Genomic DNA, 121,896 nt, shown 5'->3' with positions numbered 1-121,896 from the left:
CTCTCTCATTTCTTTTCCCAGTTTTTCTTCTAACTCCCTCATTTGATTTTCAAAGTCTTTTTTGAGCTCTGTCATAGTCTGAGCCCAATTTCTGTTTTTCTTGGAGTCTTTAGATGCAGGAGCTTGTGCTTCCTCATCTTCAGACTAAGTGTATTGATCCTTCTTGGGATCATAGCTAATGTATTTCTCAATGGTGTTCCTCTTTTTTCCTCTGCTTGCTCATTTTCCCAGCCTAAGCCTGTTTTTGGGGTGCTTCCTGAGCTTTTGGGACACTCCCACAAGGGTCTCAGTGTGTGAGCCTCTGTCCTCCCTCCTGGTGTATGAATGACCATATGTGCCCCCCTCTGCCACAGGGCTGAGGTGGGGGGGCCCTGCTATTCTATGGGGGGGGCCTAGACTGCGATCAGGATCTGAATGTGTTCAGAGCCCCAGAGTCCTGTTCAGGGGCAGAGGACAGAGCTCAACAGTCTCTCTTCACTCCCCTCCCTCAGCTCAATGGACTCATGCCCTGGGGGCTCATGCTTACCCGCTGTGCCTGCTTATGTTTCCTGGATCTGGCCACACTGCTGTGTGCCCTGAGTTTCACGTGCTCGTTCTGGCAGAGGTCCCCTGCTGTTCCCCCAGGTTGTGCACAGTGCTCCCCGGGGGTGTAGCTCAGGGAGCCGTGGCTCCCAGCACTCTGTGGCTGCCTCCAGGAAGCTGAAGTTCTTTCGCTCTGGCGGGCCACCCCTCTGTTGGGCCACCCCTCCGACCCCGGGGAGCAGAGCCTTTCTGCTCTTTTCCAGGTTACCTCGAGTAGGAGAACTGCCTTACTGGGTCCCTCTGTGGGTTCTGTCTCTGGAAAAGTTAGTTAGAGTCTTTAGTTTTGAAGATTTATGAGAGAGCGCCTAAGACGTGATCTACTCTTGTCGCCATCTTCTGTACTGACATTTTAAGAGGGTAAAAAATTGATGATGCATGGGTTTTCTTTAGAAATGTTAGTGGGTACAGTGGATAGAGACTATAAAGACCCAAGGAATAAAACTGTTCATAAGTGTTAGCCTGGCTTCAAGTGGAGCAGATCTAGAGAGGATTTAAGGTTAGCAAGAGGGTAGATGGCAAAAACTAACATTAGATTCCAGCAGAAACATGGGGGACCTAGAAATGGGCGACCAAGTCAGCTATGGTGGTACCTCTATTTTTTCTCTTAAGGATTTTATTTGAGTTTTACAATTATTCCCCTAATCTTACTTCCCTCCCCCCACCCCCACACAGAAGGCGATTTGCCACTCTTTACATTGTTTCCATAGTATACATTGATCTAAATTGAATGTGATGAGAGAGAAATCATATCCTTAAGGAAGAAAAGTAAAGTATAAGAGATAGCAAGATCAGACAATAAGATAACAGTTTTTTTTCCTTAAAATTAAAGTTAATAGTCCTTGGTCTTTGTTCAACTCCACAGTTTTTTCTCTACATTCAGATGGTATTCTCCATTGCAGACAGCTCCAAATTGTCCCTGATTGTTGCACAGATGGAATGAGTGAGTCCATCAAGGTTAATCATTGCCCCCATGTTGCTATTAGGGTGTACAGTGTTTTTCTGGTTCTGCTCATCTCACTCAGCATCAGTTCATGCAAATCCCTCCAGGCTTTCTTGAATTCCTATCCCTCCTGGTTTCTAACAGAACAATAGTGTTCCATGACACACACACACACACACACACACACACACACACACACACACACACACATTTATATATATAACATAGTTTGCTAAGCCATTCCCCAATTGAAGGACATTTACTTGTTTTCCAATTCTTTGCCACCACAGACAGGGCTGCTATGAATATTTTTGTACAAGTGATCTTTTTACCCTTTTTCATCATTTCTTCAGGGTATAGACCCAGTAGTGGTATTGCTGGATCAAAGGGTATGCACATTTTTGTTGCCCTTTGGGTGTAGTTCCAAATTGAATGAGTTCACAGCTCTACCAACAATGTCTTAGTGTCCCAAATTTCCCACAACCCTTCTAACAATGATCATTATCCTTTCTGTTCATATTGGCCAGTCTGAGAGGTGTGAGGTGGTGGTACCCCTATTTTGAAGACCTTTAAGTGAAATGGTTTAAGGGATCTAGAATAAGAAGACTCAAGTTCCCTTCACTACCACTCACCCCTGCCTGATCTTGGACAAATTACTCAGCTTCTCAGAACTGTCTCCCCCATCTGTTAAAATCAGAAGGTTGTTTCTAGGGTCCCTTCCAATTCTAAGGTATGATCATTTATGTCTTACACAGAAGACCCCCAGATTTAGAGAGAGAAGGGGCTTCATAGGTCATCCTGTCCTACCTCATTACTTTACAAAAGAAGAAACTGAGTATTTGGGAGTTCAAGTGAATTTTGCCAAGGAAGAACTCGATGCAATAGAATCTGGGAAAAAAGGTCCTCGGACTTCTAATTTGACGCACCCCTCAATGATCCAGACTATGACATACTGGTGACAAAGTCGAGGTTTCCATCTTGGACTCCACAGAGCCCTGGGCTAGGAAACTTGGGATGGTCATGAACTCGGAATCTGCCTTCTGCAAGAACTACAACTCCCAGCACGCAACACGGGTTCGTCCTCGACCAGGACGCTACCCCGCTGTCCCACCTAGCTGCGCCAGAACCTCAAATCCCAGAGTTCCTTGCCCGGAACCCTAGCGTGCTCGCCGAGTCTCGCTCCCGCGGTCAGCCTACGCTCCGCGGCCGCGCTGGCTCCTGGGAGATGTAGTTCTTCGGAGACCCGCTGCGCAAGGCGGGTAGTCGGCAGGGTTTGTTGTCGTGGGCTGGGTCCGGTGGAAGTTGGGTCTCTGCCGTAATGGAGCCGCCGAGTCGGGCGCTCGCAGCCCCGGAGCGCCGAAGCTGAGCACCAGGTACCGAGGGTTTGCAGGCCAGGCCCGGCCCGGGAGTTAAGGGGGCGCCGGGGCCCCCGATGACCGGCTAGAATCTCGTTTAAGACCCACGGTGGTGGTGGGGGGAGTGGTCTGGACCATTTGCGGGCGAGGGGGGAGCGGGCGGAGCTTGAAGACTCCCCAACTGCGGAAGGAGAGCGTGGAATGGGGGGTCGGGGCTCCGAGCGCCCCCTCCGTGGCCCGCTGCCGAGCTGGCCCAGGTCCGGAGTTCAGACCCCGGCTGTGCCCCTTAGTTGTGTGATCCTGGGCAGCGCAGCCCCCCTGGACCGCCTTGGCCTCATTCGGCGCCTAAGAGAGCGGGACTCGGGCCGCTGCGGGACCCTGATACTTTGTTACCCTTTCAGACTCTCCCGGCCTCCGCCAGACCACGTGCTCACAAGCAGCTGCAGAGATGGCAAGGATGGCTGAGAGGGTCCCAGGGCCGAGACCCTGAGTTGTTGGGCCGTGCATCCACAGCTGGAAAATGCCTTTGCGGCCCTTGGGTCCCTCCTGCCCAGGCACCACCCTTGCCATACAATACACAACTTACTTCTTTTGCTTACTTAAACTTTTCTTTTTCTTTCTTTTTATTTATTTTCTCCTAAGCTTGCTTTTCTTTTTTTCTTTTTATCGAATTTTACAGTTTTCTTCCAATCTTGCCTCCCTCCCACCATCCCCCCTACAAGGAACTCTGATAGTCTTTACATTGTTTCCATGGTATGCAATGATCAAACTTGAACGTTTTGAGAGAAAAATCATGAGTGAGAAGAGATTGTAGAGTTGTTAGTTCATAGATCTAAAGCTGGAAAATGCCTTTGCAGCCCTTGGGTCCATCCTGCACCAACAACACCCTTGTAATACAATACACAACTTACTTTTTTTTTTGCTTACTTAAACTTTTTCTTTTTTTTCTTTTTCTTTTTCTTTATTTTCTCCTAATCTTACTTTTCGAAGGAACTCTGATAGTCTTTACATTATTTCCATGGTATGCAGTGATCAAAATTGAATGTTCTGAGAGAAAAGTCATGAGTGAGAAGAGACTTTAGGGTTGTTAGGTTCATAGATCTAAAGCTGGAAAATGCCTTTGCAGCCCTTGGGTCCATCCTGCCCAACAACACCCTTGTAATACAATACACAACTTACTTTTTTTTTTGCTTACTTAAACTTTTTCTTTTTTCTTTCTTTTTCTTTTTCTTTATTTTCTCCTAATCTTACTTTTCTTTTTTTTTTATTGAATTTTACAATTTTCTCCTAATCTTGCGTCCCTCCCCCACCCCCATAGAAGGAACTCTGATAGTCTTTACATTATTTCCATGGTATGCAGTGATCAAAATTGAATGTTCTGAGAGAAAAGTCATGAGTGAGAAGAGACTTTAGGGTTGTTAGGTTCATAGATCTAAAGCTGGAAAATGCCTTTGCAGCCATGGGGTTCATCCTGCACCAGCAACACACTTATACAAATACACAACTTATTTTTTTGATTGCTTAAGCTTTTCTTTTTTTTTCTTTTTATTGAATTTTACAATTTTCTCCTAATTGTGCTTCCCTCCCCCCACCTCCCATAGAAGGCTGTCTGTTAGTCTTTCCATTGTTTTTATGTAATACATTGATCAAAATTGAATGTTTTGAGAGGAAAAATTGTCCTAAGTGAGAAAAATATGAGATAGTAAAAATACATAATAAGATATATTTAAAAAAAAATTAAAGCTAATAGTCTTTGGTCTTTGTTTAAACTCCACAGTTCTTTCTTTGGATACCCTAAAATTGTCCCTGATTGTTGTACTGATGGAATGAGGAAGTCCATTAAAAATGATCATGGGGAGGCTAGGTGGCACAGTGGCCACCAGCCCTGGAGTCAGGAGTACCTACCTGAGTTCGGCCTCAGACACTTAATAATGACCTAGCTGTGTGGCCCTGGGAAAACCACTTAACCCCATTGCCTTGCAAAAACCTAAAAAAAAAAAAAAAAAAAGAAAAGAAAAGGAATGATTATCAACCCCATACTGCTGTTAAGGAATACACATACTTATAACATGGGTGTGGAAAGTGAATTTGAGCCAAGGCTTCTGACTCCAGTCTCAATTCTTATCACTCTACTACACTGCCTAATCCACCTACCTGACACCCCCCACCACTCCCTTTTTCATTTTACAGATGGAAAAACTGAGGTCCTCAGAGAAGAATTGATAGACTGATAGAACTAATAATAAACAATTCCTATGACCTCATAGAATTAGTAGATTTAAGAGTTGGAAAGTCCTTAGAGAGACACATATTCCAGTCTAATTTTACAAATAAAGAAACTAAAGCCCAGAGGTTAAATGACATACTTAGATAGAAAGTGGTTATGGAATTGTGTGAGACATAGTATCTGCCCTTGAAGAATTTACAACACTGAGAAAATGACTTGTCCAAATTGACACTGAGTGTTAAGTCCTCCCCTCTAAATCTGTAAACATAGATGGTAGGACTTGTATCTAGGTCCTTAGACTGAGGCAGGATGGGAGATTATAGCTAAAGAATGGAGTGAAGGGTAGGGGTTGGAGGAAGGGTAGAGTCCTATTGCTGGAATGGACTGCTCTTAGAGACTGTTAGGAAACAAAAGCAACTTGCTCTGCATATAAAACTCCTACTTCCTCTTCTCATCTTTGGCTTCCTTGAGGTAGAAGGTAGCTAGTCAGGGTTTGGATTTCCCTCTTTGCTTGTGGCTTGTGCCACTGGCCGTAAGAAGCCATTTTGGACAGAAGGATTGTGGCCCCTGTCTCCGAGATAGTTTTCTTTCTTTGACCAAAGATTCTGACTTGATAGAAACCGGGTCCTTGGAGTTGAGAAGAGGGCTAATACCGTGGTTTGAGCATTGAGATACCTTTAGAGCTTTGCTGCTGTGAGGGTGAACTAACCATTGGCACTGGTACCCAAGGCTCTCCAGAACCCTTTAGGTGGTGTTTCCCTTATGTAATCATATCTTGCAGTTCTGGGACAATGCCTAAATAGTTTTGTATTATTGACCAGTTTGGTGCCACATGCAGAGAATTGATTTATGTAGCGATGCTGATGTTGAAAGGATTGAATGAGGATGTGTTAATTTTGTCTGTAATTGTTCTAGATGCTCATTTATTTTTGGCTCCTCTAGGTTGGAAACAGGTTTTTCCAGCAGATGTTACACTGTAGTGTGTTGTCTTTTCAGCTCTTTCCATCTAATCTCTTATCCTTTTCAGCTTAAAATGTCTTCTTTCTCTTTCTCTGGTGATTCTCTTTTATGTAGCCCAACTTCCCCCTTGCTTCAAATGGATTAAGAGAATGCAATTCATCCAGTCTTTATTAAGCATCTGCTGTGTGCTAGTCGCTGGCTTTAAAAAAACAAGATGAAATTTTATCTGTTTTAACGGATCCTACTTGCTACTAAAGAGACATAACACGAATGAGTTGAAGTAGTGAATGAATGAGAAAGATTTTGTGCTAAATTTTGGGAGTTCAAAAACAAAAAGATAGTGTTATATGGCAATGGTGGGGAGTGGTGTCCTGGAATGAGTGTTTTTGTCAAGGAAATCCCTGGGAAGGAGGGAGGGGATTTCATTGAGGTTCTTTGGATAATGTTTAAGTTGATTTGATTACTGTTGGGAATCCCAAGAGGCTTCTTGTAGGAACTGGTACTTGAGGATTTTGTTTTGTCTTTTTGCTTTTTACAAGGTGAAGGGGTTAAGTGGCTTGCCCAGGGCCACACAGCTAGGTAATTATTAAGTGTCTGAGGTCATATTTGAACTCAGGTACTCCTGACTCCAGGGCTGGTGCCCTCTCCATTGCAACACCTAGCCACCTGTACCTGAGGATTTTGAAGGCTTTCTCTAGCAAGAGTGAAGGAGTCCACTCCAAAAATCACAGAGCATTAGTACAAAGATACAGAGGTGAGAAATAGGAAATGGAATGTCCTGCTATGCTCATGGAGAACAGTGGGTCAATTCATATGGAATAGAATTGCAAAGATGAATGAGAGCCAAATTACTAACTTTGGAGGAATTTCACTAACTAACATTTACATAGAGCTTTTAAAGTTTGCAAAAGGTTTTACATAAATTATCTCCTTGAAGCCTCAAAACAACTGATTTGGTCTTTGATTCAGCAAACATTAGAATAGATGAAGGGCTTAATGCTAAGAACCAGGGAGGTGTGATGTTTAGTTTAGGTTCCTTCCTTGTCTTCATGGAATTTATAACCTCCTGAGGGAAGGCTAGAAGACAAACATAGATGTTCGGAATACATGATGTGTGGGGAATAAAATTATCTGACCAGAGGCAGCTAGGTGGCACAGTGGATAGAACACTGGCCCTGGAGTCAGGAGTACCTGAGTTCAAATTGGGCCTTGGACACTTAATAATTACCTAGCTGTGTGACCCTGGGCTAGTCACTTAACCCCATTTATTTGAAAAAACAACAAAAAAAATTGTCCAATGAAAGTGACTGAGACAGAGTTCTGAGCTAATGGCACTTTATTAAAGCATCCATGATTCCCTTTAATAAAGTGGACCTCAGATCTTCCTAATGATCTGAGATACTCCCTTCTTCATGGGTCTTATTTTTACAAGAATTGATACCAAATTTGATAACTGCACATTCTAAAGAGGCGATACAAATTTCAGAATTTTATTGATTGGTAGATCTTGCTTCACAGATCAAAAAATTATGCATCAGCCAGAAATATGTCAAGAGTAGGGTTTTGGACTGGATGAAGTATGAGACATCTCTGCTAAGTCATTTAGTGAATGAAATTGTTCTGCCTATAATAAAAGAGGCTGAAGTGGAACTCTGAGCCAATGACACTTCATTAAAAATTTCATGGTCCCCTCCAATGAAGTGGACTTCAGATCTTCCTCATAAATCTGAGATGCTCTCTCTTTCCAGGGTCCTACTTTCATAAGAGTTGGTATCTTAAAGCACAGAATAATTTCATTGGTTGATATGTTTAGCATAGGTTAAAATAGGCAAAACAATGTCAGCAGGATCATAGGTTGGACAAAGCAAGAAAGAAAAATAGGATGATTACCCCTGATGCATAACTGAATTCATTTAAAAGTTGCCAAAATAATTGTAATTGTCAGAAAAAAGTCCTGGGGTGGTATGTATAAATACATTGAGTAGTGAATTTTAAGACAGTGTAGATCAAATAAATTATTTAATAATAGAACATGTTTGACTTTCATCTAGGTAAGTCATGAGAAACTCAAAATTAGCCTTTTCCATTTTAGTAACATTAGATATGCTATAATTCTTTTCTCTTATTTTTTTAAACATACTTCCCCTCATCAATACTTTTTGTTATGTGAGGAGAAAGACAGGGAAATAGCTACATTAGTTGTAGGCAACCAATTAGTATGACAGGATATCATAGCCAGTCTCAGAAAAACCAAGTGGTCATATTTACCAAGATATAGGGAGGTCAACAGAACCCTACCTTAACCTTTGTAAGGTCATTTGCTTGACTTTCTCAGGGACACATGGCATTTTCTTTGAATGGTGAACCAACAGTTTAATGCAGTGTCAAGACACTTATACCTGGATTCAGGATGTAGAATAGTAGCAAATTGAAGTCCCAAGAGACTTTTCTCTCAAACAGCAAAATTTCACTAATTATAGCTCAGAGCTAGATAATTGTTTTTGTGTTTGTTTTTATTTTTCAAATATTAGCCTCAAAATCTCATTTAGAATTTTTTCAACTGTTTACAAATTTCATCTGTTCATAACTATCATTTCCCACCTTGGTCTGTAGCCAAAGGGAGAATATCAGACCACTTCTAGAAAAAAGTGAGATGAGAATGAGATGGAATTTCCCCAGCAGAGTCCATGAGTGGGTCATGCCTGAGGACAATTTCCTTGGCGAGTGCTATGATATTGGAGGGAGCTATGGCTTTAGAACTAGGGAGTAGTTCAGACTTGGTCAAGGACTAATTTATGCACTGTAATAATCCTATTGGTATTTTTTTCTAAGTACTCAAAGAGGGGTGTAAACTAGCGGATGGCTTGAAAGACAAGCAGATTAAAAGCTACACAAGTCATATAAATTGCTACTGGGGGGGTATGTGAAATAAGCCTCTTGCTTATTAATTAAATCTATTTTCCCTTATGTGCCACTGAACCTCCTTATGAACTAAAAAAAATGTACCTTATAATAGAAGTTCTAGAAAGGAATGATTTACCTTCCTCGGTCACCCAAATCCAAGAGACCAGTTTAGCCTTGTATTACAGTTTCCATATCTTCACCACAAATTCCTACACAGGGAATAGTTGGTTCAAAATAATGGTATTCAAAGATAAAATTGTATGAGTTTCCAAATGATTCCAAATGATATACATTTTACTAAAAGTTAAATTTCTTCTCTTTGGTTGGGAGAGGGCTTAGTTCCTCAAATGACAGGACTGTACTTTTACAGCATTCTGTTACCTCATAAAGATCTCCTAAGAAGATATTTTCTCCCAATCATGTCATTTACTGTTATATTCTAATAATTATATGATAGATACATTTATAATGTAACAATATTCAGATTGAAAAGAAGAAGAAATTAAACAACTTCACTTTCTGTTGTTTAAAACATCACCAATCAGGAGATAAGTTAGATAAATACCTTTCAAGCTTATCAGTTCAAAGAACATCATTTATCTTATTTCTCCTGGTATTTTCATGCTTATCATAGTAATTTATTTGATGCCTACCAAATTCCAGGCTTTTTTCTGTCTTGAAATTTGCTTAGGTTTGTTTTTAATAATGCTTTATAATGTTTAGTCTGTGATTTCCTAATTTATTAATATTCCATGCCATTTAGAAAAAATACCTGTAAATAGAATAGCATTTTGTGATATTCCTCCAAGATTAGAACTCTTTGCTTATCCTTTGTATGAGTCAGACATTGAGTTAAGTACTTGGCAGTTATTTGTTTCTCCCCAAAACTCTGAGAGATAGGTGTAAACATTTATTATTCCCTTTCTACAGGTAAGGATTCTCCAGTTTCCTACATTGCATTATTAACTCAATCAATTTTTATTTATAATGGCTAGTGGCAGTAACTAAACTTCATTGTGTACAAGGTTTCATTATTTTTAGGTGGCTTATTTTCAAAAAAATTCAAGGTGACATTCCCAACTTCCCATTACTGCATCTTTGTTTCTTTGAGTTATCCAAAAAAGCCAAACCAATTCGTTTGAATATTCTAAATTACTAGTCTTTTAACATAACTTAAACCATAATTTAACATAATTTACATCAGAGTAAAGAGATAATCCTTTCTCTATCAATTAACATGCATTTTATGAAGTTTTTTATCTTAATTTTGAATTAATTTCTGTATCTGTCTTTTATCTCCAATATCACCAACATTCTCTGTTGGAAACAGAAGAAAGAAAAATTTTTCCTTTTTTTAAGGCATAGCACAGACAAAAGTCACAGTTTTCATTCTCTTAAAGATTTTCCTAATTGTATAAGGTCCTTTTCTCTCTGAAGTGAAGAACCCACTATTCCTAAATTTAGTTTCATCATTTACAAAACAGATACACATAAAACATTTACATCTGCAGGGTACAACTTTAAATCTTGCTACATTTAAAGATAAATCTTTTAAACTTGAACTCCTCTAAGTTTTTTCTCTAGGAGATTTCAAAGTCAAGATCTTACCTATATCCTCTATTAAGTATAGAATTTATGAGCCTCTTGTAGCTGGACTCCTGCAGTCAAACCTAAGATAATTCTTCTGTTTCCTCATTATGTTAATATTTCTGGAATAGTATCAATAAAATATATAATTTAGTAACAATACAAATTACTTTAGTCTAATTTATCAATTGAGCTCACCCATTTAAACTTCACTTTGTATCTAGAACAAACCCTACTGGACAGAAGAGATGGTTAAAGTTCCATCTTTCTAGAGACGTTTTGCCAAAGGGAAAAAAAACCCAACTGAGAATAATGAAGAATTTAGCAATGTCAGTAGTTCATTTGTTCCAAGTTGATTTTGGATTATTATCCAATAAATTTTAATTCTATAATTTTCTAAGTAATTAAAAGTTCCATACTTTGACCAAAACAATCCCCTAAACCCTTTATATTCTCAGCCAAACTCTACATGGACTAATGACTCAGTGTCTAGTCTCTAGACCCACTCTAGATAGGGAGTCCACTCTATTCCCAGGCCATTATTGGGGTCCTGACCCCACTCTCCCACATGTTCTCCAACCAGGAAGGGTATTCCTCTAAGACAATTGGACCTCATTGGACTGCCATATTGACTGTTCCTTCTGAGAAGTTCCTCAGCTAAAGGTTCTGAATATTTATCATCTCCCTTGAGTATAAAGCAAAGTGGGGATAATCTCCTACCTACCTGAGACTCACCTTTATGGGTGTCTTTCCTGCAGCTAATACTATAATAGTGATGGGTTTATTTTGGCAAATTCTCCAATACTTCAAATTCTTAATTTCTGAGCTTAACCTCTAGGGTCCTAAAATTGGTCAACTAGGGCCTAAAGGTCCCTTAAATGTGAATTTTCAGCAAAATTCGTATCTTCTTTCCTTTAAAAATTCCTGAAAATTTAACTCTGATCATCAGTAACTGACTAAATAATAAGCAAATATAAGGAAAAGGTAACCTTTTTTCTTTCCTCATCTCTGTAAAGCTAAAATGAGCCTTCTTCTTAGGTCAGAAGAGAGTGGGATTGTTTCCAGGGTGGTCACATGCATTGACAACTTACTGTTTAAAAAGGGAATCTTTCCCCTATGACTATCTGTACTAGCCTGAATTATTGCTTTCTCAAAGTGATGTCAGAGCACTTGAGTAGGGAATCATTCTCCCAAACCCTATCCATCCAGGGACTGGTCTTAATGTCCTCTAGTTGGAATCCTCACCCATTGTGAACCACAAAATGTTCCCTCTCAGACAATTTAAGGTATTTCTGTAAGGATGACAAAAGTGATCTAATTACTCTTTGTTCAAAGATTTAACCCCGCTTACAGGATGTTTTAAAATCCATTTTAACCCTGCTAACAGGAAGTTTTAAAATTAGTTGAAAAATGAGGAAGTAGCAGTTCTTTTGCTGAATCTCCCTGGTCTTACAAAATGAAAGTAAGAAAAAGGGAAGGAAAAAATAGCCTATGTTTAAAAAGTTAAAATTATGGCCATATAAATTTGATAAAAATTGAATTTGAATGCGTAGAGTTTATAAATTTAAATAAGATTAGTCAAAAATTCAAACTCCCTCTTATCCTAAGTGGCAGTTCTTCTTAAAGAAAATGAATTTAGGATAAATCAAGGCATTCTCATCAATCTTGAAGGCACTGGGGCATAGAGAATTTTGGGTACAGATGGGGGAGGACTCCAGTGTCTGTGGGGGAGCCAGGAGCCACATGAGGTTCACATAGCGCTGCTCCTTCTTGAAGTGCCAATAATATGGAGAATAAAATACAGAATAATTTCATTGGTTAACATGACATTTGGGTTAAAATAGGCAAAACAATAGTTGGGCAAGGCAAGAAAGGTCTTTGTTGACTTGGTGGTCATAAGATGGTCTTAAGATGGTCATCTGCTTATTTGGAAGAGAATGATCCAGAGGTACAAAAATAAATGGAGGTGGGTGGCTAGGTGGTGTAGTGGATAAAGCACCAGCCTTGGCATCAGGAGTACCTGAGTTCAAATCTGGTTTCAGACACTTAATAATTACCTAGCTGTGTGGCCTTGGGCAAGCCACTTAACCCCATTTGCCTTGCAAAAACCTAAAACAAACAAACAAACAAATAAATAAATGAAGGACTTTCCATGTAATTGAGTCACTTCTGCTGCAAGGGATTTGGTCACTAAGACAAGACTAAGCAAGAGTGGAAAATCTCTAGTTATCTTCCTGTGATTAACCAGTAAGTTTAAAATCTGCAGGTCACAGCTCTGGGACCTAATATACACAACTTAAAATCACTGCTCCTATGGAAGCAGATCAAACTGGGATTAATATTTATTGGAACAGAGTGGGGTCCAAATGAATTATTTCTCACAATTGAAAAGTTGGAAAATAAATTATGAGAGGTCAGAAGGAAAGGTTGTTAGCTGAGGAGCATCAAGGAAGATTTCCTGCAGAAGGTTTCTAAGTCTTACAATATGGTACTTCCTTGGGAGAATGGTGGGGAGAGAACTTTCCAATTGAGTTGGAACACATATGCAGGGAGGGGAATGTTATAGTGGAAATCTGCAAAGAGGAAGAGCATTCAGCTCCAGAACAGTTGTACTTTTTGCTGTTTCCTCAGTTGTATGAGGTAACTAGGTATATACTGGATAGAGCAGTGGGCCTGGAGTCAGGATGATCTGACTTCAAATTCAGCCTCAGGCACTGAACAACTCTGTTCCTGGGCAAATTATTTAATCTCTGTCAGCCTCAGTTTCCTTAACTGTAAAATGGAGACAATAATTGCATTTATTTTCTCAGGTTTGTTGTGAGGATCAAATGAGATAATTTTTTTGTTTTAGGTTTTTGCAAGGCAAATGGGGTTAAGTGGCTTGCCCAAGGCCACAAAGCTAGGTAATTATTAAGTGTCTGAAACTGGATTTGAACCCAGGTACTCCTGACTCCAGGGCCGGTGCTTTGTCCACTGGGCCACGTAGCTGCCCTAAGATAATATTTCTAAAATACATTTTTGGGTCTTTCACATAGTAGATCCTTAATACACAGTTGTTTCCTTCTCCTGTTCTATACTTTAGCAAATATATACACTAGAATATATGATCCTATATCATACACACCTCATTACGGTCCCAAAAGAAACATAGGTCGGTCCTTTCTGCTCCTTTCAAGACTGCTCAAACAGAGACTGTGGGACTGGCCTTTGGATAAGATGAATGCTTATTTTTGAACCCTTTTTCCTCCAATAGGTCTTTTTTCTCCATTTTCAACTCATCCTTAATTTCCTGTTAAAATGTCTTTACCCCTCACTCAAGAACAGAAGAAAAAGATAGAAGAGAATCGACTGAAGGCTTTGGCTCGAAGAGCTGAGAAATTAGCTCAGCAAACTAAAAACATAGCATCAGACCCCCCTTCTATCCCTAGGACAGTCTACCAGCCCACTCACGGACATTCAAGGGACTCAAAGAACTTAACAGGAGCGTCTTCTCATCTAGACCACCATGCTGTCAGCACCCCTCAGCAGAATCCCCAGGTCTCATGTAATGAAGTCGAGACACATCAGGTCTCCAGAAGATCTCATCCTGATGCTTTGGAGTCAACGACAGCAGTGCCAGAGAGGCAAGGGAAGATGAGTTCAACCAGTTTGAGTCCAGTGACTTTCAATAAGATCTCTCATCCTCTAGCGCAGAACTCTCTAAGGAACACCAGCCAACAGGATTCTGGTCAGCTTACCCAGGATCCTACAGACATCTCTCATCAGTCTAAGCCTACGACCTCAACCAGCTTTGACCATGGACCTTTGGGTGAGCCAGAGCACTCACGGGACTTGAAGGTTTCTGCTCTTGGACCAGTGAATGGCCCAGGTAGAGGGTCGCATGGTGCCACTGTGTACCTCTCTACCCTTCCTCCTGAAACAATTGGACACTCCAGTTCTATCCATAAGAAATTTTCTGACTCAGGGAATCAACCCGTGGTAAAAAATGGAAGGCTTCAGCAGGATCTTCAAACCTCTCCTCAGAAAGGAAAATGTACAAAGAAGGAAGGAGGCCGTTTCCAGGTGGAGATTGGATATAATTCAGAGCTCCTTGCCGTTTTTAAGAGCTTACCCAGCAGAAAGTATGGTAAATGACTTGTCTTTCCTGTTTTATAGTGAGTTTCCTGTCATTCTTCCACCATTTTGGTTCCTCCTTGCATCTCTCAAGGAATAGTGTTTATAATTTCTTGTCATGCCCCTATTACTCTCCAAATTTTGCATCCTTGGCATGAGCCTTCTGGGCTATTCCTTCAATTAACCTTCAAATTTGTTACCTCCCAAAGTGGCCTTATGGAGATGACTCTGCCCTAGGAGTTGGAAGGTCCATGTTCTAGGCTCAGCTCTATCATCCAAGAAAAGATTTATCCTCTTCCTGGTTCTATTTCTTCATCCTAGATGTAGAATCAATCAAGAATTGTCCCTCTACATATTTGCCATTTATTTCTTAGGAATAGTGTGTGAGTCACCGAGAGAGCTCATTGGTAAAATATTTTGAACTCTGGCTGAAAGGCTATTTGTAAGTACAAATGATTGTAATGACGGTAATTATCCTCATCATGGTCCCATTAAGTGGTTTATGCTTCATTTCAGATCCTGCTACTAAAATGTGGGACTTCAGCATAAAAGACTACCAGCCTCTAAGTAAGTAAGGCAGTCATCATCCTTGGTTGTTGGAGAGACATTGGTTTTGGAAGTTGTCAATTGTTTCAGGAAGAAGTTTCCTGTTGGCATTTCTAGTGTGGTAATTTGCTTGGCATCATTCTTTTTCCTTCCTTCCCTCTGTGGTGGGGTCCTCAGGTGTTACCCAAAAGCTGCTTGTTGTCCTTCCTTTGTGTGGCAACCCTACATAAGATCACTGTGATCAGGAATATAATGGGGTACTCCCCTTGTGTTAAACCTTGGGGAGTGGGGCAAAGGGGAAGGAAAAAAAACACATGGGTTCTAGGTTCTGTAGATTTTCCTGAGCCTTATTTTCCTTGTCATAAAGTGATGGGATTAATTCCTTCTAGAGGCAGTCTGGGGACAGCTGTGTTTAAATGGAGACAGTCTAACAGCAGGCCCTGCATTTGGAATCTTAGCTCTGATATTTGCTTCCTATGTGACTGCATAAATCACTTATCCATTTTGAGACATTTCCACATCTGTAAAAGGAAGGCATTGGATTCCATTGACTTAGAAAACCACAAATTAACATTATCTATATGCTTTTTATCTATTTTGTTAAAGATTTTCCAGTTACATTTTAATGTGGTTCAGGCCCACTGGAGAGTCCTTAAGTTTGATACCTCTGGATTAGATGTCCTCTGGAGTCCGTGTTTTGGTCATTCTTGTTTGTAAAATGCTGTGACTCTGGGAAGCCAATATAGCAGCAATTTTTTTTGGCAGGGCAATGGGGTTAAGTGGCTTGCCCATGGCCACACAGCTAGGTAATTAATTATTAAGTGTCTGAGACTGGATTTGAACTCAGGTATTCCTGACTCCAGGGCTGGTGCTCTATTCATTGTGCTACCTAGCTACCCCTATAGCAGCAATTTAAATACATCCTGGATACTGAAGGAAAATGAAATGTTGGATTATCCGGATCCCATAGAGATAAGAATTTAGGTGGTGCCTGAAAAGTCATATTTGGGGGGGGGAGTTCATAAAAGGATAACTGAATTTGGAACTAAAAGACCCAGGTTTGATTTCTGGTCCTACCATGTTTTGGGTGGAGTTGGGGAAGGCATTTATTTTTCTATGCCTCAGTCTATGTTTGTAAAATAAAGGGTCTCCCTAGCTCTAAAATTTATGATTCCTATGATAGAGTCAAATGCAGTGGTAACTTAATATGGCTAATATGGAAATATGTTTAACAATTGTATAAGTATAATTTATATCAGATTACTCACTGTCATAGGGAAGGGAAGGAAGTAGACATAATGTTGAACTCAGAATCTTGCATAAATTCCACTTTAATTTGGAAAAAAAACAATTGAAATGGTGACCAAAAGGTATTTCTCAAGATTGGTCCCTTTCTGGAACCTTCCTTCTCTTCCCCAGCCCCAGGCTATGGACAAACAGCAACCACTACCTCTTTCCTTTCCCCTCTTGACTCCCCTCTTCCCAGCCCAGAACCCATCTGTTACTGTCTAGTGGCAAGAAGAGCTTCCCCCACCAGGTACCCCTCCTCCCTAACCTTCCCCCTTGCTGGGACTACTTCATTGTTGATGGAGTTTGAATGAGCTTGAAATCAACTTCTGTTGGGTTCATCAAGGTTGACCATTGACTTGGTCACTGCTTGCTAAGCTCCTTTGGGTCTTACCAGATACTCTACCTTTTTCAACATGCACTCTTACCTTAATCACTTAAATAATGGACACAGAGAGGGGGAGAGTGATCACAGAGCCTCCCCACCTCCCCCTACCCCCCATGCAAAGGGACTGCCTACTGTGGCAGCTGAGTTCAGGGTTCAAATTCAACCCACCTCTAAGATCCTTAGGGTTCCTGGCTTTTCATCTGCCTGGAAGCTGCTCATTCAAATTTCAGCTTCTTGAGAGCTAAGACAGTCTAGTTTTTTCAATTTGTATTGCTGGTGTTCCACACATAGAAAATCCTTTTTTTGATTAATTCCTTTTTTTCCCTATCTGGTTAAACACAGCTCCTCCCTGTTTCATCACCTCGCCTCCAACTTCCCTAAAACACTTACTCCTTGCTGAGACTAGTTATATTACAAGCCTCCTTTTGCTAATCGAGAACTGCCTACAGTAATGTTTCTTCCCTTGCAGTGAAAGCCGCCCAGCACCTTCGTACAATCACATTGCAGCCCCTGGAAGGACCTGGGACCACTATCTCTGCCTTGAATGCTTCGGGGTCAGGGCCCACCAGTGATGTGCATCCACACCAGCTCCAACCCCCCAGCAGGGGCCCTGCCAGCCTCAAAGGCCGATGTGTGCTCATCTCCCGAACCCGCTTTGAGGCAGAGATTGGCTTTGCTGAAGATCTGCTTGCGATATTTAAACAGATGGGTTCCAAGAAATATGGCAAGTTTACACTTTCATTAGGTGACATAGAGGTACCAGAGTGTGCCCCCTCTCTGGAATTTGACCTTCTCTCTCACTGAATGTCCTAAGGGGGACCGGTTGGGAACCTTCTTTGTCTCCTTTTACTTCTAGAAGGCTTTCTTAAATCATTCCAGATGGAGAATATATAGGGCAGGCTGGAGTTTTCTTGGAACTCTCTAGAACCTCCCTTGGGCCCCCAGGCTATGTCTCTCTTTGTGGAGATCTCACCTAAATCCCACCAGCTTTCCATTTAATCCAGTCTCCCCTATCCAGGCCCAGTGGGACTGGGGAACAGCTGGTTACAGTCCTCTCTGTCTTATCCTACAGAGACTTGAAGATAATTAATTCTTCCTGAAGCTCATTCCATAGGTTAAATAATATCCATGGTGCTTGATTTTCACAGCCAGCTTTTAGACTTGTAAAAACAAAAACAGAACACCAGAATCCTGGGTTTCTAGGCTGACATCTGTCTCTGACCCATTGTCTTTTAAAAATTGCTTAACTTTCCTAGCCCTTTGTCTCCTTCCCTGTTTGAGAAAGGAGGGGTGAGAGTCCCTTATTCAGGGAACAAATGAACCACTAGGGTGTTTGAGACCTAGCTGAGCTGACCCAGGGCTTTATCTTTGGCTTGAGTGAATGAGTGAAGAATAGCGTAGAAATAGGGAGATAGACTGCATTCATGAACAGCTTTCATAAAGTACTTCAAATGAGAGCTTGAGGGCATCTCCAATAAGAGCTTTCATTCTTTTCTGATAGTTCTGATGCATTATTTTTTAATTCAACAGCCCCAGCTCAGTCGTGGGTTTTGTTTTGGTTTTTGTTTATCTTTGAAAGACAAATATGAATCATCTTCCCTTATCATTATCTTTGTGTTTGAAATGATGCTACTTACACTGATTGCTATTTTTTGGAATTGCTGAAAATAGATTGTGTGTCACCTAGTCTAGTGTCTTGAACGTAATAGATACTCAGTAAATCTTTGTTGAAATTAATAGTCCTTCCTGTATGTCATATTTAGACTTTTGCACTTAACAGTAGGCATTCATTACATTGAATATTGTTGCCATCACTTTCCTTTTTTTTGTCACTGCAGCAGTTTATATAGCTCACCATTTTTTGCTTATTTTTTTAAGAAGGTGTTCTTTTCTTTTGGCCACAGATCTTCCAATCACCTTCCTTTGTTTCATTGTTAAGGACCAGTTGAGCACAGAGCCAAGATCAATCACTTTTAGCCCAGATGGCTCTCTTGTGGAGTCCAAGATTCCTTGGGTGCTGTCTAATCCTTTGGGATATCAGCCAGTAGGAGCTTTATTCTTCTTATCCTAACAATTTGGGACCCTTGTTGTCCTTTGGAAGAACATCCTGATGGGCTTGGGAGAGTTTAAAGGGTGTGACAGGAAGGCCTTGACATTTGTCTTTGTTTTTTTCTTCTGCAGATATGAACACCAGGAGCTGGAATTTTCATTTGCAAGATTACAAAAGACTAAGTGAGATGCCCAAGTGGCTGACTTAATATTGTTGTACCATAGTTAATCTGTTTGAAAATTGTGGGGATTTTTTGTCTTGTCTTTTAACATTCTTGGCTGAGGACATTGGGTGATGGACAACGAACTTGGAGTAGGTTTCTTCTTTCTCCTATGTATGTGTTTTAGGATTATAAATTTGGGAGGGACCCCAGTGGAAACAGACTCAGATACAGGGTCAGGGTGGGAATAAGAGGCCCTTTTTCTTCTGTAAGGATCAGGAAGCAGTGGCAAGATACCCAAGGCAAGCCGTCTTCTTGGCTGCCAAGGAAGTTTAAACACCTTCACCATATCCATCAGTGAGCGGACTTGGGCAGGTCTAGCAAGTTGTTATTGATTGTTGCTTGTCCTTTGTTTTCAAAGAGGATCAAGGACATACTGAGGATGATGCAGGGTTTGAAAGCAATTGTGGTGAGGAAGGCCTTGGATTTGGAGTTTGAAGAATCTGGTTCAGAATACTAGCTCTGGTCCTTACTGGTGTATGACCACAGACAGGTTGCTTTTACTCTCCTTGAGCCTCAGTTTCTTCATCTGTAAAATGGGGATAAAAACATTTGCATTGGGGGGGCGGCTAGGTGGCGCAGTGAATAGAGCACCGGTCTTGGAGTCAGGAGTACCTGGGTTCAAATCCGACCTCAGACACTTAATAATTACCTAGCTGTGTCGCCTTGGGCAAGCCACTTAACCCTATTGCCTTGAAAAATATAAAAAAAAATTTGCATTACCTCATTCTTTTGTATTTTTTTAAAGAAAAATATAGACTTTAAGAGCTCAAATACATATCAGTCAGTATTCCTATATGAATGACCTTGAGTAGGTCTCTTAATTTCTCTGGGCCTCGGTTTCTTCATTTGCAAAATGAGGGCTTTGGATTCTCTCCCAGGTTCCTTCTAGCTACAAATCCAGTGATTTTCTTAAACTCTATTATCAGCTGACCAAGAAAGGCCGTAATTTCTCTTTCTGTGAGCTATGGGACCCTTTCAGGTTTGCCATCTTGGTAGACAGATATGGAATTAACCTGGCAAGGGAGAGTAGTGGTGCTCCAAATACAGAGGTCACTAACTACAAGGAGAACAATTCATTTTCAGTTTGTCATTATTTTTTTACTTTGCAACAAGTATCTATAGGAACGAGTACAAATTTTGCCTCTAAGAAGAGAACCTGGTCAAACCTAATCCTTCACTTGGGAATTCCATCCCAGGGCTTGTTATTTCTTCTCATCAAGAAGAGAGGGGGCAGCTAGGTGGCGCAGTGGATAAAGCACCAGCCCTGGAGTCAGGAGTACCTGGGTTCAAATCTGGCCTCAGACACTTAATAATTACCTAGCTGTGTGGCCTTGGGCAAGCCACTTAACCCTGTTGGCCTTGCAAAAACCTTAAAAAAAAAAAAGAAGAAGAAGAAGAAGAGAGGAGGTGGGACCAATCCTGGATTCAGAATCAGTAAACTTGGGTTCTAATGTCATCTCTGCCCCTTGCTTAACTGTGTGACCATGAGCATGTTCTTGAACCCTTTTGATCCTGTTTTTTAAATCTGGAAAATGGGGATATTAATCCTTGTACCAGCTATATGTACACATAGTTGTTATAAGATTCAACTGATACAAAAGTGTTTTGTAATCCAACAAGACTCTGAATATGTCACCTTATAATTGTTCCTGATAATAATTTTAATCCTCCCTCACTCTATCTCTGTTTCCCCAGTAATTAAAATTCTGCTGTAGTTGTTCCATTGACAGTATTGATCATGTCTGGAGTATCTTGTCACCTTCCTGCCATTGGCAGGAGTCATCTGTTAGCATCATGTTAGTCCATGGACATAACTCAGACATAAGATCTGGAGCTCGAGAAAGAAAGACTTTTAGATTTACTTAAGCCATGGTGAAAGCCTCTTCTCTGTGTTCTCTGGCTGCCACTGTTCTTGTATTTTCTAAGTCACTGAGTAGTCAGAGGGAAATCCTCTGGACCTTCCTTTTCCTCTATCTAAATGGAAAGATCCCTTGTCTCTGCCTCTGTCCGTTGTCCCTTATAGCCATATATATAATGTGGCAGTGACATACATTTCACTTCTGTGTAGGAAGGACCACTGTAAATAGTCCATAAGCAGACTAAAACCAAAAGGTGACCTGCTATCTGTTGAACTGTTACTGTCCTCTGACCACAGCCATTTGGGACTTCTGTAGCCAAGGACAAATTTGAATGTAAATAAAATGACTTCTCTTTGATGGGATAGAACGATTGGGTTCTTCCACCTTACTCTTCTGCTGCCTTTAAAGAGGTAGATGTGTTTTCTTTTATATGAGCTCAGCTACCACCAAGCAGACAAAGTCATCTGATTCATCCTGAGGTCCCAAGAACAGAAGCAGCTTATTCAAGGTCTTCCAGCAAGTTAGAGGCAGAGTTGTGACTAGAACCCATCCCTCTCCTAGGACATAGTGCCCTAGCCCGCACTTGTTGAAAGAAGGCGGCATCCAAATGGGGTGGTAAATTAACTTTGATGTTGAGGAAAGGAAATGGTGTGTGAAAATGGCATGAATCCCATGATGGCTCCTGACATACGCAGGATCCTTGAGTCATTACATTTCTCATTTCTTTCTTCAGATCTCACTCACCTTTTCTATAAAATAAGGTAAATACTCTAGGGAATCACTGAGTGCAAGGACTCCCAGAGAGTGCTAACTTCTATTAGACCTTGCATACAAAGATTCATTAAAACGTGGAGGTTTGTTGGAAAGACATCAGAAAACCTGGGTTCAAATCCCAGCTCTTCCATTGACTCTTTCCATGAATTTGGGGAAGTTATTTCAGCTCTCTTAGGCCTCAGTTTTCTAGAAGGTTCAATTAGAGCAGTAGTTTCAAACCTATAGATTGCACATTGACTTAGAAAACTGCAAGTTAATATTATCTTTGTTGAATTTGTATTTATTCTGATAAACATTTCCAGTTTATATCCAGCTCAGCAGTGGAATTTGGAGGTCACAACTTCTAAAAAAGAAGACTTCATCCTCTAGATCAGGGTCTGGCAAATGAAGACTGCCCATGGCTTTTTTTGTGTGACATGTGAGCTAAAAATGACTCATAGTTTAAAATAGTTTTATTATATAAAAAAAACTATTCTCAGCTTGTTGGTCATACAAAAATAAGCAGCATACTATATTTGACCCCCTCCCCCCATATTTTGCCATCTTTTGCTCTAGAACTGTGGTCATATGAACGCTAGAGACAAGACAGTATATATTGTGCTGATATAGGAAAAGTATTTGCCATCGTATAAGAGTATTTTCATTAAAGCTATGACAATATATGATTTCTTACTGATGAGGATATCAAGGTACTCTGTAGCAGATTACCTTTAGATCATATGATCCTCTTCTTTGACTTTTAAGGGACTAATACCTTTTTCCTGATCTGAACATCCCTTTCAGGGATTGATTTCCCTTTGTCAGATGCTGCTTGGAAACATGTGGCTCAGTTGATCTTAACCAAAAAGCTCTTTTGCAAAAATGACCCTCTAGTGATTCCTGTTTGCCAGAGAGCTCACCATCATCATTTCCCTAGCACCAAAGAAAGGACAGTGGAAATCAATAAGCTAGAAAAAGACACTATTTCTCAATGGTACTTTAGAGTAGTTGTTGAATAAGGAGCCTATGTTGTGGAGAGGATGGTTGTAGAGAACTGGGTGGCAATGTTTTTAGAGAACTAGATATCAAAAAATTAGGCTTAGAAGCACCACCATCCTTCAAGCCAGATTGATCATCAATCCTGCCTTGATTTTCATCTGCTATTTGAGTACTGGAGATCACCAGAATTAAATGAAAATTGTTTCTGAAGGCATATACAGTGCCTAGTCTCTTGAAGTATATAGAAGCCAGCATGCTCAGATTTAATTCGGAGGTGTAAAGTGCATTTCTGCATCAAGATGGATGGACTCTTACATTAATGTCTTCAGCCTTGCCCAGTTTCACATCACTGTGAATTTGGTATATGAATACTGCTTCCAGGAATAACTGGTGCTTGTGTTTTGTTGAGAACAGAAATGTGTTTTGATTTCTCCATAAAAAGGCTTAAGTAAATTGGAAACACAAACCAATTTAAGATGGCAATAGATGGGTGAGCCCTCCACGTTCACATTAATATTTATAATGAGTATCTATTTGGTATTTGGTTGTGAAGGAATTTTTTTTTTTTTGTCTGACTTGTTCCAAGGCCTTGTGGAGCAGTAAAAGAAAAGAGGATTGTAAAAACAGAACTAGCCTAGGTCATTCAAAGTAGCAAACTCAAAATGGATTCCATTGTCTAGGAGCATAAGAAGGGATATGTAGTTTTCTTCTTTGACTTAATCATAATCATCATAATAATAGCTAATATTTATATAAGACTTCAAAGTGATTTATATACTTAATCTCATTTGATCCTCATAGCAACCTTAGGGAGTAGTTACTATAAATATTATTCCCATTTTACTGACAAGGAAACTGAGGCTAAGAGAGATATAGTCATTTGCCAAAGTTTGTAAGTCACACTGGTGAGATTTGAAAAAAAAGCTATCTTTTGCATCTAAATCTCTTCAAAATTCTTCACTAGTTGGATACTATTACTCCTATCAGTTGAAATTCAGAGAATGATCTTGTTCCTTTTTTCTTCCCCTCCCCACCCTTTCTTCCTTCAAGCATTTTCCCTAGGAAATCCTGAAGGTTTTTTAAGGATAAAGAATGATTCAAGAATTGTGAACAGCTGATTAGTTTTTCCAAAATGGAAATGATCAGTGGTGATTCTAGGAATCCCATAGTTCAAGTGAGCTGGAGTGGAGGTGGAGATTCAGTGGGAAAAGGAAGAAGGAAGGAGATCTGAAGAGGCAGAGAGGACTCTTGACTTCTGTCAAGAGACTAAAGAGTAGAAGACACACAGAGGTGGCATTTGAACTAAAAACCATCTGGAGTTTGTTCTTGGTGCTCTGAGGAGAATGGAGGTACTTGTGCTCCAAGGAATGATAAAGAAGATTCATGAAAACTTCTAGGGACAAATCATCTGGCTAAGGTCAGAGGAGGAAGAAAAAAGAGCCAGGGTGGTAGCTAACACCCCACCAAAGAACACCCAAATAGCCACTGGTTGCTATGATGAGAACATGACTAAAGTCTGTTTTTTTTTCCCTGGGGCATGTATCCCAGATATGACAGAGACTCTCCCAAGGCTTGTCAAAGTCAAGGACCCTTCTAATGATTCATGTGGTCACATATAATCTGACCAAAGAAACCCATGCAGCATAGGAAGGATTTAGTAGTCTTTGGTCAGAAGTTGAGCCCCTCAAGGCTCCTGGGTTTCTTTGCTACTACTGCCTTTCAGGGGGTAAAGGATTCACAAGAAATGAGGTGTTGAAGAAGGTGACCACAGAAAATAAGATCTGGATTTCTAAATGAGTTTAAAATAGAAAGAGAAATGATAGGGTCCTGGTTAGTGATAGAATGCCCCTAAATGGCTAAAATATATTTTTCATAGCCTTGCAAATCTCAGCAAAAGGGCTTTAAACTGAAATGTAGGGAGGAAGAAAGCTAGTATTTATGTAGAAACCACAGTGTAGAAAGAAGAGTAACTATTTTCCTTATAAAAATTTTATTTGAGTTTTATAATTTTTCCTCCTAGTCTTACTTCCCTCCCTCCACACCCTACAGAAGGTAATTTGCCAGTCTTTACATTGTTTCCATGGTATACATTGATCCAAATTGAATGTGATGAGAGAGAAATCATATCCTTAAAGAAGAAACATAAAGTATAAAGATAGCAAGATCAGACAATAAGATAGCAGGTTTTTTTTTTTTCCTAAATTAAAGGTAATAGTCCTTAGTCTTTGTTCAAACTCCACAGTTCTTTCTCTGGATACAGAGATATTTTCCATTGCAGACAGCCCTAAATTGTCCCTGATTGTTGCACTAATGGAATGAGCAAGTCCATCTAGGTTGATCATCACCCCCATGTTGCTGTTAGGGTGTACAGTGTTCTGGTTCTGCTCATCTCACTCAGCATCGGTTCATACAGATCCCTCCAGGCTTCCCTGAATTCCCATCCCTCCTGGTTTCTAATAGAACAGTAGTGTTCCATGACATACATATACCACAGTTTGCTAAGCCATTCCCCAATTGAAGGACATTTACTTGATTTCCAATTCTTTGCCACCACAAACAGGGCTGCTATGAATATTTTTGTACAAGTGATGTTCTTACCCTTTTTCATCATCTAGAAGAGTAATTCTTATGACCTCTGGAAGTTCATAGGAGACAAAAATCCAAGAATAGACCTATAAGAACACCCCAATTGTCATTCCTCCCTCCAAAAATAAGTTCATGAGCTCTGGGTAAGGAGCCCTTGGACTTGAAGGTCAGTCATAAGGAAGCCTTCTTACTTATCCCTGTGACTTGGTTGCATGAGCATCTTGACTGAAGTAGGTTTCTGAAGTGGTTGGATATGTGTATCTTATTCCAAAGAAACAGAGTATGCATGTGGCAGGGGTGGAGGGAAGGTGTAGCAAGTATTTAGAAAATATACTTATATAGAAAAACCAGAGAACCAGAGGAAGGAAGCCTTGAGATGATGATTGATGGAGGAAGAAGCAGACATGATCTTAACAGAGGTGATTTTTGTCTTAGGAGTATACCACAGAACACCTGAACAGAAATAGGAACTAGATGAGGAATTCAGGAAAGAAATCAGAAGCCTAGCTCTGAGGTATGATTTATAGTCATGCAAGCCTTCAATTATTTGAACATTTAATGAAGATTTTTCTCTCACAGAAGCAGAATGGCTGATTATTTCTTGTCTTAATCAAAATTTCATCTTCCAGAAGTTGAAGGAGGCAATAAAGGGAAATGCTATTCTATTTTAATATATATGTATATATATTACTATCATTTTTAATATCAACCTTATTTTTTAATATATATCTCTTCCTTCCCTTTAATTCAATATTATGAGCCATCTCATAGCAAAAAAATAAAAAGAAAGGGAATGTAAAAAATTGCAAGCCCAAACCCTTCTCATTGGAGTTAGTAAAAGAAACCTGCATAGCCCTTGGGTTCTGAAAGTATCAGTGTATATAACTGTTAGTGATCAGATGGTAGATAAGGGAAGAGGTATCACAGGACTAGAGAAGGGCAGGTTTTCTGATTTTCAAAGTTAGAGGTGAATAGATTCTGCAAGCTTTTTTTTTCAGTGAGATTAACTTCAATTCTAGCTAACTTCAATCTAGACTATATTGTTATGGAAATGGTTAGTGATTGTCCAGGTCAGGAAAAAAAATGATGCAAACATAGAATTGGCATTTATCAAGAATGTGTCAGGGCACAGTAAACTTATTTCATTTGAAAGTTTACTTAATTGTCATATCAGGGAAATACTCTGTTGTTTTGTTGTTGTTGTTTTTAATTTATATTTTAGTAAAACATTTGCTAAATTCTTTTATTCCATTCATGAGAAAAAGATACAGCAATGAGACCTAAGTAAGTGTTGGTTCAAGTACTTAGATTGAGAACTGATTTAATGAACAGACTTAAAGAGTCATCAATAATGTTTTAATATTATCTTGAGTGGAGAATTCCAGTGGAATAGTCAAGGAAATTATGCGTGGCTTTGACTATCATTTTTTAAAAAATAAATTTTTATTGATATCTTATTTTTTACATCATTAGAGATTTCCCCAGGATTCCTCTCTTTTCCCTTCCCTGAGAAGACATTCCATGTAACAGACAGTATTTTTAAGATTACAAAAAGAAAAAGGAAGAAAATGAGCATAACTGTTCAATTCCCTGCAAAAATCTGAAAATATATGTAATATGTAATACCTGTGAATCTTCCATCTTTAATGAAAGGGTGAATTAGGGGTGTTCTCTCATATCTCTTCATTTGAGTCATGCTTTATCTTTATAATTTTGCTACATTCACTTTTAATTTTTTTGTGTGTGGTGGTTGTCATTGTGTATGTATATATATATATATATATTTTTTTGACTCTGCTTACTTCACTCTGCATCAGTTCATACAGATCTTTCTATGCTTCTCTGTATTTATCACATACATCATTTCTTACAGTACCATAATATTTCATTTTTGTTTAGTCATTCCCCAACTGATGGGCATCTGTTTTCTTTATAATTTTTTGCTATTGCAAAGAATACTGCTATAAGTATTTTGATGTTCTAGGTAACTTTCTTCTTATTGATGACTTCCTTGTATTATAAACCCAGTAAAGAAATTTCTGGTTAGGGGCGGCTAGGTGGCATAGTGGATAAAGCACCGGCCTTGGAGTCAGGAGTACCTGGGTTCAAATCCAGTCTCAGACACTTAATAATTACCTAGCTGTGTGGCCTTGGGCAAGCCACTTAACCCCATTTGCCTTGCAAAAAAAAAAAAACCCTAAAAAAAAAATTTCTGGTTAAAAGGGTATGGCCATGTTAGTCATTTTATTTGATTTCCAAAATGGTTGTGCCATTTCATATCTCCAGCAAAAATGTATTAATGTGCCCATCATCCTACAACCCCTCCAACATTGACTATTGCCATTCTTTTGTGATCTTTACCTATTTTAGGGGAGCATTCTATGTTGTGCTTATGAATATTTGGGTCTTCTCTTGAGAAGAACTTATTTCTTCCTATCATTTGACCATTTTATCTTTTGGGGGGAATGCTTGTTAACTCTGCACCGTCTAAACATTGTTAGCAATGATCTGGTGGCATACTTTTCAAATCTGCAAATGGCACACAGCTGGAAAGGACAGCAGGTACCCTTGATGAGAGAGCCAGGATCTAAAAATCTTGATAGGCTAGAAGATGGAACCAAATCTAATATGTGAAACTCAGTGGGGCACAATGTAATGGTTTATGTGTGGGTTGAGAAAGTGGATTTCATAAGTATCAAATGGGGGAGGCATTATTAGGCAGTAGTTAGTCTGAAAAAAATCTGGGGGTTTTAAGGGATGGCAAACTCATCATGAGTCAGTGATGGGATATGGTAGCCAGAAAAAGCTCATGCATCATGGGATTACATTAAGAGAGGCTTAGACTCAGGCATGAGAATGTGGGAGACAAGTTGTCTTCTGTCCAGGTGAGACTGCCACTGCAGTGTTGTGTTTAAGAAGGATGTTGGGGATGTTATGGAGAATGTACAGAGGGCAGTCAGGTCAAGGAAAAGTCTCAGGTTCACCCCATATGAGCATCAGTTAAAGGGAGCTGAGGACAGGGGATGTGATGGCTGTTTTCATTGTTCTAAAGGCTGACGTGCAATATGGTTCTAGAAGAAGATCTGGAAACAGTGGTTGGAAGTGGCAGATGGGTACAAGACAAATTCGTATTTGATAGAGAGAAAAATTTCCTTCTTAGAGCTACCATGTAGAATGGGCTCCTCTGGAGATAATTGGAGGTCTTCAAGGAAAGACTTGGAGAAGGGCTTGTCAAATATGTCGCAGATAGAAGCTGGAACTGAATGTGTGGTTTCAATGGACTGAATACCTCCCTGGTGAGAAAACTCTCTTCCAGTGCAGGTTGGCACTTTCTCTCCGAAGTAGACCCTTGGAGAGCTACTTTAAGCTCTGAGAGGCCAGTTTTTAATTCAGTATGCCATACAGCCTCGGTTATAAAACTCTGGGGTTCCCAAGGCCTCTTCTACCTCTGGGGTTCAGTGATTCTAGAGCTTGGGTCATCTGAAGTCTCTTTCCCCTTCTTTATGCCCCCTCTCATGTCTTTATCACTGGCTATTTCTCAGGACCTTGTTTTCCTTGGCTTCTCTTTCCCCCTTCTATATTCTGTCTCTTTTCCTTCCTCTTTTTTCTTCTTTCTCTTCATAATATGATATTGAAGTTTTTAAATGTTCATTATGTTTATTGAATAAAATGTTATATTCCCTCTTAATGAGAAAATCAGGTGAGAGTACCTCTCAAAAAAATTAGAATAAAACCTCAAAAAAAACCCTTTAGCTCCATGTAGTGTCAGTAGAGATTTTTTTTCCCCCTGACACAGGTCAGTAACTCTCATCCTCTTCCCACCTTCAGCCTAGGGATTTAGGACCATATCATCAAGAGAAAAAAAAACATACTCAAAAGCCAAAACTCTGAGTGATTCACTGGTAAAAGCAGGAAGGAAAATGATGACTCTTCTAATAATAGCTTTAGGTTATGAACTAGTCACGCATTTTCTTCTAGCCTCCAAATCTCCAAATGTGTTTATTTTCAAGCCTCTTAACCATAGTGATGATGATGACTGGAAGGAAACAACAGTCACATCTTTTTTTTTAAGAGAAGATAGGAAGGCAGGCTTCTAGAGTCAACCAGGCTTCTTGAGCATGGATAATATGGATAATCTCTCTCTCTCTCTCTCTCTCTCTTTCTCTCCCTCTCTCTCTCCCTCTCTCTCCCTCCATTTATACACATACATAGACACATACATGTGCATGTGCACAATACCAGTTTACACATATACCTACATGCAGGTATGTACACATGCACCAGTTTATATATTTATTCATATACATAAGTGTATAGTACATATCCACAATATACATATAGATAGACACATCTATGTGCTTATTAAAACTTAAAATTTTTAAAAATATTTTTCATTTTCAAATAATTTTTTTATTTTTCCCAGTTACATGTAGAGATAATTTTTAACATTCATTTAAAATTTCTTTGAGTTTCAAATTTTCCTTTTCTTTCCCTTCCTATGATATACACATATATGGATGTGTGTGTGTGTGTGTGTGTGTGTGTGTGTGTGTGTGTGTGACCTTTTTATAATCCCAGAACCCTTCCCCCTCCTCCCACACATGCATTTTTAAACTACTTTTTCCATGCCCCAGTAGATTCCCTCCTTTTTAGTTCTGATGTCATCAAACCAAGTAACTGTCTTTTACCCATTTTCTCACCTTACTTATCTTTCCCTGAGCTTGTCTACTTGCCTTCAATCTCAAGAAAAACAAGCAGCTCATTCAGATTTTTAAAGAAAATCTCTTTAGTTCTTCACTCATTCATTCTGGTGTCCTTTTTGGTGGTGGCATGGCATATTGTAGTTATCTCTGGCTCTGTAAGTTCCTTGAGGACTGGACTCTTGTCGAATCTAAACTATGGTTTTCCCTTGCCGTGACACAAAAGGTGAAGTTTTGCTAGACTCTATAATAGTCTCTTTGTCCATATTCTCTAGCTGAGAAAACTAAAGGATAGAGAAGGAATGAAAAAAATATTTTCTTAAGTGTTTATTACTATGTAGTGCCCTGCTGAGTATTGGGGATAAAAAGATGAGAGCAAAGACATTCCCTGCTTAAAGAATTCATCTGCTAAGGTGAGCTTAAAGTCCAGTGGAGGAGACTACACATTCTATTGAGGAGTTGATTGACATACTCCTTCAAGGAACAAGAGTTGATTTGATGGTGATTTCGGACCTAGAGCAAGTGGGAAAGGTATACTCTCTGTCCAGGTTGTCTGGAACAGGACCAGGGAGCAAGTTAAGTAAACCTAGTTGGGCCCAGATTGAACTAGGGGCTTAGGTGAGGAATCCATTCCAAGGCAGAGTTCCACCAGGGCCAAAGTTCTGAGATGAATGGGTTAAAACCTTCAGGAAATTGGTTCTGGTCCCAAGGTCAAAGCACTTGTGAGGAGCAACATGGAGGCTGGAAATACAGACAGTTCTCCCTTTACAGAAGTGGACATTCTACAGATCTCTACATAAAGCAAATTTTGCATGATGCAAATTTCATTGTGAATGTGGGGAATGGAGAAAGGGAGTTAGGAAGGTAAGGGGCTGATGGACGGTTCAGGGATACATGGGGATTGGTGACAGGAGGAACACATGGGGGGGTCTGACTGGAACCTAGAGGACTAACAAACAGCGGGGGCAGGTAGATGGGGGCCAGAGATGATGAAGACAGGAGAGGACTGGCCAAAGTTAAATTTGCATAATGATAATTCACATAAAGTGAGAACTGTCCTCCAAGGGCTATCTAACTCTTTAGAGAAACTAAACCATAGCAGGTAACTTTTTATAAAACAAAAATTATACCTTGGTGTCCTTGTGATAGCTTGGGACCATGCTCCTTTTCCTTATGATCTTTGAGGCAATTTGTTCTTCCCTTTATCCTGCATCTTTTCTAACTGACATATATGTGCCTTATTTTTCTCTCCTCAGTGAATAAGGTTCACCAACTTCCAGGTGTCCAGTTGGAACCTTTGCCCAAGGTGGTGGTCCAGACTTTTGCTGCCCACTTTGAGAAGATGTCCCCTTCCCCAGAGGAAGTCCCTGAAGCCGACCTCTCTGCAGTGGATTCGAAACTTGTGTCTAGTTTGATGCCCTTCCAGAGAACTGGAGTCAAGTAAGTGCCTCTACCTTGGGTCACACAGATGACTGTCAGACTTTTAGTCTGTAAGATGGTGCTGTCCCAGTCAGCTGTAATCAAGGTTTATATCTCCTATTAGCTTTGAAACATTTAATTATTGATTATCTGTGGTCTTAGAGTGATTCCACAATCTATAATCTATAGATAATGATTAAGTCTTATTTTAGCCATTAATTTTAGCTTCCTTTGCATAGCCTTTTTCTTGTATTTGAATAATTTTTTTTAAAAATTAGGTATCTAGGGATATAAATAAAAAAATCAAGATAGCCCCTGCTATTAAGCTCATTTTTTTTTTTGCAAGGCAAGTGGGGTTAAGTGGCTAGCCTAAGGCCACACAGCTAGATAAGCTCATTTTCTAATAGAAGACAATAACACACATGAGAAGGTTCAGATGTAGGGGAACTGAAAAGGCCCAGCAGTCCTTAGAGTATACAGTAAGACTGATGGTTTGCATCTTTTCAATATCTTATCCATGCTGAGGACTTTGGTGGGCAGTGCTTTCTTTTCTGGAACTTCCTTAGCTGAGGCTACTGAGGAGTTTGGGCCTGGGGATCTACAAAGGGATTGCTATGGCAGGTCAAGATTGCTCCTTTGGATGAAAGTTTTAGGGGCTAGTCAGTCAGCAGTATTTTTTACTAAGTGCTTACTTAGTAATATAGTCGTCACTGCTTACATAGAAATATAGTCACTGCTTATGTAGCAGTATAGCTGTCACTGCTTATGTGGTAATATCGTCACTGCTTATGTAAAAATATAGTCACTGCTTACAGAAGTTGTTATGTATGTAATATGTAATATAGTCATGTTATATGTAATATAGTCATCCCTGCTTACATACAAATATAGTCACTGCTTACATAGCAATATAGCCGTCACTGCTTACATAGAAATATAGTCACTGCTTACATAGTAAAATAGTCGTCACTGCTTACATAGTAATATAGTTGTTACTGATTACATAGCATAGCTGTCACTGCTTATGTGGTAATATCGTCACTGCTTATGTAGAAATATAGTCACTGCTTACAGAAGTCATCACTGCTCATATGTAATATAGTCATTACTGCTTACATAGAAATATGCTTATATAGTAATATAGTTGTCACTGCTTATATAGCAATATAGCTGTCACTGCTTATGTAGAAATATAGTCACTGCTTACATAGAAATGTTGTCACTGCTTATGTAGTAATATAGCCGTCACTGCTTACATAGAAATATAGCCATCACTGCTTACATAGTAATATAGTCACTGCTTACGTAGTAAAATAGTTGTCACTGCTTACATAGCAATATAGCCATCATTGCTTATGTAGTAATATCGTCACTGCTTATGTAGAAATATAGTCACTGCTTACATAAGTTGTCACTGCTTACATAGTAATATAGTCGTCACTGCTTACGTAGCAATATAGTCGTCAGTCACTGCTTACGTAGTAATAGTTGCTGCTGTAATCTTGGGTATAAAAAAGGGGCAAAAGTGGCCCCCCCATCTCAAGGAGCTCACACTTCTATAGGGAGATAACATATAAATAACTGTAGATATAAATGGATATGTGATATATATGTATATGTATATGAGATATTATGAGATATATATGGTGTAGAAGGAAGGGATCATTGAATTTAGAAGTCAGCAGATGCCCTGCAAAGAAATGTTACTCAAGGTCTCTTGGGTTCAGAACTCAAGCAGCCTCCATCGGATCTGATGGGAGGCACTAGGAGATGGTGGCAGTGCTTTGGTCCTTCTGGAATACTTTCTGTCAAATAACAAAATTAGTTGGTTTGAGTTAAATCATCCTTCTGTGACCCATCTTCTGGTTAAGGTGCTAATAATCCACAAAAATGGCCAAAAGGAAGATGAGCGACTAGAAATGGGAGAGCTTGCATAATCAGCCTCATAAAAATAAAGTTGCCTTTATTAGGTAATATGTTAGAAATGTATTTTTGGAGAGAGAACTGATGAACCCTGCGTATAAATTTAAGCATAAGAATATTCTTTTTTCTTTCTTTTTCTTTTGTTTACTTTTAGAAAGATTTCATTTATTTTGAATTTTACAATTTTTCCCCTAATTTTGCTTTCCTCCCCCTATCCCCCACAGGAGGCAATCTGTTAGTCTTTACGTTGTTTCCATGGTATACATTGATCTAAGTTGAATGTGATGAAAGAGAAATCATATCCTTAAGTAAGAAAAATAAAGTATAAGAGATAGCAAAATTATATATTAAGATAACTTTTAAAAAAAATTAAAGATAATAGTCTTTGGTCTTTGTTCAAACTCCACAATTCTTTCTCTGAATACAGATGATATTCTTCATTGCAGATACCCCCAAAATTGTGCCTGATTGTTGAACTGCTGGAATGAGCAAGTCCATTAAGGTTGATCAACACTCCCATGTTGCTGTTAGGGTGCACAATGTTCTTCTGGTTTTGCCCATCTCACTCAGCATCAGTTCATGCAAATCCTTCCAGGCTTCCCTGAATTCCCATCCCTCCTGGTTTCTAATAGAACAGTAATGTTCCATCACATACATATACCACAGTTTATTAAGCCATTCCCCAATTGATGGACATTCACTCAATTTCCAATTCTTTTCCACCACTAACAGGGCTGCTATGAATATTTTTTTACATCTCTTTTGTACATCTCTTCAGGGTATAGACCCAGTAGTGGTATTGCTAGATCAAAGGGTATGCATATTTTTTTTGCCCTTTGGCCATAATTCCAAATTGCTCTCCAGAAAGGCTGGATAAGTTCACAAGCATAAGAATATTCTTTTTTTTTTTTTGCAATAGGACTAATAGGGAGATGTTTTGTGTAACTTCAAATGCATGATGGATATCATATTATTTGCCTTCTCAATGAGTGGGGAAGGGGCTGGTTGAGAGGAAAAGAATTTGGAATATATTTTTAAAAAACAACAACAGTATTTCCATGCAATTGAGAGATGGGAAGAAGTAGCACCCGAATTCTTGACTATTTAGAAATAGGCTATCAGCTCCTAACAAGAACCCATATCCATTAAAGAAATTTATCTTAATTTTGTTAGATAGCTGTCAGATATTCTTCTGAATCTTCACCTTAGTTGAAGCCCATCCCTATTATATCCCTTTGCTTCCAGCTGTGTCTGTCATCTCTTTCCCTTTTATATCCTCTCATCGCCACCACATTCTATGCCCCCCCCCAAAAAAAACAACTACTTTGAAACAATTCTTATCTCTTCTTGGCATTTCTATCCATTATCTATTTAAGACCCCTTTTGGGCCTTGTTTTAACCAATTTCTTTCTGTGCAGTTCATTCTTTTAATCTTTCTTCCTATGGTTTTTTCATTAAGGCTGATCAAGATTATATATCCCCTGCTGTGCCAAGCTCCCTTCTCACAATACCAGCTCTTCATCAGTTCCTTTGGAGTTCCTCAAGCCAGGGCTGTCTATTAACCTCCTCTCCATTTGCATTAAACCAATTTCCAAGGGGCCTGGGGACAAGGTACACTTTGCTCCTTGGTGGAATCTTGGTTACTCTTCTGGTCTTTTGTTGTCTCTTTGAAAAGGCAGAGACCGAAGCTGCTAATGGTGTTCATAACCTTTTCTGATTCAAATCTGGACTTAAGGGCAGCAATGAGGAGAGGAGTCCATCCCCCCCCCCCCCGCCCCCCATCCCAAATCGTTTCCCTTTACAATCTTCTGCAGTTAACTTGGGGTAGTCATTCAGTTTGTTGGTGACCCAGGCTTCTTTATCCTCTTCTTCTTTTTTTTTTATTTAATTAACTTATTTTGAGTTTTACAGTTTTTTCCCTAATCTCGCCCCCCCCCCCCCCCCCCCCGGAAGGCAGTCTGTTAGTCCTTTACATTGTTTCCCTCTTCCTCTTTCCATAACAACTACAACCTACATGTGCCTGTACCCTGGGTTAGTCAGGGAAAAGGAAAGGAATTAGAAAGACCTCTGAGATCAAGCTTAGCATAGATTTGTGGGACAGTGGAGAGAGTTTTAGCTCTGGAGTCAGAAAACCACATCTGGATTCCACTCCTGCTTTGATCACTTACTACACAGAAGTAACCTAATCTAGGTCTTCCCCTCTGTATGTGTAAGGGAAGGAGGCCGGCCTAGATGGTCTATGAACTCCCTTCCAGTGTGAGATTTGTTCTTCAATGATCCTTTACATATATGAAGAAACTGAGGCACATAGGGTCACACAAGCTAAAACTAGCTAGAGCTAGATCTAGAACCTGGACCACTTACTATAGGAATGACTCAAGAGCAGTGTTACTCATCAGTCATTAGACAGAGGAAGTAGGAAGAAAATATTGTTTAAATGAAGTAATTTATCTGGACTCTCCCCCTCTTCCTGGTGACCCTCATTCTTATTCTCTTGTGCATAATAGATTTTTGTTTAATGTTTATTATATTAATTAAACTTGTCCTTCACTAAGTTGTTTATTTTGAGATAATTTAAGAAATAAGGTGGAAGAGTTAGGCAGAAGGTAGAGGTCTTGAGGGAAGGATCTCAGAACCTGGAGGAACCTCAGCAGCCATTTAGTCCAACTACTTCCCTACCTCACACCCCCAAAGACATCTTCAACATCTTTGCTTGAAGACCTCTAGGATAAAGGGAACCCAACAGCCCTTGGGCTAGTCCATTCTGTCAGAGCATAGCTCTGTTTGTTAAGAAGTGTTTCCTGACATTTTGCAGCTTTCATCTGGTGCTCTTGATTCTACCCCTCCTCTTCCAGGAGGAACAAGCTCAATGGCCCTGCCACATGGAAGTCCTTCAATGACTTGAAAAGCCACCACTATGTTCCCCCTCCCCCAGGTCCCTTCCTCACTCTGAGTCTTCTCTTTTCCACCTCGAAGATCGCTGTTTTCCCTTCTTCACCAGTCTTCTTGGGCTGGGCTTTTCATCATTCTAATAGTCCCCTTCTTTATGTTCTGTAGCCCACCAATGTCCTGCCTAAACTATAGTTCCCATAACTTAGGCACAATACTCCAGATGAGGTCCAGCCAGGGCAGACTCTCACTTCCTTTATCCCTAGAAGCTATACTTCCATATACATAAACTCTTTGTTCTTCCCTATAGAATGTAAGCTCTCTGAGGACAAGAACTGTTGTAAAAGAATTCAGTGTGGATGATTTCATCAAGTACAGATCATGCCAGATTAACCTTATTTCCTTTTCTGAAAATATCATTGAACAGGTAGAGCAGAGCATTGTTGTAGATCTGGTTTATCTACATATTAGTAAAGTGTTTGTTAAATCTCTCTTTTAGACTCTTAAGGAAGCCTATGCCAAATGAGTCTTGTTTGTTAATGCTGTTAAATAATGCCTTCTGTTTTTTTGTATTTGTGAAGTCAATTTTCTTAATCTAGGTGTAAGTCTTTATATTTATTCATATTAAATTTCACCTTATTATATTCAACTTACTCTCCTAATGTGCTTTGTATGTTTTGGCTCCTGACTCTACTATTGTGTATCAGCCATCCCACCGTCTTTTGTGACATATGATAAAAGTATGCCAACATCTGTGCCTTCATCCAGATAATAGTTAATAATGTTAAATGGTACAGGACCAAGAAAGATCCTTCAGAGCCCCCCTGGAGACCTTCAAGATGATACCAATATAATAATTTTTTTTTTGGTTACAGCCATCCAACTGACTCTTATTCCTTCTAATTCTACTGTCTAGTCCAATTTTCTCCATATTTTCTGCAAGGGAGACTTTACCAAAGACTTGACTAAAATATAGATAAACCAGATTTCGGCATTCACTGTTCAACTAGCTCAATAATTATTTTAGACAAGGAAATGAGGTTAATCTGACATTACCTGTATGTGATGAAACCTTCCACATTGGCTTTCTGGGATCAGCTTCTTTTTATGACAGTTCTGGTTCTCAGGTTGCTTACATCCTATAGGAAGAAACAATGTGTGTGTGTGTGTGTGTATAATATTCAAAATATATAAAAAGTTAGCCATAGGATAATTTGAAGAGGGGGCAGGACAACACCCACAGCTAGAAAGTGCAAATTTTAAAAGGTCTTTTCTAAGTGGTAGTGATTGAGCTGGGCTTCTTTGGAAGAAGTTAGAGAGATTCTGAGGGGAAGAGCTGAGAAGAGAAGACATTCCTAGAGAGTTATCTGATAACATTCGATGCAATGCAGAACCTAGAGACAAGAAGACCTGAGTCAAAAACTGACCTCATGTGAGCCTAGGCATGTCCTATCCATCTGCTTCATCTGTTAAACAGGTGGAATAACAGCATCTACTTCCCACAGTTATTGAGAGGATAAAACAATCTTTATAAAGGACTTTGCAGACCTTAATGGCTTCTCTGCCAACTGTGATTGTTCTGGTTATGAGGCAAAGTCTTTGACATCCAAGAAATGGCAGATAAGTGAATTCTGATTTTATCACATGGATCAAAGATTGAAAAAAAAAAAGATTTTTCTCTGTGTTGTGCCTTCTCATACAAAATCTCCCATGGCCTTCACATCTCTAGTATTGTATAACAGTTTCTTCACATTCACAGTGATGACCCCTTTTAACTCTCCATGGAGCTGAAGTACCGTTTTGAATGAAACATATGGTATCGCCATCTTCATAGCACTGCCTTTGACTGTTGCCCATGCCTTCCATGGTCATGGAACCCATATCAAAGACTAGTGACCCTCATAGGACCAATGTCATTGATGTCATGTCCTGATGATACCAGCCCACTTTTTATAGACATCTGGTTGTTAACTCACTTTGCCTTTAATAGTCCATGTTCTCACATGTGGCCAGAAATAGAATCTAGGCCAACTTCACCAGTCAACTGCTTGCCCTTCTCTCATCCTGTGGTACCCCTTCTGTTCCACAGCTTTTCATTAAGAGCAATTAAACATCCCATTCACCAGTCCTTCTGTTTCAGATAAACTGAACTTTTTAAAGAAATTAATTTATTTTCCCAATTATATGTAAAGATAGTTTTCAACAATCCTCATTTTTTGGTAAGGTTTTAATTCCACATTTTTCCTCCCTTTTCTTCCTTCCCCCCTTATCCTAGACAGAGAATAATCTAATATAGGTTATACATGTATAACTATGCTAAACATATTTTCATACTAATCAAATTGTGAAATAAGAATCAAAACAAAAAGAAAAACCTTTTTTAAGAGGAAAAAACATAAAACAAATTTTGAAAACTGAAAGTAGTAATGTTTGGCTTGCATTCAGACTCCATAGTTCCTTCTCTGAATAGGGATGATATTTTCCATCACAAGTCCTTTAGAATTGTCTTTGATTAATGTACTGCTGAGAAGAGCAAGTCCATCATAGCTGATCATCACATAATCTTGCTATTAATGTAAACAATGTTCTTCTGGTTCTGCTCACTTCACTCAGCATCAGTAAACTGAACTTTTTAATGGTAGCCTTGATCTTCTCTTCATTATTTCCTTATTTAATCTTTGGTATCACCCCTCTAGCCATTCTTGTTCCCATTCATCCAAAGGTTATTCTTGGCAGAAAAAAAATGGAAGCAAAATAACATTTGAACAGTTTTGACTTACTTGTATTGTCAATTAACCATCAGTATGGAAAGGAGAGAGCAGAATCTGGGAGAGAGTGCTAGAAGGAAGGTTGTCCCTTTCACCTAAGATGAGAATACAAATGAGACTAGAACAACATGGAAGACCTCTACTTGCCACTGAGATATAGTAGGAGTGGCACGTATTTATCTTTATGTAAAGTGTTTACCAATATTTTCTCATTTGTGCCTCACAACAAATATAGTATATAGGCACTATTATTACTATTATTTTATAGATGTGGAGCAGTACATAGAGTGCCAGACCTGGAGTCAGAAGGATTTGAGTTCAAATCCAACCTCAGACACTTACTAACTGCAAGCCCTTGAGCAAATCCCTTAGCCCTCTTTGCCTTAGTTTCCTCATCTCTAAATTGAACTGAACAAGGGAATGCAATTGTCTTTGCCAAGAAAACCCCAAATGGGGTCTGGAAGAGTCAGACATGACTAATTGACTTAACAATAACTTTACAGGTGTGGAAATTGAGCCAGATGTAAATTAAGTGACTTACCCAGCATCACATAACTTAGAAGTGATTGAGCCTAGACTTGAACTCAAGTCTTCCAGATTCCAGATCTGACATTCTAATCCACTGGGTCACCTTAGCTTCCTCTTAGGCATCTGTAAGTAATTTTTCTTTTTTTTTTAGTTTTTGCAAGGCAATAGAGTTAAGTGACTTGCTGAAAGTCACACAGCTAGGTAATTATTAAGTGTCGGAGGTTAGATTTGAACTCAGGTCCTCCTGACTCCAGGGCCTAGAATCTATCCACTGTGCCACCTAGCTGCCCCTGTAAGTAATTTTTTAAATGGAATCATTAGGTGATAAGCATACTTCCCAGAATTCTCACTTTTTGGCCTTGGGCACTATGACATCTGCTCTCAAAAGTTCTTTGGGAAGGCAACCTATGACATGACGATGCTCAGGAACAAGCTAAGACCTTGCTCTGTAGTGTGACATACATCATTTTTTCTGAATCTGTTGATAGCCAGCTAACTAATTGTGCAGCACCTGCTGAGACTTCAGAATCAAAGGATGTGTTTTTTCATTAATCCAAACAATGGAAAACTTGAGAGCAAGCTCAGGAGATGGCAATCTGGGATCCTGGCTCTCTTGGACTCCTACATACTTCCCCTGAAGTCTTTGACAAATCAATTCCAACTGTATCAGTCCTCCAGACTTCCCACTTTATCTGGAACTTGGTCGGGAGGATTGGGAAGAGCTTTAGGAACTGAAAAGGTTCTATGTAATTTGCAAATTAGAGAGACCTGAGTTCAAATCCAGCCTCAGACACTTACTAACTTTGTGATCCTAGGCAAATCACTTCATCTCTGTCTGCCTCTGTTCCCTCATCTGTAAATGAAGATGATAATAACAGCGCCTACTTTCCAGGGTTTTGGGGAGGCTAAAATGAAATACTATCTTACAGTGTTCTGTAAATACTAATTCTTCCTAGTATTATTATTATTATGCACAGTGGTTCTTATTAAATTATATTTAATGATTAATTACATAATAAAAGTCCTAATCATGACTTTGTCTCTTTGCAGTTTTGCTATATCCAAGGGAGGGCGTTTGCTACTGGCAGATGACATGGGTTTGGGGAAGACAATTCAGGCCATCTGTATTGCTGCCTATTACCGGGAAGAGTGGCCTCTGTTAGTTGTTACACCTTCGTCTGTGCGGTTCACCTGGGAACAGGTTAATTCTTCCTGTGTGTATGTATGTTGGTAAGGAAGACATTCCTGCTGAAGGGATTGTGTGACAGTGACATGCCAGTTTAGGAAACTGGGTTCTAAGAACCTAATTTGCTTGTATTATTCATATTATATTCATATTATTTATATTTATAGATTAATTTTTTTATTAATTTTTTTCAAGAAACTGGAACACTTTACTTTTTTTTGTCCTTCATAATTTTCAATTTTGATTTCTTGAAGTAAAACTCTGGATAGACAGATTTTTCAAAAACCTGTGTTGTAAATGGAGCTTCCTGATTCCCAAATCACTTTGACTTCCCTTGAATGACCAATAATAGCCCCAGCCCAGGCCATCCTGAGGTTTTGATGGCTTACAATGAGTGTAAATAGAATTGAGTTCAGTTTGGGCCTGACACTGAGCGTCTTCCCCTCTGAAATCAATGTCTTTGTGATGGTGAATTGAGTCATAGTTTGTCTCAACTCTTACTCAGCCCTTAGTCATTGAATGGTTCTGGCCTCAGACAAACTGATACCTGGGGAAGATCTTAGTTTAGAAAATAACATTTCTTGATGAGCTCAGATAAATATCAATAGCAAAGCAAGGGTCTCCTTTTGAGAAAAGAAAAAGTGTGTCATTAAAAAAGGTGTTTTTAAGGGGGCTTTCAGGTTTGTTTAACAGTTTATAGATAAGTGATGGATGTCTAGGAAGATGTGATAAATGGTAAAGGGGTTGAGGGTGGATGTTAAAGGTTAATGAGATGACATATTATACTTGCTGGGCAGTATTTCTGCCCATATAAAGTATCTCAATTGGGTTTGCTTCTCCTTTCCTATTCAGGCTTTCCACCGGTGGCTGCCTTCCCTCAGCCCAGATAGCACCAATGTAGTAGAGACTGGCAAGGACAACTTGACAGCTGGCTTGATAAACATTGTTAGTTTTGACCTCCTCAGCAAGTTGAAGAAACAACTAAAAGCTTCCTTCCAAGTAATCATTATTGTAAGTGGCCTTGTGTTTTTAACAGGGTCTCTTTCTCCTCTAGAACTCAAAGCACATTCACAGCTTCTTGAGCCTCCTAAGTGTCTCTGGGAGAATCAGGAATTTTGTCTACTTTGACAACAGACAGCTCATCTCTCTGCAGTCTGAATGGGAACTCCACTCCCTTCAGGAGAGGTCACCAATGGGAGCCACCATAGAAAAGACCCTAGCAACCTGCCCTAGAACTGTTCACAGTGTGTTTCCTCAGCCCAGGGCTCAAGGATGGTGTCTGCTCAAGCCATCCCTATTTTGTTATAGTTAATTTGCTCAATCCCTTTTTCTAAAAATATCTTATTTTCCCCCCAATCATATGTAAAAACATTTAGAATTCATTTTTTTTAATTTTTGAGTTCCAAATTATATTCCACCCCTACCCCTAGACAGTAAATAATGTGATATAGGTTATATATATCCAATCACATAAAATATTTCCATACTAATGAGAATTAACAAGAAGATAAAAGAAAGAAAAAGAGAAAGGAAGGAAGGAAGCTTCAGACTATGTTCAGACATCATTTCATTCTCTGGGAAGGGATAGCATTTTCTATCATGAGTCCTATGGGATTGGCTTGGATCACCATGTTGCTGAGAATAGCCAAGTCATTCACATATAGAGTTTTCCTGGTTCTGCTCATTTCACTTTGTATAAGTTCGTGTAAGTCTTTCTAGGCTTTCCTGAAAGCATCCTGTTTCTCATTTCTTAAAGGACAATAGTATTCCAACACAGCTTGTTTAGCCATTCCCTGATTGATGAACATCCCCTTGATTTCCAAGGCTTAACTACATAAAGAGATGCTATAAATATTTTTGTACCAATAGAGCCTTTTCTTTTTTTAAAAAAAGTATTTTTAATTACATGTAAAGACAATTTTTAACATTCATTTTTGTAAGAGCTTGAGTTCCAAATTGCTTTCCAGGGTAATTGGCTCAGTTCACAACTCCCCAAACAATGAAATACTAGCCAATCTGATAGATTTGAAGTGGTGCCTCAGAGTTGTTTTTATTTGCATTTCTCTCATCAATAGTCATTCAGAATTTGCTTAATTTCTAAAGATTAATAGAAATGCTTTATTCTAGGGGGCGGCTAGGTGGCGTAGTGGATAAAGCACTGGCCCTGGAGTCAGGAGTACCTGGGTTCAAATCCAGTCTCATACACTTAATAATTACCTAGCTGTGTGGCCTTGGGCAAGCCACTTAACCCCGTTTGCTTACAAAAAACCTAAAAAAAGAAAAAGAAAAAAGAAATGCTTTATTTTCAAGGAGCGCTCTTCATCTAAGCCACCCCAGCTGCATTGTATCTCTCAGTGTATGACTCATTTTTTGTGTCCCTAGATTCTCCAAGACCAATCTGCACTTCCCATGTCCAATATGGTCTTAATAGGAATGCTAAATCTTTAGAACAATGGCCTGAGGTTATCAGTTTTCTTTTTTTTTCTTTTTTTTTTTTTGGTTGTCAGTTTTCAATAAAAATTTCCCCTGCTTTCCATTTGCCTGAACAGAACCTAACCCCTCCTCATAGGATCCTAGGTTTATTGGGACTTCCCGGTCATTAAATTTAACTCCTTCATTTAAAAAACATGATTACTCTTATGAGCATCTCTTATCTCTTTCCCATTCTTCTATCCTTATAGAACAATAAAAAATAAATTAAAATCAAAACATTATAATACATATACATGACTCGGCAAAGCAAATTCTCCCATTGGCGATATCTAAAATTACCCTTCACAAGAGTTGTAAAATGTGCATTCATTCATTGATTTCTCTTGTCCATTGAGAATTGTGCCAGGCATGTTGGGGAGGCTACAAAAGAGTCTCCTTTAATCTAGCATTTTGTTTTATTCACAAATATCATGTCATATCTGGCATCTCCCTATTTTTGCAAAAACAGGAGGTTGTTATAATTTTCCAAGATCAGAAGAGTAATTCCTTGATGTTTCGCATTCTGAACAGTTCTAGATTTGGTGTACTTTGAGTTGTGATTAGAATTAAAGAAAAAGTTTTCCATTTATTTTAAACAGAGATGACTTGATTTAAGAGTCTACAGCATGGCAGAGACAGTTTTGGTTTGAGACTGAAAGACTCCTCTCCATGTTAGTCATTAGTGCTTCAGCCACTGATCTGCATTTTTTCAGGCAGACCTCTGGTTTTGTCTGTGTTTCAGTTTCCATGTTGTTAAATGAGATAACAACTTCTGTCTCATCCGACTTTACAGAAATCTAATATCCAAGAGTAAGATGATGCTCCTTTGGCACGTTGAGGGCTTTTTTTTTTAAGAAAAGACTTTTCCTTTTGTGATAAATGTTCTTGATGATTGGATATAATGAAGATCAGCACCAAAAGATCGTTTAGTGTAGTTCCATCATTTAGGAAGAAGGAGAAAGAGAAGACTAAAGTTAATTGATAGTACTCATCTTTAAAATGAGGGAACAGATCCATGGCCTATGAAAAAATGCTCAGCATCACTATTGATTAGAAAAATGCACATTAAAACAACTCTGAGGCATATCAAAGTCATTATATTGGCTAACATAATGGGAAAGGAAAATGACAAATGTTGGAGAAGATATGGGGAAATTGAGACACTTAATGCACTGTTAGTGGAGTTGTGAACTGGTTCAACCAATCTGAAGAGCTAAAAAAATTATGCATATCCTTTGACCCAGGAATATCATTACTAGGTCTGTATCCCAAAGAGATAAAAAACAAAAAGGGAATTATATATACAACAATATTAAGATATTTTAATAGTGACAAAGAAGTTGAAATCAAGGGGATGTCCATCTATTAGGGAATGGCTGAACAAATTTTGATATGAGAGAAATGATAAGCAGGATGCTCTCAGTAAAACTGAAAAGACTTACATAGCTGATGCAAAGAGAGATGAGAAGAACCAGGTAACACTAATAAGGTAAAATCATCATCTGTGATCTGTGCTATTCCCAGTAATACAATGATCCAAGACAGTTCTGAAGAAATTATGCTGAAAAATGCTATCCATCTGCAGAGAAAGATCTGATGGAGTCTGAATGCAGATTGAAGTATACATTTTTTAACTTTATTTTTCTTAGGATTTTTTTTGTCTTTGTTTTCTTTCACAGGATGAATAATTTGGAAATATGTTTTGTAGGACTACACATGTATAACTTATTTCAAATTGCTTACCTTCTCAATGATGAGGGAAGAGATATAGGGAGAGAACTTGGAACTCAAAATTTTCAAAAACAAATGTTAAAAAAATTTTTTTACATGTAATTGGGGAAATAAATAATAAATAATTTTAAAAGACAATGAAATTAGAAAATAAAGTGAAATTAGGGAGCAGAAAGTCAGAGAGATGAAGTTACTTGTCTGCTCGAGATCATAGCAAAAGTGGGACTTGAACTCCAGTCTTCCTGACTCTAGTTACCACATTCTTCCTACTCCTTCACTCCACCAATACTCTTCACTCTACTTTCCTGGCTACAATAGGCATCTCTGTCCAAGGGGACTTCTCTGATCTACAGTCAAGTTCCACCTGCCAGGATCCATCATCAGGACAGCTGTCTCCTCCTTAGATTGTCAGGATTTTTTTCCCCTTCTTTAATGAGCTCGTTCACTGAAGGGGGGGGGTGACAGCTGTGTCTGGTTTTTGTTTGCTTGTTTGTTTTGATCCTGGGATTCACTTGTTTTCCTTCCTTTAAAGGAAAGCCACATTTTCTTGTGCTCAAAATATATAGCCCCAAGATAACTGTTTTCCAAGGATGGAACCTGCACCTGGCTGTCTTGTTTTTTTAAAGACATTTCTGCTGATATCAGCTCCCTCTCCAGGACTGTCTAGAAGCAAGGAGAGAAGAAAGACAGCTAATATTGGTTAGAATCAGATCTTGCATTAGGTAACAGTGAAACCTAATAGAAAAAAGAAGAATTAGACTTCAGAGGATCCATACATCTTCCCCTAAGCCTAGCTAGCCTTGGCTGTTCCATTGTCTGACAAAAACAACTTTTACTGCAAGTCCCCAAGTTCACCACTTCCATTCTCCCTTCCCTCAGGTAACATTGGACACTAAATCAAATAACTGAAAAGATTCTTTACTGCTTGCCCTAGTTTCTGATTACTAGCTTTTTACTTTCTCTGTTTTTTAAAAATTAATTAATTTGGGTGGGGGTTATATTTTAGGTTCTAAACTGGCCCCCTTACTCCCTCACATTGGAGAAGGCTACCATTTAGCACAGGGGTGTGTGTGTGTGTGTGTGTGTGTGTGTGTGAGAGAGAGAGAGAGAGAGAGAGAGAGAGAGAGAGAGAGAGAGAGAGAGAGAGAAAGAGAGAGTCACTTGGATAAGTTACTCTGCCTCAGTTTCCTCCTCTGTAAACTGAGAATAATAATTCCTCCCCTGTAAAATGGTGATGATAATAATAGTTCCTAATCCCCAGCATTGCTGAGAGGCTCTAATGAGGGAAAATATGTAGAGTGCTTTGCAAACTTGTTATGAACTCTCTTTTAGGGGAGATGGCAGGATACATGGGAAAGAGCCCTAGATATGGAACGAATGTTGATCTGGGCTGAACCTCGAAGGGAGACCTGAAGGAATCCACTTAAACTTGTTCATTTTCCTCAGCATTTTGGAGGGGATTCCAGGTTGGGTGATAAAGCATCCCTCTTCATGTCTCCCAGGATTGTTATGAGATTAAGATAAGGGGGACGTTTATGGGATTGACCCTGTGTGTGAATTGGGAATTCTGCTTGTTTCCTTTCAGGATGAATCACATTTCCTGAAGAACATGAAGACCGTCCGCTGTCGATCCGCAATGCCTCTCCTCAAGGTATGTTTGAGCTCCCCACACCCAGCAGCCTGGGTTATCATTGATGTAATGGGAAGTGGGAGACACATGAGCTGTGGGTATATATTTAAAATCTGGTAAGCCCAGATTTAGCCCCATCTGCCCAAACTTGTGGTTCTTTAGCCACATCCATACCTCCTTTGTCATTACAGGTAAGTGAAGTGGGTGGACCTGATGCTTTCATCTCTGTGTTAAAACTGGTCCTACAAAGACCAAAGGAACATGATGGCAAGGTCTAGCCAGTAAAGAGAAACCACTCCTTCTTCCTTCCCTGCCTGACTAACGTCCCATCTCTGACCAGGAATAACTGGCATTGCCATTTACAAAGGTTTATTTACTGTCCCTCTTCTGGGATCTCATAGTGACCCTACAGGCATCATTCCTATTTTATAGGTGAGTTCTTTGAGGTTCAGAGAAACTAAAGTATTTCTTGCTTGTAGTCTTCTAGTCAGAGATTATCAAAAAAAACAGACCTTTCTGGCTCTGAATTCAGCCTTTTATCCCCTGGGACATAATTTCTCTAAAAGCTCTATAGTAATCATTATTTTTATTATCATTGTTGTTTCTACTAACCAAAATTACAACCGTAATTACAGTTATTATTATCGCTGTCATTGTTATTATGACACAACAACAATGATAATAATAGCTGGTATTAATATAACACTTAAGCTCTGGAAGATATTCTACATGCATCTCTCATTTCTCATGTAAGCATATTTTACCAAATTAGAATCAGGCTCTGTCTTCTTCACTCTCAGGGAAAAGGTTAGTGACAGTGGGCTGTGCCCATCAGAAGAGAAACCCCTAAACTGGTCTTTAGCTGGACAAAGTATGAGTTGCCCCAAGCCTGGGTGTTCTAGAAACAACTCTGTCATCTATATTTCCATCTATTCTAGTCTAAATTTGTTTCCTGAATGACTTGTCTGTAGATCCATTCATATATTCAGAAAGCAAGGATAGTATGTGATATTTTTGCAATATGTTGATGTGCCCTAAAAAATTTTATAGATTTATTTCCCTGATAATGGGCAAAAGGTCCACAAGTCTTTTGGGGTTGGATTTTTTTTATGTCACTTCTCCTGTAATGAAAGAAAATTTTTTTTCTCCCTTGTCAGTTGTATGATGAGGTCTACACTTTTGATCCATAGTATTTCCCAAGGAGTCTACTTGAGTTGTAAATTGAACTCAGAAAAGTATCTTTTTCTGATTTTGATTTCCATATTGTTAAGGCAGATTTCATTTTACAACCACATTTTATTTTTGTAAAATTCAGTTTTTGCTGCTTAAGGAAAGGCTTACATTTTGTGTAAAATGAAAATTGGTAAACCAGATGACACCCTAAATATTGGTGAAACTGATTTAAATTTTTCCCCTTAAAGTGCTTTTTAAAAGATGTCTTTTGGAATAGCAAGTAACATCATCCATCTTGCAAGGCTAGATTATTTTGTGTGCTGTAAATTAAAATATAAAAATAAAAAATTCTTTGAAAACCTTGATTCTCACTTGTTTCTTATAAATATTTATATGTCCATAACCATTATGGGCATGTTTAAATGGAACATTTTTCCCAGGGTGATGATCCTTCTTTGGAGAGCACTTTAATATGCCTTTTTAGAAAAATCTTGCTGGAGCAGGGTACTGTGGTTCTAATATTACAGCTATAACTAAAATTAAATTTGCTTGGCTTGATTGTTTAGACAAAAGAAACAGTACAATGGATAAATAACATCATTATAGTTATAATATGAAACCTTCTTAGCATTTGCCTTATTAACATGGACATCTCCTTGTTAGCCTAAGCGGAACTGCATATTGAATTCTCCAGAATATATGATTGCGATCCCTACCCTTTAAAGTAGCGTTGAATTTTTAATATCTTGTAGTAGTTGAATGTTTTTCAGGGTGACAATGTTACAGCCCATCTCTTAACTGCTAATTCATATATATGGTTTTGGTTTTGGTGTGTAACACTGATAGATGAACACTTTTAAATGGGACCTACAAATACGTCCTGTGAATTATGTTGCTGCCATTTATGAGGGTTTCTTGAAATCAATCTCCCCTGTATCTTCACCTTTGATTTCAAACGCACCGCTCTCTGGGTTATAACTGGGATTGTCTTTCTCCCATTGGCCACACTCATTTTTTGTCCTTATTTCATTCTCAATGCTCTCGACTCATCTGGATATTCTTGGATTGAGAAGGCAGGTAGAAGGACACTCCAAATTTCTTCTAAAGACTCATCCTAATGCTATATGTGATTATCTATGTGATCCTGGGTACTGAAATCTAGGATCAGCTGCTGCATGATGAGGGAAGTAAATTTAGTCATATCCAAGAAAGATTAGAACAGGACCATGCAGGATGACAGTCTCTATAAAAAATGGCAGTCCTCAAGGATAGATTTCATTTTATGACATCTGAATAATTTCATTTCCCAGAAACTTTTTCTCTTGAACTAGTTAAGTTTGGTAATCTTATATACATTATTGACCAGTTTATAACTGTTTTTTTATCACCTCCATGATTTATTCTGTTCACATTTTATTTTTTTAACCAAACAAAAATACCCTCCCCCTTTCTTTATGCCCCATCTGCTACATTGAAAAAGAAAGAGAAACACAATCTTTGTTGCAAAAGATATATAGTCAAAGCAAAATGAATTCTCACATTGGCCATATCAAAAAAAAAAGAAATTTCTGCAATTTTGAGTCTATCGCTTCTATTAAGAAGTGGGTAGCTTCCACTTCCCCTACTTATCTACTTCTTAAGATCTCTGGAATCAAGGTCATTCATGGCATTGATCATTATTCCTAAATCTTTTTTTTTCATTAAGTATAGTGTTTAATTAGACAGATTTTTAATTAGAACTTCTTTGCTAGTACATATGACACATAATATTTTATTTCTTTTCATTTCAACTGATATTTGGAATTTTTTTCCTAAAAAATCTGATTGAGATAGGGACTAGATCCATATAGGGAAGTCCCTGTCTCTGCATCTTCTCTGTGACAGAGTTTTAGAGAGTTAAAAAGAACATTGAGAAGTGGTTTGCCCAACATCTTACAATTTAGGGTCTCAGAAGGGAGACTTGAATCAATGTTTTGCTGGCTCCAAGGTCAGGTCTCCATATAATAAATTTGAATCTTTTCCCTTCTCAATGAACACAAGGTATTTGGGGGAGATAGAAAAATCATTAGTTAAATATAATCCTATTTTAAAAATTCTTAAATGAATGTTTGTGATTACGATGTTCTCTCTAGGATTCAGCTTTTAGTATATAGTCCTCTGGTAGCAATAAAGAACATTTGGTTTACTTCACTAATAGGTATGTCCTTTAAGGTTGGGACAGCTTTTTCTTGAGATTTCTTCTGTGGCTGATTTTTGGCATAGTTATCTGTGACTGTATGAATAGAATCCAGTGAAGAAGTATTCACCATATTAATTCCAAATATCAATATGTAAATAATTACTAAGGTAATCAAGAGGTAGACTGGCAAAGCCACTGCCCAGTACTTTTGAGGCCAGTATGTTAGTCCTATGGAGTTTAACCAGGTCTCGGGAATAAATGCCCACACAAGATAGAGTATGAAGCTGCACTGGGAGCTCAGGAAGAGCACGAAGCCGTAGATGGCTCTTTCCGGCAGCAGCGATGGCGAGTTCTCCACCATGGTGGCTTGGGGCACCCGCGTGCGGGAGGGCACCAGGCAGCGCCCGGTGGGCCTCATTATTCCTAAATCTTTCAGAATTATTTGTCTTTATAATACTGTTGTTATTGTATAAATTTTTCTCTTTGTTCTACTCACTTCACTGATAGTCAGTTCTTATAAATCTTCCCAGGTTCTTTTGAAACTTTTCCCCATTATTTCCTAAAACATACAGCAAAATAATATTTTATCACATTCCTATATCTGCTTGTTTAGCCATTTGCAACTATATACTTTCTTTATTAATTCTTTATTGAATTCATCATAGTCCCCAAATAATTTGAGCCTTAGAACAACCTTGGGAATTAGGTTCTAGAATTAGCTTCAGTTTCTCATCTGTCAATTGGAACCCATCTTTTTTTTTCTTTTTTCTTTTTTTAGGTTTTTGCAAGGCAAATGGGTTTGCCCAAGTGGTTTGCCCAAGGCCACACAGCTAGGTAATTATTATGAGACTGGATTTGAACACAGGTACTCCTGACTCCAGGGCCGGTGCTTTATTCACTGCGCCACCTAGCTGCCCCTAATTGGAACCTATCTTTCAAGGTAGTTGACAAGATTAAATTAGATAATATATGTGAAGTATTTTGCAAACCTTAAAAATAGAAATGTTACCTATTGACTATTGTGGAAACTTTATATTTCCATCTACTTGGAACTTCTGGCCCAGTATATTTTTCCCATGTTGTTTGAGATAATATACATTCAGGATTGGCATGTTTTTGTTGGTTTTGCCTTTCTGAAGTGTTCATATTTATATCTCTTTAATTTTTTTTCTATGAAATCTAATTTATCTGATGCTGTGATATCAATGCATTTCTTAAATTTGCATGGGCATGGTAAATCACAAACCATCCCTTGACTTTAGTCTGTTTCTATTTTATGGGCAGTTGCTGAGTTTTAGTTTTTTAAATCTTCAGTGGCCCTTGTTTTTATTAAGGGAAGCCAGATCTTTTAAAATACATGCACTTGGTACATCTGTGTAATCTCCCATTGCTCTATATCTCTATCCTTAATTGTTAACTATTCTTTGCTTTCTCTCTTCATTTGTGTGATTTTTAGTGTGAATTTAACATTTTGTAGTTCCTCTTGGAGTACATTGCAAGGACTCAGGGCACAGAGATTTAGACATATTTTTTGGACACAGCCAATGTGAGAATTTGTTTTGCTTGATTGTGCATATTTTTATAAGGGTTCTATTTTTTCCCTCTTTGAGACTAGATGTGGGAGAGAGAGGACTTTTTGTTGCTTGAAAAAAATTAACTTAAAAATAATGAGATTTAAAGGTCACATAATGTCATGTAATTTTTTTCTAACTTTTTAACATCAACATAACTATTACCATTTTCCTGCTACTTTCATTATATAAATAATCTTGAATTCCTTTTCAAAGTGACATCAAGTTTCACTTTTTTTAGGTTCTTCTTATCTCTACCCACCCTTTGATCAGTACTAACCTTTGATTAGATAATCCTCCCCCTCTTTGAGCTTTGTGACCCTATGCAAGTCATTAATCTGTCTGAGCTTCAGTTTCACCATTTGTATTTTATTTGTAAAATAAAGTCTTCTCTCATGAGATTCAGATGACCATAGATTTAGAATCCAAAGGACCTTAGAGACCAATCTTGTTTTACTGATAAAGAGAACTGAATCCTAGGGAAGTTAAGTAACCTTCAAGGTCCCATTGCTTAATAAGCAACAAATTTAAACCCAGACCTTCTGGTTCCTGGTCCATCACACTTTACAGGGTACTGCCCTGTTTCTATGAAATGAGATAATTGTGTTTAGAGTAGTTTGTAACCTTAGGGTCTGATAGAGATATCAGCTACTTTGGGGATCTGGATATTATTTATTTTTCTTTCTTTTTTTTTTTTTTGCAAGTTAAATGGGGTTAAGTGGCTTGCCCAGGATATTATTTTTTACTTTAGCAGATGTTTGATGAATTTATAAAATTTCACATTCAATTTATAATTTATTGTTGTCTAATTTACAAATTGATTTTTCTCTATATCATATGATTTTCTTCAATAGCCTCCCAATTAGACTCCCTGTTTGCAGTTTCTTTTTCACATAGTTACAAAGTTAATATTTCTAATGTTGATAATGATGATATTTGTCCTTCATTCTCAAAGAAGACCATGATATCAGGGGGGTAATGCCGTGCCAAACAAGTAACTTGGCATTGGGGGGGGGTTATGCTCAGTCATTAGTCTCACTTTCTCCTCCAAAGCATCTGCCCCCAGTGGCCAGATACGAATCAGGACAAATAGAGGTGGTTCTAGATTTGAGACAATCCGGTTTAGGTGACTTGCCCAAGGACACATAGCTAGGAGGCATAGTGGATTGAGACTAGAGTTAGGAGGACCTGAGTGCAAATGTGGCCTCAGGTATTGATTCCTAAGGCACAAATTCTGACAAGGTCACTTCCTTTCTCAACTATTTTTGGTAGCTCCCTGTTGTTCCTAAACTAAAATAGAGGAGGTCTTTAAAGGCCTCCACAATCTGCCTCCCATTTACCTACCAGATCAGAATGGGTATCCCCATTCATGAGCCTTGCATACATTAAACTGGTCAACTAAATGTATCCCAGTCAACATTCCATCCTTGTTTCTGCCTTTGCATAGACTCTCATACCTTTGGTGTTCCCCCACCATACCTTTTCCTCTTCCAGTCCTTGCTTTTTTTGGAGGCTCAGCTCAGGTGTCCCTGTCTCCAAGCTTTCTCCAACCCTTCCCATGTACCTACTTAACTTTATAAACTTGACAGGTAGCTAGCTGTATGAGGGTGGGAAGTAGGGACTTTCCGTACTGCAATAGAATTTTTTTTTTAACATCTCTTTTATAGCCATGGTGAGATTTTTCTTCCATTCATACACAAATTTTTTTTCTCCCCAGTTATTTCCCTTTTTTCCTTATTCTAGAATATTGCCTTATTTAGTTCATCTAGTATCCCCATTGGGTGGATCATCTTTGTCTCCTTCCTAAGTCTGTGAATTTCTCTTGCATCATTGGTATGTATGTGCTCAGGGTTTACTGTGCTTGTGTAGCTTCACCATTGCTGGTTCTTTGATCTCCTGCATCATCTCTTTTCCACCAACTTCCATTATTGTAGTTAGTTCCTCTGTAACATTTACAAATTTAGGGTCATCTTTCAAGTCTTACATCCTTTCTTTACAGCCAATATTTATCTTTTTATTTCCCATAAAGTAGTTAGTATTAATTTATACTTGTCTGAGAGTGTCCAGCTGGTAGATTTTCTATCATTTGAGTCACCCTCTCTGAGTTCTTTTCATCTTTCTTTCTCCCATTGGAAAAGCACTTTTGAATTGAACTTAACTTTTGAACATTTTAAAGGTTCTCAGAGAACGGATAGACTCTGAATACAGAATGAAGCATACATTTTTAATCTCTTTGTTTTTATTATTTTGTGTTTTCTTTTGCACCTGGCTAATATGGAAATCATTTTGGCAGCGATCTAATGTGTGTAACAGAAGTCAGAGTGTTAGCCTTCTCAAGGAGTGGGGAAGAGTAGGAGGAAAGGAAATAATTTGGAATGCAAAGAATTTAGGAAATATTTAACAAAATAAATTAAAATAATTTTAAAAACAGAAGCTAAAACTAAGGTTCTCAAGGAAGTCACTGAGAGAATGGGCTAATAAAATTTATTTTTGAATAATGACCAGGACATGAGTGAAGATAGTATCTTGAGATAGCTGAGCAGAAGGAGGTAGAGGAGTTGATTTCTGGGGGAGATGGGATCCCTTCTATTGTACTTTTTATCACAGAATGGTCACTTGGAATATGTTTTTATATCATATAACCCCACCTGGCTTTTTGATTATCTGAATGTAGCTTATTCACTCTGGATATCTCTGTGTGAATTTATCCATACCAAATTTTTAAACCTCAAGCTGTCTTCTTTGTTATCACTTGGCTTACTTCCATATCACTTTCCCATCTCTCTCTCCCATTTAATTGAAATATGTGTCATGGACTACTGGTGTTTACAGTCCCACTACTGATTGATTTGAGAGTTTAAAATCTCTTCTATTTCTCACCTAGACAGGTTTGCACCTTCTTGGGCAGCCTAATGCTTGCACCCCACTTCCCTCCCTCTAGGGGCCAACTATATTGATGTTGGACTTAATATAGACCAATTGATCAGCTTAGTCCATTGTGACTCAGAACTCCTAAGCTTAAGAGATCCCCACTAGTCACAGCCCCTCTGGTAGCAGGTTATAGGCTTGTGCCATAATAGCTGGTACATATGCATTTTAATATTAGCCTAATCTAAATAAAGCAGGGAAATCCATGGAGTTTTGTTTTGTCTATTAGCCTCATGTCCTCCAAAGCAAAATAATTATAATTATAAATTATGAATATAGTGAATGTTGATGAATTACTTGTACCACTACTTCCCTACATTAAAATAAGTTGACCCTATTATAATTAATTGTCAGTTTAATGCCTTTTTTTGTAGTATCCACAGACTCTTCGTCTGGTGCCACATAATAGTGTTGAAGTGACCTGGGTTCTTGAAAGTTGTGCCACTGGAGAACAAGCTCTGACTGGTTTTGCAATGCCGGAAGAACTTTGACTATGTGGTCTCAGAAACCCATTAGCAGCTTTTTGAGGTCCAGTCCAAACTGGTGCTCATCAACAACCAACCACTTGGTGCCAAATGCTTTGGCAATGGTCATCCCTGAAACAAAAAAACAAAACAATTCAAAATGGTGACTCTCATAATTTTGCAGCCCTTTTCTAGTGATGGTGACAGAGTAGCAGAAAAAGGAAACAAAGAAAAATAACAGTCATAGTCTTTAGACCATCTCTAGACATTCACTTAGCTCATACTGTAAATGTGAGGTCCTTGCTCAGTGACCAGCAAGTGGACCTGCTGGTAGAGGAACTCAGTTGTCCCCATCTGGATTTTCTCCTTACAAAGGAAACCATTTTGGCAGTGATCTAATGTGTGTAACAGAAGTCAGAGTGTTAGCCTTCTCAAGGAAACCAGAAGCCAGAATGAAATTGCATCTAAATGGAAGGATGGCCCACATTCTCTTTTTAGAGGGACAAATAAAGGACTTGGCAGGATTCCATAGGTCTGCAATTTCCTCTACAATTCTCTTTTTTTTCCTCTCTCTTATTGTATTTATGGAAATATCCATTTATTTGGCGTTCATTAAGTTCAAAATAAAATAAATTAAGAGAAAAAAGTCATTGGCAGGGTTGGTTTTATGGGTGTCCAAAGGCAACAAGAAACATAATTTTCTGGCACATTTGGTTATATCATCCTAGTGCTCATATGAAGTATGAGAGAGGTGGGGATCCCACACTGAGAATTCCCATTACTAATGAAATCACCAATCTCCTGCATGTATTTATATAATATAAAACTGTGTGTTTTTCTTTGTCCTATAAACATTGATATTGCCCTAAATTGGAAGCTTTTGGAAGTCATCAAGTTACTCTATATAGTATCACAGATAGATGGCTATTTAGCAACATCTCTTAGATGATGGTTTTTGCAGATGCTGTGGTCTTCTCTGGTCTCAGAACACTGGGGGCTCAAGATTTTCTTTGAGGGTATCTATTGAGGGTCTTTTTTTTTAATAGTTATTCACCCCATAAGATATTTTCTGACCTTCCTGTCAGTAATGACCCTATCCCTCTCCAGCCTGAGTAGCCAAAGGGAAGGACTCAATCTTAGTACCAGCCTATAAATATCTGACAGCAAGGCCTTGGCCTTGATTCCCATCTCCCAACCCAAGAACTCTTTCTGACATAAGCCAGCCAAATATGAATAGGTGCCGGATGATGGGCAGGTTTTCTCCGGCTGATAATAGATTTTTCCATCTTACTCCCTTTTCATTGAAATTGTTGGAAGCCAGGCAGTTCAGCCACTACAGATGTCATTCAAGAAACTCATTGTTATGTTAATAAGGCCGCCTTAAACCATGCAGGAAATTACCAGGCCTGGGTAATTTAACTATAGGAAATTATAGCTGGAGAAATTCATAGCTTTCCTGTCATAATGAAATTAGGTTTTAGCTGCTCCCAAGAGGGCAAAAGTGAATTTTTTAAGGATTGGGCATTCATCCAAGGAAGGACCCCCTTTTGTCTTCCAATTCCCTGTGTTTCAGGTTTGTTTAATTTATGAAGCATCTTTTCTATTTGAAACCTCCCTTCTCCACCCCCCCCCCCCCAGCTTTTTGTTTTGTGTGATTTTCTTACAGTACTGATATTTACTCAAAGGTTTAAGTAGTTAACAAGCTTTCACCAGATCTGCCAAGATCTACAGTCAGGTCTTTTCCCTGATGCTTTTCTTCTTTAGTCCCATTTAGTGGAGAGCTATTCCTTTTTTTTTTTTTTTGAGTCTGGCCCTACTTCTTGGTAGCAGGTGGAGTATCTGGGTCTAACTTCCTTGGGTGAATTTGATTTCCCAAGTTGTGAGGGTTATTTAGTAACAGCATTTATTCCTTAATTAATTTTTTTCAATTAACAAACATTTTTTTCCCTTCCTACTTCCCCATACACTTTAAATAAAGGAAAAAGAAAACCCTTGCAACAAATATATGTAGTCAAAATAAATCCTACATTGGCCAGGTCATGTACACAGAACAGCTTTTAGAGGATGATGTTGGTATCAATGCTGAGATGTGCATTGAGCTAGTCCTTGTTACTCATGTGCCCTATGCATCCACCATGCCAAATGTTGGCCTGGCTTCCAGAGACCCAAGCCAAGCAGTCACTAGACTAGATTAGTCCCTACAATCTTTAGAGCCTCTGGGTCCTATTTTGAGGACCTGAATATTCCTCCCTGTTGCTCACAGTTGTTGGCATTGTTGTAGCAAGTTACTGAAGTTTTATCCCAAGAAGGACAGGAGAGATTGGTTCACACTTGTATTTGTTAACATCCCGCTTTGGAAAGAGAAAATAACTTTTTGGGTTCTACCTATTCCAATGGGAAGTTAGTTCCTCTGGTGAAGTTTTTTTCCTTCTAACCCTGGATTATTGGAGTTGAGTTTACTACAGTACATTGCCAAACATTACTCCTTTGTGTTTGAATTTTTTGTAACTAATTTTTTTTATTTGATGTAGAGGAGTCAATCTGGAAATTATTATCACTTTTTTTTTGAAAGAATCAGTAAGAAAATGGAAACTTTAAAAAAATAGGTTCATGATGTGTTTCCAAATAATTTTCTTTGCCATCATTCTAAATTTCTATAATATTTGATAGTAATGGAGAATTTTATAATTAGTCTCTCAGTTATCTAAAGCTTATAAAATAGAAGTAACTTGGATCAGTTATCTATCTAGGCAGTGGGGGACACCAGTGGTACCCAGAGTCAGGAAGACCAGAGTTCAAATGTACCCTCAGATATTTACTAGCTCTGTGACCCTGAACAAGTCATTTAACCCTGTTTGCCCCAATTGCCTCATCTGTAAAACAAGTTGGAAAAAGCTACTTTAGTGTCTTTGCTGAGAAAACCCCAAAGGGGATCATGAAGCATTGGACATGACTGAAAACAAGTAAACAAGGGGAGGGGTGTACCACAATGGATGGATAGATACTGGCCTGGGAGTCAGAAAAACCTGAATTCAAATCTAACCTCTGATACTTTACCTTTGGGGCGGCTAGGTGGTGCAGTGGATAGAACACTGGCCCTGGAGTCAGGAGTACCTGAGTTCAAATCCAGCCTCAGACACTTACCTAGCTGTGTGGCCTTGGGCAAGTCACTTAACCCCATTGCCTTGCAAAAACCTAAAACAACCAAAAGAGCAAAAACAAAAACCATATGACCGAAATGAACTTGCCTTATGTTCAGCTACTTTACCTTTGTGACTCTGGGTGAGACACTTAACCTCAGTTTGCCAATAATAGCACCAACCTTCCCAGCTTATGAAGCTCAGATGAGATAATATTTGTGAAGTGCTTTGCAAATTTTAAGTGCTATAAATGCTAGCTGTCACCAAAATCCTCCTCACATCCTCCTCCTTTATCCTCATTGTTATTATTGGGCCATCTCAATTAGCTTAGCCAAAGACTCAGCCGACTCTAGTGTATTTTAAAACTTTTGAGAGGAGATTGTTCATCCTCCCTTGTATATCTACTATTGTTTCCAGGTTTTGCATAATGCCTTCATTCCATTTTATAGAAATCATGCTATAGGTTAATATAAGGACACATTTGACCCCCCCCCCCCCCCCGAAACTGCTTTTCCACTGTTGGGCACATTTTCACAAGCTAAAGAAAAGAAATTGTGACTGAGACTTACATCTTAGAGGGACTGTTACTCAGAATTGATTTCACACAGAGTTGGGAGTGAGGTAGGATCATCTTTACTTGTGCGTTTTTTTCTCTTTACTTCTTCTGAGACAAATTCGCACCTTTGAGTGCATCATAGTTCTTGAACCGGGCAGGTTTTATCCAAGTTCCTTTCCTCACTCTGGTGGAGCAGTGGATAGAGAACAGTGGAGGATAGGAGCCTCAGACACTTGACTCTTACTAGTTGTGTGACCTTGGGCAAGTCACTTAACCCTGACTGCCTGCTTTCCATCTCTAGTCATCCTGAGCCATATCTGACTACTGGACCCAGATGGCTCTGGAGGAGAAAGTGAGGTTGGGAACTTAGCACAGCACCCCCTCACTCAAATCTAATTCTTGTGCTTATCATGGCATCAACCCCCTGATGTTATGGTCTTCTTTGAAAATGAAAGACAAACATTATTATTATAAGATGAAAGCCTGAGGTCTGTCCAAAGGTAGTATGGGCTGTTTTTTTTTCCTACTTCGTCCAGTTAAAGTCCATCTGTGTACTATCGTGTACTATCTGTACTATGTTTTCCAGGCTGCCAAGCGAGTGATCTTACTGTCGGGGACCCCAGCCATGTCACGGCCCGCCGAATTGTACACCCAGATTGTTGCTGTCAAGCCATACTTCTTTCCTCAGTTCCATGACTTCGCCTTGCGCTACTGTGATGCCAGAAAGGTACTTCTTCCTTCTCCCATTATCATATGTCCCACAGTACTTTTCTTGCCATTCTTGGACCTTTCTTTGGCATTATCCAGTCCAAGGGCCAATGAGGCCATTCTGTGTCAGAAGAGTGTGCCCGGGAGGCCTGTGAGTGGGGAGAGAGCTGGCCAAGAAGTAAAACTAATATAACAATTCAGTGAACTTGGAATCTGTCACATAAATGGGAATGAGGATACAGCCTGTGCGAAAGCCCTAGAATCGAATTAAAAATTCAAACTTAAAAGAAGGAGGCAAAAATCAATACAAAACAAGTGAATGGAGGAAAATGCAAGCCCAGTAATTATTGCATTAAGTGTGAGTGAATTAGACAACCAAATAAAATGAAAAGGAATGGAAAAATAGACAAGAAACAAAACTTAATCTGCCATGTACCAAAAAATACATCTAAAAATAAAAACACAAACAGAACATAAAATGAAAGGTTGGAACAAAATTTGCTATATATCTGGCAACTCCAAAGAAGAAGGAATAGTAATCATCTTCTCAGAGAAGGCAAAAGTGAAAATTCAGAAAGTCAAGAGATATTAATAGGGAAATTATGCTTGAAAGCATCATAGACAGTGAAACAATTAGCATAATTAGTCATATTAAAAACAAAGTAAAAAATATGTGATTATATCAATAGAATCTTTGACAAAATATAACATACTGAAACCCCTAAAATACATAGTTAGGTAATGGCTGTTTTAATATGATAAAAAAATACATATCAAAAAACAAGAGCTAGCATCATATAAATAAATTAAAGGTAGGAACATTTTAGCAAAGAGGAGAAGAGGTTATCCCTCTTTGTAGATAACGTGATTTCTTATAAAATCAACAAAATATTACTGACACAATTATAACTTCAGCAAACTAACAGAATTTATATATACTTATATATATATGAATATATAATATTTACACAGAAAATTAAGCATATTATAAATGATAGCATTTATATTAACAATAACAAAAACCCAGGGAAATTTCATTCATAGTAACTACACATTTCATTAAATATCCAGGAGTCAGCCTACTACCAAGACATGCTCAAGATTTTTATAACTTCAGTTATATAAAATGCAGCTGACGTAATCGATTGACTTAGGTAACTGGAAGAATTGGCATTGATCATTCTTTTCACTGCTGCTAGTTGGATGTTTCAGTATAATAAAAATATAAATACTAAATTAATGTATAGATTTATTGCTATATTGATCTAGCTATCACTGTTTCTTTAGAATTAGACAAAACAAAATTCACTTGGAATAAGAACCTAGAATCTCAAGGGAAGTGTTGGTTGAGTAGATGCATGGGAAAATAGCGCTTTCAGACCTCAAACTGTAGTGTCAAGTAGTAGTCACCAGAGTTGTTTAGTGTTATTTAAAAAAAAAAAAAGGAAAAATAGACCCATGAAACAGATTAGATATGTGGTTTCTAGAAACAGTTAGACTTAGTAACCCAGTGTTTGACAAACTGAATCAACAACAATTCCTCCTTTTCCTCCTCTTATTCTTCAAGGAAACTGTCATTTGGAAAAAAATACTTTCTGCTTCAAATATTTTTAATAAAAGGTCTGATATCCAAGATATTTAAGGAAGGAATATAAACATGCAATGCCTCAAAGCCATTCTCCAGTAGTTTAATGATCAAAGTATATATGAATAAAATTTTTCCTTAAAGAAATACAAAAACGCCACGTGAAAGTTTCTTCCAAATCACTTTAAAGTAAATGAAAATTATCTAATACTCTGAAGTTTTAGTTCATACTCAGCAAATGTCAAAGAGAATAAAGGATAGTAGTCATTCATATTGGAAAGACTGGGAAGTTAAGACATCTTCACATACTAGTGGTGTGTAGCTATGAATTGGTCCAGCAATTCTGGAAAACATTTTGGAATTAATGTGACCTGTGTGTGATGCTTTGTTTGATCCATTGATCCCTGGAAGGGATCCCGAAAAAGGTCAAAGACAGAAATGGAGATCTCAAATATACTAATGTATTCTTAGAAGCACTTTTTATGTTGGTTAAAATCTGAAAACAAAGTAGATGCCTTTCAGTCTTGCTAAACAGACTATGGTATGAGAAAGTCTTGGAATATTATTACACTGAAGAAATGGCAATATGAGGAATTCACAGATACATGGAAAACTTGTATGAATTGATACAGGCAAAATAAACAAGACTAGGAGAAAAAATACAATAATGTTATTATCAGTAATAATAATGCGTAGCTCTTTAAGAAAACTTTAGGGGGCGGCTAGGTGGTTCAGTGGATAGAACACTGGCCCTGGAGTCAGGAGTACTTGAGTTCAAATCCAGCCTCAGACACTTAATTACCTAGCTGTGTGGCCTTTGGCAAGCCACTTAACCCCATTGCTTCGAATTATGAAAAATTATGAAAAGAATTATGAAACTTTAAACAAAATAATAATAATAAAAATAATAATTATCATTTATATGGTGCTGTTGTTATCCTCATTTTGTAGTAGAGAAAACAAAACAAAAACAAAACAAGATGCCTCATAATTGCAATAACCAATATTAATGCTATAGAGGAGATGAATAAATTAATCCCCTTCCCTTAGAGATGTAATGAACTATGAGTCCAGAATATTGCCAAAAATGTCATAGTAATAGATTGGTTTTACTTAACTGGCTTTCATTGATCCAAGAAAGCTCATTGGTGTATGGGTGAATGGGCTAATAATCTGAAAATGTCATTAAAAACTAAAATGCTTTCTAAAAAAATACAAGGAGTTGAAATTTAAAAAAAAAATGTCTCTAGGAGAGAATTCTCTAGGCTTCTGGAGTTGCTCATTCCAAAATTCCCTGTTCCTCGCTGTCATGATGCTTTATGGAATGGACATCAATATTCTCTAATTCTGGCCATTTACCTCCTGGAAGGATTGATACATCTCCAAGTTCAAAATGCCCAGGTGTCTTTGTCAGGCATAGCCAGAACACAGAGAAAATAAAGTGCTTTCTGGCTTGTGGGTCAACTTCTTGTCTCCCCAGGTTCCAAAAACAATCTCTGACCTGTTGGCCTATTTTGTATATGCTTTTTCCTTGACTTTTCATTAGGGGTTGTTTTTCAGGCTTATTGACAGTAAGTACTTAAAAAGCCCTCTGGCATAAAGGAATAATTCATCAACCGGGATGGACCAAAGAGCCTGGGCTTGGGAGATTTTTGGTAACATCATAAACTCTTTCCTAGCTCCCCAGGGCCTTTAAGACGAGTTTAGGAAAGAGGAACAATTTGCAGTAGGGACCTTGGGAGGATGTTAATGGACATCAGGTGTGTTGTCTGGCAGAGAAAGTATCTATTCACCTTTCCTCACTCTCAGTAGAAAAAAAGGAGAATTTCTGGTTTTGCTAATGATGGTAATAAGCTCTCAAGCCCAATGAAAAAACACCAAGTGATCAGGTTTCTGTTTCCTTCTGTCAGCTTTTCAGGGTGACCCCATAAGGCCTCTCTAATTGTCACTTGACACGAGGGGAAAAAGACAGTTTTTCCTCTTTCAAATAGCAGTTTTTTAGTTTATTTTTTAATTAAGCATTTTTATTCATCTGCTCTTCTTCTCCCCATCAATTTAGAAAAGAAAGAAAAAAGACCTCAGTATATCCTTGCATAACCTTGCAAAACAAATACTCACATTCACCCTGTCTGAAAATGTCTGCCTCTCTTTTAGTGTCATCTCCTACCCATCGGGAGGCAAGTAGTTGTTTCAGCTTCATTCCTTTGGACCTTCTAATCCTGTGGATCTGAGTTCTGAAGCCTTTCAGAATTGTTTTCCTCTCTAACATTATCATTGTATAAATCGTTCTCTTAACCCTTCTCTCTTCACTCACCATCAGTTCATAGAGATCTTTCCAGCTTTCTGATGGAGTAATAATAGTCCATTATATTCCTGTTCCGCCTTTTGCTTAACTATTTTCTAATAGTAGGCTATCCCCTTAGTTTTTAATTTTTGACTCTCAAGAGCTGCCTTATTTTTGTACTGATGAATCTTTTTTTTATAGTAGGTATCTGATGGCACAGAGGATAGAATGTTGGGCCTGGAGTCAGGAAGACCTGAGTTCAAATCTAGCCTCAGATTTTTACTAGCTGTGTAGTAGTGGAGAAGTCATTTAGCCTCTTTATGCCTCCGTTTTCTCAACTAAAATGAGAATAATAATGGCTACCTCCCAGGTTGTTGTGAGATTAAAATACAATACTATTATTGCTTTGCAAACCTTAAAGCACTATATAAATGCTCATTTTTCTTCTTCCTTTGAAAGTATGACCCTAGTAGTGATAGAGCTGGGTCGGGGGCATACACAGTTTGGTACTTTCTGGGCCCACCTTCAAAATATTTCCTGAATGGCTGGATCACTCTGCTGTTAGGAGCCTTGACTATAATCTTCTTTATACATCAGAAGAGATAGAATTTATTTGAATACACTTTGAATAACATAAAGCACTATGTAAATGTGAAGTCAATAGCATACATTTATATAGTATTTCACAACAATCCCGTGAAGTAAGTGCTGTGTTTATCCTCATCTAATAGATGAGGAAACTGAGGCACAAAGAGATTAAATGATTGCCCAGAGTCCTCCAGCTTAAAAGTGTCAAGACAGAATTTGAACTTGTCTCAACTGCTCCTAAGTCAGCCCCCTCTGTCACTCCATTACTCAGCTGTCTTATATCCATGATCTATGGCAAAGAAACCCTCCTACCTTGTCTGTAAGACTCTCACAGACATACAAGTCCTGGAATTGGAGGAAACTTTAGATTCAGCCTAGTCCCTCTTCTCTCCCAATGCAGGGTAGCTCATGTACTATCACTGGATTCCAGACTCTGGTCTGCAAGAACTGGGAGTCCCCCCAGCATGAGCACCCCTGTTCTGTTGTCGGGCATCCCCCATTATTGGGTAGTTCCTCATCTTGATAGGAAATCTGCCTCCCTATAGCTTCCACCCATCAGTCCTCGCTTTGCCTCGGAACCTGTGAGCTGTTCTGAACCCTTCTGAAGATAACTATTCTATAGCCATCCAAGATTTCTCATTTTCCAAGCAAAGCTTAGACTCCTGCCTACAGGAATGATCAAAGAAGAACTAAGGGCCAGGCATGTAAGGGAGCCAGTGTGCAAATGTGTATATGAAACCAAATGTGAGTGATACTAAAACCAATAACAATAACACTAATATTATTAATATAAGCATTGAATCAAAGGTCCTCCATGGATGGCATCTACCTAAACCCAACCAGTCTTATGGCAACAAAGAAACATTGAACAACTGACTGAATCATGTGGATTCTATTATAAAAATGGAGAAGTTTGTGATGGCAATTCAGAATCAGGTCATTTCTATCAGAAATGACAGATTATCTTTAAGGAACAAGAAACAGTAGATTCCTACAGATGATGCAAGGAAACTGTATAAAGATACATTACAAAATTTAACCTCTGACAACCTAACTAGACACAACCTGGTGGCTAGAATTAAACATCAGAAACTCACTATTTTTTATAAACTTTACAGCTGACAAAGTCAGCCCCATTCTACAAATATAGGCTTCAAAGTATTCTCAAGGAGTCACTAACAACTCTACTGGAACCAGACCATTATCACAGATGGGACCTGTCCACAATTTCCTAAATTCACCCTTGATCCATAAGAGTTTAAGAACAGTTTTTTAAAATTTTTTTTAAGAACAGTTTTAATAAATATCCTGCCAAATATTCATTATCTCTAAACTGTGAGGAAAACGTCCAAATATAGAGACCTAGAAAAAGAAATTAAAGTTTATAGAAATAAGATGAAGTATGCGTGTTGTGTGTGTGTGTGTGAGAGAGAGAGAGAGAGAGAAAGAGAGTGAATGTGTGTGTGTGTGTGTGTGTGTGTGTGTGTGTGTGTGTGTGTGTGTGTAATTCCCATTGTTCCAGTACTGGAGTTTTCCCCTGGTGTCATTCCAGGCCATCCTGAAGACTAATGCTACTTTCTTGGCCAGCACTGTGTTTGTTTCTAGAATCTCAAGAGAGGAGGAATTGTGCCAAAGAGGTGTCCAAAGGGACTCCCCCCAGAGGACTTTTGCTTGGTTTTTAGGGGAGTATTTCTGGTCCCTAAGAATAGTTTGCCCTAACCATGATTCCAAATGAAGTATGTTTTCCCTTCTGTCAGAGAGAGAGGTGATGGACTCTGGCTACCAATTGAGATATGTGTCTTGGATGTGGCCAGTGTGGGAATTTGTTTTGCTCAACTATGTATAATTGTAACAAGGGCTTTATTTTTTCTTTCTTTTTCAGTAGAATGGGAATGGGGAGAGGTGAGAGGGAGAAAAAGTAAATTTTGTTCATTTGCCCTCTTGTCCTTTTAACCCTCTGTCTCAATTCTCCACAGTTGCACTGGGGATGGGATTATTCTGGCTCTTCCAATCTTAGAGAACTGAAGCTTATCCTAGAGGAGACCATCATGCTTCGCCGGCTCAAGTCCGATGTCCTCTCCCAACTCCCATCCAAGCAGCGTAAGATGGTAGTGGTTGCTCCAGGGCAGATGGATGCCAAGACCAGGGCTGTCCTGGTGGCTGCAGCCAAGGAAATGACCACAGAAAAGAAGAACGTGAGTCTGGGGTTGAGGGTTCTGGTTCAGCCACTCGATGTTTTCTTCTTCCTTTTTCTAGAACCTCTAAGAGGAAGTATATCTGAACATGTTTTGAAATAACTTTCATCTGAGTTCCCATATTTTGCCAGAAAACACGTCTTGTTCCCCAGTCTCCCCTCCTTTCAGAAGATATAGTAGCATGTCCAAGATTCTCTTAGCCAGCCAGTCCTTGTTCCTACAGTATCTCACTGATGCTCTTGAAGCATTCACTCTTGGAGCCTGGTTGGTGATGATGAATCATCAAAGAAATGTGAAATCATCTTCAGTCTGTTTTCCCTGCTAAGGAATAGCGGGCTGTAACCTAATTCTTTAAGACTGTGTCAGTCTTGTATATGGTAGAACATCCCCCTCCCCAGGCATGAGTGATGACGGCAGTTCGCTTCAGTAAAATGGCATTCTTGACTCCTGTTTCACTGAAGAACATTCATTGGGTGCTTAACTGTGTTTGACACAGTGTTTGGTGTAATGTGGACCCAGAGGGACCCAGCCTTCTGGCCGATCACAAGACAGATGGACTGGATACAGAAAGCCTCAGATTCCTTTTTATCATTCCAGAATGAGCTGGAAAGAAAATGGGGAGTCTACTAGTGACTTTTCAAGTTTGATTTAATTTGAGCCATGGAGAATTCTACCCACGGTTCTGTGAGCATTCAGAAGTCATCCAGGTCACCCCACCTTCAGTCCACAGATGAGGAAACAGACCCAGAGGAGTGACCGACTTGTCGGGGGTCTCCCAGACAGACAGTAAGAAGCAGATCTTGGGTTTAAATTGAGGTCCTCAGCCTCCAGACTCTGGGCTCTCTTCACTGAGCCCAAAACAAATAGGGTTTTTGTCCAATATTTATGACCTAATTCTAGCAACATAGATCTACACATGAAGACAACCAAAAAAAAGATACCCATGATAGAAAAAATAAATAAAGCCATCCACAAAAAGTTATTAAATAGGAAGAAAAACAAACGCATACAATTCATTAAGCACTTATTGTGAGCCAGACACTGTGCTAATTGCTGTAATATTATTACCTCATTTGGTCTTCTTAACCTTGGTAGATAGGGGTTATTAATATCCCCATTATACAGATAAGGAAACTGAGGCAAACAGATTAATGACTTGTCTAGAGTCACCTAGCCAAGAAGTGCCTGAAATTGGATATGAACTCAGATCTTCCTGGCTCCCGGCCTAGCCTTTATCTACTAGCTCCAGCTGCTTCAGGGTTCCCAGGACTCATCACAAAGGAAAAAATGAAGCAGACTCTGCCCTTAAAAAACTTTTTTTTTTGGGGGGAGACTATATCTACATATATAGACATGTCATAAAGTTCATATTATCATGCAGAGGGATACCTGCAATCCATCAACCAACCTATTATTAAGTGTTAATCATCATTTGATCATACCAAGGTTTATTAGGTGATGTCTCCCACTTCCTAAGGGTCTTATGAAAGTTTAATGATTACAGTTTTCCAGAGAGCAGGGACTGGATCAATTAATGTCCTTCTTTAGGGTACTTAGTCCTGCACCCCAGAAAATTTGAGCAACTGGAATATTGACTCTTAGTGACGGTAATGAAGGACTGAGATTCTGTATTGAATAGGTTAAAAATGAAGATATCCATGGGTTTTGGCTGAATAAGGAGCCATTATGAATCTAGAGAAGACTATTCCCTATCCCACCTTCTATTTTACAGTAGCTTTTTAAAGTCCAAAATCTCCCTGCAATTTTGCTCATCACATTTGTTCCAACAGAGCCTGGCAAACCTGTCAAAAATCCATTCTTTCTTTGTTGTCTCATGCTCTTCCATCTGGGAAGAAGACTTTTTTTAAAAAGCTCTAAATCCCAGAAGCCAAGGTGAAGCAGCCAATTTATAAAATATCATGTATAATGAAAGGCTTTTTTATATCTCCACTGAAATAATAGGTATTGCTTCACAGACTGGAGCAAAGCTGAATATAATCAACTTTTGTCTAAAGCCATTTTTTGATCAGCAAGACCAATAGTTGAAAAATGGAACCTGGCCACACTTCCTCCTCGGGGGCAATTATTCCACTGTAATCCCTCAACTGCTTGGCAATAGATTCAAATTTCTGACATTTAAAAAAAATTCTGTGCCTTGGATTAATCTTATTGAATTCCTAAAGGTACAGCATTAAGTGTAGAGAAAGGAACAGTGAATTTGGAGTTAGAAGACATGGATTTAAGTCCTCCTAGGTCTTCCACTAAAGTGCCTCCAATTTCCGAGACCTAATTCCTCCATCTGCAAAATGGGAACTAATGCATGCTGTATTGTCTTCACAGAGTTACTGTAAGGGCCAAATGAGATAATTTGTATTTCTACTATACTAAGTGTAAACCACTATACTAAGTAAGAGATTATCAAAAAAAAATAGAAAAATAAACGCAAGTTAGTCTAAGCTACCTTATTGAGGAAGGATTTCGTACTTAGTGGGGGAAGGAGTTGACCAAGGATTAAAATTAATAAAACAATACTGAAGGATTGGTATTCTCCAATATATGATGATAATCTAAGTGTTTCTGATGGTTTTTTTATAGTCTCTGCATGTCATCTTTCTCCCACTCTTAAGTATACTCTCCTAAGGGGATTTGGTATCATTACTAGTACTTGAGATCTGAATAAACAAAATGTGTTGATCCAGCAGGACAACTTAGATGTCTTCAAATCAAGACAATAAGCATTTAAATTTTTTTTTTATTTAAGGCAGTGGGGTTAAGTGATTTCCCAAGGTCATTATTAAGTGTCTGATGTCAAATTTGAACTCAGGCCCTCCTGACTACAGGGCTGGTGTTCTATCCACTGTATCACTTAGCTCCTCTGAGAATAAGCATTTATTAAACACTAACCATCTACTGGGCACCATGTTAAGTGCTGAGGAAAGGCAAAAAAAAACAGCCCCTACTCTCAAGTAGCTTATCATTTAATGGAGAAGAAAAGATACAATTAACTTATGTACAAACAAGATGGATACACACACACGCACACACACACACACACACACACACACACACAGAGGAAAAACATAGAATCAAGGGGGATTGGGAAAGGCTTCCTGTTGAACATGGAAGGTAAGATTTTAGCCAAGACTGAAGAGAGAGTAGCTCCTGAGCAGCTTGAGAAGAGGGACCATCTTTTTCCTTGCATCCTCAGTACTTAATATGGTGCCTAGAATTCAGAGATGAGGAAGGCAAGAATTCTAGGTATGGAGTTCAACCAGTAAAAATGTCTGGAGCTGGGAGACTGAGTATTGTATGTGAAGAATAGCAAAAGACTAGTGTCACCTGATCTCAGGTGGGGAGGAAGGTGTAAGAAGACTCAGATGGGAAGTTCCAAGTTTTGAATGCTTTGAATGCCAAACAAGATTTTATGTTTGATCCTAAAAGTGATAGGGAGCCAATGGAATTTTTTGAAGGGTTGGAGGCAGGGAAATTAAGAAAGTTGTACTCAGGTTTGTGGGAATCAACTCAAACTATCTTGCAAGAACCATGTGAGTCTCTATGCCTCAGAAATTGGCAGTTGCTATAAATCAGGGATTGTTTTATTTATTAAATGATGGATAAAAAATGTTGATAATGCATTAATCTACATTATTAAGTGCATTATGAAATAATGCAGATTAAAAGTGTACACAATCATGGGTACATTTTTTTTCCTTGTCAGCACACCCCTGCTCCTACCTGCAGTTTAAAAATCATTTTGACTCTGAGTGAGGGCTGAACTCAAACTGGGAAAGACTTGAATCAGGAAACCAACCAACAAACTCTTGCAAAAGTGTAAAACAGATCATGAGGACTGCCCCAAGGAAGGTGGCAGCTGTATCTCTGCCTTAGTTGGTCATCAATAATACATCAATAATACAGCAAAGATGATTAAATCAACCCATCCCAGAACCAGAAATCTAGGCAGATGTTAAACTCCAGATCTTTCTGTCCACAGAAGCGACAGCAGAAGGAAGCCCTGCTCCTTTTCTTCAACAGAACAGCGGAAGCGAAAATCCAACCTGCCTCGTAAGTGTTCAGCAAGCATCATTGGGTTTGGTTCATATTAAAGACCATTCCACAGTGGATAGAGCACAGATCTTGGAGTCAGGAGAAACTGAGTTCAAATCCAGCCTTAGACACTTAATTACCTAGCTGTGTGACCTTGGGCAAGTCACTTAATCCCTTTGCCTTGGAAAAAAAACAAACACAAAAAAAGAATATTCCATCTTCATTTGAAAACAAGTGTTAGGTGACCATGCCTTCATCTAGAAGAGACATAGCTGGCATATTGCCAACTGCTGCAATTTCTGGCTGGTTTGGTGATGCAATCCTGAGGCTTTCAGTGTCTGCTGTTGGGAAGTCTTGTTCCAACTCAGAGGCTGGGAGTGGGGATCTGCTGTCACCGTGATTCTTGTTTACAGGCAATGGGTCAAGGATCTAGTAGACCTAGCCATGGCTGGGACAGAATAGGATACCAGCCTGGGCAGTGAGGGGAGCAGGTATCGGGGAAGGAGCTAACTGATAACTTATCATTTCCAAGGACCATCTAACAGCAATGATTCTGGAAACTCAAGTCGTTCAGTCTTGTATCTGCTTATGTCTCTTTCCCTTACCTTTTTCTTTGTCATAGTTCCCTTTTGCCATCTCCATCAAGCAAGCCATCAATATTTATTAAGCATGCTAGGGATGCAAGAAGAGGCAAAAGAAACTCCCCATGGCATCTTTATTATCTGCCCCATATCTTTCTTTCCCTTTCTCTACACCTACCCAGTTTAGACCTGAGATTAAAGGAAACACCAGTCTTCAAGTTAAGAGCAAGATGGGTGGACACTCTTTTTTTGTTGATCCTTCATCTCTCTGGAACACATGACCTTTTCAAACCCAAAAAACATCCCAGGCAGACAAGGTATTGACCTAAAGAGTAAATTACCATTAACTCACAGGGAATGAGAATCAGTCAGCTTCACAAACCACAAGCAACAAAAATTTTATCTTGGAATTATTCACCTGTCTTTGTCATTCTGTTCTAAATCCTCCCCCATTTTCAGCTCTTAAAAAGAGGAGGAAACCCACACTCTTTAATTCTCAGTATGATAGAAAGTTGGGGGTGTTCTGTCAACATGCAATTTGGCTTGCTTTTTGTTGCTAGAAGTCACACAAAATACTGAAGCCATAATGGTCCAAGTGATGAAATGGTGAATTTACTGTAGTGCCAGTGCCAGTTGGAAGGGCTGCTATCAATGGATAAACGGAGGAGCCCCCAGGGTCTGCCCTTCCCATCACCCAAGACCAGTTCTCTTGGCCCCAATGACCTCTCCCTCCATCTTTTCAGGTGAGGAGAGAGTTTTCCTTGTTATTTGTACCTGTAGCTCCATAAAGAGGCCAGTGAGTTTTCCCCAGTTCTCCTTCACCCTCTGCACAATGCCCTTTTCATTTATGACACCATTAGGATCCTAATGAACTCCAGATGTGGTTTTTATAGTGTGGGAACTTATCTGCTAGAAACCGATTTGAATCACTCCCACTGTCCCATTTCTCATAGGCTACTGAGCACCAGATGGCCAGGATGTGTGTTCTCTCCTTCCCAAGCTAATGACCTACAAGCCCTGGTATCATATTGGTATCTCTCTCCCCAGGCCCTGGGCCCAGAGCCACCTCATTCCCATAGAAGTTTTTAATTCAACCGTTTGCCTCAAAATAACTTGACTTGTATAGAATAAGATAGTTATCATTCTTAAGAATGAAATTGTGAGAATACGTGTGGCCTAAAAACCCTCCACCTAATGGAAACCGGACAGAGAACCTTCAAGAAATGTCATATTTCTGCCTCTTACCCTTTCTGTCTTTCCTTTCATGGGAACCTGAGTCTGTGGGACAAGGTACCTGAGGGGATCCAGGAGCCAGGCAGATGAACTAGGGAAGAGAGACTTGGGCCAGTACATCAGGGGGAGCCTACAATCTGAAGGGCTTCATGACTTAAAAACTCTTCAGCAGCACTTTCTTAAGTAGCTAGAAAGAAGGAGAAAGCTTTACTTTTGGAGCTGATTTGGTTGAACTGTTTTGTCCTCAATTCTTATCCTAGGACTTAGGACTGGGAAGAGAACTTACAGATAATTAACTACTTTATTTTATAGATTTTATGGTTTCTTCATCTATAAAATAAGGTAGTTAGATTACCTGTAACTTCCCTTCCCAACTCTAAACACTATGAAAAGGATAGGAAACTTAGGGTCACAAAGTTGAGGGATTTTCCCCAACTATGTTTGAATGATCTGGCTGCTCATCCACCCAACCACAACTGAATTTTGTTCTGGGGCATCTGTTCAGCCAACATTGTACACCTATTATTGTGCACAGGGTACAGCATTAGGTGCTGCTGAGAGATTTATAAGACAAGAGTATCAGCTCTGAAAGAGTTTACAATTTAATCAAAGGGAACCAGGGATAGGGAAAATTGAGAGATCAAAAGGAGGAATTATCTTCAGATCATTTTCCCTTTTCTCTTCCACTAGCTAACAAAGAAGCTGGGTGATAATTTCAGGAGCCTCTAGATCTTGATACCCTTTGTGTGTCTTCATTGTTACCACTTTCTGTTTGCCAAGAACAAAACTTCCAGAAAGCTTCTGTCTGTCACTGGTCCAACCACTTAAGGAAAGCAAGCCCCCACAGCGTACCTTTCTAGTTTATGTTCTCCTTAAAGGTTATTAAACCACTTTTTGCTATCTGCTTTTTTGATTTCTGAGAGAAGGTGCTAGCTAAGGCATGACAACTAAGATGTTATCACCAGAGAGCTCCATGTCAGAGAGACCCAAAAGCCCCCAGGCCTGGACCACAGTCTAATTCTTTAGCCTTGTTCCATAGCAGTGATCACCTCTCAACAAATGAACAGTTCCATGATGAAAATTCTGTTCTTGTTGTAAAATGCAGTGAATATATCCTGGATTTATTGGAAAGTGGGAGAGAGAAGCTCCTAGTCTTTGCTCACCACAAGATCGTCCTGGATGCCATCAGTGATAAACTGGAGAAAAAGGTGAGGGAGCAGTAAAATCAGATACAGAGCTTGCTATTCAGGTGACTGTAGACCTAAATGGAAGTCTGTAATAGTTGTTTTTCTTTTTGAAATTATTTTAAATTTCATTTTTGGCTTTAATTTTTTCCCTTCCTACCTCCGACCTGCCCATCAAAGCCCATTGCAAATAGTGTATATAGTCAAACAAAACAAAATCCCAAATTAGTCATGTCTCACATACACACAGACAAATATGTAATATATGCTAACAAATACATACACACATGCCCACATGTATATATGCTTACATACAAACATACATATATATATATTGATTCTTGAGTCCATCTCTCTATCAGAAGGTGGGTAGCATGCTTCATCCTGAAATCCCTGGAGTTGTGGTTGGTCATTGGGTTAATCAGAGTCCTAAGCATTTCAAAGTTGTTTGCGTTTATGATATTGTTGTTACTGTATGCATTCTTTTCCTGGTTCTGTTTACCTCACTTTACATAATTTCATACAAATCTTCCCATACTTCTCTGAAATCATATAATAAAAGTTCTTATAAAGTATTCTTTTTTGTTCTTTATTTAATGATCACCAAAAGGAGGAGAGGGGAAGAGGAGAGATTATTTCCATATGTAGAGTAGAACAAAAAGATAGAGGAAACCATACATTTCTATTCCTTACAACTTTATTTTTAAACATAAAATAAAATCAGTGTATTATTTTCAAAGCTCTCTGGCTTGGTTGTGTTTCCCTCTGAACTTCCCTTCTATGCATTTTTAGAGATGCATCACTTATAAAAAGTATTTTTTTTCCATTAAAGATTTTATTTATTTTGAGTTTTACAATTTTTCCCCTAATCTTACTTCCCTCCTCCCCCCCCCCCCCCACAGAAGGCAGTTTGTCAGTCTTAACATTGTTTCCATGTTATACATTGATCCAAATTGAGTGTGATGAGAGAGAAATCATATCCTTAAGGAAGAAACAAAGTATAAGAGATAATAAGATCAAACAATAAGATATCAGGGTTTTTTTTTTCTAAATTAAAGGAAATAGTCCTTGGACTTTGTTCAAACTCCATGGTTCTTTATCTGGATACAGATGGTGTTCTCCCTTGTAGACAGCCCAAAATTGTCCCTGATAGTTGCACTGATGGAATGAGCGAGTCCATCAAGGTTAATCATCACCCCCATGTTGCTGTTAGGGTGTACAGTGTTTTTCTGGTTCTGCTCATCTCACTCAGCCTCAGTTCATGGAAATCCCTCCAGCCTTCCCTGAATTCCCATCCCTCCTGGTTTCTAATAGAATACTAGTGTTCCATGACATACATATACCACAGTCTGCTAAGCCATTCCCCAAGTGAAGGACATTTACTTGATTTTCAATTCTTTGCCACCACAAACAGGGCTGCTATGAATATTTTTGTACAAGTGATGTTTTTACCCTTTTTCATCATCTCTTCAGGGTATAGACCCAGTCAGTGGTATTGCTGGATTGAAGGGTATGCACATTTTTTTGTTGCCCTTTGGACATAGTTCCGAATTTCTCTCCAGAAAGGTTGGATGAGTTCACAGCTCCACCAAGAATGTAATAGTGTCCCATGTTTCTCACAATGCTTCTAACAATGATCATTATCCTTTCTGGTCATATTGGCCAGTCTGAGAGGTGTGAGGTGGTACCTCAGAGAAGCTTTAATTTGCATTTCTCTAATAAGTAATGATTTAGAGCAATTTTTCATATGACTATGGATTGCTTTGATCTCCTCATCTGTAAATTGCCTTTGCATATCTTTTGACTGTTTGTCAGTTGGGGAATGGCTTTTTAATAAAAAGTATTCTCAAAGAGATTTTGAGAGACAAGTCTCAAATTTTGCTTTTGGAAGTCATTGGCTCAAGCTCTCTTGCTGGCCACAACATTTTAAAGGGGACTTTGAGAGGTCACCTCTTTGGGCTATCATGAGGTGACCCTAAAGCTGTGCTTTAGAACAAAAGTTCATAACCTCTTTTGTGTCATAGATCCCTTTGGCAATATGTCTGATCAAGCCTATGGACCTCCTCTCAGGATCAAGTTTTTAAGTACATAAAATAAAATAAAGTCATAATCCTATTATTTTTCAATTATTGACAGAAAGTCAGCTATATTGGTTTATTATTCATTTATATTTATCAAAAAGAAAACCAATCATGTTGGTTTATTATTATTATTATTCATTTACATATAATTTATATGTATATTTAGCTCAATATATTTATATATTTTTTCTATAAATAATTTGTTTATTATATTTTTATGTTTTATGTATTTATTTTATGTCTTATCTATAAGTATACTTTATAATTGGTTTCCTTTGTAATCAATTTGAATAATAATATATTTTAAAATATATGATATTTATTTTGTGTTATATGTTATCTAATATTTTATAATAATTAATATAATATAGTTATAGTAATTATTATAATAATATTGCTATGTTTTATTATTATATTCTTTAAGTTCACGGACTCAGCTAAGAATCCATCTATTCTTTCTTTATTCTTCCTTTATTCTTTTTTCTTGCTGAGTAAGTTGTTGCAAAAGACAAAATTAGGGAGAGAAATGCCCCCACCTCACAACATGGAAAGAAAACTATTTTAATCATTATCATATGTTTTTCTTCCTTTGTAGACTCCTTTTCCTTCTCCCTCTTATCAAATTTCTTTTATTAAACATTTTCACCATGGTACTGAGATAGCTTTATAGGGAATAGGAAATGACAGCCTCTGGGAACTTCAAGTTCCATTGCTTTTCATTGCTGCTAAGCAAAATGAAGAGAGGCAGTTTGGAACAGCTAAAAGCCACCAGTTGGAATCCCATCTCTTCCATATACTCTTTTGACCAAATCCTTTCCCTATACCTCAGTTTTCTCATCTATAAAATGAGGGAATTAGATTAGATGACCCCTAAGGTCCCTTCTAGCTGTAGAACTATAATCTAATGAAAGGCTGCTAGGCAAAAGGCCATTTAAACTGAACCTCCACCCTTCTTTATCGTTTGCATCTTTACTAAGTTCTCAAAGCACCATTTCCCTCCAAAAAAGTGAAATGGTTTAATGGAAGCCCAAAGTGTTTGACTTTCAGAACTCCCTGTAAAGGATTCCTTTGTCTCACTAGATGCAACACTTTATAGATTATTTTTCTTTTCCAATTATATGTTTTTCCTTTTCTGAAATAAATAAAAAGGACTCCCTGAGACTCTCTTACTCCTCAAAGGGTAGGCACAATTTCTGTCCACCAAGGGTGGTAGTACATTTGGTGTTGTACTCTTCCTTTGGATTATTGAAGCAACTTCTCTCTCTCCCTCCCCATCCCCCCCCCCACTCCCTTTCCCTGTAACTTTCCTAAAAGTGAATTATATGTATTTGAATTGTTTAGCTATTCTGATGGATTGTGTTGAAAACAGGAGAATTTAGCAGTGCATCCAGAATTGTATTCCATAAAATTTTGGTGTTCCATCTGTTGTGAATAGATGTTTCTTTGAGAAAAGTTTGATACTGCTAATATTATTTTCTAAAATTTTAAATATTGAATCTATAGTTAACACTTTGGGCAGCTAGATTGCTCAGTGGATGGAGTGCTAGGCTTGGAGTCAGGAAGACCTGAGTTGAAATTTGACCTCAGACATTTATTTACTAGCTATATGACCCTGGACAAGCCACTTAACTTTGTCTCAGTTTCCTCATCTGTAAAATGAGCTGGAGAAGGAAATGGCAAACTGCTCCAGTATCTTTGCCTAGAAAATCCCAAATGGGGTCGCAAAGAGTCAGACATGACTGAAATAACTGAAATTTAACAGCAAAGCTCCCAGTTAGTGGAAATAAGGAATCCCCTGAAGTGGTTTCATACATTCATTTTTGCACTATTCGAAGTTATCTTTGTATAAAATATAGTCATTACTTCCAGCCCAAGGGAGATATGACCAAGAGGCCTGTGGGTGATCCATGTCTTTCCTTGTCTCTTTAGCACATCAGCCACATCCGTATCGATGGGTCCACGGCCTCGGCTGACCGCCAGACCCTGTGCCAGCAGTTCCAGCTGTCGGAGAAGTATGCCGTGGCTGTCCTCTCAATCACAGCCGCCAACATGGGGCTTACCTTTTCTGCCGCTGACTTGGTGGTGTTTGCAGAGCTCTTCTGGAACCCAGGGGTAGGGCATGGCCAAGACTTGGCTTCCCTGTCCATTGTGGAAGGAATGAGTCATTTTGAGAAGGGGAGGCTGAATTTCTTTAATCTTCTCTGGGATCATGAGAGTGTATGATCCTCCAGGCTTGAAGAAATAAAGAAATAAAATATGCTATATAAATATATTTAATATATAATATAGATATTGTATATTTTTACATAATGGAGAGCATCCCATTGATAATATTATAAATATATAAACAAATAAGAATATTTTGATTGAGTTTTATGTTGGAATATCTTTTAACCTCCCAAAGCACTTTAATATCTGTTGTCTTGTTTTACCTTCTAATAGCCCAAGGAAGCAGATAAAATAGGAATTCTATGGAGTCTATGGAGTCTATAATAGTAAGAAAGATTGGGTAGAGATACTTTGGGAACTTTGGTTAAGCAACAGACCAAATTCAAAGGCTGTAAAGTTTTATTTTCTTTGCTCCCCCTGTGCGTGTCCCAGCCCTCCCAAATGTCCACAATGCCTTTAGATGATCTATGAAAGAACACATACAAGAAGGCTAGGACAAATCTAGAACCTAGACATAGAATTTTCCACTTGGAAGAGACCTCAGTGGCTATTGCCATTTAGTTCAACCAACTTCACAGATGGGGAAAACTCAAAATCACACAGCTAGCTGAGAGATTTAGAATCATAGACATTCAGAGAGCTATGAGGAACCTCCAGTCCAGTTCTCATTTTATAGATGAATAAAATACATAGACTTATGTATTTTACATTTTACCTTCAAGAAACCAAGGCCCAGTGAGAGAAACTGTCCAAGATCAGCTACTGTCTAAGACTGTCCAGCTGGTTGGTTAGAGGCAGAACACATCCTAACCAGAGTCTTTGTCTCAACCCTATGCGCTTTCTCTTAGACCTCACTAAGGCTTGTAACAATCCTTTCAGCCAATAAAGTATGAAGGATTTTAACTGTTTTAATTTTTTTTTTAAATCCAAGCTCTGTTATAATTCCCATTAGTCCCATCCCTAGCTTTGAAGGCTGTCTATCACTCCTGTGGTAGGCAATCTTTTCAGCCCTATTAAATTTCCACCAGAACTTCTGAGAAAGTATTCTTATTTCTTCTCAGAATGCCCAAGTAGCATTTATAAAACATAATTGCAATAATTGAGATTGACTTTTGTAAGTCAAGTGATTCTGAAGGCCTTACACTCATGAAAGAACACCATCAAATTTAGGGTTATTTATTTTAAATTTTAAAAAAAAGAATGCCCTACAGGCAAACTAGTCTTCCTAAAAGGTCATTAGATTCTCCACATGGCCATATATTTAGCCATTACTCCCCAGAAAGTATGCCCTGTGTATCTCAGTGGAGATAGAGGGAATTGGAGTTATTTTTATCCCATTCAACACATCATGACTGAAACAAATCTTTTAAAAAACAAATGATCCAGGGCAGGATATTGTTTACTAGCTGTGTGAACTTGGGCAAATCATTTAATCTTTTTGAGCCTCCATTTGTTTATCTGTAAAATGGACATGATGATACCTGTCCTGGTGACCTCAAGAGCTTGAGGACTGAGTACTTTTATGTAAAGTGCTATGCTGTTGCAGTATGGTAGCCAAGAAAACTATGCTTTATTGTATAGCAGTAAATGCTCTTTGAGAAAAATGTGATTTTTTTTTAAAGTATTTATCACATGCAGCCATTGATTTGGAATTTTTTTCTCTTTGGGTCCTTTTCGGAAACCTAGATATTGATCCAAGCCGAAGACCGTGTACATCGAATTGGGCAGACCAGCTCAGTGAGCATTCACTACCTGGTAGCAAGAGGTACAGCGGATGATTACCTATGGTACGGATTGACCAGCCCAGGGAATGATCTGGTTTGGTTCAGGGGATGACACTCGTGGAATGGCTTGCTGATTCTCCAAGAACTTTCTTTGGTAGAGGATTTATTATAAAAAATCCACTTCTCGAGGTCTCTCTCTTCATTCATTCTCAACCTTGTTCACTAGCTTTGAGTGATGACCTTGAGGTCCTTATCCTAAGCACTACGAAGGTTGAAAAAAAAATGTAGTCCCTAACCTCAAGCTGTTAACAATCCAAAGGGATTCAATCTAACAAAAATATACATAGTTTTTTGTTTATAATTTCTTTTAGAATTCTTTATGTCCAAAACAGAATGCATTCAGTAGTAAATGATACCGATTCTCAGACTGTTTCTGAGGAAAATCAATTAGCATTATTACCTATAAGGTAGAGACTCTATAGAATAAGCCATGAATCTCATCAATCTCAGCATGTAATAGTGAAAATTTTTTTTTTTAGATTTTTGCAAGGCAGTGGGGTTAAGTGACTTGCCAAAGGTCACACAGCTAGGTAATTATTAAGTGTCTGCGTCTGGATTTGAACTTAGGTCCTCCTGACTCTTAGGTCAGTGCTCTATCCACTGCGCCACCTAGCTGCCCCTGAAGATTCTTTTTTCTATGGGTTGAAAATTCTATGTCTAGGTTCTAGATCTGTCCTAGCCTTCTTGTATGTGTTCTTCAATAGATCATCTAAAGGCATTGTGGACATTTGGGAGGGCTGGGGCATGCACAGGGGGAGCAAAGAAAAGAATAAAACTTTATAGCCTTTGAATTTGGTCTGTTGCTTAACCAAAGTCCCCAAATTATCTCTACCCAATCTTTCTTACTATTGTTAAATTATTAAATGTTAACTTCTTATAATGGTTCTTGCCCTCCATCCATTCTTTAAAACCCTTGGTTTCTTTGTCTTACTGGTATATTTAGACTGGCTCCATTTCTCGTTACTACTGAATGAGTTACCCTGTAGTGTTCACTCGTGCTCCCTCCCTTTTGTAATCCTGATAGACTATTAGGGCCCCCAAAACCACCCACTACCACCTCTGCTTTAGAGCGGAACTTCTTAAACTGGACTTCAAGAACTTGGAGGGTTTTTTATATGTATTTTTATAATTTTGTTTCAATATAATTAGTTTCCTCTATAAGTCTTTGTATTCTGTTGTAAACATTTAAAAACTGTTATTTCAAGAAGGGATCTGGGGGCAGCTAGGTGGCACCGACCCTGGAGTCAGGAGGACCTGAGTTCAAATCCAGCCTGACCTTGGGCAAATTATTTAACCCCATTGACTTAAAAAAAATGTTTTCTGTCAATAAATAAACATTTATAAAAAAAAGAAAGGGTCTGTGGGCTTCATCAGACTATTAGAAGGGTTCACATCACAATAAAAGGTTAAAAACTCCTACTTTAAAGAGATAGCCTGATCTCCCACCCATCCATATTTGTCTTGTCTTCAGTCACAATATTACTGTGTTATAGGTAATTAGGATAAATGTAATAAAGGATAGCTATACTTAGATTGTCCAGTTTACTTTTTTTTTTTTTTTTTTTTTTAGGATTTTGCAAGGCAAATGGGCTTAAGTGGCTTGCCCAAGGCATCCAGTTTACTTTTGACCAATGGATTGCCCTCTGTTGTGACAGCTCTTGATAGCTCTTCTATCCATAGTTGCAGGGCAGTGGAGTAGGACATTTCAAGACATAATAGAGTCTGAGCATATACAGTGATAAAGAATAAGAGCCACATGCCTTTAAAGCCCAGTTCCATCCAGAGGGAAAAAAAAATCTGCCCTCTATTTTTTTTCCTTTTTTCTCCAATTTGACAATGTGTTTTTTAGGCATTCCCACTGGAAAGAATTTGAGTCTAATATTTTATGAGAAATACACAAAGGATTAGTATTCAAGTTGAGAGGGGCAGTTATGTTCAAGGTCACCTTCCTGCCTCAACATTTGCAAAACAAATTAGGTATCTGGTAATCACCTTGGGGAGGGAGATTGGCAGCTTTAGTTTCAAATGACCAATAGTGTCTTTCAGGTTATGATCACTCAATGCCTTTCATTTTTCCTCCCCCACAGGCCTCTGATTCAAGAGAAGATTAAAGTCTTAGGCCAAGCTGGGCTTTCTGAGACCAATTTTTCAGAAATGACTGAATCCACTGATTATTCCTGCAAGGTAACACTGGGGTATCGCTCCCTCACTGCCAGGATAGGAGAAGGCTTTGAGCTGCTTCGAGGTTGTTTGATAACAGTAGGATATTAGGAGTCACTCTTCCTGACATATTGGTCCTGGGAATAGAAAAAGAGATGGTGTTGTTTGGGTACTCATTGCAATTTGTGTGTACCTCCCTTTTGGGAAACAATACACTTAACCCCAGACCACTTTATGTATATCTGTGATGGTCAGAGGGACATCTAATATCCTGCCTATATCAACAGCCACTAGAAGTTGTCAGAAATATTCTTCTGAGTGCTCTTGAATCTTCCTCAACTTCTGTTGAAGTTGGAGAGACAAGAATCATCTTTGCAATAGTCACCCAGAGGGATCTCCAGTGGAATTGCATGTAACAACAGCAAGTGGGAGAATATTAACTCTAATTTTTGCATTTTTAAGGTCCCTCACTTAGAGTGTCTAAGTCACTTCCTTAAAGTCACAGATTGAATAAAACCCAAATTAGATAGTCTGTAGATTTGTCATTTTGTACCGAGAATCAGAGAGCCATAGACATTCCAAAAAAAAGTGGTTCTCACTGATTTTTATTCAGTGTCATTTCTGGGAGGGCAGTATTTTTTTTATTTGTTCACATTTTATTTGTTTTCCAATTATATACAATAGTAATATCTACCAATCATTTTTGTAAGGTTTTGAATTTTACAATTTTCCCCCCTTCCTTCCCTCCCTGCCCCCACAGCAGGCTATCTGATAGTCTTTACATTGTTTCCATGCTATACATTGATGTCAATCAAATGTATTATATGAGTAAACATAAGAGTAAACATAAGCCCCCCTCCCTCCCCCCCAAGAAGATGACAAACCTCAAGAGTAGAGAGAAAAAAATATATACTTCTCTCTGTGTTCAGATGCTAATGGCTCTGTCTCTGGGGTGAGTTGCTTTCTTTATCATAAGTCCACCAGAGAAGCTGCTTCAATACTTTTTCCTATAGTTGCTATTACTAACTGTATCTCCACTCTATCCCTCTCTACTTTCATTTATTCTATTCTTTCTCCTTTCATCCTGGGCCTGTCCAAAAGTGTGTTGAATCTGATTACTTTCTCCCACAATCTTCCCTCTCTTCTATCATATATTCCCCCCTTCCCCCCCCCCCATTCCCCCTTATCCCATCCCTTTCTTCTCATTTTTCTCTAGGGTAAGATAGATTTCCTCACCCTATTAAGTGTGTATGTTATTTCCTCCCTGAGCCATTTCTGATGAGAATGAAGGCTCACTCATTTCCCCTCACCTTCCCCCATTCCACTCCATTGAAAAAGCTTTTTCTTGAATCTAATGTGAAATTTCTTAATTTCTTCTCTTTTCCCTTCCTCCCAGTACTTTCCTTTATCACCCATTGACTCCATCTTTTTACTATATTATACCATTATGTTCTGCTCCTTCCTGTGCCCTGTCTATATATGCTTCTTCCAATAGCTCTTATAAATGAGAAAGTTCATATGAGTTATCAATATCTTCTTCCCATGCAGGAATGCAAACAGTTCAGTATCATTAAGTTCCTCAGAATTAGTCCTTCTCTTCCACTTCCTCTATGGTTCACCTTAGTCCTGTACTAGAAGATCAAACTTTTTGTTCAGCTCTGGTTGTTTCAATAGGAAAGTTTGAAAGTCCCCTGTTTCATTGAAAGTTCATCTTTTCCCCTGAAAGAGGATGTTCAGTTTTGCTGGGTAGTTGATTCTCAGCTGTAAACCAAGATCTTTTGCCTTCCAGAATATCATATTCCAATCCCTAGGAGCCCTTAATGTAGATGCTGCCAGATCCTGTGTAATCCTGACTATGGAGCATCAGTATTTGAATTGTTTGTTTCTGGCAGCTTTTAGAATTTTCTCTTTGATTGGGGAGTTTTGGAATTGGGCTATAACATTCCTGGAAGTTTTTCTTGGGATCTCTTTCAGGAGATGACCAGTGAATTCTCTTGATTTCTATTTTACCCTTTGCTTCTAGGATCTCAGGGCAGCTTTGCTGTATTATTTCTTGAAAAATGAAGTCTAGGCTCTTCTCCTGATTGTGGCTTTCAGATAGCCCAATAATTTTTAAATTATTTCTTCTGGGATCTGTTTTCAAGGTCGGTTGTTTTTCCAATGAGATATTTCACATTTTCTTCTAATGTTTTACTTTTTTGGAAGATTTTTATTTCTTCCTGATTTCTTGCAAAGTTATCAGCTTCCTTTAGTTCCATTCTGCATTTGAAGGAGTTATTTTCTTCAGAGAGCTTTTTTAATCTCCTTTTCCAGCTGGCCAATTCTGCTTTTTAAGGCATTCTTCTCCTTATTTGCCTTTTTTGTTTTGCTTTTTTCCATTAGGTCTAAACTGGTTTTTAACATATTATTTTCTGGGGGCGGCTAGGTGGCATAGTGGATAAAGCACTGGCCTTGGTGTCAGGAGTACCTGGGTTCAAATCACGTCTCAGACACTTAATAATTACCTAGCTGTGTGGCCTTGGGCAAGCCACTTAACCACATTTGCCTTGCAAAAAAAAAAAAGATTTAAAAAAAAACCCATATTAAAGTCTTTCTTGAGCTCATCCATAGTCTGAGCCCATTTTCTATTTCTCTTGGAGGTTTTGGATCTCGAAGCTTTGATTTTGTCATCATCTGAGTATGTGTTTTGATCTTCCATGGGACTAAAGTAATTCTCTATGGTCAGATTTTTCTTTTTCTGTTGTTTACTAATTTCCTCAGCCCAAGACCAATCCACAGCACTTCCAAGACTTTGGGGTTTATTTTTTTTGGGCGGGGAACACCCCACTGGGACCTTTATTCCTCCAAGGTCTTAGGCTCTCTTGCCTGTGCTTTGATATGTAGATGCCCCACATACTTTCCTCTGCCCTGGAACTGTAAGGAAGATCCAGCTATCTTAGTATGGAAGCCCAGACTGCAGCCTGGATCTGAGTGTAGGCAAACAGCAGAGTCCTACCCCAGGGAGAGCAGAGAAATCTCTGCAGACTTCCCTTACTGTCTCTGGAGGTCTAGGCTGCTTTCTCCTGATTCTCGCTGCAGATTCTGTGGCCTGTGCTCCTCACTCCACACTCATTCTGGTGTAGCAGAGTTCTCTTGCCACCCCTTCGAGCTGTTGCCGGTGATCTCTGGGTTAGGCTTCGCTAGGCTGCACTAGGCTACACTGCGGTCATGGCTTTTTTCCAACCCCCAGTCCTGGTGAAACACAGCTTTCCCATGAGACTTCTAAGTTATCTTGGACTGGGAAAATGTATCACTTAGTCTTTCTGTGGGTTCTGCCCCTCTGGTTTTTGGAGTTGGGGGGGGGGGGGTTTCCTGGGAAATGCTGCCTTCACGCCTCTATCTTGGCTCCACTAGGAGGGCAGTATTGAAAAAGTTGAAGAATAAGTTTATTCCCTGAATAGGGTAGCATTCTGCTTTGATGTCTGTCTCAGATTTAGGCACCTACTTGAACAAGTATTTGTTACTTTCTCTATTTTTTAATTGTTAAAAAAAATTTTAATTTAATTTTTTTTCAATTAACTAAATATTGCTTACTCACTTTTATGGAACTAGTGAGTCAAACTCAAGGGCATCATCAGGAATTCTCTTGCCATTAAGTGAATGACTAGAATTAAGAAATGAGAGCCATAATTTTATGATGGATTTCTGTTTCTTCTTTCCTTCGTGCCCATCTTCTGGGAAAGTCTGCTTTGGAAGGTGTATTGGTGGATCAGAGGGTGATCTTTATCATCCTTTCTAGAATGGGTGTTGGGAACTAACCCAGTATAGAAAAACAAGCCATTTGTTCCTCTCAGGGGCTCTTAGTGACAGATTCTTTCATGCTTGGGAAGATGAATTGGACCATCAAAATATTGTATTATATTGCAGGTGGGAAGGGAAGTTTGTGGCTTTCACTTCCTATTATAATTAAAGCCTGTAATTGAGGTTTGGCTAAAGTTTATTACATCTTTTAGAATTGAAAATTAACAATCCAAGAAAAACTAAAGAGTGAACATTGAAAATCCCTTTAGAAGAATCATCCCCAGAAGTAGAAAGACCTGGGTTCAAGTCTCACTTTTGATTAAAAAAAACTGGTTGTATGAACTGGACAAGTCACTTAATTTCAGTGCTCCAGACTCTCTGAGATGGTGAATTATAGACACGGTGCCCATTTGTTTCTGTAAATTGGTTATCTTCCTTATGAAATCACAGTCTAGACACCAATATTAAGTTAATTACCAAATAATTCTTTTTTTTTTTAGTTTTTACAAGGCAGTGGGGTTGAATGACTTACCCAAGGTCATACAGCTAGCAAGGTAATTATGTGTCTAAGATCGGATTTGAACTCAGGTCCTTCTGACTCCAGAGCCGGTGCTTTTATCCACCTAACTGCCCCCCAAATAATCTCATTTTTAAAAAACTTCTCTAAGCACTCTTTGGTCTTGTGAACATATGAACTCAGCCATGTTTAAGTTGCTTTATCTCTAACAGTCAATCAGTAAATATTTATGAAGCACCTACTATGTACTATCAATATGCTGAATATGAACTTACTAAGTGAAACTTTACTTGAAAAATAATGAAATCTCATTTGTCTTTGAAAAGTACTTCATAATTCAGTCATCTTTTGCACTTTGCCCTAGTCTAAATTAAGTTTTACCATGGAAAGAATCAAAGCCTCACCATGAAATCCTTTGGAAAAGGCATCTTATCCACCTGCATTTCAGTAGATAGATTGCTTCATTAATTTTCTTTTTTAATTAAAGTAATTTGGGGCTAGAAGAGCTTTCATTATCAAAAGAAATATATTAATAAGTTAGAACTCAACTTTTTATGTTTAGGGAATGGATTTTTAAAAGGAGGTATTCTCTTTAGATAATAATCCTACTAAATGAGACTGAATTAAAAAACTGATTTGGAAGACTTTTCTATTAACTGATACTCATAAAACTCAGAATCAGCATATCTTATATCTCTTATAAGTGCTAGCAGCAAAATCTGATTTATCCAGGGAGAAAATATAGGGTTTAAATTATGTGAATTATATTCTAGCTAACTCATTACCTTATATGTCATCCACATACTATAGAAAAGAGTTGCTATTTGGGGTGAGGGGTAGGTGTTTGACAAGACAGTTGGGGTTAAGAGACTTGGTCAGAGTCACATAGCTAGGAAGTATCAAGTATCTCCTGATTTCAGGGCTAATGCTCTATCCTAACTGGGCCCCAAAAAGATTTACTACTAACATTGTATATGTATTGCAGAAGAATGTTAATACCACTCAGATATATTAAAAAGTAGGAAGGGCCCTGGAGTCAGGAGTACTTGAGTTCAAATCTGGCCTCAGATACTTAATAGTTACCTAGCCGTGTGGCCTTGGGCAAGCCACTTAACCCCATTTGCTTTGCAAAACCCTAAGGAAAAAAAAAGGAAGGGGAAGGAGCCAATTTGGGAAATAGGGAATGACTTTAGTTTTGAACATCCTTGAATTTGACATAATTCCATGTGGAATTTCAATTCTAAATATGCTGATTAAGTGCCTACTAAATTTAGACCTTTGGGATACAAAGGAAAAAATGAAATAATTCTGCTTTGGGGGAACTTATAGTCTTGGAAAGAGGTGGTGTGGGAAAGTGATTTGAAAAAAAAGACTGCTTATACCTGAGGAATTAGGATAATTTTGAGGGAGCTCCTGGGCTAAACCTTAAAAAGTAAGAATTTGAAAAAGTAAAAATGAAGGAGGACATTCTAGACACACCTGTACAGAGAATGGAATATTGGTTTTGTAAAACATCTTATAGGCCAATTTGGCTGAAATATAAAGCATGCAAAGAGGAATAATATGAAAAATGTCTGAACACTGTAGATTGGAGCCAGATTGTAGAGGACTTCAAATGCCAGGCTGAAGAATCTATATGTTATTTTAAAGGTAATAGGGAGCTACTAAAGAGGTACATGGCAAGACTTTTATGAAAGGTAGACTGAAGTGGGAGAGAAACTCCAGGCAGGAAGCTATTGCAATAGTAAAGACAAGAGATGAGGAAGGTCTGAATGAAGCAGCAGCTGTATGAACAGAAGAAAAGTGGACCAGTATGAAAGATATATTTTGATGAGGGCAGCTAGGTAGCATAATGGATAGAGCACCGGCTCTCGAGTCGGGAGGACCTGAGTTCAGATCTGTCCTCAGATACTAAATAATTGCCTAGCTTTCTGACCTTGAGCAAGTCACTTAACCCCATTGCCCCTTAAATAAATTTTAGAAACAACAACAAAAAGATGTTATGATGGCAGAATGGTGAGTCCCAACAATTGATCAAATGTGGGAGGTGAGGAAGAGGGAAGAGTCAAGGATGTTTCCAACGTTTAAAAGCTAGAGGAAGAGAGTGATTCTGTAACCCTATGGAAAATTAGGAAAGTTTGGAGGAAAATTTGGAAGAATAGTGGGAAAGATAGGAATTCTTTTAAGAAATGTCAAATTTGATGCCTACATCATGCCTCCAGTAGAACCATGTGGAGATACACAACAGGAAATTGATTTTTAAAAAAGCAACAACTAGAGTTTAGGAGAGAAATTAATCCCAGGATTAAGTGTAAAGAATTTGGAGATATCTCCTCAGTGATGATAAGAGCCAATGAGATGATCAGTAAAAATGAGAAAAAAAATAATAGAGCCCAGCACAGAGAGTCAAGTTCCTCTGAATCTTGAGACTGATTAGCAGGTGGATGGATAATATAGCAAGGGACCCTAAAATGGAATTATAAAACAGGCAGGAGAGAGCAGTGTCTTATAAACCAGGAACTCCTGGAATATGGAAAAGAGGGAAGTTGATAGAATCAGAAGTGACAAATGAGAAGCGAGAAAAGATTTAGCAGTTAAGAAATCATTAGTAACCTCCTAGAGTAGTCTCAGTCAAGCAGTAGAATCAGAAGACAGATTGTAAGAATTTGAAAAGTGAGTGGGAGGTGGAGAAGTAGAGACGCCAGTGTTGACAAGCTCTCTAGGATTTTGGCACTGAAAAGCAGAACAGATGTAGGACCATAATTTGACAGCAAGGCTAAGTGAAGGATTATTAAGGATGAGAGAAGCCCAGGCATGTTTGGAGGCAGCATGGAAGGTTCAGGAAAATAAGGAAAGATTGAAGGGGATTAGGAAGAGTGAGACAGGAAAGTTAGGCTAGGCCATGATCAGAAAAAGGAATTTCAGAGTTCCATTATTTAATGATCTGGTTGAATAGATCATAGTAGGGACACTTGGATATGAGTTGGGCTGGTTGGTCTCTGAGGTTCTTTCCAAATCTAGTCTATTATGATATGACCATCCCCTTAGAGAGTTAAGGGAGAAAGAAGTAATGGGTCTTGGGAGTTGAGGAAATTGATGGACTTGGAGACCAGAGTATAGAACGGCACTTCAGCATGTATATCAGACTTCCTAATCAGAAGACTACATTTGAATTGAAGAACACTTTAAGCCAGAATTAGAATATCTTAGGAAGGGTGGCTAGGGGACGCAGTGGATAGAGCATCGGCCCTGGAGTCAGGAGTACCTGAGTTCAAATCCAGCCTCAGATACTTACTAATTACCTAGCTGTGTGGCCTTGGGCAAGTCACTTAACCCCACTGCCTTGCAAAAAAAAGAAAAACCTAAAAAAAAAAAAGAATATCTTAGGAACGTAGAGAGATCCTTAGTGAGGCTGCTGATTTTGTACAGCTTTACCTCATTTAAATTCAGTTCACCCACAAGTCAAGACATCATCCTTGTAATGTTATTGGTCCTCTTCAAGAACAAAGGGCAAACAGCAGAGAAGATAACCTGGATACCAGTGATTGATTGGGATAGGTATGTGACCCAGGTGATAGGGACTCATGGGGTGAACAGTAAAGATGATGAATTTTCATTTTGCATTTGTCCATAATAGACCTTCACAATACTTGTTGATGAGTTGATTGATCACCAAGTGATTTTAGCAAAGAGATGGTCTAGCAATGACACTTAGCATCAAGTATATTTCTATTCCTCTTCCTGTCCCAGTGTGTGAGGGAGCTTGAGAGAAAGAGGACCTAACACTGCAGTGGGTCTCCTTCGGGGAGATGGTCTTCAGGAAGATGGAAATACAAAACTGGAGGTGACCATGTAGGAACTGAGGGGCAGCTGAAACCTGGGCGAGGATAGGCTCACTCCAGTAAGTGAGCATATAGAAAGAAGAGTAGAGGGCTAACATTGATCCTCAAGGAATTCCTAAAGTTAGGATATCGCAGGAAAAGAAACTACTGAAGAGGGATCAGAAAAAATAAGAAGAAACCAGGGAAGTGGACCAAGTCAGAATCTATAAATGGCTGTTTTGTATGGCCAGGATGCACAGAAGACATTAACAGATAGGGTATGCAATAGGTATCAAGGCCCTGGATAGTTGCATAGGAATCTCACATCTTAACCATTGTTGGGGAAGACTTTGTGAAATTTTAACCCTTTGAATGTTGACTGAGACCTAGTGAGCTGGGAGTGGGAAAGTCCAAAATGACTGGGGAGAAGGCTCTTCACTATCCCTATCTCATTCCTTGTTTCTTTTTATTTTTCCTAAGCCTATCAGCAGTTTTTTTTTAATTGGTGGAGGGATGAGAAAGAGAAAAAAACAGACTGATACTCAGCAAATAAGTGCTTTGGTGAATTCTCAGCACAAAGACTGAATTCAGATAGTTTAGTAGACTGAAGGACCTCTTAAGGTATAGCCTGTGTGTGATGAGTGTACTGGTTTGGGGGTCAGAACGCCACGGTTCAAAGCACAGGCTTCCAGTTGCCACTTGTGTGACCTTGGGCAAACCCCTCAACCTTCTGGCCCTATTCCCTCATCTGTAAAATGAAAAGTCCTTAAGGTCTCTTTTGGTTCTAAGTCTATGATCCTGTGGATTCCAGGCCACTGTGCCCTTTATTATATATTTATGGCAAGGGGCAAGTCTGTATGGGTTTGTAAAACTAGGAGCAGGAATGATAATGCTGGTGTTGGGAATGATCTTAGCCCTGAGTTTGGGGGTTGCCTACTTTTTCCAGATTGGGAGAGAGTGAGGGTGTGGTTCCCCAGGTGGCTGAATTTTCTTGTTTTCCTTTCCTGCCAAAGGACCCAAAACAGAGGAAGCTGTATGACCTCTTCCGGACATCCTTTGCTGAAGATGAGGATGGAGATGATATAGATGAGGCTCTGCTCCTGGAGGCAGCAGAAATCTGTGAGAAAAAAAGCTCCTCAGAGATCTCAGAGACTGTTTTCCAGGATGAAGTCAACCCCTGTGAAGTGAGCTCACCTAAGAAGAGGCGGATAACTGACTTTTTTTGATCAAAAATGACAGGAAAGACTTGTCATTTGGGTCTCAGGAGGAAACAGACCTTAAAAGAAAATCACCGATTTTTAAAAATGCACGCATTAAAATAAAGCAAGTTGTCATCTATTTCTTCCGTTTTCACGTCTTTATTTCATGACAGTTTCTGGATTTTATTGCTGCTGTTCTGAGTAGACACCATCAAATAGTAGATACAATGTTGGGCTGGGCTGAACCTGCGTTCAGATTCTGTCTTTCACTCCTTTTGTGAGACCCTAGACAAGTCACTTGATGATGTTTGTACTTGGTTTTCAAAGAAGACCATGACATCAGGGGAGGTGATGCCATGACAAGCACAAAGTCACCAGTCTCACTTTCTCCTCCAGAACCATTTAGGTCCAGTGGCCAGATAGGAGTCAGGACAACTGGATATATAGCCTGAGGCAATCAGAATAAAGTGACTTGTCACACTACTAGTAAGTGTCTGAAGCCAGATTTGATCTCAGATTCTCCTGACTTTAGGACCAACGCTCTACCTACTGTGCCAACAGACAAGTCATTCATCCTCTTTGTGACACAAGCAACTTCTCTAATCTATGGCATCTTTGTAGAACACTTACTTTAATCAATCTTCTTTGCAAGTCACAACCTCACCCTCTGATGTCATGGTCTTCAAGATGGAAGGATAACAGCAACTACTACTACTACTAAGTCATGGATGGGTTTTGATTTCTGTTTACTCAGTTTACCCAGAACTGAGGAAATTCCCTATCATTATATTCAGATATGTGATCACCATCAAGGTCCTCACCTAGACTTTCAAATCAACAAATGCATATTAAGCATTTGCTGTATTCAGAGTTCCATCAGAAGCAGATCCAGAGTTGGGATGAGTCAAAGTCCCCACATGGAGTTTTACAATCTAGGGTGAGGATGTAACAGGTACAAAATTCCTTATATGTGTATTTTTAAATTGTGTTTGTAAATTTAATATTTGTTTTTATAATATTTTTAAAATTAAAGCTACAACCAAGTCAACAAACATCTATTAAGCACTTGGTATATGCCAGATACTATGCTAAGCCCTGGGAATATAAATACTATAAGCCAAAAGATTATACCTGCCTCTAGAAGTTAATATTCCAAAAAGGGAAAGACCACACCTAAAAGGGAACTGGATGAGGAATTTAGACTGTAGGTAGGGTTGGGGTTGTCCACATCTCCTTAAAAAACATACTATGGAAGGAATCAGTCCATGAGATGGATCTTCCAGATGGAAGTCCAGAGTGAGTTTCCAGGGTAAAGTGGTTTCTAAGTCATGGAAGAGAAAGACCAGGAGGATCAGGATTGTATCATTAAGTGCCTATTTGTGGCAAAGTGCTGAGTTCTGGGCCTGGCAAGGGCTGGGTTAGTTGTTACTGATTTACCACTTCCCCTACTGAAGACCTCAGGATAGTAGGTTTAAAAATAAAATATTTATATAGTATATTAAGGTTTGTAAAGCCTTATCTATATCATCTCATTTTTAGCTATGGTTAACAAACCTGGGAGATAGATGTTAGTATTAGCTCCTTTTTGACCCATCAGGGAAACTGAGGCAAACAGATTGACCAGTGACTTTTCCAGGATCTCAAGTCAAGTAGGCATCTTAAGGCTGTATTTGAACTTAGGTCTGATTTCCCAGTGCTCTACCCAATATCCTAGAAAGCAAATTGAATGTCTTCTATCACATACCATTCCATTTTTTTCCCAAAGCCCTGAGTGCTTCGATATTAACTGAGTGTATGAAAACATTGATTTATGAAAACATTAATATTATTATTTATTATATAAGAAAGCAAGATAGCTTGAGTAGCTTACATTTTAACATTTTAATGAGAGAAAGCAGCACATAAAAGAAATGAGGGTGGAGTGTTGTTTGCGGCAGGGATGTGCTGGTAAATGTTTAACAACCAGCAATCTCCCATAACACACTTTTTTTTTTTTTTTTTTTTTTTAGATTTTGCAAGGCAATGGGGTTAAGTGGCTTGCCCAAGGCCACACGGCTAGGTAATTATTAAATGTCTGAGGCTGGATTTGAACTCAGGTACTCCTGACTCCAAGGCCAGTGCTCTGTCCACTGTGCAACCTAGCCACCCCCCATAACACACTTTTAAGTTAAATCAATATTACTAACGTGTTCTCCAACACTTTCTAGTTAAGACGATCAATAAAATAATCAATATAATAATTCAAGCTCTGAAGCCCAGGTGCTTATACTGAAATTTTAAAAACTGCCTCTTGAAAGATGGTTTGATCTTGTTTAGCAAACCCGGGGTATGTATTGGAGAAGGGGGAAATGGTTTGCAACTGGTGTCCAGGTTGTCACATAATAGTCTGGTTTGGGAAAAGCAATGGAGCTCATCTATTAGAGCCCAGATAGAGCGTGCAGTGGATAGAACACTGGGCTTATTTTCTTGAGTTCAAAACTGGCCTCAGATACTTACTAGCAGTGACCTTCGGCAAGTCATCCTCTTGGCCTCAGTTTCCTCTTCTGTAAAATGAGAAGAAAATGGCAAAGAGCTCCACTATTTCTGCCAAGAAAAGCCCAAATGGGGGTCATGAAGAGTCTGACACAACTGAACAATAACAACGTTGGAGCCCATAATTAACTCAACTGCCTCTCCCTTCTCTAGAGCTGAGTACTTTGTGGCCAACAGATCATTTCTACTCTCTTCTTCTCCCCCCCCCCCCCAAATTCCTATGAATTCACATTCAAAGTGTGGCTTCCACATTCTAGCTCTTGTGGAGTTGTTTAGTTAAAGACCCACAGCAAAGCTGGATTTTTTTTTTTTTTTGGTGAAAACTTGAACTATGTTTTGTTTTTAAACCACTTTTGTTTTTTTAGGAGTCCTTAAATGAACCTTCTGAAGGTTCTGCAGGAACTGGCCTGTTACCTGCCCTGTCCAGAGCCTCTAGAGCCAAGTGCCTTCTTGTTCCCAGTGTGACCTTGTCTGGCTCGTGCCTCTGGAGCTGGGTTCCGGAAGCCTCCTTCAGGTGGCTGCAGGTGATCCAATTAGGATTGATGGCATGGTGTTCGAAGTAGCTGTTTACATTTCCTTCTTGGCTCCAGAGGAGCCTTTTTCTAGGTCACTGTCGAACATTAAGCATCAGGAGCCATTTCCAAACCCCTGACTCCCCCTGTGAATCTAGCACCAGGGACTCAATATCCTTTTAAAATCTTTGCACCTTGGCTCTGTGAGAATTTTTATTCCCTCAAGAGCAAAGCAGAAAGTTGCAAAATGGTGGAATAAACAATAAAAATAAATCCTACCCTATTTCTTACCAATCAGACCTGGGTTCAAGATTTGCCTCTAACACATATGTCTTTGTAACCCTGAGTCAATCATTTAACTTTTCAATGCCTCTGGCCCCTCTTTAAGACTATTATTGGGGTGGCTAGGTGGTGCAGTGAATAGAGCACTGGTTTTGGAGTCAGGAGTACCTGGGTTCAAATCCGACCTCAGACACTTAATTACCTAGCTGTGTGGCCTTGGGCAAGCTACTTAACCCCATTGCCTTGAAAGATCTAAAACAAACAAAAAAAGACTATTATTGTAAGAAGACTGCATTGATAAGAAGGGAACAGGTTGTGAAGGCTTAAAAATGAAAAAGGATTTCATACATGAGTTTAGAGACAATACATGTGTCTTTGGGGGGGGGGGTAACCAGGCCTGTGATTTCATTGGTTTAGAAAATGCAAAGTGAGGAAAAACTATCAATGTAGGTCTGCACTTGTTCTTCAATATTATAGTCTTGAATTCAGATCTTACCATCTTTAAATCAGCTCCACATCTAGCTACTTCTTCACTATTTAGACAAAACATACCCAATACTATAACTTGATGAGGAAGGAAGCAACACTCACCACTAAATAGAAAAGTTACCTTTAGAAGATGACCCATGATGGGAGTCTTTAAGGAAACTAGAGATGAGGAAGCAATGTGTTCCAGAAATGGACCAGGAGTGTCGCATGCAGGCGATGGGAAGTAGGCAACAAAGAGAACAGTGCAACAGAAAGAACAAGAAGGGAAAAGAGGTACAATAAACCCTGGAATTTCTCCCAGACTTTCAATGGCAAGTTTAAGTTTGTTGTTTACCTTTGAATCTTCTGCACCCTCAGATCCAGTCACTGGAGCTTGGGGAAAACAAGAAAGGATGGCTCTTGATAGATATTGACTTTTCTTCTTGCTGTTGAGTTTTTTTTTTTTTTTTTATTGAGTTTTATAGCTTCAAATCTCTGGTTTCTTTTCTTCTGCCAGTCTCCTGCATGCATGGGGTTGCTTAGAGTTTTAATGGAGCTTGAGAGCTCTTCAAACCAGAAGTGAAGGGGACACAGTGGAGGGAGCCTGATTATTGAGACTGAGACTGTCTGAGATCAACTACTTCCCATCTTCACGTAGGATGGGCTTTGGGGAGGATGGTGGCAGCTGTGAAGACTTACAAGGGGAAAATGTTCTGTCTGCAGCTGGAGAAATCCTTTGACTCTATGGCTAAAAGAACTTCTCTCTGGGGGCTGTTTTTTAATTAATTAATTTATTTATATAAAGGCAAAGTGAATTTTGAGTGTTCTGGAAGACTGGAGGTGACTCAGCAGAGATTATGCCCAGGTTTTTATAGGGAAGCATTATAGATAAAGTGTATACCTGACAGCTCTTTAATGGGATTCAAGATTTATCTGTGTGTAGAGAAGATAAATTGAGATTTTATGAGAGGTGGAATTCTCTGAAGACCCTTAGAGCTGATTTCATCAAAGTGCCATTCCCACTTCCTCCAGTCTACTGTTAAAAGGGAATTGTTCAACTTTGACAAAATTACTCAGTAGAGGAAAAAATATTGAATACAGTCTCATTTTCTGCCATTGTAATGCTAAAATTCAAGAGCTCTCTCAGTTGTGCTCTCTCTCTCTCCCTCTCCCTCTCTCACATACACACATTCTCTGTCTCTGTCTCTCTGTCTCATTCTCTCTCTCTCTCACTCATACACACATACTCTCTCTCACTTGCTCCCCCCTACATACAGTCTCTGTCTCTCCTCTCTCTCTTTCTTTCTATGTGTCTGTCTGTCTCTGTCTCTCACACACATAATTTGTCTCTGTGTCTCTCTCTCACACACACAGTCCGTCTGTCTCTCTCCCTCCTCTCTCTCTCTCTCTCTCTCTCTCTCTCTCTCTCTCTGTCTCTGTCTCTCTTCCCACACACACACACTCCCTCTCTTTCCCCCTCTCTGTCTCTCTCAGTATCTCTGCCTCTTGTTCTATTCCTCTCTTCTCCCTCTGTCTCTCTCTTTTGCTTTCTCCCTCTCCTCTAATAATCTCTCCCTTCTCTCTCTCTCTTCTCTCTCTGTAGCTGTCTCTATGTTTGCCTCTCCCTTTCTCTCTGAATCTCTTTCCTTCTTTTTTTTCTTTCTTTGTATCTGTCTCTCGATTTCTCTTACCCCTCCCATTCTCATTTATTCTACCTTTCTCCATCAGTCACTAGAGAGAGAACTGATGAATTCTGAGTGCAAATTGAAGTATAATTTTCTTTATTTTTTCTCTTTTTAAAAAGATGACTAATATGGAAATTTGTTTGGCATGATTTCACATGTATATATTTTTTTGTTTTGCAAGGCAATGGGGTTAAGTGACTTACCCAAGGTCACACAGCTAGGTAAGTATTAAATGTCTGAGAACGGATTTGAACTCAGGTCCTCCTGACTCCAAGGTCAGTACTCTATTCACTTTGCTACCTAGCCACTCCTCACATATATAATTGTTATCTTATTGCTTGTCTTCTCAATGAGCAGAGGAGATAATAGGAAAGAATTTTAATCTCAAAATTTCAAAAGAAAAGAATATTTAAAATAAATAATAAATTAAAATGTTAAAAAAAATGACCAAATATAAACAGTCTTCTCTCTAGGCTCTTTCTTTTGCTTTCAACTGCTTGCCTATTCTCAAAGGCTACCTTCCATCTCTTCAAGTTATTTTGTATGAATCAAGTTATGGATATGTTCTCTCCCCATTAGGAACAAAGGTTCCTTGAAGGCAAAGGTTGTTCTTGCTTCTTTTTGTATCCTTGGTATTTAGCACAGCATTGTAAGCACTCAACAAAATGTTTGTGAACTGATCGATTGATTCTCCAATCTGAAGGAACTGAAATAATTCTATCCAAAGACAAGAAGAATAAAGAAAGGCCTTACTATGTGTAGAACACATACAAAGCAATGCAAAGCATCGTACTAGTTGCTAGGTATACAACATTTAAAAAACCCCAGCTTCTGTAGGGGCTTACATCCAACTAGTTAGAATATGACATATATATATATATATATATATATATATATATATATATATATATATATATATACATATATATACATATACATATAAGCATAATACAAGGTCAAGTATAATGAGAAAAGCAGAAATACTGACAAAGTTATTTAGGAAAAGTTGAGAAGGCTTTAGAGATAAGGTGTTAACCTGATCTGAGTGAGCTTGAAGGAACACTAAGATGTAAATAGGTTGAGGTCAGAAGGGAATTCATTAGCAAAGAAACTAAAGAGATGACCATCAATTGGATGATGACTTAAGGAACTGTAGTCTTCAAATGTGATTAAATGTTATTGTACCATAAGAAATAATGAATATGACAGACTCAAAGAAACTTGGGGAGGCTTGTACTGATGAACTGAGATGGAGTGAAGTTTGCAGAACTGGAAAAATGGACTGTATCAGGGGTTCTTAACCTTTTTTGTGTCACTGGATCCCTTTGCTTATCTGAGGAAGCCTATGCACTTCTCAGAGTTGTTTTTAAATGCATAGACTAAAATAGATTATTTCCCTGTGTTCTCAAAGAGTTAATAAAATGACATCTCTAAGTTAGAGTCAAGTTACCATTTGTCCAACTGTGACTAATCAGAGCAATAGGACCTCAGAATGTTCTACTACAGGTAGGGCCCAAATAGTCCATGTGATCATTTGGGGTGGATTCTCTGAATTTGCTACAACACTTGTTTCTTTTGAGCTCCTACAATTCGGCTTCACTCATAGAGCACGGCTCCTTTTCTGATGAGGGCATGCTGATGCTGATTCTTTTCCAGCTGAGACTTACAAGGTAGGGGGTCCATTGCTCTTATGAAAAGAATAAAACAGGATTAGAATAGAATAGAATATATAGGATAGGAATCAATTATACTGAAATAGCTATCAAAATATGTTTTTTAAAATTACTTCATAGACCCCAGGTTAAGAATCCCTGAATTATATGATATCAAAAGACATCAGAATTCTTATAAATATGGTGTTCACTCATAATTTCTAAAGACTTGTTTTTGGCAGAGCTGTGATAGATCAGAGGTGCAGAATGAGGCATACATTTTCAGATGTAACCAATATATGGATTTGTTTGGTCTGATTGTACTTATTTGTTACAAGGGAGGATTCCATTGGGGTGAAGCATAATATAACATTAAAAAAATAAAACTTAAAAAAAGTATATTTCATGCATGGGAAGAGCCTTCGTGAACGTGTAAAAGTAATCAATAATGAGTTGAGATTGATGAAAATACTAATTGTCTATTAGACTGAAAAGTAGGATCCATGAAGAGGAATACTATGAAATAAAACTGTCAAGGAAGACTGGAACCAGGTCAAAAGGGGCTTTAAATGTCATCTAAAAGTATATTTTATCCTAGAGAAAAAAGGTTTTTGAGAATGAGCATGAAATGAATTTAAAAAGCACTCATTAAGCCCTTGCTATGTACTAAGTCAGAATGACTTGGGTTCAAATCCAGCCTCAGATCCTTACTAGCTATGTGACCCTGGGCAAGTCACTTAACCTCTGCTTCATTTTTGTCATCTGTAAAATACAGTTAACAATAACCCCCACTTCCCAGAATTATTTTTGTAAGGACCAAATGAGATAATAATTGTATATCACTTAGCACGGTCCTATTAATTATTGCTAAGTTCTGAGTATACAAGATAGTCACGGCTCTCCAGGAGCTCACATTCTCAGAGGGATTGACAATGCCTATAGGGAGAGGTTTCAGCTGCAAGTTAAATGGAAAGCCACAGTGATCCATAAAGGGCAGTAACACAGCAGATGGTAATGCATCTTCTTTAGAGGTATTTCCATGGTTAAAACCATATCTTTTCCTGATATTGAACCATGTACAATACCAAAGACTCTGGAGTAAGATCTTTTTTTTCCTGCATTTTCCTTAGCTATGGCTGCTAAAGAGGTAGCGTCCACAAAGATAACTCTCCATGATGGTAGTAGGGGCTAAGCTGGTGGTCTAAGTCAGAGAGCTCTCACAACACCTCTGGGACCAAACTAGATTAAAATGTATTTGAGAAATATTTAACAAAATAAATAAAAATACAATAAAACAAAAAAAAGCATATTTAATTTACATCAATAGGCAGCCCACAGGGATCCTCATATATAAATTAGGGTAGCTAGGTGGTACAGTGGATACAGCACTGGCCTTGGATTCAAGAAGATGGGAATTTAAATCTGGCTTCAGACTTTTGATTCTTAGTAGTTATGTGACCTTGGGGCAAGTCATTTAACCCTGATTGCTTCACATACAGGGCCATCTCCAGTCATCCTGATCCATATCTGACCACTGGACCCAGATGTCTCTGGAGGAGAAAGTGAGGTTGGTGAGTTAGCACAGCTCCCCCTCCACTCAAATCCAATTCATGCTTGTCATGGTATCACCTCCCTGATGTCAAGATCTTCTTTGAAAATGAAGGACAAACATTATTATCATATATGAGTTGGTGGCCTGTTTCTATTTGAATTGGGTCTCAAGGACACTATAAATTGGTTCTTGGGCTCATCTGGCCAAAGGTTGCAGTTGGTCAGTATTTGCTATTTGTGGAGACAGGAAAGGTACCTTAATTTATATGGCACAGTGGTTAGAACACCAGGCCTGGAGACAGGAAGAGTCATCTTCATTCATCCAAATCTGTTCTCAGATACTAACTTTGTGTCTCTGGGTAAGTCACTCGACCCCGTTTGCCTCAGCTTTCTCATCTGTAAAGTGAAGTAGAAAAGGAAATGGCAAACTAGTCCCAGAAAAGGAAAACAGCAACCACTCCAAGAAAGCGCCAAATGGAATCATGAAGAGTTCGATAGGACTGAACAACATCAAATGCTGGAAATTATTTGGAAAGTTATTTTGATAGTTGTGTGAAGGATGGATGATTAGAGAGGAAAAATATTAGAGTTAGAAATACTAGTTAGAAGCTATTTTTCAACAGTCCAACTGAGAGATTAGATTGTCAGTGATGAGTAGAGGAGAATAAATGAATAAATAAGCTTCTTAAAGAGCTAGAATCCAAAAGACTTGGACATAATGATTTTTTCATTGCTTCATTTAATATAAATATGAACTTTAAGCTAGGCTGTTTTCCATTTTTTTTCTTCTGGTGGATAGAAGGGACACAGGAGGGGGAAGAGAATTCAAGATTATTTTGATGTTTCAATCCTGACTGAAAAGATAAACGTGAAGGAGGGACAAGTTTAGAGAGAAAGTTGATCACTTTCAATTTAGACATTTTAAGTTTAAATGCCAGAAATCCAAGTGAAAATAGTTGAGTGGGCTGTTGGTGATGTGGGACTAGAATTCTGAAGTCAAGTCTGATTTAAGTCTGGATTTGGGAACTATATATAAAAAGAAATATATACTACATATAAAGGTATATATACATGTATGTATGTATATATATAAACTTTGTAAAGGTAGTAAATTGAACATATGAGAATCAATGAAAACAACATAAAGGATAGAATTTTCTGTGAGCAGAATCAAAGAATCACAGGAGTTGAGTTGAAAAGGACCTCACAGTTTATACATGAAAAAGAATAACAATAACCTCTGCAACCTTCCTGAAAAATGTCATCCATCCGGCATTTTCTTGAGGACCTCCAAAGAGATGGAATTCATTTACTTCAAAGGGCAGAACTAAAATGAATGGTAAAAGTTTCGAGGTGGTAAATTTAAGCTTGATGAAGGCTAAAAACTTCCTAACAGCAAAATGGAAAAGTGAATACAGCATTGGGCCTGCATTTAAGCTGTATAAATGTTGGCTATTATTATTATTATTTAATATTTTCATAACTGCATTTCAATATAATTAATTTCTTTTATAATTCTATATTTTATGTTATGCAATTTAAAACATTATTCTAAGAAGTGTTTCTTTTTTTTTGGAGTTTTCAAGGCAATGGGGTTAAGTGGCTTGCCCAAGGCCACACAGCTAGGTAATTATTAAGTGTCTGAGGTCGGATTTGAACCCAGGTACTCCTGACTCCAGGGCCGGTGCTCTATTCACTGCATCACCTAGCCACTCTGGGGTTCACAGTCTTGAGCAGACTGCCAAAGGTATCCACCTCATACACACAAAAAAAATCAAACAACTCCTGATCCACATCTATGATCTTGTGATTTGTAAAATACAGATGGATTATAAGTCTCTATTTTTAAATCCTATGTTCTTATGAAATCTTCCCAGATCTAATATTGTGTAACATACAATCCCCTCCTACTATTAAATTCTGTATTCCTATGAAATCTCTTCCAGATCTGACATCCTGTGATTCCATAGTCTCCTCTTATATTAAATACTATAGGAATACTATATACTATAAATATATCTATACATATCTATCTGTACATACTATAAAATACTGTATATATATATATATATATATACATACATATAAATACAAGGAAATCTTCTCAGATGTAATATTGTGTAACATACAATCCCCTCCTACTATTAAATTCTATATTCCTATGATATCTCTTCCAGATCTGACATCCTGTGATTCCATAGTCTCCTCCTATATTAAATACTATAGGAATACTATATACTATAAATATATCTATACATATCTACCTATACATACTATAAATACTATATATATGTATATATATAAATATAAATACTAGGAAATCTTTCTAGATCTAATATTGTGTAACATACAATCCCCTCCTACTATTAAATTCTGTATTCCTATGAAATCTCTTCCAGATCTGACATCCTGTGATTCCATAGTCTCCTCCTATATTAAATACTATAGGAATACTATATACTATAAATATATCTATACATATCTATCTGTACATACTATAAAATACTGTATATATATATATACATATAAATACTAGGAAATCTTCTCAGATGTAATATTGTGTAACATACAATCCCCTCCTACTATTAAATTCTATATTCCTATGATATCTCTTCCAGATCTGACATCCTGTGATTCCATAGTCTCCTCCTATATTAAATACTATAGGAATACTATATACTATAAATATATCTATACATATCTATCTGTACATACTATAAAATACTGTATATATATATATACATATATATATAAATACTAGGAAATCTTCTCAGATGTAATATTGTGTAACATACAATTCCCTCCTACTATTAAATTCTGTATTCCTATGAAATCTCTTCCATATCTGACATCCTGTGATTCCATAGTCTCCTCCTATATTAAATACTATATATAGTATTTATAGTATGTATAGGTATATTTATATACTATAAATATATCTATACATATCTACCTATACATACTATAAATACTATATATATGTATATATATAAATATAAATACTAGGAAATCTTCCCAGATGTAATATTGTGTAACAGACAATCCCCCTACTATTAAATTCTGTATTCCTATGACATCTCTTGCAGATGGAAGGCCCCCTGCCTGCGCCCCCGCACTTGGCCGGTAGGGGCGCCTTGGAGGCCTCAGCCTCCGACTTTACCGCCAACCATCGAGTTCTGTTGCTAGCTAGTCCCACCCTCTCGCCTTCACTTCCGGTCCTCGGCCCTGAAAGCGCGCGTGCGCAGTACCCTCCTTCCTCTCCGAGCCGCGGCCCTGCGACTGGCGACATGGTAAGCCGATCCCTCCCGGCCGAGGCCTCCCTCCATCCGCCGCCATCCACCCCACTCCCGGCCCCTTTCCGACCCGGAACACTCCCGTTGTCCCTCGCCGGCCTCTGCCTTGGTCGCGTTACCCCTGCCGGGCCCTCTGCCGCCGGGACGGCCTTTGCCATCCGACCTGGTGCGGGGCCAGCCCCGGGGAGGCCGGCGCCTGCGTCCTCGGGAGGGAGGGAGGGAGGTGGGCCGGGAGCGGAGGCCCCAGGCTTCCTCGCCGCCTGTCTCAGTTTCCTCTAATGTAAAATGGGGGGCCCCCTTGATTAGCCGCGACTCAGCTTCCTCATCCGTAAAACGAGCAGCCGGAGCGCCGGCCCTGGACCTGGGTTCAAATCCGGCCGCAGACGCTTCATAATGACCTAGCCGGGTGACCCTGGCCAAGCCGCTGAAACCTCCAGGGCCACCTCCAGCCCTGACCTCTCTCTGGATCCTGGTGACCTAGCGCAGCCCCCCTCGCCCAAACCCAAGTCAGGTGCTTGTCTTGGCATCAACCCCCCGATGCCATGCTCTTCCAGACTGAAGCACAAACAACCGAGGGGAAAGGAAATGACAAGAGAAGGCACCCCCAAATGGTGTCGTAAAGGACTGAACCACAGAAATGGGGGTGATCTGAGAACAGACCTCCCAGAGTTGCTAGGATGGGATGACATATTTGTTTCATTTTTTTCAATTACATGCAAAGGAAATTTTCAGGATTCCTCCATTTGCAAATTTGAGTTTCACATATTTCGACCCCCTCCCCATGGTAGCAATGTGGTAAAGTTATGCATATACAATTGTGTTTAGCATATTTCCTTAATATGTTGTGAAAGAAGAATCAAAACTAAGGGGTGGGAAACCATAAGAAAAAGATAAAAACCTAAAAGAAAGTTTTAAAAACGAACATAGTATTGAGATATTTGTAAATGAACTGTACAGATAGATGCTCACTGGGGGAATACAAAGAAAAACAAGGGGGAAAATATCTCCCTCCCCATGGACCAAGAGACGTACACACACACAAACACACAGTATAAATTGGAGACATTTAACAAAGACTACTTTGGATCTCCACTGCCTGAACCATAAAGGATTACATAAATTGTTGAGGGTTGTTTAAAATAATTTTTTTTTTAATTTTTGCAAGGCAGTGGGGTTAAGTGGCTTGTCCATGGCCACACAGCTTAGGTAATTAAGTGTCTGAGGCCTGATTTGAACTTGGGGTCCTCCTGACCTCGGGGGCTGGTGCTCTATACACTGCATCACCCAGCCACCCCCATAATAAATATTTTTTAAAAATTTAAATAAAATGTTTACATTTTATAGGGGTTATATATAAATTGTTGAGTGCATTGTTAGAAAAAGTCTATTGTTAGATTCCTTAGAATTGTGGCAAGGTTGTCCTTTCCCAGGTCCCTTTTTGGGAACAGGTCAAACTCACAGGTGACCCCTCCCAAGAAGCCCTGTGGTCTTAGAGCTTTTGATTCAACTGGGTTTGCCTTTTAAATCCTTGAGTCTGGGTCTTACCTAGGCCTTTTTGACTCCAGACACATCATTTTTATCTGCTGTGATTACTAGATAGTTCTTAACACTAGATTACAAGGGATCTTAAATCTCATTAAATTATAAGCTTCTTAAGGGCAGAAATGTTCGGTTTTTGTACCCTATTCAGTGCTGAAATGGTTTATTAAAATTGGACCTTCACAGGCTAAACGTACAAAGAAGGTCGGGATTGTTGGTAAATATGGAACACGTTATGGTGCATCCCTCAGGAAAATGGTGAAAAAAATTGAAATTAGCCAGCATGCCAAGTATACCTGCTCCTTCTGTGGCAAGGTGAGTGACATGGGGAAAGGGATTGTTTTACTGTCCTTAGAACTTCTCCCAAAGTGTTTCTTTTTCCCTCCACTTTGTTTTTAATCCTTTTAAGTTATAAACACCTGATAGTTTATTAAGCCCTAGGGAACTAAACAGTTTTTTTCCCTCTAGGAACTTAGATTTCTAAGTCAGAGAAAAATTGAATATGGATTTGGAAGTATCACAAATATTTGGGATTAGGAAAGATTCTGTGGTAGAATTTGAGTAGAACCTTGACAAGGGTTTGAAATGGCAGAGAGCAGGTGAACAGCTGGGAGCACTAAGGCTGTGCACCCTGAGCAAAGGCACAGGTGGGTGATGAACCATGATAAAAGGGAAAGAGCAAGTAGCCACAGGTGCTTGCATTAGAGCTCTTTTTTTGGGGGGGGGGGTCTCTGATGTCTTAAAAGTAAAAGGTGAAGCATTGTACAAGAAGGTGCTGTGTTTGAATTCCAACCCGGTCCTTGTCATATCTGTGGTTTTGGGCCAGAGTCATTTAGCCTAAGTCTCTTGGATATAATGATGCCACTTGCCCAAAAAGTTGTCTATGTAAATGTGAGTTGTTAGGAATGAGACTAAATTTAGACAGTTATTAAAGACTAAAATGGAAAAATAGCAAAAAATTATTTGCAGAGAAGTCAAACACCTATCAACTAAAAAGTTTATCTAGACAAGATTCTTAATTTGGAGGTATGGAAAAGGACATGATAGTGTTAAGCATTAACATCAAGTAGCTTTTAGAAGTTTTAGAGTTTAGAGAACTGAAACAGTTTTAATTATATAAGGGTGGAAGAAAGTTCTGGATTTTGGTTAGTTCATGGAAAATTTCTTTTTGGTAGACCAAAATGAAGAGACGGGCCGTGGGTATCTGGCATTGTGGATCCTGTATGAAAACAGTAGCTGGTGGTGCGTGGACATACAAGTAAGTCAGCTGCCAAGCTCTGTGTGTATTTGTATTAAATGTGTCTGCAGTGGGTAGTGCTGAGAAGATTAGTTTTGATGCCCACAAGTCACAGATTACAAAGCCAACAGTTGGGTGGTTTCTGAGATTGTATTCCTTCACCACTAAAAGCACATATATATACATACTTTGGACCCTGAGAAGAAGGGTATTACTGCTGTGAGTGTGGGTCAGAACCTGGGACTCCTTTGGAAATTGTTGGTATAGTAAGTCTTTGTGTAGGCTGTCCCTCATGTCTGCAGTGTACTTCCTCCCCATCCTGTTACAGGAGGCCCTTGATTTTATCTTTTTTCCTTGTTATGTGTTTTGAATTTACTTAATATGTGTTAGGAGAATGTTTGCTCCTTTCCAGGCAAAGATATTTTTGCCTTTGTTCTTAGCACCTCATTATTAATATAGCCTGGTAAGATCCTGGCTTTCATATATATCAACAATATAATCTTGGACAATTTGCTCCAGAAGGCTTTAAGTTACAGATAGGTTGCTTTGCACATTAGTAAAGAAATCTCTGGTTTTAGTTCACTTACATCTTATTTAATATTAAGAAATCAAGAGGCCAAGGTACTCAGCACTAGTGTTTGAGGATTCAATTTAATCCAGCCCCAGTGAATCAGAATATATGTTGCTGGCAATTTTGTTAATTTTTAAAAATACTTCTGAAGGATTTTGAGTTTGACCACATTTTAATATCTGAGAGATTTTGGAGAATCATAATTTTAAGTGAGGAGGAAAGGTGCCCCCTCTGCTAGTTACATAGGGAAAATAACAGTAGAGATGACTCATCAGTGAGAATAAAATTATATTCATAAGCAAGTGGAATCCTAGATAATTAAGACCTGTCTTTTAAACTGAAAACTTAATTTTGACCATTTTTTTTTGGAAATATTTGTCAAACTTATCACATATTTATGTAACTTAAGTTTTGATAATTGAGGTATCAGCTTGACAATTGTGTATCTTAAGAGTGAGTTAATGACAAAGGTAAATTGGGGTAGTTTTAAAATATTTTCAGAAACATTCATCCACATGTATTTTGTCAGCTTAGTGTTTAAACTTTCTAAGCTGTCATCTGAGTTAGAGTAAGATGTGTATGAAAAATAGTCTTCCTTACTTAATCCGTTATGGGTTTCATGCACTAACAGTTCTACTTTTTCTCCTGTATGCAGACCTACCTCTTGAACTCTTCCAGTGAGCCATTTTTCTATTCTGGTCTAATAAATCAGATGTGAAAGATTGTTTAAATAGTACAGAGACTGATGAACACTAGAAATTTTAAGTTCTTCGGGGAGTGGACTTGTCCCCCTTCTGTTCAGTTTTCTTAATATTCATATTCAACACAGCAAGATATTTAACCCTGGTTCCTTCAAGAGATTCAAATGAAATGCTCTTAGAGTCAAAAATTAATAAATCATTAGTTATTTTATGTCAGTGCTGTTTCACATTTTTTTTGTTTCACTCTTAACTCATAAAGTTGATGTCTTACTTGCCTGATTGCTTCATTGTTTTCTGTTGGTGTTCAACTAATAGAAGCAATAATAGCATATGCTGTCTGGTCAAAATTTTACCTTTCTGCAAAAATGCTTTTAAAAGATGTAGTCTCCAGAAAAGGGATTATTTCTGAGTGTCATTTTGCATGTCCCAGAAATTCCAAAAAAAATCTTAACATTAAGCTGAGACTAGGGAAGGCAGGATTTCTCCCATTTGCTATTTAAAGAGACTTCTAGTTGGGATTTCATAAATTCTTTTTTGTGTAACTGTTTATATTGGAAAATCTGACTTTATTACTTTTCTTTCCAGTACCACCTCTGCAGTCACAGTCAAATCTGCCATCAGAAGACTGAAGGAATTGAAAGACCAGTAAAATCTTCTTATCTATTATCTGTAGCCCATAGTCCGACAATAAATGGATTAATTTGTGGAATAAAAATCACTTTGGCTATTAGTAGTCATTTTTTGAACCTATTCATAATTGGCTTGCAAGTATTTGGTTAGTACAGAATAGATTTTAAAGCTGGGTTTGCAGATGGTAGAGATTTCTGGTTATTTTCTTTTGGAATTAGGTGTCTGTAGGGAAAGAACCAATCAATACAGAGAACTGTAATATAATTAACATGCATCCAGGGAGTTGGATAGTCTGTACAAACTACAGTAATAATGTTTGTATTTTATAAGTCTTAGAAGATAGGCATTGCTCAGGTGTGATCCTAGGAGTCAGCAGTTCATCTTAGAGTCCACTGCTAAGGTGATCTTCCTTAAATATATCTCTAATCTTGTGGCTCTTAATTAGTTTCAATGATTTCCTATTTCTTTTAGAATAAAATAAACCTGTTTTATCTTTGAAACTGTTGCAAGTGTACTGGTCCTAACTTAACATTTCAGCCTCATTGGAAATCACTCCTGTACTCTGGTCCAGTCAAGTTGTACTGAAAACTTTCAGTGTCCTTTGTAGGTCCCCAATCCTGGAATCCTTACCCTTATTTCCAACTCAGTTTTCCCTTTAAGATTCAGTTCAGGCATTCTCTTCTGTATGGAACCTGTCCTGATCACCCCCAACTCTTAGGATCTTCCTCAAACTTTAGTTTTTAACTACTTTGTATAGTATTTATTCATATTTGCAAGACACAGAAGTGCTTGTGTTGTGTATATAGACTTAGGATAAGTATTTTGTTCTTTGTACAGTATCTATACTCCTGTGTAATTATATAAGTATTTATACTTCCCTAGAAGAAACTGTATCTTCTTTATTAGGAAATCCAAAAACTTATTATCAGGTCTTAACCCTCTTAACTCTCAACACCATTGACAAGTACTCCTGGATCTACTCTTTCTGGATTTTTATGATTGCTCTATTTGATTTTGTTCTGACTTGTTGGACCAATTCTGATTTTAATCATTCATGCTTCATTCATATACAAGGAAACATCCTGGGTTCTCTGCTCTCAGTTATCTCATTAACATCCATGGATTCAACTGTCCTCTCTGTACATATGACTTCCACATTTGCAAATGAAACTCATGTCTGACATGCTTAATGGCTCCATCTGGAGATGCATAGGGAGCTCAAACTCAACATAGAACAACCATAATAGTAGTATTAGTAAGAGTTGGCATTTTATAGCACTTTCAGGTTTGCAAAATGATTTGCATATTTTATTTGATCTTTATAAGAACTTCATGAGGTAAGTCTATTACTCCCATTTTGTAGATGAAGAAACAGATTTTTATGTCAGGCCCCCTTAATCCATAACCTGGATCTTTGCCCACTGTGCTACCTTGCTAAGTCCAAAACAAATGCATTGTTCTAATTACCCGATTTCTAAGGTATTCTCACTCTTCTAGTTACCCAGGATCACTATTGAAGAATCTTCTATTCCACCTCATGGTTGCCAACTGGTTGATTCTATTTTCCCTCTATCTTTGGCATCTCTCTACTTAAATCAACCACTCTAGTTCAGGCTCCTATCCATTCTTGAGCTGGACTATTGTAATACTAGCACCCTCCCTCTGGGTCCCTGGGTATTCAGTCTCTTGCTTCTCAGTTATCTCCCAAACATGCAAATTGTTTTTCCCAAAACAGTTCCAAGTAGGTACCAAGAAGCTTTGATGGCTTCCTATTGCCTTTAAATTAAAATATAAACTCCCATTTGGCATTTAAAGGTTTTTCACATGAAATCCTGTCATCTGTTACCCTTCACATCTCTAGTATCACCAAGCCACCCTTCACAATTATCCCCATTATGATAAATGTGAAGTAGGTGACTTGGTCATCTATGTTAAGAATATGTGCTATATTGGGGTGGCTAGGTGGTGCAGTGGATAGAGCACTGGCTTTGGAGTCAGGAGTACTTGAGTTCAAATCCGGGTTCAGACACTTAATTACCTAGCCATGTGGCCTTGGGCAAGCCATTTACCCCCACTGCCTTGCAAAAACTAAAAAAAAATATGTGCTATATGAATCTTCAAAATTCATATATAAGTTTAGGTTAAGTGACAGGATTTGAGGATAATCTGATTATAAATCATAAACTTATATTGACCAGTGTAAGTTCTTGGTAAGATCTCTTCAACTTCAGCTACTATCCCTTAAATCATTTTTCCTTTTTTTGAAAATCCTGTGTTAGGTGCTGGGAATACAGAAGGCAAAAGATGGTTCATGCTCTTACTGTCCTATGGGGGGAAAAGCAGGCAAAAATCTAGGTATAAACAAGCAATGGACTGGATAAATTAGAGGTAATCAGAGAGAAGGCATTTAGAATTGAGGGGAATCAGGGAATCTTAAGTTCTGGGTCTTAAAGTTAGGGAAGCCAGGAGGTAGAGATGAGGAGGGAGAACATTTTAGGCATAAGGGACAACCTGTGAAAAATACTCAGAATGGGGATGTGGAGTTTGGAAAGAACAAGATCAGTGTTACTGGTTGGGAATGTTAAGTGGATTGGGGTGTGATGGTAGGGTATAAAAATTGGAGAGGTGTGGAGGTTCAGTGATGAGCTTTGAACAGAATTATTTTATGTTGGAGGTGATAGCCACTAATCTTAAATGAAGAGTTGGGGGGGAGGTTAACAATCAGAGCAGCAGTTTATTGAAATAGTTCAGGTGTGAGGCGATAAGGGCTTTATCAAAGTAGTGACAGTGTCAGAAGAGAAGGCAGTATATGTCAAAAATGTTAAGAGTAAAAAAAAATTCTTGGCAACCAATTGGATATGGAGACAGAGAAAGTGACACTTGGGTTGTGAACCTGGATACCTGGGAAGATGGAGCTAATGCCTTAAACAGGGTAGGAAGAGCTGAAGGTTTAGGGAGTTTAGTTTTGAAGATGTCTATGGTAATCCATTTCAAAATTACCAGTAAGCAATTGGAGATGAGAACCTAGAGGTCAGCAGATTTGAAAATAGAAAGATGATAATGGAATAGGTGGGGACTGAGTGAAATGGGGGTCAGAACACACCCATAGCTATGTGGGTGTGATATAGCAAAGAAAAAGGAAGAGTGATTAGATATATATGAGGAAAACCAGAAGAGAATAGTGTCATAAAACCGGAGAGAAGAGAGTTTCAAAGAGATGAGTGTTCTCTTCAGAGGTTAAAAAGGATAAACCCTGAGGAAATTTTTCTGTTCAGTAATTAAGAGATCATGACTATCTTTGGAGAGAGCAGTTTGATTGATGAAGCTGAAGCCTGATTGAGCAAGGAGAGGAAGTGAACAAAGAAATGTGGGTATCTTATAAGCAGGCTTTCTTAGGGAGTTTAGCCATAAAAGGAAAAAAATGGCTCAATTTTGAGGAAGGAGACATACATATTTGTAGGTAATGAGTAGTAGGGAGAGATTGAAGTGAGTGAGTAGGAATGATCGATGGAGTTTGGTAGAGAAACTGAATTGTGCATTTGTAGATGGGTTTGCCTTGGCAAAGAAGACAAGCTCTTTGTGTGAGATGAAGTGACAGAAAGTGGCCAAAAGCCATAGGAGTGATATGAAATGAGCAAAGGGAGGAAGGGGAGCTTATGGCAAATGGCCTTAAGTTTTTCTATTAAATAAGAAAGTTCTCAGCTGAAAGTACAGGGGGAGGGAGAACCATGGAAAGTTTATAAGATTTATAAAGGTTTTTAAGAGTAACCATGATGAGTGGGATAGTCAATTGATTAGGGAGATACAAAGTGAAAACCCAGTTGTTTTCCAAAACATTAATTTCTAGTGGGCCTAAATCAACATGATTTCATGTTCTTTAATGTGTTCCTCTATTCACATCAATCTCTAGATAGTTCTTATTTTTCCTTCTCAGAACTATCTCTGTTGTCAGAATTTTTTTGAATATTTTATTTATTTTTCCAACTACATGAACAAGTTTTCAACCCTCATTTTTTTGCAAGTGTTACATTTTTCTGCCTCCTTTCCTTCCCTCCCTTTTCCCCTCCTAACAGAAAACAATCTAATAGGCACTAGATGTGTAATTATGCTAAACACAGATCCATATTAATTGTGAAAGAAGAATCAAAACCAAATAGAAGAAAACAGAAAAAAGACATCAAGAGATAACTTTGGATCTGCATTTAAACTCCAAGTTTCTTCTCTGGCTATGGATAGTAGTTTCAGAATTGTCTTTGATTACTGTAACTGCTGAAGTGAACAAATTCATCTAGGTTGATCATCACCGCATGTTGCTGTTAGTGTGTATGATAGAATTCTAGTTCTGCTCACTTCCCTCAGCATCAGTTCATGCAGGTCTTTTCAGGCTATTCTGAAGTCCTTGTCCCTCATGATTTCTTACAGAACAGTAGAGTTCCATCACATACATATAACAATCTGTTTAGACGTTCCCCCTTTGATGGACATCCTCTCAATTTCTAATTCTTTGCCACTACGAAAAGAGCTGCTATGAATATTTTTATTCATGTTGCCCCCCCCCCCCCTTTTTGTGTCTTTGAGATACAGACTTTGTAGTGGTATTGCTGGATCAAAGAGTATGCACATTTGTATTGCTCTTTGGGTATAATTCCAAATTGCTCTCCAGAAAGGCTAGATCAGTTCACAATTCCACCAAGAATACAATAGTATCCTAATTTTCTCACATCCCTTCAACACCAGTTAGTCAGATTGGCCAGTCTGATAGGTGTGAGGTGGTTCCTCAGAATTATTTTAATTTGGATTTCCCTTATCAATAATGATTTAGAGCATTTTTTTCCATAAGACTATTGAGAGCCTTAATTTCTTCAACTGAGAATTGCCTTTTCATATCTTTTGACCATTTATCAAGTGGGGAATGACTTATACATTCTTTTAAAAAAATCTATTTTATTTTGAACTTAAGAATTAAAGCAAGCATTTCCATAACAATAGAAAGATGATTGCACATGAAAATGCAAATCATTATACACAACTTGTTATACCTCAAATATATCAAATATGTGTAATCCGTATATTCATGTTATTTAAATAGATAATAAAGTTATATAACATTTTTTACTTTTTTTTCCTAGAGATGGTTGCTATTAGACACAAATATATGTAAAATTATTCTATACATTTATTCAGTTCTTTGGATGTAGATATGCCTTCCTTCATATGTCCAAATATGTTCATATTTGGGTATTTGTAATAGTCAAAATGATATAATTGCTCAGTCATTGTTAAAATAATATTGCTGTTATATACATGTTCTCTTGATTCCACTCATTTTACTCTTCATTATTTTTCTAAATATTTTTCTAAAATCATTGAACTCATTTATTATCTTGCAAAAATTAATTTCATTCTTGAATAATGGCTGGGCTGATTGCTCCTTTAGAATTTTAGTCCTTAGACTCCTCCCAATATTCCTCAGAATCATTTGAAATCTGCTCAAATCATCAGTCATAGTCCTTTTGACTTTCCTCTACAGAAAAGCTTCAACAAGGATAACATAGGACCACAAAGTATGGACAGTCTGTGAACTGTTCTCATGGAGGGAATATCTAAAATGACAATACTGGGTCTTTTCTAAAAATTAATAGCTAATATTTACTTGGTGTCTCCTTTGTGCTAGCGCTTTACAAATGTCTCATTTGAGCCTCACAACAATCCTGAGGCAAACAGATGAAATGACTTGCTTAAGGTCACAAAACTAAAGTGTTTGAGTCTGGATTTGAATTCAGTTCTCTCTTTATTAGGTCTAGGGTTTCATCTCCTGTGATGTCTACACAGCTTTCTCCCACCTATTCAGCCCACAATCCCTCTGTGCTTTAGTAGATAGTTTTAAAAGTTAAAATATTAAATAAGAAAATATGAAAGACAAAATGTTGATCTTTGTGGTCAGAGCTTCACTAGATTGATCTGTAGAAAAAATACAGTCCATTACAGGGTATGTAGGAAACCCTTTTCAGGTTTATTCGACTGCTATAAGTGTGTTCTGTTGGAATAGTTTTATCCATGCACCATGATGCTTTCAAGTAGGATTTTAATGCAGAATAAGAGTATACAGATATGGGGTGGCTAGGTGACGCAGTAGATAGAGCACCGGCTCTGGAGTCAGGAGTACCGGAGTTCAAATCTGGCCTCAGACACTTAATAATTACCTAGCTGTGTGGCCTTGGGCAAGCCATTTAACCCCATTTGCCTTGCTAAAATCTAAAAAAAAAAAAGTATACAGATATCCAAAAGAGGCTTAGATACCAGAGATATGAAGATAGTCTGTATCATGTTATCACAATGGGGAATATTTTTGTTAAACATACATCTCACTGACTTGGGCCTTATCTATTGTTGTGTTGGAGAAGAGAGCAAAATCCAGGATTCCCTGTGGATAGAGATTTCCAGATACTCCTGTTTATCCCTGTCATTGTTCAGATTACATCGTTTTGAGTCACTATAGAGTCTCCTGGAAGAGATCTGTAATCCTTCAAAGGAACTTGTTCTGTCCATCTACATGGGAAAGAAGAATTGTATGAAGGATGTCTATTTGCTTGGATTTCAATAAGCATCTCACATAAAGCATGTCCGATAGTATGGATATCTGATCCAAACAGTACACCTATAACCAATATATTGGGTTCAGAATTGAACAGAAAGAGTAGAATGGGTTGGAATTCTTTCAGGAAATTGTAAGGTTATTTTACTGACCCATGTTGTCCATGAAAGCAAAGGTCAACCTTTTCGACACTAACATTTTATCACCATTGCCATGTAACAGCAAGATATGAAACATCACCACCTTCAATGAAATAGTGTATTGAACACTAGAGGGTGATGCAAAACAGGAAAAATATCTCCCAGAGGGTGTAGAGAGGCATATAGACTACAACTTATAAAAAAAGAAGGAAAAAAAACAGGAGTAGAGGAATCATCAGGGAATTGTATGATAGGAAGATAAGATGGACTGATCACATATTGATATTGAAGGATGACATGTAGACCACTAGAGTGTTAGTGCTCTTGAAAAACTACAAGAAAGTAAAGCAACAGAGAGTGGGCCATTGGTGGCAAAGATTTGGAAGAACATGGATAAAGAGTTTCAGACATGAGTCAGGTACAATCTATGTGAATGTGGTGAGATCACAGATCTAGTTGCCCTCTTAAGTATAGAGTACTAATATTATTATCATTATCATTATCATTATGTTTTTGCAAAGCAATGGGATTGTGACTTGCCCAAGGTCACACAGCTATGTAATTAAGTTTTGGAAGTTGAATTTGAATTCAGGGCCTCCTGACTCCAGGGCTGGTTCTTCATTCATTGCACCACCTGGCTGCCCCTATTATGACAAATGATATAACACACAATAACAAAACAGAGGAGGACCTAAAGATCTGTGCCCAAAAGCTGTCAATTGTATGTAGAACACTGCAGCTGAGACATGGAAAATATACACCAAGAGGGTACCTACCTGCCTTCAAGCACCTTATAGTCTAGTAATATTAATATTTATTAAGCACTTAATATGTGCCAGTCACTATGCTAAGTATTGGGAATTTTAAAAAGAGGCAAAAGATATCCCTTTAATACTCAAAAAGCTCTTTCTCTAATGGGGGAGCCAACAAATATATTTAAATAAACTATGTACAGGATAAGAAGGAAGTATTAAGAGAGGGAAGACGATTTAAGGAAGGCTTCTTGTAGAAGATGGGAATTTGGTTAAAGGAAGGCAGGGAAGTAAAGATGAGAAGAGAGTATTCCAGGACAGCCAGAGTCATAGCAACCTACTAGACTATAAGGTGCTTGAAGGCAGGTACCCTCTTTGAGTATATTTTGTATATCTCTGCTGCACTGTTCTACATAAAATTGACAACTTTGGGGCACAGATCTTTGGGTCCTCTGTTTTGTTATTGTATGTTATATCATCTGTCATAATAATAGGGACAGCCAGGTGGTACAGTGAATGAAGAACCAGCCCTGTAGTCAGGAGGCCCTGAATTCAAATGTGACCGCAGACACCTAATAATTACATAGCTGTGTGAACTTGGGCAAGTCACTTAACCCCATTGCCTTGCAAAAAACCCATTATGACAGTAGTATTCTATACTTATTCAGGAAACTAGACCTGTGATCTCATAATTTTAGATGGTCACCCCATTCATGCAGATCTAGAGCTGAGATGGAGTATCTTGTTCATGGAACAGCCAAGAGACCAAACTGAAGAGTAGAGGTTGAGGAATAAGGTATAAGAAGACTGGAAAATAGGAGGGCATTACAGATAATGGATTAAATTTACAGATCAAAATATGTGAAGGCTGAGGGGAAAGTTATGAATGAACTTGGGGATCTGGGGGAAATGACCCTTTAAGAAAAGAGATAGCATTTGAGTTGAGATTTCAAGAAAGATCATCTGTAATCAAAGGCAAGGAGAAGAATAATCCCAAAATAGAACACAGAGTCACTGAGTCATTGCTACCCAATCTGAGGATATGTTTGCTGAACAAAAGAATTAGAATGGATGAGTTTCCTCAAGGAGAGAGATGGAAACAGAAGCCAATGAATTTAAAGGACATTTATTGAAAATGATGTGCAGGATATTGTATTGAACACTAGAGGGTGATGCAAAACAGGAAAAAGAAAGCCCTATAACCATGAATCTGCTGTTCTACAACAGAGCTCGATCATAGCAAATGACCAAAAAACCGCTCCAGTTGACTCGCCAAGGCCTGATGTTTAATATTCTGACTTCAGAGATGCCCACAGCATTTCTCTTATTTTACACACACACACAACACATGTTGAGGGTCAAGAATGGACATAAACTTGGACAGGGGGAAGAAGATAAGGGATGTTTTAAGCAAAGAACGGTCCTAAGAAGGGGAGCGTAGGCGAGGATAGACCAATTGAAACAGAGGGGGCATAAGTTGGAAGGGGAGGCCAGCTAGAATATTGAACTCTATGAAGTAATGTATGACTTCTGGTCACCTTAAGTCAATAATGTCATAAACAGAACTAGAGGGACCAATCCACTTTGCTAATAGAGCACGGCCCCCCCCAGGGATGTGCGTGACAGGGCCGATCGATTTTGGCGGGGTACTATCAGAACGACGCTATCCCAACATCACTATCACTAGAAGGAACCAATGAGAAAGGAGTTGTCATCTCAGTTGAGTAGGTGGGTAAACTTTGGCCTTACCAGTTATCCATGTATAGGGGCCCCCCAAACCACAGATAGAATTTCTGTTAAGCCCCCAGAGATAGAGGCAGAGGATCAAGGTTCATCAGTATTTCATCTATCATGACGAGACCTTTCACTCAGTTCTAGAGGCTCTGTTAGATCATTATTGAGTTAGCAAATGGATTTAAGAAAGAATATTCAGGTGTAACAGATTGGTATCAGATTCAGTTGCAATTATGTGGGTATCTTTCACATTTTGAAAACCTTTCCAATGAAAAGAATGGCTTTATGATAGAGATTTTTTGCAATCGCTTTGCAAATCTCTCTTCAAAGCTGGCTAATGAAGGGGTGATTGATTTAGGGTTGCCTTGAAGACCTTCTATTTAAACACCATCATTAAAGCAAACAGACCCAGAAATGACTTGTCCAAGGTCATATAGGTAGTAGTACTGTCAATGATCCTGTGCTCTTCCTGCTTCATTAGATTAATTTGGGATCTGAGGCCTCATCTCCAGTACTTGGTAGCTATAAACATTTGAGAAAGTTTTTCACCCTCTCTAAACCTCAATTTCTTTATCTTTAAAATGGAGGAGATAATATTTGTACAGTCTACCGCACTAGATTGTTTCAAGGAAAGCACTTTAAAAATTGCAAAGTTTAGATCAATGTGGACTCATTATTATCACAGTTTGTTCATATTAATACAAACAATTTTCCATTTTTTCAAGTCTCATGTTTAATATTTTCTAATATGACTTGTGGAAATCTAGAATAGTCAATAAATTTAAAGAGATAGGAATAAACCATCTTTTATACCTTTTCCATATGGAGATTTTTCGACTATCATAGGGTATTGGAAAATTGGAAAGTTAACATGCCTTGCTGAAGTAACAGATTTCTGTACCTTGAAAATTCCTAATGTTTCTATATTAATTGAATTTAAAATATTTGAAAGTTGGGGAATAATGCATTCAAAACAATTAAATTGTTATGTGTGAACTAACAAGACAATTTTTTTAGGTTTGTCTTAAAAGAAACCTTTTTGAAAATGCAGTAAGAGTCAATGGATTAGAAGCTTCTATTCTCTGGCTTTGCCTAATTGAAATAATTGAAATTAAAATGCATAACAACACACAATAAACATTAAGTATTTACTGTTTTCAGAGAATGTACTAAACTCTGAGGATACAAATTCAAGTGCTGCCCTCAGGGAGTCTTCTTTCTAATTCAGGAGACAAATCTCTCACTTTCATCCCCCCATATCCATCTGTTGCTGTGTTGTTGATTCTGCTTTCTCAATATCTCCTACATAGTTGAAACTAGCTCAAATCTTGCATCAGACACTTAATAGCTAGGTGATCCTAGGTCCCTAACCTCTATGCTTCAGTTTTCTTATCTGAGCATAATATAATATGTAACATATTATATGAGGCCTTACAAGGCTTATTATGGGAATAGAATAAGGTCATATTTATAAAAGAATTTGAAAAACCTCAAAGAAATTTACCCATTATGATTTATGGTAAATTGGATTTAACCGAAGCAGAGTTGCACGAAGTCTTGATCTTCCTTGGTCTTTCTGAGTCATCAAAGTCTAGCAGCAGAACAAAAGTAAGATGATTGTCTCTGATCAGGGATGTAGTGGATCATGGCCAACGGAACAGATTGTTTTCATCCACGCATTCCACTGGGGAAGTCTTCACACACTTGGGTATATAACCCTCTCACTTAAGGGTTTGAGTCCTGCAACCATATTTTATTGATGTGCCACTCCCACACGTGCCACATTAATGTGCCACAGCCACAGCTGAAAGTTGGGTGAAAGTGGACACCAAAGGTGGATGAGCAGCTTTGAAAAGGGTTTGGCAAGGTCTCACACCAGAGCTATAGAAATATGAGAAATTTATTATATCTAACATCCTCCATCATCTCATGCTAGCACAATTGCAATGGCTGTTGGTTGGCCTTCTTGCCCAGAAGGGAGAAAGGGGCTCCCTCTACTCTAGGCCATCCCTCATCTGCTGCCAAAACTGATGCTCTGATCATGTCACTCCTCATCTCCATATACGCCCTCTACCTAACATACTCCTTTATTATCGGTAGAATCAGATATAAAGTCCCCTGTTTGATTTTTGTTTTCGTGAGGCAAAGGGGTTAAGTGACTTGTCCAAGGTCACACAGTTAAGTAAGTATTCACTGTCTGCGTCCAGATTTGAACTCAGGTTCTCCTGACTCCAGAGTTGATATTCTGTTTACCATGCCACCTAGCTGCACCTTCTTTTGTGACTTTTAGAGTCCCGATCCTATCTTGCTAATCTTACACCTATTTGCACTATTGATCCAAGAATACTGGCCTACTGATTTTTTTTTTTTTTTTTGGTTTTTGCAAGGCAATGGGGTTAAGTGGCTTGCCCAAGGCCACACAGCTAGGATTTCAACTCAGGTACTCCTGACTCCAGGGCTGGTGCTCTATCCACTGCGCCACCTAGCCGCCCCCTACTGCTGTTTCTTGAAGAAGGCTCACTGTATCTACCAATTTATTTGCATTGTTGCTGACTGACCCCATGCCTGGAATTCTCTCTTAGTTTGGGGCCCCCTGGCTTCCCTCAGCTTCTGGTTAAAATCTCACCTTCTACAAGAAGTCTTTCTTGACCCCTCTCAAGGCTGGTGCCTTGCTTTTGAGTAGGCACGGCCCAACTTCAGGAGGACCTGAGTTCAAATATGGCCTCAGAAAATTGACTCTTACTTAGTTGTGTGACATTAGGCAAGTCACTTAACCCTGATTGCCTCACATCCAAAGCCATTTCCAGTCATCTGGATTCATATCTGGCCATTGGACCCAGATGTTTCCAAAGTAAGACTGATGACTTAGCATACCTCCCCTCCTCCCTTCTCACCCAAATCCTATTCATATGCTTATCATGGCATCACCTCTCTGATGTCATGTAATAACTCCAATTTACTCTGTAGGTAGCTTTTACAAATGTAGTTATTTGCAGGTTGTACTCCTGCATTAGAACGTGAATTCCCTGAGGGCAGGAACAGTTTTTGCCTTACTTTGCATCACCAGAGTTAGCTCAGTGTTTAGTACATAGTAATTACATAACAAATGCTTTTTTAACATCTAAATATAATAAGTTTGCTCTGTCTCTTACTCTCTAAGCTTTGAGGCCCAGATGTATTAGTTCATGGGCCTCTCTTCTCAGATACCCATAGGGGTATTGCCTAAGACTTTCACTACTGATTGAGTTTCCCATTCGATTTTAGGGATACAGTGATTAACATCTCAATTCTATTTAAACATTTAACAACAAATTAACATTTACAAAGGAGCATTTGTTTCAAGGATATAGCAAGAATAAACACTTTAACATTTTCCCCAATATCTGGGTAGTATAACCCCTTCTATGGTCTTTGGTAGGGAAGGGGGATTAGAATCAATTTAATTCCTATATACCATGAACATAGCAAGTTCACATTCAAAAATTCTTTGGGCTAGCATCTAGGAACTCCTCTGGTTTCTTAGGACTGCTAGGTTGGTTTCAACATCTAGCCTGGAATCTTTGATTCCTAAGTCTCTGTAGTTTCTGGGTAAAGAGATACTACTTTGAAAAGGACAAATAAAACAAGAGCAAAAGCCCTAATCCCTTTCTTAGGAGTAATGCCTAAATTCAGGTCCTCCCCTGCCTCCCCTGCCTCCCCTGCCTCTCCTGCTACTATCAGTGAATGAGGCCCTTGTTCTTACATCGGAGTGTAGGAAAGAGAGTAACTATACTTAGTTGATGGAAAAATACTGCTCCCAACCACATAGTAGGCCAACACAAAATGTTTATACATGCACACCAGTTCTATATCTCAGCAGCAGATTCCAGGCATTTCTGTATGAGCGCTTCTATCTTAGGTGATTTGGGCTATCCTCTTATTACATAGATAAACATAATGTATAATATATATGTATATTGGTTATATATGTCTATAACTAGAAATTACATAGCATACATATATACTCATGTGTATAAATGTATATGTTTACATATGTATATAGCCTCTCTTTCTGCCTGTCTGTCTTTCTCTCTCACACACAGACACACACATACACATGTCACTTTTTTATCCTTCATCCCTGTCATACATGATGATATGGCCTTATTCCTTACCAAGGCTAACCCTTCTACTTGTTCAAGCTTTCTATCCCGTTTCTTCTAGCACATTACCCCTCTGTCATCCCATTCTTTCACTTACTTCCAATCTCTTCCTCCCTTCTGTATTATTTCCTCCAGCTTACAAATATGCCCATGTCTTCCCCATCCTGAAAATATCTTCACTTTATCTTTCCATCCCCACTAATTATCGTACTAGATCTCTTCATACACAATAGGTGTCTCCACACTTTCTCTTCATTAGTTCTTTTCTTAGTTCAGTCTTGCTTCCAATGTTACCATTCCACCCAAATTGCTGTCACCAAATGATTTGAGTTGTCAAATCTAATGTCTTTTTCTCGATTTTCATTCTCCTTGACCTCCATCGTAGGTAAGCAGAATTCATTGTTGACTAGTGCTATCATCTATCTCTGGCAAGATTATCTAACTTGGCATTGGTGAAAGTATGTCAGTGAATTGTTTTCAGAGCACGCCTGAGACTCTGCTTCATCCACAGTCTTTGACAGCTGACTTCCAAACCAAGAGCTCCAGTTTGTACATAAGGTGCCTTGGCATTACCAAGTTCTCTATTGGCAAATACAACCAGTTGTATGGTAGCCTTTGCCCTCCTGATAGGACTTCTTCCAAATCTTTCAAACTAGCATCTATATGGAGGGGGAAAAAACCCAACTAATTTGTTTTCTGATAGACCAACACTGATAGTCAGAAACAGCTGGCTAAGTCGTTGAAAATTTTGGTTTTGGTTTTGGTTTTTCTCATGGCCCCACATTTCTCTAGTGGGAACCTGGTGGCCATACCGAGAAACTTGGGATAGCATATTTCCTCCATGTGCAGAAAGTAAAATGTTTACTTCTTGAAGAGTCTGTTTTGTGGAATGAAAATATATTGAAGAAACTGGCACATGAATAGATATTCTATTATTGTCTGTTCTGTTAACTGATCATTAAGAGGAACCGTTTTTATACGACCGTAGCCTGACCTGGAGAAATCTTCAAAAAGGCTGAATCAATCTCGTTGGTCATATCACTTTTGCTACATTTGTGGTTGTTGTTATTTTCTTCCATAGTCTGCTGAGAAGCAGTGCCATAAAGGGAGATACCTTTCCCCCATCAAGGTGATGTGTCTCCAAAAAAAGACTGTAGTCCTCGGGTTCCACATTTATTCTTTTTCCATTCTTTGGGAAGCAATTGGGTCTTATGATCTTGTGCATTTTGAAAAGTCAAGAAAGTGAATGTTTGGGGCTTTCCAGGATCTGAGTTTTCAACATTGGTGCCAAGAGGAACAAGGAACAACCTTTGGGAATGCCCGATGGAACTTAACCCAGTTGAGACCA

The 121,896-nt window shown here is 38.6% G+C and overlaps 3 protein-coding genes across 3 annotated transcripts; 2 read left to right on the top strand and 1 right to left on the bottom strand.

Moving 5' to 3' along the window:
• Window positions 1-2,696: 2,696 nt before the first annotated feature.
• Window positions 2,697-90,671, top strand: SMARCAL1 (SNF2 related chromatin remodeling annealing helicase 1). Its single transcript, XM_074191413.1, has 17 exons — window positions 2,697-2,895; window positions 13,809-14,681; window positions 15,185-15,235; window positions 17,359-17,613; window positions 19,071-19,121; window positions 31,316-31,499; window positions 40,637-40,787; window positions 41,625-41,783; window positions 46,561-46,626; window positions 59,203-59,343; window positions 65,758-65,976; window positions 69,971-70,041; window positions 72,943-73,045; window positions 77,032-77,214; window positions 78,958-79,058; window positions 81,143-81,239; window positions 90,347-90,671. The coding sequence occupies exons 2-17, from the start codon at window positions 13,853-13,855 to the stop codon at window positions 90,557-90,559; spliced, it is 2,874 nt and encodes a 957-aa protein (XP_074047514.1). The 5' UTR covers window positions 2,697-2,895; window positions 13,809-13,852; the 3' UTR covers window positions 90,560-90,671.
• On the bottom strand, window positions 49,798-50,355 carry LOC141490964 (phosphatidylinositol N-acetylglucosaminyltransferase subunit P-like). Its single transcript, XM_074191414.1, has one exon. The coding sequence runs from the start codon at window positions 50,316-50,318 to the stop codon at window positions 49,914-49,916; it is 405 nt and encodes a 134-aa protein (XP_074047515.1). The 5' UTR covers window positions 50,319-50,355; the 3' UTR covers window positions 49,798-49,913.
• An 11,637-nt stretch (window positions 90,672-102,308) lies between the features above and the next one.
• Window positions 102,309-107,273, top strand: RPL37A (ribosomal protein L37a). Its single transcript, XM_074191412.1, has 4 exons — window positions 102,309-102,504; window positions 104,233-104,361; window positions 105,222-105,304; window positions 107,141-107,273. The coding sequence occupies exons 1-4, from the start codon at window positions 102,502-102,504 to the stop codon at window positions 107,202-107,204; spliced, it is 279 nt and encodes a 92-aa protein (XP_074047513.1). The 5' UTR covers window positions 102,309-102,501; the 3' UTR covers window positions 107,205-107,273.
• The last annotated feature ends 14,623 nt before the right edge of the window (window positions 107,274-121,896 follow it).

Source organism: Macrotis lagotis, chromosome 6 (assembly GCF_037893015.1).
Source record: "Macrotis lagotis isolate mMagLag1 chromosome 6, bilby.v1.9.chrom.fasta, whole genome shotgun sequence".
In the NCBI taxonomy this organism is placed as follows: Eukaryota; Metazoa; Chordata; class Mammalia; order Peramelemorphia; family Peramelidae; genus Macrotis; species Macrotis lagotis.
Note: the sequence above shows the minus strand (reverse complement) of the source record. Positions and strands in the feature narration are given on the sequence as shown.

Excerpts from the sequence above, each read along its gene's own strand:
- SMARCAL1 (XM_074191413.1), top strand. The coding sequence starts at position 13,853 with ATGTCTTTACCCCTCACTCAAGAACAGAAGAAAAAGATAGAAGAGAAT. Across the intron at positions 17,614-19,070 it reads GATGGGTTCCAAGAAATATG|ATATGAACACCAGGAGCTGG; the intron begins GCAAGTTTACAC and ends TTTCTTCTGCAG. Across the intron at positions 73,046-77,031 it reads GTGATAAACTGGAGAAAAAG|CACATCAGCCACATCCGTAT; the intron begins GTGAGGGAGCAG and ends TTGTCTCTTTAG.
- LOC141490964 (XM_074191414.1), bottom strand. The coding sequence starts at position 50,318 with ATGGTGGAGAACTCGCCATCGCTGCTGCCGGAAAGAGCCATCTACGGC.
- RPL37A (XM_074191412.1), top strand. Across the intron at positions 104,362-105,221 it reads CCTGCTCCTTCTGTGGCAAG|ACCAAAATGAAGAGACGGGC; the intron begins GTGAGTGACATG and ends TCTTTTTGGTAG. Across the intron at positions 105,305-107,140 it reads GGTGGTGCGTGGACATACAA|TACCACCTCTGCAGTCACAG; the intron begins GTAAGTCAGCTG and ends TTTTCTTTCCAG.